At 38.3% G+C, this 144,179-nt stretch overlaps 1 protein-coding gene and 1 long non-coding RNA gene across 3 annotated transcripts; both read left to right on the forward strand.

Moving 5' to 3' along the window:
* The first annotated feature begins 5,217 nt into the window (after nt 1–5,217).
* On the forward strand, nt 5,218–113,550 carry LOC105475946 (eukaryotic translation initiation factor 3 subunit H). 2 transcript variants are annotated; one of them, XM_011731469.2, is made up of 8 exons: nt 5,218–5,378; nt 36,034–36,190; nt 99,604–99,771; nt 101,265–101,364; nt 102,572–102,721; nt 109,521–109,641; nt 111,817–111,949; nt 113,279–113,550. In XM_011731469.2, the coding sequence occupies exons 1-8, from the start codon at nt 5,247–5,249 to the stop codon at nt 113,374–113,376; spliced, it is 1,059 nt and encodes a 352-aa protein (XP_011729771.1). In that variant the 5' UTR covers nt 5,218–5,246; the 3' UTR covers nt 113,377–113,550. The 2 variants fall into 2 exon arrangements, with proteins under 2 accessions (XP_011729771.1, XP_011729772.1); XM_011731470.3 differs by having other exon boundaries at nt 5,224–5,319.
* Nucleotides 36,197–97,997, forward strand: LOC139355769 (uncharacterized). Its single transcript, XR_011606809.1, has 2 exons — nt 36,197–63,725; nt 65,001–97,997. It is a non-coding gene; the product is annotated as an uncharacterized lncRNA (long non-coding RNA).
* Nucleotides 113,551–144,179: the final 30,629 nt, after the last annotated feature.

Below are 144,179 nucleotides of genomic sequence, written 5' to 3' on the forward strand. Positions count from 1 at the left end.
CAACATGGCAAAAGACTGTCTCTACTAAAAATACAAAAATTAGCTGGGTGGGGTGGTAGGTGCCTGAAATCCCAGCTACTCGAGAGGCTGAGGCAAGAGAATCGCTTGAACCCAGGAGGTGGAGGTTGCAGCGAGCCAAGATCACGCCATTGCACTCCAAGCCTGGGTGACAGAGGGAGACTCTGTCCCCCACCAAAAAAGAAAAAAAATTAACATAACTATTAATAGATTTGGGCTTAAGATTGCCATTTAAGTTTTTTTTATTCATTCTCTCTGTTTTCATTTCTCTCTTTTCTTTTTCTTCATTCTTCTGGGTTATTTGAACATTTTAAATCATATATTGATTTATTTATGTTATTTTGAGTGTATCTCTTTGTAAAGCTTTTTAGTGGTTTCTCTAGAGTTTACATTATATTTAAATAATTTATCACGGTTCAGCACTTTGTCATTTTACCAGTATGAGTGACATGTAGAAACTTTACCTCTTAGCCAAGTGAGGGAAAGCAGCTGAATTTCAATGCAGACATGTAGAAGAAACTAAGAAACTTACTTTAAGGGCCACATAGGCCCTTAAACATGTCCATTTAGATGTAATTGTCTTAACTATTTCTTCCACAGACATTTAGAACCATGCTGGACAATCTCATGATTTTTGCTTTAACCATAAAAAATAATTTAGAAAACTCAAGAGGAGAAGGAAAGGCTACTATAATTATCTGTATTTTAATATACTGTGTTCTTTCTTCTTTAAGAATAGTTCAATGTTTGGTTTGTTTTTTGTTCTTGTCCTTTCCTTTCTTTATAACTTCTTTTAGCTGTTCTTCCAGGGTAGGTATGCTAGTGACAAATCCTCTCAATGTTTTTTCATCTGAGAATGTCTTGATTTCCCTTTTATTCTTAAAGGATATTTTTTGCTGAATATTTGCTTCTCGATTGACATTTTTTTCTTCCAGCAGTTGAAAAATGTGTAACTTCCTTCTGACTTCTGTGGTTTCTAATGAGAAACTCACTTTAATTCTAATTGTTTTTCCTGTATAAGTAAGGTGTTATTTCTTTCTTCTGCTATCAAGATTTTTTCTTTGTTTCCAGAAGTTTGACTTTGATATGTGTTGGTGTAAATTTCTTTAGGGGGTGTCCCTTTTGGAGTTTGCTAAGCTTCTTGAATTTGTAGGTTATGACTTTTGCCCTATTTGGAATGCTTTCAGTCATTATTTGTTCAAATACTTTTTTATCCCTGTTCTTTTTTTCTTCTCCTTTTGAGGTTTGTATGATAGGATTGTTCGATTTTTTTTCATTTTTTTTTTCTTTTTTTAAGTTAGGGTCTCACTTTGTCACCCAGGCTGGAGTACAGTGGCATGATCTTGCCTCACTGCAACCTCTGCCTCCGAGGCTCAAGTGATCCTCCTGCCTCAGCCTCCCTAGTAGCTGGAACCATAGGCACACGCCACCACCACCCAGCTAATTTTTTGTATTTTTGGTAGGAATGTTTTTCCACATGTTGCCCAGGCTGGTCTCAAACTCCTGAGTTCAAGCAATCCACCTGCCTCAGCGTCCCAAAGTGCTGAGATTATAGGTGTGAGCCACTGCACCTGGCCTGATTTTTTTTCTTACAGTTCCACAGTTTCCCAAGGCTCTGTTCATTTTTTGTACCAGCCTATTTTTTTTATTATGGTAAGATACATGTAACATTTAATCTGTCATGAAACTAGAGTAAAATTTAGAAAAATCAAAAAAAGTATATGTAGCATAAATGTTAACATTTAAACCCCTGAGTGTATGATTCAGTGCCATTAAGTACATTTACATTGTTGTTCAACATTATCACTATCCATCTCCAGAACTTTTCCATCATCCCAAACTGAAACTTGGTACCCATTAAATAATAACTCCTAGTTCTCCCTCATCCCAGGTGCTGGTAGACACTATTCTACTTTCTTGATGAATTTGACTATTATGGAAATCTCATAAGTGGAATAATACAGCATTTGTTCTATTGTGCCCAACTTATTTCAATTAGCATAATGTATTCAAGGTTCATCTATGTTGTAGCATGCATTAGAATTTAATTCCTTTTAAGGCTGTATGATATTCCATTGTACGTTGTATTAGTCTGTTCTCAGGCTGCTGTAAAGAACTGCCTGAGACTGGGTAATTTATAAAGGAAAGAAGTTCGACATGACTGGGGAGGCCTCAGGAAACTTACAATCACAGTGGAAGGGGAAGCAAACACATGATGGCAGGAGAGAGAAGTGGTGAGCAAAAGGGGAAAGCCTCTTATAAAACTGTCAGTTCTCATGAGAACTCACTCACTATCATGAGAACAGCATGGGGTAACTGCCCCCATGATTCAATTACATCCCACTGGGTCCCTCCCATGACACATGGGGATTATGGGAACTACAATTCAGGATGAGATTTGGGTGGGGACACAGCCAAACCATATCATATGTATATACCAAATTTTGTTTATCCATTCATCAGCAGATGAACATGTGAATTGTTTCCATTTTTTGGCTATTGTGAATAATGATGTTATAAACATTGATGTACAAATATGTTTTAATTTCTGCTTTCAGTTCTTTTGGATGTATACCTGAAAGGGAAATGCTGGATCATTTGGTAATGCTATGCTTAATTTTTGAGGAACTGCCATATTGTTTTCCACAATGGTGCATCATTTTACATTCTGTTAAGCTGCTGTACAGACTAGGTCATTTCTATCATTCTATCTCTATTTTACTGACCTTTTTCTTTTTTCCTTTTGATTCTGCTGTTACGCCCATTCATTTAGCTTTTGGTTTCGGTTATTGTACTTTTTAGGTTCTAAATTTCCATTGGCATTTGGTTCTTTTTTTTTTTTCCTTTCCTTTCCAACTTTTATTTTAGGTTTAAGGGTTACATGCACAGGTTTGTTACATGGGAAAATAGCGTGTTGTGGAGGTTTGGTGTACAGATAATTTTGTCATCCAGGTAATCTGTATAATACCTGATAGGTAGTTTTTCAATCTTCGTTCTCCTCCCATCCTCCACCCTCAAATAGGCCCCAGTTATTGTTCCTTTCTTTGTCATGTGTACGCAATGTTTAGCTCCCACTTATAAATGAGAACATGTGGTATTTGGTTTTCTGTTTCTATGTTAATTTACTTAGGAAATATCCTCCAGCTCCATCCATGTTGCTGTAAGGTCATGATCTCATTTCTTGTATAGCTGCACAGTATTGCATGCTATATATGTGCCACATTTCTTTATCCAATCCACCACTGATGGGCATCCAGGTTGATTCCAAGTCTTTGCTATTGTGAATAATGCTGTGATGAACAGATATGTGCATGTGTCTTTATGGAGAATGATTTATATTCCTTTGACCATATATACGTAATAAGATTGCTGGGTCAAATGATAGTTCTATTGTAAGTTCTTTCAGAAATCTCCAGACTGCTTTCCGTAGTGGCTAAACTAATTTACCTTCCTACCAGCAGTGTACAAGTGTTCTCATTTCTCTGAAACCTCACCAACATGTTATTTTTTGACTTTTTAATTATAGTCGTCCTGACCAGTGTGAGATGGTATTTCATTGTGGTTTTGATTTGCATTTCCCTAATGATTAGTGATATTGAGCATTTTTTCATATGCTTGTTGGCCACGTGTGTGTCTTCTTTTGTGAAGTGTCTATTTATGTCCTTTGCTGGTCCTTATTTACATCTTGTGTATCTTAGATAAGCTGAATTTGTTTGTTGAGACTTTATTTGTTTCAAGCATGTTCGTAATTGTTTATTGAAACATTTTATGAGGGCTGCTTTAAAATCTTTGTCAGCTAATTCTAACTTCTCTGTCATTTCAGCAGCATCTCTTGATTGTCTTGTTTCATCTAGTTTGAAATCTTCTAGTGCATGTATATCCTGGTTCTTGAGGAGATGAAAGATTTTTAATTGAAACTTGGACATTTGGGTATTTTTTTTTTTTTAATGAACTCTGGATCCTATGTTGTAGGATAAAGCAATAAATAAATGTGTTATTGTTCATAAGTAGCCTAGCTGTTTTCTAATGCTCATCATTCCAGCTACCTAGTGGTAGGCAAAAACCTCCAGTCTGTTCTTCCATGAGAGATTTTCTTTCTTCTTTTTTTTCTTTTTGTTAATGTTCTATTACCAAATTCTAGTGTAGTTCTACGTGGATCAACCTTTAGCACCTCTAAATTTGTGGACTTTCTCTGTGACCTAGGATGTAGTCTATTTTGATAAATATTTCATATACACTCGAAATGAGTGGATATTAACTTTTCATTTTGTAGTGTTAAGAATTTGTAACATGTAATTATTTCTTCTCCCAGATTGAAATATAACACCAGATCCCAATGATAAAACAACAAAAAACTTCAGGGCAGGATATGCCGTTTACTGATTTAACTATTTCATCAGTTCTGTATATATACTGATTGAATGAATAAACATTTCAAAAATAAGGGATAGGAAAAAAGTCATCTGGAAGTAGAAAAGAATGTTTTAAATTACTTATCTAAAATGGCTTCTTATAGTTGTCACATATTCTTTTAAGGACTTGAGATGTGTATTTCAGAGTAATGTGTCATAAATCAGCATGATTTTTAGAAAATATGTTCTGTATCATCCTTCAACAATACCTTAAATAACTTCTTTGGTACTTTACTCATGTAAATCTCTACATGAAACTAATAGCAGAAGGCTACTATTTCTGGTAATTCTGATAAAAGTTTCCATGTCTTAATTTCTGTATAATCTAAGTGGTTACAAGTAGCTATCTAAAATTACATAAAACAAGTTGACCAATACTGGCTCACCGCTAATTAACAGAATAATGTCGGACAAAACACTCCTCAGTTTTCTAATATGCATAATGCGAGTTAGTACAGCCCTTCATTGCGAGATCAGAAATGAAAGCATTTTTACATAAGAGCCACTACAGAAATAATGTGAACTGTAATGCTATTATGACCGTTTGCCTAATGGTGAATGATTAAACATTTAAAAAGTTTATTTTCATCTTAGATCATTCCATTGGAAAGAGGTCGAAAATGTACAGTAGGCATGCACAAAGGATAACGCCTGGAAATAAGGTAAAACTAGAGAAGAGGAGGGAGGCGGGGCCCAATTTTGGCTTCTCCTTCCATCTCCGCCCCTCGAACGCCGGCCTGCGAGTGACGTCACGCGAGACTTGTACTTCCGCTTCCGGTAACTCACGTTTCTCTTTCTTCCTGTCAGCCTGGAAAGATGGCGTCCCGCAAGGAAGGCACCGGCTCTACTGCCACCTCTTCCAGCTCCACCACCGGCGGAGCAGGGAAAGGTAAAGGCAAAGGCGGCTCCGGAGATTCAGCCGTGAAGCAAGTGCAGATAGATGGCCTCGTGAGTGCTGTTCCGTTTCCTCTGGCCCACGTGGGGAGCGCAGTTCCCAACCCCGTCCCACCAGCCGTACTTTTCAGCATTCTCTCCCCCGGGCTTGGTGTGGCTGGGCCAAAGTTTTTCCCTAGTACTTTTCTCTTTCATCTTCACTTTTTGTTCAGGAGAGGCGAGAACCTTCTTTTGTCTTCTAACGGGGCAGTTGGGGCTTCAGGAAGGGGACTGAGAATAGGGGTGTGAGTGACAGGTTCCTGGGGTCTTGTTTCGAGATGCCCGGTGGGGGGATTTGGAGAAAGACTCCTGGAGACAAGCAGCTAACAAAGGTGTCGAGTAGGATTTAGGGACCTAGTAGGGCTCTGGGAAGGAGAGAGTAAGGAAACTCCACTGCTTTCCTGCTGGGATCTGACATCTATAACTTCCCAAGTGGAGGTGTACCTTGTAGCCCCTCTTTTGAGCCTGTACTTCGGCGCTTTATCTGAAACCGCATAATTTAAAATAGACTCTTTTGTAGTGTTCATTCTGAAAAACAAAAGAATATCAAAGAGAAGGGCCTTAGATGTGTTTAGTAGTTAAGGTTCGTGAACTAGGACATCCAAGGAAATTCTGGATAAGGAAATGGACTTAGCTGGCAAAAGGAAAATCTAGAATGAGAAATTTTATTTCTGTTGTTTCGAAGCAAAATGCATTTGTACGACGTTCTAGTTTTAAAAGCATCCTTCCTGCCTCTCTTTTTAAAAAGCATCCTCTCTTCTTTTGATTGTTTTTTTAAAGGTTATTTCCTATTAATGCAGATCTTAGATATTTGTAATAAGGAAGTACTTTTAAATTCATGTGAAAATTGTAATTGCAAGGGGGTATTTTTAAGTGGAAACTATTGATAATTTAAACCCAGCATATAACTGAATCAGTTGAACTGACTTAGTTAAACTGGATACCAAAGTGTAGCCTGGTGATTAAGAGCTCATTCAGTCTTCTAGGCTCTTCCACTTTAACCAGCTCTGTGACTTTAGGCAAGTTAGCCTTTCCAAGCTTTGCTTTCCTCATCTGTCAAGTGGGAATGATAAGTATCTATATCATAGAGTTGTTTGGATTAAATGAAAAAAATTATGTGGTGACCTGTAGTACAATGTAATCATTTAATGTTAGTTATGGTTACTATTATGAGTTTAATGTCTGTGGTTAGCAGAGTTTGAAAGATGCAGGCAAGAGATTAACTTTGGAATGTTTTGTTCTAAATGCCACTTGTGTAATACTTTGAAAATGCAGACCGGGCGCGGTGGCTCAGGGCTGTAATCCCAGCACTTTGGGAGGCTGAGGCGGGTGGATCACGAGGTCAGGAGTTCGAGACCAGCCTGACCAACATGGTGAAACCCCGTCTCTACTAAAAATACAAAAATTAGCCGGGCATGCTGGCGAGCGCCTGTTATCCCAGCTACTCAGGAGGCTGAGGCAAGAGAATCACTTGAACCTGGGAGGCGGAGGTTGCAGTGAGCCGAGATCGTGCCACTGCACTCCAGCCAGGGCAATAGAGCGAGACTGCGTCTCAAAAAACAAAAACAAAAACAAAAAACAGAAAAGAAAATGGCGTACTGTTTGGTCTGTGTACTGGCACTCTGGCTTTCCCTGGCTCATGGGAGGCAGATGTGTGTTCAGGAATAAATGACGTGTCTTTAGAGACTGCAAATCTCTAAAGTTAGTGGGTGAACTTAGATTACACTTGTTAAAATAAGTGCCACTTGGCCGGGTGCGGTGGCTCACGCCTGTAATCCCAGCACTTTGGGAAGCCAAGGCGGGTGGATTGCGAGGTCAGGCGATGGAAACTATCCTGGCTAACACGGTGAAATCCCTTCTCTACTAAAAGTACAAAAAATTAGCCGGGCGTGGTGGCGGGCGCCCGTAGTCCCAGCTACTTGGGAGGCTGAGGCAGGATAATGGCGTGAACCCGGGAGGCGGAGCTTGTAGTGAGCCGAGATCGCGCCACTGCACTCCAGCCTGGGTGACAGAGTGAGACTCCGTCTCAAAAACCAAAAAAATAAAAAAATAAAAAGAATAAAATAAATACCACTTATACACTTGGGAAATGTTTATTTCTTAGAAACATATTTCTTATTAAATTTGCTATGTCACAACAGTACTCTTTGAATCACTTAGTTTCCAGAGTTGAAAAAGGCAACAGGTCGGTGGCATAAATCTATTTGGAGGTCATTTATTCAGCAAATATTTTAGGACATTCTTTTAAGTGCCAAATACTGTCTAACATAGGGCAGTGATAAAAGCACTTCCATAACAATGTCCTGGCAGCTTTAAGAGGGATTGTTGAATTAAAAAGAGACCTCTGCAGGTGGAGATGGACTGGATCACTTCAAGTTTCACAAATAGGCAGTGGGCTTAGGAAGGTTAAGAAACTGGTTCTCAATTTTGTGGTTTCACGTATTGCTTTTTTTTTTTTTTATCAGCTCTCTCAGAATTGATTAATGCTAAGGAACCGATTAATCCTTCTCACAGGAGATTGGTTTATATACATGTAAATGTTGATTTACTCATTTACTGTGGAAGACATACCTTTTCAGTGGTGAAAATGCTCATATCTACCACCAAAAAGACCCTTTTTGATTACCAAAGCACCTTGGAAATCGGATAAAAAATCAGAAGCTTACTAGTGACTCCAAAATCAATCATAATAAGAGCAGCTAAAGGATTATTTTACTTGAGGGTTATTTATATCCAGATTCTTGATGAACTTAGTGAATTATCTCTCATTCACAGTAGTGGGTACCTCTCTGCTTTTTTCTCCACCGGTTGGGTAGATATTAACAAAATAAATTCCTAACAACTTTCCCTATCTTTGGACATCTGCTTTTCTGTCGTTTATATAATTTTAGGCAGCTAGATTATAATGCAGTTGCAAGGTTCTTTTATCTTGGTTGCTCATATTTTAATTGTGAATGTTTTCCAGTTACCATAAATCATGTAGGGAACATTGAAATGGTATGTTCTTTATGCCTTATACATTATTAGATACAAGGAGTACTGGTTACTCTAAATTTTATTAATGGATGATTGTACATGGAGTGACCAAGAATCATCCATCTTTAATACTGTCTCCACATGGATATCTTATAAGTATACCTACCTTTGCCCAGATACAATTTAAAAAAACTCTTACACCCTCCCCTGCCCTCCCCTCCCCTCTCTCCCTCACTCCTCCCTCTCTCTCTCTTTCTCTCTTTCTCTCTCTTTCTTTCTTTCATCTTGATTAACAGTGTTACTCTTAGGAAAGCGGTATTATATATTAGCCAAGAGAATCCTGAAGACAGTCTTGGATTCAGATCTTTATTCCAGCAGTAAGCATGACCTTGGGGAAGTTATTAATTTTTCTAGGCCTCAGGCTTATCCTTTATAAAATGGGGATGATGATAACGTAGTAACTCATAGGCTTGTGAGAATGAAATTCTGAGGTATTTAAAGTGTTTAGTACCTGTATCGTCGTAAACAGTCAGATTACTGTCAGTGTCTTTGCCACTCTCATCCTTATTAATGTTCCTCAAATCATTCCGAAAGCTAACTTTGCTAACGTAGATTAGAATTGTAGAAAGAGCACTGAACTGGTAATCAGGAGACATGCGTTCCAGTCTGCAACCACCAGTAACTAACAACACTTCTATGATTGTTTTACTCCAAAGGTACATTTTCTCATCCACAAAATGATTGCCACTATCAATTTTAATAGTTTATGATTTCTTTCTTTTGCTTTCATACCTAAATCCTGAGGGTTCTTACTGGTGTATGACCCCAGTCAATCACTATCCTTCCTTTTAGGCCACTTACTCCTCACCTTTTATGTTTCTTCCCTATCTGTGCATGTTGGAATGCCTCATGGTTTAGGTTTTGGCTTTTCTTTTAGTCTCTGCTTGACATAGGTAGTGTAATGAAGTTAATACAAGTACATGCTCTGGAGCCAGACTGCTTGGGTTTGATTCCCAGCTCTGAAATTCGCTGAATGACATTGGGCAAGTGTTTGTGCCTCATTTTCCTCATCTGAATTGTTTTGAGACTTTAAATGGACTGAATATATGTCAATAAGTAGAACAATGTCTGGGACAGAATAAGTCACCAGGTGTAGCTGCTGCTTTATTTGCAGTAATTATAGTAGTATTTTTTAAGATATTCTTATCTGTGCTCATGGCTTTAAATATTATTTATGTGCTGGTAAGTCCCAGATTTATATTTCTGCCAGTAATGGCTCTTGAATGCTTCTCTTGATTACCCATTGCCTGTTTGATGTCACTATTTGGATATCTCATAGGCATCTCATGTTTAACATGTCCAAAATAGAATTATAGACTTGTTCTTCTCCTTACTTTTCCATCACAGCACCCTGTATTTCTGTCTAGGATTTTCCGCAGCCTGTAACTATCTTGTTTGTTTTCTTCTTTGTTTTCTCCATCAGAATATATGCTACTGAGGGCAGGGACTATGCTTTTTCACCTGTTTTATCTCCAATGCTGAACCTGTTAATTGACAGAGTAGGGTAAATGAATGAGTATGTATTCCATTTTATTATTTATACTACTCCTAGTTTATGTTCTAGTATCTTATATAGCTTATTTTAATATTGTTTTCCCCTGCCCTCTTCAGTCTCTACCATTCATACTTTTATTAAAACGTTCATTTAATGTGAACATTCAGATTTCAACTTCTTTCCTTAGATGTTTGCAGTGACTTTCCATTGAATTTAAAGCCCACCAAAATGTTGTTCTTGTTTCTTGCATTTATGATCAGGTTTATTTCCTTTCTTTCCAAGCTTTGTAGGAACTGTAAATTCCAGCCACTCAGACTACTTGTTGTTTTCTTTAATAAGTCATGCTAAAGGCCGGGCATGGTGGCTCACGCCTGTAATCCCAGCACTTTGGGAGGCTGAAGCAGGTGTATCACGAGGTCAGGAGATCAAGACCATCCTGGTTAACATGGTGAAACCCCGTCTCTATTAAAAATACAAAAAATTAGCCGGGTGTGGTGGGCGCCTGTAGTCCCAGCTACTCGGGAGGCTGAGGCAGGAGGAGGGCATGAACCTGGGAGGCGGAGCTTGCAGTGAGCCGAGATCGCCCCGCTGCACTCCAGCCTGGGCGACAGAGCGAGACTCCATCTCAAAATAAATAAATAAATAAATAAATAAATAAATAAATAAAGTCATGCTAAAGACAGACCTAGATTCACATCCTTATTCAAGCAGTAAGCATGACCTTGCTTTTGGTTCATGAAGTTCTTTCTCTTTGAAATTCCTCTCTTTCATCATCACATATTGAATAAAAAATGTTGACTTAATCGACTTACTGTTTTTTAAAAAATCCTCCATATAGTTTTTTTTTTTTGTTTGTTTGTTTTTTTTTTTGAGACGGAGTCTCGCTCTGCCACCCAGGCTGGAGTGCAGTGGCCAGATCTCAGCTCACTGCAAGCTCCGCCTCCCGGGTTCACGCCATTCTCCTGCCTCAGCCTCCCGAGTAGCTGGGACTACAGGCGCCTGCCACCTCGCCCGGCTAGTTTTTTGTAGTTTTTTTTTTTAGTAGAGACGGGGTTTCACAGTGTCAGCCAGGATGGTCTCGATCTCCTGACCTCGTGATCCGCCCGTCTCGGCCTCCCAAAGTGCTGGGATTACAGGCTTGAGCCACCGCGCCTGGCCCATATAGTTTAACTTGAATCTGTAGATGTATTCTGTTCTTCATTCATGTAACAAATATTTATTGATTGCCGACCATATGCCATCTCTGCTACATGCTGGGATGTATTACAATAACCTATATGAGATATTATATAGGTGAGCAAGGTAGAGCACAGTCCCGACTCTCATGACCATTCTCAGCCATATGTAGATGTAGATGAACCCAGAGATTAGTCTCATCCTGTGTTTAGCCTGATGTTTTAACACATTTCTTTCTTCCTGGCACATTGATAGTGGCCAAGACCAATTTTTCTTATATTCTTGAACCCTTCCTTTCCTATCTTAGACCTATTTCATCAATTCCTCTGTCTCTGTAATATAGCAGTCTCTCAGTATCCACAGGGAAACCAGGACCCCTGTGTATACAAAATCTGTACATACTGAAGTCTTACAGTTGGCCATGTGGATCCCTGTGGAACTCACATATAGGAAAAGTTGGCCTTTCCTATATGCAAAGTTCACTCCCTGAACCTGTGCAGTTCAAGTCCATATTGTTTAAGGTCAACTGTATGTTCCCTTAGCACATAAACATCATCAGGACTTTTCCATATTAAAATTTTCAGCATTGTCTCTTTTAGCTCCCTGTGTTCCATTTTTTTTTTGCCCTGACTTTTTTTCCTCTTTTTTTTTTTTTTTTTTGAGACGGAGTCTCGCTGTGTCTCCCAGGCTGGAGTGCAGTGGCGCGATCTCGGCTCACTGCAAGCTCCGCCCCCTGGGTTCACGCCATTCTCCCGACTCAGCCTCCCAAGTAGCTGGGACTACAGGCGCCCGCTACCACGCCCGGCTAATTTTTTTGTATTTTTAGTAGAGACGGGGTTTCACCGTGTTAGCCAGGATAGTCTCGATCTCCTGACCTCGTGATCCACCTGCCTCGGCCTCCCAAAGTGCTGGGATTACAGGCTTGAGCCACCGCGCCCGGCCTTTTTTTCCTCTTTAAGTTAATAGTTAAAGGACTATTTTATATTTGTAGTCTTTCATACTTTCTGAACCTCTATTGCTGTTAGAATCTGCCACCACAGACTCCCCAAATTATTATTACTTTTTAAAGATTATTGATAACATCAGCAAAGAACTGTAAAATACATCAAAATGTTATACATGGATAGTGTCTAAACATCCAGTTACCCACTGTTCAACTTGAGAAATAGAACATAAGAAGTATCTTTGAAACCCCTTCCTCTTTTTCATCCCTTCCTCCAATCCCTTCTCCCCCTATATGAATCACTATTGGTGAGCTTTGTTTTAATGATTCTTTTGTGGCTTTACCACATGGAGTATTAAACAGTTTGATTGTTTTCACCTGTCTATATGAATAAATATGAATTAAATCATAGTTTATATTCTCCTGTGTTTTGAGTCTTGATATGTCTGTCTCACACCATGATTGGTAGGACTTAGGGATGCTCCTCGACAGTTATACTAAGTACCATAATGTCAAATTATTTTCCTAAGTATTTGTACCATTTCACATTTGTCCTAGCACTTTATGAGGAATCCCATTGCTTCACATCTCTTTTATCTTTAGTATGGATAGATACCCATTTTTGTCAGTCCACTAAGTTGAAATGTTCTCTCTCAATAATCTTTTAATTGTCCATTCCAATAGACTTGTCAATGTGTCTCTTACTGTGTACCTTGCAAGAGTCAGTGCTTGGGTACTTCCTTGTGAAATGGGAGAATGGTTTAAACTGAAGGAACTTGATGGAAGGAACTCTCCAGAGGGCTTGTTTTCCAAATAAAAGTATCATTTGGAGGAGCAAAGTTATAAGCCTACCTAAGCATATCATAAAGCTGTTCAAAAGTAACTCAGAGCTAGTCTTGTGGATGGAAATGTAGTGCCTGAGTCACATTCTGCTTAAAGTTGTAGCAAATACAGATGAGTTAAAAGAAAAAACCAAAAAAAAAAAAAAAACAAAAAAAACCAAAGATAAAGAAATGAAAGAATGGGTCTTCATTCTGTCAGGTGGTCTCATTGTTCCTAGACAAGATCAAGCTAATTCTTTCCATTAAACTTTTCATGTGGAACCCACTTTGTTCCCTAGAACATTTGAATTTTACCTTTCTTATGTTCATGAGATTCTTGCTATTCAAAGTATGATCCATGATCAGTAAGATGAGCAATGCTAGCTACACTTGAGTTTGTTAGAAATGCAGACATACAGTATCACAGAGTCTCAGGCCCCTCTCCTGACCTACACAGTCAGGTGATTTATAGCATATTAATGTTTGAGAAGAAACATTGCTGTCTTTCTTTCTCTGAACTTTTTGATGACAGCTCCTATCATTCACCTTAGTATGTGATCCATACTGTTAGTATATTTTCCCCTTCTCATTGAGATAATAACCCTTTCGAAGGCTAAAATATAAAACATTTGTCTCCTCCACAAGTCAGTGCTTGAAACTCATTGCTATTGAAATTTCTTACCTTTTAAATTTTGTTTTCCCCTTTATGTAAGTTATCTTATTAGATGCCTTGTTCCCCTGGTTTTGTAAGTAAGGTAGAGTATGTTATTAATAAATGGAAAAGTGTGAGTTACATATACAGTCAACTCTCCATATCTGTGGGTTCTGAATCCAGCAATCTCACATCCATGGATTCAACCAACCATGAATTGAAAATACTAGGAAAAAACAATTAAAAATACAAATAACCAATACAGTATAATTATTTACATAACATTTATATTGTATTAAATGTTATACACAGTCTAGGGATGATATATAGGAAGATATGCCTAGGTTACATGCAATTACTAATACCATACCATTTTATATAAAGGACTTGAGCATCTGCAAATTGTGGTATCCAGTTTCGTCCTTGTTTCTGTCTAAAACTCTTTTTACTTGTTGTTTATTTCTTCACTAGAATGTCAGCTTCCTGAGAGTGGCACCCACGTCAGATTTGTTCGCTGCAGTATTTCCAAGTATCTAGAATAGTACGTTGTGTATAGAAGGCACTCAGATGTTGTGAATGAATGAATATACTGCTGTTGTGTGGAAATTTTCTTGAAAATCAAAAGAAACTGGATTAGTAAATGCTTTGTAGAAATTAATAGAGTGTTGGCAAGAAAAGAGCACACAGTTGAGGATAAACTAGTTAGCTTTCTGGGCTTGTTCGTATGTCTCCATCTTTTTGTTGATTTCTTATCTGTTTGAAAAATCACTAACATTAATTGAGCACCTATTATAAGACCCTGTACAGGGATGTTTGGTTAAACTTTGTGTTGTTTGGTTAAATTTTGTGTTAAATTTTAGATGTTGTGATCCTCACAACAACTTTGGGGATAAATGTTATTGCTACCTTACCTACCTGATGGTTATTCAAATCTAATGGAAAAATTTTGGTAGAAGTACTTTGTTGTTTTTTTTTTTTTTTTTTTTTTTTTGAGACAGAGTTTTGCTCTTGTTGCCCAGGCTGGAGTGCAATGGTGCGATCTTGGGGACTGCAACCTCTGCCTCCCAGGTTCAAGCGATTCTCGTGCCTCAGCCTCCCAAGTAGCTGGGATTACAGGCACGCGCCACCACGCCTGGCTAACTTTTTGTATTTGTAGTAGAGACGGGATTTCGCCATGTTGGTCTGGCTGGTCTCGAACTCCTGGCCTCAGGTGACCCACCTACCTTGGCCTCCCAAAATGTTGGGATTACAGTCGTGAGCCACTGCAGTGGGCTGGTGGGAGTGCTTTGTGACCTGAATCCAGTAATGTGGATTTGTAATGCCAGGCTATCACATGTGTCACTGTAGATTTTTTGTGATACTCTTAGGAAGTTAAAGAGACTAGACAACAGCTTGTTAAATTCCATTGAAATGGAAGCTTTTGTCTGAGATCCTGTTCTGAAGTAAAATATAGTTTGGCCTTTTAATGTTTTAACAGCAAAACAATTATATGACTCTTGGCCTCTTCTTTCAGTTTTCTGACTTGAGTGGTACATACGTAAGTTGTTTCACATGTGAGATAATTTTTTCAGTCAGATAATTTTTTCAGTCAGATAATTTGAAATCCTTTCAAGCACTAAAACTTGCATATTTTAGCTATTTTAATTATATGTCTTTCTGAATTGTAATACATAATTTTCTGCTGCTTTAGTCAGAGAATATTGAACACAACCTAACCACGTTTTGATTGCATAGTATTATCATTAAGAACATGTTATTGGGCTGGGCTCCTGCCTGTAATCCCAGCACTTTGGGAGGCTGAGGTGGGCGGATCACCTGAGGTCAGGAGTTTGAGACCAACCTGGCCAACATGGTGAAACCCTGTCTCTACTAAAAATACAAAACAAATTAGCCGGGTGTGATGGCGGATGCCTGTAATCCCAGCTACTCAGGAGGCTGAGGTAGGAGAATTGCTTGAACCCGGGAGGCAGAGGTTGCAGTAAGCCAAGACCACTGCACTCCAGCCTGGACGACAGATGGAGACTGTCTCAAAAAAAAAAAAAAAAAAAAAAAAAAAAAAAGAACATGTTATTGAACCAGACGAGACAGTAGATCTGTCAAGAAATCCCTTCAGGTAGCCTGTTACATCTATAATAAATGTCCCCTGTCATTTAATTTTAGGTGCCTTGAGTAGTTTATATTTCTAGTTGGTGGCTTTTTTTGGTTGTTAAGTTTATCTGTTTCTTATCCCTTGCTTTTCAGGTTTTTATTTGCTGTGAGTGAAAAACCAGTTATGCAGGATTATCTCTAACCTGAGTATTTGTGAGTGAGGATTAAATTCATTATGCAGTCTGACATTTTGATCGCTTAGTTATGTTTTTTGCTTAGGCAAGTAAGATATTATTGCTTACAAATAGTGACTTTTTATAATAGAAAAATCATTTAGCATACATTGTTATATCTTGGTAGCTCCAGGAACTGGGCAGACTAGTATTATCTGGATTATACATGTGATTCTCCCACTCCAGGAAGCTGAATGGCTTTTCAAAGACATAGAGTGAATATATCCTAGAACTTGAATTCAGATCACATCCAGCCATCCTTGACTCATTTTCTTTTACATTTTATAGCAGCTTCATACACTTTAAGATCCCAGTAGTTGTTACGTGTTATGTGACAGGTACTGTTTTAAGTATTGTGTATTTATTAGGGCATTGAAGCAATACAACAACTCATTGATACATCCCTATTTTATCAATGAGGAGACGTCGGTACAAATAGTTTATGTGATTTCATTAATATCTAATTGGAGGAAATAGAAGTTAAGGTGTGTATAGAATAGTTAATCTAGTGCTTCTTGTTTGAGTATTGGGAAATACATTTTTCAAAACTCAGGTGTCTTACAGACTTCTAACTTTAAAATGCATGAGAAAACAGATATTAGAATGTTTATGTTTAATAGTCAGTCATATTGTAAAAGATTTGTAGCTTTAAGAAGTCAATTTAGTAAATATTCTCAAGTTTGGAAAAATGCAACCTTAAACTGCTGAGTTCATATATTAAGATACTGGGGATCAATAGTAAAGAAAATCAGTATATTAAGGAGCATTGGGAAGAGTACTGGTAGGTGTTCCTAAGTAAGGTAATTTACCTACATTAGGTAGGTGGTAATTCTTAGTCCATCTGACTTTTCCTTTTTTTTCCTTTGAGACAGAGTCTCGCTCTGTCGACCGGGCTGGAGTGCAGTGGCCCGATCTTGGCTCACTGCAATTTCCACCTCCCAGGTTCAAGTGATTCTCATGCTTCAGCCTCCCAAGTAGCTATGTGCCACCACACCCAGCTAATTTTTGTGTTTTTAGTAGAGATGGCGTGTTGCCATGTTGGCCAGACTGGTCTAGAACTTCTGGCCTCAAGCGATCCACCCACCCCGGCCTCTGAAAGTACTGAGATTATAGGGATGAGCCACCACACTGGGCCAGACTTTTCCATTTTTATGTTCCTCCCAAGATTTGGATAAACCTGCAAACATCCTGGGCCATTGGTCCTTTCCCTTAGGGTCAGACACTTTATTGAAATTCATTGCAGTTTGCTTTTTGACAGTGCTTACTTTGTTTGTGACATATATGCTAGTGATGACAATCTGTCATTTGTTTCTTGTAGCTGTCTTCTTGGGTATAATTTAAGGCAGCATACACAGTACTTCTCATGGGGGAGATAACTTAAATCAGTTATGATCTCTAGGTTTGATATGAAACCTAGATAGGTTTGATATGAAGATAGTGAATGACCTTTCTACTGTAATAAACAGAACCTGAATGGGTAATTTCTTACATTGTTGATATGATTTTTAGTAGTAGATATTGATTTTAATAGTTGGTAATAGTTACTGTTGAATTCCAAACTGGATGGTTTCCTAAGTAAATGGAATATGATTAAAAAATTTTAACTTTAGTTGTTACAGCAAATCTGGCCTGGATTTATATGGTTAACACCCCAAATATCTATTTAACATTAAAAGTTGTGGGTGTACTATAAGCATTTTTTATCTTTTGCCTTCTTGTCACTTTTTGCTTCACCTGGTTTCTGTATATGATAAATTCGGATCTTTTGTTCAATATCTCAGACTTCATTGGTTTGGCTGAGCAACTCCAGGTATTTTAAGTCTTGGCAGCAATGCTCTGGACTTGCAGCTCAGTCCTAACCCACACCTTGGAGAAAAAAGCCTCTACAAAGCATGAAGCTTTGAAAAGAATCTTTGCAAGTTCTTATTTTTGTGTAAAGATTTTCTTATTTTTACTTCAAGTCTACCATAGGTTATTTCTTAGATAAAAGCTCCTAATTTTAGCACTTACAGAAAACTTGGTTGCATTTGCTTTCTTTTCAAAATTAGTTTATAATTTTTTTGGTAAAATATTTAATTTATGGTACTTGGATGTTATTTTATTTGGCAGGGTTTTAGATAATATCTTAAAGAGAATATAACTTCCTTTTTTGTAAACTACTACTGGTAGGTAGATCATTCTTTAAAATGGTTATATCCAGTAAAGATTAGGTTTAATAGCAAAGTGTAGTGTAATTTACTTGGCTGTTTGATGACAAACTGTACTTGTTTCTTCAAAACTGAAAGGGCTGAAGTGGATACTTAAATTTGCTGGACTAGTATGCCATATTCTTGATAATGTTGGTACCATGCTAAGGCATAGAAGAAAAAAATTTGGATTTGGGAAAAGTAGTGATAACTCAGTATTAACTTAGTCAAAAAATATGTATTTTTAATCCTTTGAGTCTTTGACCCTTTAAACATCAGCTGCATTTTGGCATAAAATTTTAAGATTTTCTTAATAGTACCTAAACTAGCACTTAAGTGCCACAGATGTTTGTTGTATCTTGAGGCTTACTATGAATCTTTTAAAAAATACTTTTTATATTTCCACCTCTCCCCGTCACCATCTAATTTTATTTCCTGTCCATTAGTGATACCACTGTCTACCCAAGTCATGCAGGCTTCTGGTATCGTCTTTGACTGTTTCTTGAGGTTTTCCTAAGATCACTTACTTAGTTCTTTGAGTTTATAACTACATTGTCTGTACTGTTCAGTTCTTGCTGTCTTTCTCAACTATCACCAAAGCCTGTATAACTGGTCTTAACAGCTTTTATTTTGTACTTGTACAGTGCTGCTAAGTTATCTTCTCAATGGACAGCTGTAGTCCTAAAACTCAACCCTTTGGAAAATCACTATTACACACAAAATAAAATCAAACTTTAATTCCCAACTTATTATTTATATATGTGTGTATGTGTGTATGTGCGTGTGTGTGTGCGTGTGTGTGTGTGTATATATATATATATATGTATGTATGTATTTTTGAGATGGTATTGCTCTGTCGCCCAGGCTGGAGTGCAGTGGTGTGATCTCGGCTCACTGCAGCCTCTACCTCCTGGACTCAAGCAATCCTCCCACCTCAGCCTCCTTAGTAGCTGGGACCATAGGTGCATGTTACCACACCTAGCTAATTTTTGTTTTTGTTTTCTATTTTTAGTAGAGGTAGGATTTCGCCATGTTGGCCAGGCTAGTCTTGAACTCCTGGCCTCGAATGATTCTCCTGCCTCAGCCTCCCAAAGTGCTGAGATTATAGGCATGAGCCACTGTGCCTGGCCTATTATTGTTTTTTGAGGCAGGATCTCGCTGTGTTGCCCAGACTGGAGTGTAGTGGTGCGGTCGTGGCTCATAGCAGCTTTACACTCCTGGGCTTGAGTGATCCTCCTCCTCAGCCTTCTAGTAGCTGGGACTACAGGTGTGGGCAACTTGCCTGGCTAGTTTTTTTTATTATTCTTTTGTAGAGATGGGGCATCTCTATATTGATCAGGCTGGTTTTGAACTCCTGGCCTTAAGGTGATCCTCCTGCCTTGGCCTCCCAAAGCGCTAGTATTACAGGTGTGAGCCACCACCACCTGGCCTTGCCTGCCACCTTTTGTTTTCATCCTCCAAACGAGGGCTTGTAGATAGTGTTTTCAAGTGTGGTTTACTGGTAGCCTTTAAAACAAAATAGAAGTATTTTCCTTTTGGAGAGAAGAAAACTCCCATTTTACATTTTACACAGAAATGCATCAGCTTCGTTTTCATTCTGAAGGCCCTCTTGACCAGAAAGAAGATGAATAACCACCTTGTGGACTTACTGTGGTGCGCTTTTTATACAGGAAAATGGAAACCCTTTTAATTTATTAAGCCTGTTTAAACACAACCATTAAACTGGTAATACGTGCCTATGGCACACAAATCAAAGACAAAGTAAAAGTATATAGTGAAAAGAAACTCTCACTGTCATCCCTGTCTTCCAACCACCCTCTTCCCAGAGGCAATCATAGTTATTTTTCACGTGTTTCCTTCTGCATCAGGAGGCAGGAACAAATTATAATGAGAGTGCCCCCAAATCACCTAAAGTCCTGCCTTCTATTTAAGCAGTGGCCAGTGCTCCTGAATGTAATAAACTTGATTGTAACAAACTTAGAATGTGTTAGAAGGTAGATAGTTCATAACAATTCTGAACAGTTTTTTTGTTTTATGAGAAAGGAAATGAATTTTGTTTCAGCTAAGCTTTTTAATCACTCATTTTATTTTAGAAAAATTACCAACCAGGTACATGTGGGAAAATTTGCAGGTTGGTTATATATATTGAATTGGTAAAGCAGAAACTTATAAATTAAACATCTTATCAGTTAATTCTTAATTATGATTGTATATTTGTACATTTGATTGCATCATTATACTTATGTGTGACTAATTTTTATAAGATTATTACCATTCTTTTGAATTTCTTGAGGCTAAATTCTCTGCCTTCTCTTTTTCCCAACAATTATTAGTTGATTTAACTTTAAAAATGTGGACCGTCAGTGAGCATTAGATCCAAGAGAATAATAATGAATTATGCCCTTTCAAACTGAAATATTATAGAGGTTGATATTGATTAAGTGTATTGGAGCATTGTAACTAATCCCATATGTGTCAGAAGCAAAAAATCTTTTTTTCCCCCTATTGAAGTAACTTAAATTTCTTTCACATCAAAACTTAACAGCAGTGATTTAAATCCCATTTATTGTTTGACTCAGCCAGTTATGAAATGGAACCCTATCCCACTTGAGCCATAAAATGTGTTAAATTTAAGACTAATGCAGCTTTCTGCTTTTTGAATTTACATTTTGGCAATAACTACCATCTTTGTTCAGTGTTAGAAAAAATGATCTAGGCTTAACCAAATAAGAAAACTGCCAAGTTCACGATCAGTCAGTGAAAGAAGCCAGAATTAAATGAAAGTCTAGATACTGACTTTGCAGAATATGCTAAAGGGAGATTTTACAGCATTACAGTTTCTTTGAGAATAAAAATCTTCTACAGCAATAGCTGTTCTTTGACTGTGATTGATGTGAGAAATTCAGGCTGTGGGACTTACCTCCCAGAAGCTACAAAACTGTAATAAAGCCAAGTAGGAATTGTGCATCCTGCCTGACCTCTTCTTCAACTAGGCAGTGACTGGTACAGTTTGAGCTTTGTCTTTTTTATTTCAGACTTTTAAGAAACTTATGGACTGTACTTTGTCTTTAATGATGTTTTAAGGGAAAATTACATACAGATAAACACACGTATACAGAATATTTTGAGTAAATTTAATTGAACTCTTGACTTTTTAATGCAGATTTAAAGCATCTTGTTGTAAAACTTTGTGGTATGGGTTGTTATAAGGATAGCATGTCCAGGTGATTGATGCGTCTTAAAAAAAATGGAAGTTTGGCATCAGTTGGGTTAATAAGTTATAATTCACCTCTTATTAGGCTGAAAAAAACCTCTCTGCGGAATGAACTGTAAACATTCTGGGGAGAGAAGTGTCTGTACCATAAGGGTAACTAGGCATATTTTAGTCACTGAATATTCCTTGGATGGACAGATGGATAGATGAATGAATGAGAGTAGGTGAAATATGACAATTCTAAAAAAAAGATAGAAAAAAATTAAAGAAATCAGACTTGATGATTCTAAAAAATAAAAAGGGAGAAAAAAGAGAAGAGGTGAAATGTTTGTTTTAATAGTTGTTATAATAGTAGCTAACATTTACTGAAGACTTACTAGTAATTGTGTGCTGGGTAGTTTGAGTGTATTATTTTTTAATTTTTGCAACAGTGCTTGAGATTGGTACTGTCTTTATCTCTGTAGGAGGAAGGTGTGGCTAGGGTAGATAGGTAACTTACCTAAGGCCGCAGAGCTGGCACTCAAACTGTATTTTGGATTCTGGTTCCCAGCCCCTCAACTACTATGCTATAGGATTTTTGTGTTTGTGTAGACTACAGGGTTGGGGAGTCAGTCACACTGGTGTATACATTCATAAGAATTCATGTTTAAGCTTTTACTAAAGTTTTTTTTCTTTTACTCAAACATTACATTTTTACAAAGAAATAAAGATTTCTAGAATTACTGTGTACTAGACAACAAATGGAAGACAACAGTGAGAGGTTTGAATGTTGGGGTTTCAGCTGGGCTTACTCAATAAATAAATCACTGTCTTATAGAAGTTGTGATTCAAAGTGGGCCCTGCTGCTGAAACAAGTTTTTTTTTTTTTTTTTTTACCATTCTTAAAAATACAATGTTCAGAATAGAATTGGAGCTAAGGGAGTTGTGATTTGACCTCAGTGGAGGAGTATGCCTGTCATCTCCTGTAGAAGCAGCAAGGAGTGGCAGAGAAAACTATTTCTTACTGTCTTCTCAACTGTTGCCACAGTCTTATGCTACTGGGCTTACAGTTCCATAAGTGCTTGATATTACACAGTTTGGAGCTCACGTCTATTGTGTTCATGTATTTGAGAGACTTCGTGACATAAATGTGTTTGATTCTGTAGTCTAAATGCTCAATTTTGGGAGTTGGGAAAGAACTGTTTACCTGCTTAATGTTACGGATTCTGTAAACCAGTGCTGTTCAAAGTACGAGGAATGGTTTGGGAACACTGGCCTGCACAGAATAAACACAGGGTTAAGACTGAGTGTTTAGAAACTTTTATTATAGTAGTTTGACACTGCTGTGATATCCAAGTGATATCCCTGGACTTCTGTGTGTGTGTGTGTGTGTGTTTTAAATTTTCATCTTTCTAGTAAGTAATTTTTATTGTAATTTACTAAAGTATTGGTCTGTGATAGACTGGGGGAAAATGGGTTCTTCACCACTGATAACTTGAGAAGCATTGTTGTAAACTATTTTCGTGTCTGTTTTGGCTAATAGCATCTTTCTGTAACCAGAGTTGCTGAGACCAGCTCTGTCAGGGAGACCCTAACCCAGTGGTGCTAGAGGAATTAGACACACATGCAGAAACATGGAGTGTGGAGTGGGAAATCAGGGGTCTCACAGCCTTCAGAGCTGAGAACCCAGAACAGAGATTTACCCACATGTTTATTGACAGCAAGCCAGTGATAAACATTGTTTCTATAGGTTATAGATTAACTAAAAGTGTTCCTTAAGGGAAATAAAGGGATGGGCGGAAATAAAGGGATGGGTCTGGCTAGTTATCTGCAGCAGGAGCATGTCCTTAAGGCACAGATCGCTCATGCTGTTGTTTGTGGTCTAAGCATGCCTTAAGGGGTTAATGCCTTAAGGGGTTTTCCGCCCTGGGTGGTCCAGGTATTCTTTGCTGTCATTCCAGTAAAATGACTACCTTCCAGTGTGGCATCAAGGCCATCAGAAGCGTGTCACAGTGCTGCAGAAGTTTTGTTTATGGCCAGTTTTGGGGCCAGTTTATGGCCAGATTTTGGGACCTATTCCCAGCAAGAGTAGTAATTTAAGAATTTAATTGAACTGTATTTAAAATAGTATTGTGACCACTGAATACCATTAGATTTACTTAATTTTTAAATTAGTTTTAGTGGTAAAACATTTTAATAATTCAGTGTTTTTGAATACTGTGAACTGTTTAAAAAGATCAACCGGTTGTAACCTCAGCATTCCGTAGCTCAGCTTTATAAAGCAGGCTTAAAAATGATAGGTGGTATGGTTCTAACAGTTTAAAGTTACTTCTGTCCCTAATTATTTTAGTAGGGCTTTTCAGCAGATCCTTATCGTGTCTGTTACAAAGATGATGGGAAGCCTGCTTTTCCTGGTGAAGGTTTATTGTAATAAATTTGGACAAATTGTTCAATTGTTGAAGCATAGGTTAGGCTTCTCTTGAACAGGCCTCTGCTTGTTGAAAACCAGGCCAGATGTTAGTTACCTCTTTAAGTTGATGGTGTGTGTATGTGTGCATATTTTCTGGCAATTTGTATATGTGTGTGCAGTGATATTCACAGAGTTGAAGAGGAGTCAGGTTAACAAGAGATGAGAATTTAAAATCAGCAGGTGCTTTGGCTTGTAGTGTGTGGGCTTCTTTTTCTTATCCTTTCAAGTCTTAACTGCTTCATTCAGCTCATATTTTACAGATGTAAAGGGACCTGCTAAAATCAAGATATATTATGTCTCCATCATTGTCAACCTCAGTAGCACTGTCAGAAAAAAATGAAACATTAGTTTGTTCTATTTTGTGAAACTCCACATAGCAAATCACAGTTATTGCTGTATTTTAAAAATCTTTTTCCTTAGTTTTTTTATTTGAAGCTTTTTGAATTAAAAACAAACACATGCTCAATTCTATTATAACTAAAATACAGATATATAAAGGAACAAGTATGTCCATCCATACCCATTCTTTTTTTTTTTTTTGAGATGGAGCCTCACTCTGGAGTCGCCCAGGCTGGAGTGTAATGGTGTGATCTCGGCTCACTGCAACCTCCGCTTCCTGGGTTCAAGCGATTATCCTGCCTCAGCCTACAGAGTAGCTGGTGCACACCACCAGGCCTGGCTAATTTTGTGTGTGTTAGTAGAGATGGGGTTTTACCATGTTGCCCAGGCTGGTCTTGAATTTCTGAGCTCAGGCAGTCTGCCCAATTGGACCTTCCAAAGTGCTAGGATTACAGGCATGAGCCACCCACATCCGGCATCATTCTTCTTCATTCAAACACGTAACTACATGTAGGTAATAAGTTTTTATTACCGTTAATTTTTTTTTTTTTTTGGTTGAGACAGAGTCTTGCTCTGTTGCCCAGGCTAGAGTACAGCGGCGGGATCTCGGCTCTCTGCAGCCTCCGCCTCCCAGGTTCAAGTGGTTCTCCTGCATTCAGCTTCCTGCGTAGCTGGGGTTACAGGTGCCAGCCATCATGCCCGGCCAGTATTTTGTATTTTTAGTAGAGATGGGTTTTACCATGTTGGTCAGACTGGTCTGGAACTCCTGACCTCAGGTAATCGGCCCCCCTCAGCCTCCCAGAGTGCTGGGATTACAGACACCAGCCACTGCACTCGGCCCTATTAATTTTTAAAACTTTCTTTTTGGGTTATGGGCTTTTTTGGGAATTTGAAGAATGACAAAGTCTTTTTTTTTTTCCCCCCCAGGGAAATGCCTTCAAGTACATATATAGAAAATATTGCTGATGATTTTAAGAGGTTCATAGATCTTTTCAAGCACATATCTGCCCTTCAGGTTTGAATGTTTGCTTTTAGGGCTTGCATACTTTGAGAAGTATGCTTTTTGATATAGAATATTGGGTAGTGTGAATTTAAAAAAAATCATGTCTTTTTGGGCAGGGGGATGGTAAGTATTTTAACGTTTTCCAGTTTCTCTGAATTTGTTTTACATAAGCAGGCTTTTCTAGGAACAAATTATCTATTGTCTAAATAATCTCATTAAATTCCGAAATACTGTAAACAGGAAAATTCTAAGTAGCATACTTTGTCTTCTACAATAATACAATTTATTTTTGGTGACCTAGGTTTATTAAAAACATGAGTCAATAGATATTTATTTTATATTATACATAATAGGTGGGGTTGTAGTTGTGGTTTTTAGCTTAGCTCTTTGGGTATTATAGCATCTCAGGGGATCTTTGAATTCTGAAATCGAGAGTAAAATTGGGAGTCAGCGCATGTATGAATTGTTTCTTCATCAGACTTTTAAAGTGTGTATGATTTTGCTCAGTTACGGTATTATTTATACACAACAAATTCCACTTTTTTTTTTTTTTTTGGTGAGACGGAGTCTCGCTCTGTCGCCCAGGCTGGAGTGCAAAGGTGCAACCTCCACCTCCCTGGTTCAAGCGATTCATCTGCCTCAGCCTCCCAAGTAGCTGAAACTATAGGCACGTGCCACCACGCACAGATAATTTTTTTGTATTTTTTGTAGAGATGGGGTTTCACTGTGTTAGTCAGGATGGTCTCAATCTCCTGTCCCTGTGATCCTCTGGCCTCAGCCTCCCGAAGTGCTGGGATTACAGGCATGAGCCCCTGCGCCTGGCAATTCCACTCATTTTAAATGCACAGTTGGATGAACTTTAGTAATTGTAAACAATTGCTTAACTGCTACCACAATCAAGATGTATTAATAGAATAGTTTCCCACTTGGAGAGTTTCCTGGTATCCTTCTGCAGTCGGTATTTGCCTTCTCACCTTGGCCCTAGGCAACCACTTATCTATCAGCTTCCTGTTACTATTGTTTTGCCTTTTCTAGAATTTCATAGAAATGAAATTATATGCGTAGTACATAACATTTTGTTTAACTTCTTTCACTTGGTATGTTTTTGAGATTCCTCCCTGTTTTGTCTATTGATATTTTATTCCTTTTTATTGTTGAGTGTAATTCCATAGAATAGATATACAGGTTGAACATCCCTAATTGGAAAATCCAGAGTTTGAAAAGTTCCAAAATGTGAGACTTTTTCAGCGCTGACATGATGCCACATTGGAAAATTCTATACATCACTTCATGTGATGGGTCGTTGTCAAAACACAGGTGCACACCACACAGTTTATTCGGGGTCTCCAAGGGGAAAGAGACGCTCCCAGTCTCCTTCAGCTATGTTACGAAGTTTTTTTTTCCTGTATGCCCAAATTGCCCCCTGCAAGCATACCTGCAGAGCATGATAAAGTGGGGGCTTGATACATCAACAGCAGATTCCCCATAATAATCCACATGGGGCCAAGATGACCTGTCTGCATTACTCACTGTGTGGTGGTGGTGGTGGTGTTTTTGCTTGTTCTCTGCCCTGTGGTGTAAAGATAGGATTGAAAATGCAAATATTCCAAAATCTGGAACACGTGTGGTCCCAAGCATTTTGGGTGAGGGATATTCAACCTGTGCTGCAGTTTATTTATTCATCTGCATTTGGTGGTTTGGGTTGCTTCCAGTTTTTAGCTCTTATGAATGTCTACCATGAACATTTGTATGTTTTTATGTCTTTGGATGTTTTTATTTCTCTTGGGTAGATTCCTGGGACTAGGTATAGTCATTTGGTGCGTTTATGTTTAGCTAATAAGATATTGTAGTTACTGTTTTCTGCTTCCACACTAGCAATTTTCATAGAGTTGAAGCTTTTTAGAAAGGTCTCAGTTTCTACTTTCGTGGCTCAGACAAGTTCAAAACTCCATATCCTGGCCCAAGAACAGAGATTGGATTATTACTCGGCTCCTGGATTTTGCTGATTGTATCTAGTCTGATGTATTTTGGGGTGTGACAGCATCAACTTGCAGGTCCTGAAAGTCCCATATGTTTCTTAAATCGTTTTCTTTTTACCTCTGAACTTTATTGGAGTTGCAGCCTTTATTAGAGGAATTCTGGTGTTAGCTTCATAGACATGCCTACTAGGTAAAGATTGACCCTGACCCTGGCATCAGGAATACGCATATTGCTAATTGAAAGCTATAGTAACTTTTCCTGAAAGGGTTTTACTAGTATATTGTATTTTATAATTCATTAACAAAACATAAATGAAATCGGTAGTTTTGAATTACTTAATGTTATTTTAAGATATAACTATTCCTGCTTGGCATGGTGGCTCACGCCTGTAATCCCAGCATTTTTGGAGGCCCCGGGCGGGTAGATCACTTGAGGCCAGGAGTATGAGACCAGCCTGGCCAATATGGTGAAACCCCGTCTCCCCTAAAAATATGAAGCAAACTTAGCTGGGTGTGGTGGCAGGCACCTGTAATTCCAGCTACTAGGGAGGCTGAGGCAGGAGAATCGCTTGAACCTGGGAGGCAGAAGTTGCAGTGAGTCGGAATTGTGCCACTGCCCTCCAGCCTGGGTGACAGAGCGAGATCCTGTCTCGAAAACACACAACTTTATGCAAGTAAGTGGGGCTATTATTTATCTAACAGTTCCTTTAGTAAAAATGTGAATGTGTATCACTCCCACGCTAGTGCTTATCCGTCTAGAGACCTTTTTCTTCCCTTAAAATACAACTTGTGTGCTTTATGAAATGTAAATATTAGCATTTTTATTTAAAAGATTAAAAATCCATAGTCATCAAGTATTCTCTTCTCCCAAGTTTTCCTAGGGCTGATGGCTTGTTCTTCAGTTCTCTGGTCAGGTATCCTCTCAGAAGCCCTTCCTGGATTCCCCTCAGTTAAGGCTGCCTCCCTGCCCCTCCTCATTACATTTCTCCTTTTCTTCTTAGCAATTTCCACAATCTGTAGTCACATTAATTTTCCTAATTGTCATTCTAGAATAGTGGTTCCTAAAGTGTGAGGATCTTGGACACCCTTTTAGAGAGTCTCCAAGGTCAAAACTTATTTTCATAATAACACATAATTTGTCATTTTTACTCTCATTCTTTCATGACTGTTTGATGGAGGTTTCCAGATGCTACATGATGTGTGTGATATCATAAAGGATTGACTACAAGAACAGATATGATTATCCATCTGTTTTCTATTAAAACAGATATTAAAAAGATTTACAAAAATGTAAAACTACGTCTCTCCTCTCCTGGATTAAATTTTTTTTTGAAAATGGAAATTTTTTACAAAAATGTGAAACGTTGTTGTTCTTATATCCTGATAAAATTACCTTGTTTTAGAAAATATTTTTTCATTAAAACATAGTTTATATTAGCATGTAATGCATTTATTTTTATTTTTTTCAAAACTTCCAATAGAAGTTATTTTTAAGAGAAATAAATATTTCAGATATTTCTTGGTCTGAATTTCTGATATGCAGATATCAATGTATAAGATTTTTGAGGGGTCCATGAAAATTTTAGGGATTTTTAAAATGTTTTAAGAGTTTTTTTTTTTTTTTTTTTAATTTTAAAGGGCCTTGAAATAACATGAAATATCTTTAGTCTTTGTTCTTGTTCCTGTCACACTGTTCCCCAAACCTTTAGGATTTCCTGAGTGATAGGACTGTCTTTTATTCATAATGCTTCCCCTTTGGTCACACCTGAGTTAATGCTGATGAGGGGGTCAAGCCCCTCAGGATGGGGCTAGTCACCCAAAAGAGCAAGTGATTAGCGGGTTGGAACCTTCAGCCCCACTGACCTCTGGAAAGGAGGGTAGCTGGGCTGGAGATTAAGCTCCATCCATTAAGCTCTGTAAAAACTCTTGTACAAGATTTAATGAGCTTTTGGGTTTCCAAACACTTGGAGGAGCTGGGAGGATGGAGGCCCAGAGAAGCTCTGCCCCCTAACCTCAAATACTTTGTCCTGTGCATCTCTTCATCTGGCTTTTCATTTGTATCCTTTGTCGTGTCCTTTATAATAAACTGATAAATGCAAGTAAAGTGTTTCTCTGAATTCTGTGAGTCATTCTAGCAAATTATTGAATCTGAGGAGGGTTTTGTGGTAACTCCCGATTTATCGCTGGTTGGTCAGACGTACTGGAGGCCTGGATTTGGAATTGGCATCTGAAGTGAGGGCAGTCTTGTAGGACTGTGCCCTTAACTTTTGGAATCTGACACTAACTTCAGGAAGATAGTGTCAAAAATTGAATTAAATTGTAAGATACCCAGCTGGTGTTTGGCGAATTGAAGAATTACATGGTATAGAAAGAACCCACACATCTGGTGTCAGCAGTTGTGTGAGAGTAAAGAGAAACAGTGTGTTTGAGACTTGCTGTTCTAAAAAATATGAGCCCCATGAAAGTAAGACCTATGTGTTTGATTTAGTTTCGTATTTCCAGGGCCTGGCAGAGGTGACTGATATGAAAAGTTACTCAGTAAATATCTAAGTGAATGAATGAATGAATGGATGAAGGAATGAAAGAAGTCAAAGTAACAGAAGCCTAGTGATTCTATGCAGAAAGATTTCAAATCTTTCTGTAGTTACTGGTCTATGCAGATGTTATGTTTGATGGGAAATTACTCTAGTTCATCAAAAAACTATAATATTTATTTTGGTCAAATTTGAACTGTTCCCTGCCGTGGAACTGAGTCTTTGATATGATTTTGATAGGGAGGTCTTAGAGATTCTGTTAAATCTTTTCCTTTAGGAAGGATGGAAGATTTTACCTGCCATTCTTAACTCTTCTAAATTTTAGATTTATTGAATTAATAGTGTTATTTATTTGGCTATTTTAGATTGGCATTTATATTTTATCCTATAATACAGAGAATACTTGTCAGAGAAGTTAAATCCTTTCTTGCTTTTAGATTTTCAGGCAAAAATCTAAAAATCTAATCTAATAGGTTTAGATTTTTAGATTTAAAAATCTAAAATCTAATAGGTTTTCTTTTCTTTTTCTTTTTTTTTTTTTTTAAAGCCAGACACTTTAAAAAATAGCTTTGTGTTCATTAGAGATTGCGTAATAGTCTGCTTTGCTTTTTCAAATAGTTTCACTGAATAATGAACAATAGTAGAAAACTGTTCCCTTCAGGGTAATTTCAGCAGACAGGACATCTGTTTACTGTCTTGCAGGTTGGGATTCCTTGAAGATCTGCCCAACTTGAGACTGTGTAAACTTCAGAAATCTGGGAAACGGTTTGAGAGGCAACTGACCTAATCAAAGAACAATACTTACTGTTTAGGGCGCATAGAGTACGTTAAGCATTTAGACCCAGAACGTGACAAAGTTTCAGAAGGTGTAGAAGAATTTGATGAGTTAGGTTTCTACTGGCAAGTTTGCTTCTGTCCCTTGAGGCATAATTCATAGTAGAATCCTCATTTACCCACTAATTTATAGGATAAACAAATCTAGTCAGCAACGGTTCATAACAGTCTTAGATATGGGGTCAGATCCTAAGGTGTCTTACTGTGCTGCAGAAAACATGAATATTTCAAGATGGGTTGCTGGTATTACCTTCCCTCTTGTTTATATGTTGTAGAGATTCTTCCAAGTATGGCTTGAATTCCTCTTATTAGGGTAATATTTATGCTTATTTATAAACAACATATTCACTTTTGGGTCTGTATTTCTCAGTGCCTTCACTTTTCAGCACCCCACAAAGTCTTAAAACAGAGGAAAGGAAATTGGGGTTTGACCAGCAGTGTATTGTAGTCACCTGAGGAGTTACAACAAAATAAAAACAAAGGAAAGCTAGGCCGTACAACTTCATTAAAAGTTAGAATTAAATAGGATGTTAGAGTAAGTTGGAGAAACTGAAAACAGACACTGCCCACCAAACCCAGTATAGGAACCCACCCCATATCAGTTAGCTGAATTTCAGGAGTGTGCTCAGGCATTAGTATATGTTAAAGCTCCCCAGATGGCTCTAATGTGTATCCAGAATGAGGACCCCTCTTCATTTATCTAAAAAAAGCTCTTTAGGTGATTTTGCTTAGCTGAGAATGAGTAAATAGGGCTCGTGAGTGTATATGTATCACAAATGCGGGGTCATTTGTGATACATGTAAACAAAATATAACAGGAGAGTGTTTTTGTTTTGAAGAATGGTTAAGCTTTCCATGTGTCTTTTTCAGCCTTTGCTGTTATCACCATGTTTGGTGCGCTCAGCTTGGTGTCACTCATTTATTGTGAAGTAATTAGAAGTGCTTTGGACTCAGAAGTCAGATCTCACTTCCCTGGCTGGATTCACTGTCAGCTTATCTCTGTTTCCTTATGTAAAATGGGAAAATAATATAACTGACTTCATAGGGTGGTTGTAAGGATTCAGTGAGTCATTGCGTGTAAGACACTTAGTGGTCTTAACTTGACGTATCATAAGTGATTGATAAGTGTTTGCCGTTCATTCCTTCAGCAAAATATGTTTTGAGTATCTTTTATGTGCCAGTATCTGTGTTAGGTGTTGAAGACGTGGTGAGTAAATCATCCTTTCATTTTTATGGGAACCTTTACAAGGGGAGACAATGAGCACATTGATTCTGTCTCTTATTAAAGATACTTCAAATCTATGAAACTTTGAAATACATATACATGGGAAATTCTTGGTTATCTATGTAGAGTAGCAGAAGTATGTATGTCATTTAGTTCTATTGAATCAGGAATTTCCTTTCCTTTTAACATCTAAATCAATGTCCACAACCTTTCTGGCACCAGGGACTAGTTTCGTGAAAGACAATTTTTCCACGCAGGGATAGTTGTGGGGAGATGAGAGGATGGTTTCTGGACGACACTGTTCCACCTCAGATCATCAGGCATTAGATTCTCCAAAGGAGCGTGCAACCTAGATCCCTCGCATGTGCAGTTCACAATAAAGGTTTGTGCTTCTATGAGAATCAGTGCCACTGGTCACCTGACAGGAGACGAGCTTAGGCAGTTTACCTCCCGCTGTGCAGCCAGGTTGCTATCAGGACACGGAGCAGTACCCGAGCAGTACCCGTCTGTGGCCTGGGGGTTGGGAACCCCTGCTCCAAATGAATCCTCCTCTAAGGCATCTCCACGACATTACTTCTTGAACTAAAGAATTGAGGTTTTAGTGTGTATGTAGGAAGTAGGACGATCATAAAATGTCACAATGAAGAATGAGCTAGCTTAGTTTTGATAATAATGGTTTTTTTTCCTGAGTTCTTTATCGGATTATATTAAAATGACAAGATCATAAATATTAAAGTTGGAAATTATTTTAGTGATCGAGTCTTTCCTGAATGCTTTCTTTTTTGGACAGCCTTAGAGTTGAAATCTTCTTTCCAGAAACTATCACCTGTGGTCCTTAGGTTTTACCTTCAAAGTAAGACTAATCCTCTAGCAACCAAAGAGCTCTTCAGTGTTTGGAAAGTGCTTTTTTTGAGTGTCCCTTGCGTAGAGAGAGATTTGCATTAATTTTACTGGTTCTCATCATAGGATTTTAAGCTTTCTCTCTTGTAATTACCCTTTTCTGTGGATTCTTACTCATACTGATTGTTTTTTGTGTTTTTCTCATTTCTTAGTTGGGTACTGTTACTGGTAAATTTTCTCTTGGGTCATTGTGAAGAACTGAGGATAACAGTTCAGTGATGTTGAAAGAGTGAGATAATTATTTCTTTTACTTGGAGCACTGTATTCTATTGATAATACATAAAATTGCATTGGCTCTTTGGCAAGCATGTCAAGCCTGGTGTGCTGTTTGGTTACGTTATCCTTACTGATCCCTTTAGAATTCACTTTTGTTAGAGTTAAGACAGTTTTCAATATAGTTTGAACTGTAAAAACTTGTTTTAAAATATATTAATTTTTTTGTTGCTATTTTCTTCGTTACTGGAAATGAGGTTATTTTCACCTGGCTTCTTTATGAAACAGTGCTGGTACTAGTCACCAGTATTCTCTTTTGCATATGTAGGAATCAGCTGTTTAGGAATCACTTCTAGAATTTGTCTGAAGAACTGTGTTAAGCTCATATATATCTTCTAGTATCTCTTGTTTACTTTGATTTCAGTAGTGGTTCAGCAATCTCATTAGTAGGGGTTAGTATAAAGGAATCTAGGTAACCTAGATGAATTGGTAGATGTGTTTGTAATAACTATCAGTTTAGTTTATCCCTTCTTAATCATCTGGGTTTGTTCTGTTTTTTAAGTGTAAAAATGATTTTTCTTGGCAGAGAGGTATGTTGAATAAGCATTAGTTATTGACAAAAATCAACAATATTGGTCATTTATTGAGCACTTAGTAAGTATGTGGCAGACTCTGCAAAGAACTCTATACTGTGTCATTTTTAGTAGTGTCGGTAATGATATGAATAGTGCTATTTTGCAAATTAGAATCTAAGGCTTGAGAAGATTAAATAGCTTTCTCAAGGTCACAGCTAGTAAATGCTGGAGCTGGAACTCATACCCATACTTGTATGACTCATCAAGTCCATTTTTGTGCCTTTCAAGAAGTGGAGAGGTCTTTCATACAGGAATGTGTAGGTTGTGTACTTCTTTCATTTCATAGTATTGAAGGTCTGCCAGTCTTATTAGTTGGTGTTAATCCATTTTGAGCTCTTTTCTCTGCTGACTGCTTGCTCTCCTTTGGAGTTCCGTATCTTACTGGTGTAGTCTTTTTGGATCTATTCATAACACAGTTTTTACTGCATGTCTGTTGTCTATTACTAACCGGTTATTTTAATTATCAATTTAGTAATATGAAAATCATCTCCTTGTTATTAAAGTATACGCACAAGCTTTGAACTTCAACTAGGTTTAAATCTTGGCTCCACTACTTCCTAGATGTGTGACCGTTAGCCGTTTACTTAATTTCTCTCTGCCTCAGTTTTCTTATCTATAAAATGAGTATAACTGTACCTTTCCCCTAAGGTTGTTGTGAAAATTACATGATAGGGTAATACATGCAAAATAATTAGGTGATTGCCTATTATATAATGTTTAGTAAATGTAATGTGCTGTTATTAACTGGTCATTAATTAGTTTCTTTTTTTCTTTCATAATTGGTTTATTGGTTGTGTTGAGGATCAGTACACAGACATTTCAATTTGTTTGCAATTCTTAACATATATACTGAAAATCTAAAAAGCCATGTTATAATTTTTAAAGTTATTTCAGTAACTTTCCAGCTTAAAATTGGGAAGCAAATTTTCCATAAGAGGCTATCAAGTGCCAGTATCTTCACATGTTAGTAAGCTGTTACATAGATCTCACCAATTCACAATATAATAATATGGACTACATCCTCAAATTTTCCGTCTTCCACAGCACATTAACAAAGTTAATTAGAAAAGCAGGACTCCTACTACCAAAGATGTTACAGTGCATACAATTATGACAGGGAGAGTCATGATCAAAGAGTGTGTTTCTTTAGGAAATAGTTCTACTAAAAATAATGTGGGAGTGAAAGTAATTTAAACTGTTCAGGACATTAAATGCAGGACCGTAACTCCATATTGCCATTTAATATGCTTTGTATTACGGGATATAAAAACTAACCCCCAACTATGGAATGTTAAGCTGACAAGACAGTCAAACTCTCCCATAATTCAATATCTCACACAAACTTGTGTTTACAAAATAGTTGATAACAGTATTCCTCTGGGTTGTACAAGAAGGGAAATAGGGACTACTGATAAGATGCAATGTATTATGATATTAGTTAAACTTGGCTTCTTTATCTCTGGTGTCATCAGAGGCTGGACTTTTCTCAGTTTTGGTTTCTTCGTTTTGTGCAGGTAAATTTCTTTAGTTTCCTGGTTGGCCACTTTGGCCTGTTTTCCCTTTGCTCCCCTTTTCCCTTTGCACTTTTTTGTCTGAAGATTTATCCTTTCCTGCTGCCTTTTTTAGCTTTGTTTCCACTTTTGCGGGAGCAAGTTTAGCTGACAACCTCATTGATTCCCTCTTAGGCTGTTTCTTCACCACCCCTGTGGCTGAGCTGACCTGTGGACTCAGGCTGCGCACAGAAGTAGCTGCCCGCCCTGTGTGTGCCTGGCCCACCCATTACTTAATTTCTAACAGTAATACATTTGTTTTAATGGAGCACTAATAACGTACAAATAAATTGTCATTTTCTTGTTAGACTTCTTTTCCCTCTGAGAACTTTACATTACAATTTTGAATGTGTTGCCTTTTGGGTCTTCAGGCCATGGGCTTATATGAAATATTAATGTTATTATTATTAATATGTGTCAGGCACTATAAAAAGCACTTTACATATATTAACCCCATGTTGTAGGAATTATTAGTATTATTATTATTGCAGACTTTAATTGCTTGTCCGCCTATGCACGGTGTTACCTCTTTTATCTTTATGGGAATATTAAAGGAGAGAGTAGTATAAGATCCGGTTATTCCATGAGAGGTTGTTTAGTGAATCCTTCTGGTTGAGGAAAACTAGATCATGCTGGAGACTGTACCAACCAGATTCCCGTTGTTGCATCCTCTGACTGTGGAGATGATCTGTTGAGAAAGACAAAATGAGAATTTATCAGAAGGCTCTGCTTTCAGGTGTCCCAATAATTGAGACCTTTATCTCTGTATCTTATTGATTTTTGTCATTTACGTGTCTATTAACATGATCACTTTCTCAATAATAGCCGCAGGTTGAGGGGAGTATTTATTGTTTGATTTGGCTGAAGGAACTCCTAGATGCCAGACCATGGGGGAGCTTTGATTTAAGAGCACAAATGCTGTACATGGATGTTTTTGACATGTAGTCCAATTCCTGGAGTTTCAGATCTACATTTAGATTATGTGAGCTTTATTATTTATGTAAGGGTAAAGGAAAGGATTTGTAAGACATTTATTTACTCCTCTTATTTAATTTTGTGGTTTTGCAAACCTAGTGCAGTTTATTTTGTTTTTTTTCCTTAGAAATAAAGGAAATAATAAACTAGGATGGTTGTTAAGCTCCTTTCTGTGTGTGTGTGTGTTTTAGGTGGTATTAAAGATAATCAAACATTATCAAGAAGAAGGACAAGGAACTGAAGTTGTTCAAGGAGTGCTTTTGGGCCTCGTTGTAGAAGATCGGCTTGAAATTACCAACTGCTTTCCTTTCCCTCAGCACACAGAGGATGATGCTGACTTTGATGAAGGTAAGGGTGTTCATCACAAGTGTGTCTTTGCAGTGCATACAAATGGATATTAACACAGGTCTCACCATAACTTTTGATAAAGTTATGTGAGCTGGGAGTCTGTCAGGCCAGCCTACTTCACTTGATATCTGATACTTTGGGAAAATTATATAAATTCTGGGAAATGAGGGTTTATACCATAGACATCATTAGTTTGGCCTTTACTTATTTGGAATTTGTGATTCCGATTTGTAATAGATTGGATAGGAACTCTGCTGGTGTTGACTTTGTCAACCTGAAATCAGCTTACTAAATAAAGATTTGAGGGACAAAGATCATCCTTATGTGTCTGGTATCCATTCCCTTCTATCTTCTTTTGATTAAGTCAGTGTTTAGAAAGAGATGGAGTCATTTTCTGCTTCAGAAAGAAGATACTCCTCAAGCATTTCAGAAATATTCTGTTTTTGTACTATGGGTGTAATTGTTTCATTAGCAAAGGCTGAGAGTAGTTAAAAGCTCACATCAAAGGCTAAAGTCAGCATCTAAAAGATTTTTTAAAAAATCACGTTGAAAATAACTTCTCACTTATTTGAACTCTCAGGTTTCATTTTCTGTGTAACTTTTTATTGTGGTAAAAAGCACATAAAAATTTTAAGTATACGTTACAGTAGTGTTAAGTATATGCATATTGTGCAGTAGGTTTCTAGAACTATTTCATCTTGCAAAACTCAAACTGTGTATCCATTGAACAATCCTTTTTCCACCTCTTTCATCCCTTCATCCCCTATTCTACTTTGTGTTTCCAAGAGTCTGACTATAGGTACTTCATGTTAGTGGAATCATGTGGCATTTATTGTTTTGTGAGTGGCTTATTTAGCATAATGTCCTAAAAGTTCATGCATGTTGTAGCAATGACAGGATTTTCTTCTTTTTACTTAACGCTGAATAATAATTCATCATCTGTATATACCACTTTTCCTTATCCAGCCATCTGTCGATGGAAGTTTAGGTTACTCCCACCTATTGGCTATTGTGAATAATGCTGCAGTGAACATGGTTGTGCAAATATCTCTTCAAGATCCTGTTCCCATTTTCTTTTGGATACGTAACCAGAAGTGGTATTACATAGTAATTCTATTTTTAATTTTTTGAGGAACTTCTGTATGTTTTTTAGTAGCAGCTGCACCATTTTACATTTCCAACCTTGCACAAGGGTTCCAATTTCTTAATATCCTTGTCAACACTTGTTGTTTTCTGTGTGTTTGATAATGGCCATTTTAACAGATATGAGGTGATCATCTCATTGTGGTTTTGATTTGCACTTATGATGATTACTGATGTTGAGGATCTTTTCATATGCTTGTTGGTGATTTGTATATCTTTGAAGAAATGTCTATTCAAGTCCTTTGCTTATTTTAAAATTGGAGGCTTTTTTTTTTTCCTGTTGAGTTGAAGAAGTTCTTTATATTCTGGATATTAACCTCTTATCAGATATGTGGTTTGCAATATGTATTTTCTCCCGTTTTGTAGGTTACCTTTTTACTATATTGATTGTTTGCTGGGCAGGAGTTTTTACATTTGATGTACTCAATTTATTTGCATCATCTTTCAACAGCGTTTTGTAGGTAACCAAAGCGTTTTACCTCTTGGGTTAAGTTTATTCCTAAGTATTTTATTCTTCATGATGCTATTGTAAATTGGATTTTTCTTAATTTCCTTTTTGTCATTTTCGATATGACTTTTAACTGATCACTTTAACTTTGATAGAATGTTACTTACTTCATTTGACTTCATACCTTCATAATACCTTGAGCATATGATAGACACAAAGTATATGCTTGCTAAAGTGAAATACCTTGCAATGTGTCTGCAAAACAGTTTTTCATTAAAGAATTCCTCTGGAAACTAACCAGGGCTACTTTTGTTCTAGGCACCTGAATACTAGCATACTTGGATTTTTTAAACCTTTATGCAGTGTGCATCTTTTTTTTCTTTTTTCTTTAAAAAAAACTGGCTATGCTCTCCCTATTTCATCTGAATTACCTCCCACAGAATTAAGGTTGAGATTTCTCTGCAGTTCATTCTGGCAGTATTAGAATATCTCTTTCTCTATACATGTACATATCTGGGGGTACTTAATTATATTTAAATAATCACTAGGGCTGGAAAAGAAGAGATTGTTAATACAGTTTCTTTGGTTTACAAGTGAGGAGTTTGAGAGGTTTAAGTGTTTTGTTTGGTTATTGGGTTGGTGGCACAGTTGAGAATAGAATCTATTCCAGAACAGTTAACACTGTCACACAGTTTTTTCAGGTAATTAATTTTTTAAATAATATTCTTGGTTTAGAATATGAAGAAATAATATTCATTGCAATTATGGTAGGTGAATGAAACAAAATATATTACTAATTCTAGATCACTGGAAACCAACTTTTATGAGCCTGAAATACTTGAATTGACCCAGTATGTTATTTCACGAACATGCACTTGATTTTTAAAATTTCTATAAGCTCTTTATTTTCAAAGTCTTAAAAAAATGTTTATTTCAAAAGTTTCACATGGAGTAAGAAGCACAGATTATTATCCTAATTTTACAAATTGGAAAACTGAGAACAGAAGAATAACTGTGTGGATTTACGTAGGTAGACTTTGTGAGAATAGATTTTTTAAAAAAAATGATCATTTAGGGCCTTTTAACTGATAAGAAAAACAAAACCTCAATTCTTTGGTTTTCCTGCCAGTTTTCTCTGCTTCTTCACTTGGGTTAGAGAAAAAGCAAGTTCCAGAATATATACTACATGCTGCTATTTGTGTGAAATTTTAAAAAATATAATACTACATACTGATAAAAGATACACATGTAGTAAGAGTATAAACATGCATGAGAAAAATAAACACCAAACTCAGGATAATAGTTACCTCTGGAAGGGGAGGTATAGAGGGGACACAGAGGACTTCAGCTTTATTGGTAAAATTACTTAAGTTGGGTAGCAAGGACACAAGTGTATGTTATTTGTGTTAGTCCATTTTCATGCTGCTGATAAAGACATACCCCACACTGGGTAAGTTACAAAGAAAAAGAGGTTTAATGGACTCACAGTTCCACATGGCTGGGAGGGCCTCACAATCACGATGGAACGTGAAAGGCACGTCTTACATGGCAGCAGGCAAGAAATAAAATGAGAACCAAGCGAAGAGGGTTTCCCCTTATGAAATCATCAGATTTTGCAAGACTTACTCATTACCATGAGAACAGTATGGGGGCAACCGCCCCTATGATTCAGTTATCTCCCACTACGCCCCCTCCCACAACATGTGGGAATTATGGGAGCCACAATTCAAGATGAGATTTGGGTGGCGACACAGCCAAACCGTATCATGCCACCCCTGCTCTTCCCAAATCTCATGTCCCCACATTTCAAAACCAATCATGCCTTCCCAACTGTCCCCCAGAGTCTTAAGTCAGTTCAGCATTAACTCAAAAGTCCACAGTCCAAAGTCTCATCTGAAACAAGGCAAGTTCCTTCTACCCATGATCCTGTAAAATCAAAAGCAAGTTAGTTCTTCCTAGATATGACGGGGGTACAGGCATTGGATAAATACACCCATTTCAAATGGGAGAAATGAGCCAAAATGAAAGGGCAGAAGGCCCCAGGCAAATCTTGAAATCCAGTGGGGCAGTCAAATCTTAAAGCTCCAGAAGTGATCTCCTTTGACTCCATGTCTCACATTTAGGTCAAGCTAATGCGAGAAGTGGGCAGCTCTGCCCCTGTGTCTTTGCAGGGTACAGCCTTCCTCCCGGCTGCTTTCATGGGCTGGCGTTGAGTGTCTGCGGCTTTTCCAGGTGCATGGTGCAAGCTGTTGGTGGATCTACCATTCTGGGGTCTGGAGGACAGTGGCCTTCTTCTCACAGCTCCACTAGGCAGTACCCCAGTGGGGACTCTGTGTGGGGGCTTCAACCCCACATTTCCCTTTTGCGCTGCCCTAGCAGAGGTTCTACATGAGAGCCCTGCACCTGCAGCAAACTTCTGCCTGGACATCCAGGCATTTCCATACATCCTCTGAAATTTAGGCAGAGGTTCCCAAACCTCAATTCTTGACTTCTGGGCACCTGCAGGCTCAACACCACATGGAAGCTGCCAAGACTTGGGGCTTGCACCCTCTGAAGCCACAGCACGAGCTGTATCTCGGCTCCTTTTAGCCATGGCTAGAGTGGCTAGGATGCAGGCCACCACATCCCTAGGCTACACACAGCAGGAGGGCCCACAAAACCTTTTTTTCCTTCTAGGCCTCTAGGCCTGTTATGGGAGCTGCAGCTGTGAAGGTCTCCGACATGCCCTGGAGACATTTTCCCCACTGTCTTGGAGATTCGCATTTGGCTTCTCATTACGCAAATTTCTGCTTGAATTTCTCCTCGGAAAGTGGGCTTTTCTTTTCTATCGCATTGTTAGGCTGCAAATTTTCTAAACTTTATTCTGTGTTTCCCTTTTAAAACTGAATGATTTTAACAGCACCCAAGTCACCTCTTCAATGCTGTGCTGCTTAGAAATTTTTTCCACCAGTTACCCTAAATCATCTCTCTCAAGTTCAGAGTTCCACAAATCATTTAGCAGTCTCTTTGCTAAAACATAGCGAGAATCATTTTTATTGCAGTTCCCAGCAAGTTCCTCATCTCCATCTGAGATCACCTCAGCTTAGATTTCGTTATCCATGTCATTATTAGCATTTTGGTCAAAACCATTCAACAAGTCTCTGGGAAGTTCCAAACTTTCCTACAGTTTTTCTGTCTTCTGAGCCCTTTCAACTGTTTCAGCCTTTGCCTACTATCTGGTTCCAAAGTTGCTTCCACATTTTTGGATATTTACAGTGGCACCCAACTCTTGGTACCAATTTACTGTGTTAGTCTGTTTTCATGCCACTGATAAAGACATACCCGAGACCTGGCAATTTATAAAGAAAAAGAGATTTAATGGACTCACAGTTCTACGTGGATGGGGAGGCCTCACAATCATGGCAGAAGGCAAAAGGCATGTCTTAGATGGTGGCAGGCAAGAGAGAAAATGAGCATGAACATGTACATTAAACATTTAAATGAAAACATTTAATATTTGTCAGTGTAAAAATTTAAATTTAAAAACACTACAACAATTCAAGTTTTTAAAATTTCAATTAAAATATATTTTAAATTTAAATCAAACAGTTGTAAATGTAGAAAAATATTTTAGCCCTGGGATAGAGACTTACGTTTATCATTAAATAATAATAAATAGGCATTGTATTCTGTGTACTGTATATAAATTGCCTATGATTAGTTGTTAATCTGCACAGTTGAAGGTCTTTTCAGTCCCATTTTCTGAAATTAGGATACTGATGTTTAGTGACATAAATAACTTATCAGAAATCTTAACTAGGAATTGGTAATATAGGGATTATAACCAGTAGCTGGCTGAGTTCCAAATACCATGGTTTTTCTACTATAATATGTTGCTCTTAGACTCTTAGTGAAGTGTATGCCAGAAGTTAAAGGGTGTTGAGTGTAGGTCATTATTCCGTATGTGAAATCCACTTTTTGTGGAGAACAAGTAAGTAAGTTTTTCTTGGTCTACCTTTGGAAATTAATGGGAATTGTCATTTTTCTTATACATGTGAAAAATCTAAGATAATAGTATTCTTTAGTTTTTCATAACCTCATGTGATAGATTTAAATTTTAGGTTCTTTCACCTAACCCATATATTCTTTTTGAAAAAATACTTGCATTGATCTCTCCATTTTATTTTTCATGAGAATTTAAAAAATATTCATAAATTTTTCTGACAACTATTTACTCCTCAACCCTTTAGAATGACTGTGTACTTGGTGATGGTAACATTCCCTCCTTTTTATTTGTGTGCTGTCCTCTGGCCTTTTTCCTGGGTGACTGTGCTTTCCATTCAAACATTTTGAGGGTGGACTTTCCCATATTACATTCTCTCCATTTAAGTTTCCCTACTTCTATCCTTTCCTCTTTTTCTTTTTCATCTTAGATTATTCATTCCCTATAAAAATTTAGTTTTTCTGTCTTCCAGAGCCTTGCCATAGTTTCTCTAAGAAGTTGGTGAGATGACAGGCTTGATGGTGATAGCCACAGTTTCCATTCTAACTATAATTCTGAAAAAATGCAAAGTTAGGAACTCTTTTATTCAGAATTAAAAGGCCCATAATTATGCAGTTGATATTTCACCCAACTCTGAGTTGAGAGATTACAAACTTGCCAAGTGCTGTTTCTCAATCCATTGTCCTCACAAAAACAATGAATTCTGATATGATCCAATGGTCAGTTATTAAACTAAGGCTCATTTCCTCCTGGCCTTGAATGTACTGTTCACGTATTTCTAGATATACAGATATTGGACATAATTATTTCTGTCTTCATTTTCTTTCCCACCATAGTAATTTTTATTCTTTTGTGTTTTTATTACAATTAGCATTTTCAATACAATGTAACTCCTAACATTTTTTTTTCTTTTTTGGGGGAAGCAGGTTTTATTACTAATTTTAATATATGTATTTTTATTTCAGTAGGTTTTTGGGGAATGGGTGGTGTTTGGTTACATGAATAAGTTCTTTTTCTGAGATTTTGGTGCACCCATCACCTGAGCAATGTACACTGTATGCAGTGTGCAGTCTTTCAACCCTTACCACCCCCCAACCCTTTCCCCCAATTCCTCAAAGCCTGTTGTATCCTTCTTATGCCTTTGCATCCTCATAGCTTCACTCCAACTTATGAATGAGAACATAGGATACTCGGTTTTCCATTCCCGAGTTACTTCACTTAGAATAATCGTTTCTAATTCCATCAAGGTTGCTGCAAATGCCATTATTTTGTTACTTTTTATGCCTGAATAGCATTCCATAATATATGTATGCATCACATTTTCTTTATTCACTGATTGATTGATGAGCATTTGTGCTGGTTCCATATTTTTGCAATTGCAAATTGTGCTGCTATAAACATACGTGTACAACTTATCTTTTTCGCATAATGACTTCTTTTCTTCTTGGTAGATACCCAGGAGTGGAATTGCTAGATCAGATGGTAGATCTACTTTTAGTTCTTTAAGGAATTGCCACACACTGTTTTCCATAGTGGTTGTACTAGTTTACATTCCCACCAAAAGTGTTTTCTTTTCACCCCATCCACACCAACATCTATAATTTTGTTTTTTTGTTTTTTGTTTTTTTTTGATTGTGGACATTCTAGCTAGGAGTAAGGTGGCATTGCACTGTGGTTTTGATTTGCATTTCCCTGATCATTAGTGATGTTGAGCATTTTTTCGTATGTTTGTTGACCATTTGTGTATCTTCTTTCATGTCCTTAGCTCACTTTTTGATGCAGTTGTTTTTTTCTTGCTGACTTGTTTGAGTTCGTTGTAGATTCTGGATATTAGTCCTTTGTCGTTTATATAGATTGTGAAGATTTTTCCTACTCTGTGGGTTGTCTGTTTACTCTGCTGATTATTTCTTTTGCTGTGCAGAAGCTTTTTAGTTTAATTAAGTCCCATCTATTTATCTTTGTTTTGTTGCGTTTACTTTTGGGTTCTTGGTTATGAAGTCTGCCTAAGCCAGTGTACTGAAGGGGTTCTCCAATGTTAGCTTCTAGAATTTTTATGGTTTCAGGTTTTAGATTTAAGTCTTTGATCCATCTTGAGTTGATTTTTGTATAAGGTGAGAGATGAGGATCCAGTTTCATTCTTCTACATGTGGATTGCCCATTATCTCAGCACCATTTGTTGAATTGGGTGTCATTTCCCCACTTTATGTTTTTGTTTGCTTTGTCAAAGTCAGTTAACTGTAAGTATTTGGCATTATTTCTGGGTTCTCTATTCTGTTCCATTGGACTATATACATGTTTTTATACCAGTACCGTACTGTTTGGTGACTATGGCCTTACAGTAGTTTAAAGTTGGGTAATGTAATTCCTCCAGATTTGTTTTTTTGCTTAGTCTTCTTTTGGCTATGCAGGCTCTTTTTTGGTTCCATATGAATTTTAGGATTGTTTTTTCTAGTTCTGTGAAGAATGAGGTGGTATTTTGAGAGGGGACTGCATTGAATTTGTAGATTGCTTTTGGCAGTATGGTCATTTTCACAACATTGATTCTACCCATCCATGAGCATGGATGTGTTTCCATTTGTTTGTGTCATGTATGATTTCTTTGAGCAGTGTTTTGTAGTTTTCCTGGTAGAGGTTTTTCACTTCCGTGCTAACTCATATACTCATTAATATAAATGGGCATTAAAATGTAGTCACCAGTAGATTTTTGTTAAACTTAGATAAAAACTATAATTTTCTGTTATATGGAATAGTCCTGTATGTTGATTTTTTAAAATCATGGTAAAGACCCATTGCATTTCTTACTACTTTTCTATTGTTTTGTGCTCTCTAAAACTAGCATTTATTCAGAGAAAGGTCTTTTTTTGTGCCATCTGCCTCAGGGAGGTAATATACCAAATATTTCAAAATTTTAATGAGTATATATTTCAGGTGTTTTGTTTGTTTGTTTTGGTGTCTCATGTAAAGAGGATATTTTTAATCTGTTGTCCAAAAGTGAAATATTAATAAATGGTTTAAGTCAGAGATTGACAAACAATGATCTGATTTGTAAATAAAGTTTTGTAGGGACACTGTGATGCCCATTCACATATTTTTTTGTGGCTTCGTTCCCGATACAGTGGCACAGTTGAGTAGTTGTGACTGAGACCATATGGGTCCTAAGCCTGACATATTTACTGTCTGATCCTTAAAGAAATTTTGACCACCTGTGATTTATATAATTTCATGTCTCATTATTCTCCCTCTCCTGTAAAGTTAAAGAATAAGGCAATAAATCCTGTCTTTCATCATAAATTGATAATTTTTTGTGCGATATTTGTTCTTGATGTTACTTTTAATCTTGGCTGAGCTCAGAATGTATTTTGAGCACTGAAACGAACATACTGATACTATAGGATGTTTGTTTCACTGGCACACCTAGAAAGTATCAGAATAGGTAGTTTTTGCTTTAGTTTTAGTGCCTTTTTCATGAAAAAGAAAACACATATGAAGTTGTAATTCGTGGTTGCTGACCTGTGACTAGGCATTGTGGGAAGATAATGGTATGAGGCCAGAAAACCTGGGTGGAAATCTTAGCTTTATACTTTGGAGCTGTGCAACATAGAATAACTTCTGAACCAATTTTTTCTGACTCTGGTATCTTTTATTTAGCACGTATTAATTGCTCACTTGAGTCCTAGAAACAATGAGAATGATAATTTCCTTATGAGAGTAATGTTTTGTATTGTGCTGTGTTAGATTATGTTACTGGATGATTCAAAACCTAGAAAACTTTTGTTATAAGTTTTCTATTTGTTTCTCTTAATTCACAATTTGTTTTTTTGTACATGTGGTAACTCCTTTGAGTGGATTCAGTCTTCATAAACTTTTGTATTACAGAATTTACCTTCTAGTTGAAAGTGAGATAATTTGATCATATTAGAGAATATATGCTTTTTCAAAACAAAACAAAAAAAAAGTAGAAAAACTCGTACTAAAATTCCCATTAGGGGGCACTATTATCAAGCTTAGCAGAACTGAAGACTAATTTGTTTTCTCAAACATGCAACCCAAGGCTTGCTAAAAGGGAAAAATATTTTCATCTGATAAGATTCAGATACTGTTTTATACAACTGAATTCCTTAAATATGTTATAAAGTGCACTGAATTAAACACAGATTCAATAACTCACTGCCTTGCTTTTCAGCAGACTAAATTGATTTAATATTTCAGGTGCTGTAAGAAGCTTACTTTATTTTGCATCAGAGCCAAATCCATAATTTTCATATTTGGAGTGGCCAATTTTGCTTATTACACACAAAGGATGATCCTTAGCCTTCAAAATAGGTTGATTTCAAAACGAAGCACGAAGAGTGCATTGTATTCCTAAAATTCAGTTAGGGGAATAAAATAATGTCTTTTTACTCAGACACTATTCATGTGTGCACCATGTATAATTATTAAAGTGATAATACGCATTGCAGTGATAAATACAACACATAGCTTTTATCTGTTTTTGTTCATTTTCAGTAGGAGAAAATTGTTACTTGAAAATTATTTGCTCTTGTATTAATCAAGTTTGGTGTTGCAGTAAGAAATACTGGCGTCAACTGTTTACATATTTTGTTTATGTTTTCACAAGAAAAGCAGAGTTGTAGAATCAGTCCTTTCAGAGGCTAAAATATGAATTGACAAAAATGTAATTAAAATATTGATGTATTTAGAGTAATTTTTCCCAGCATAGGGTTATTTTTGTGTGACTGAGTTTGGAGAGAATAAATTTGTATGGTGATGTTATTTGCAGTGCTCTCTGTGCGAGTTAGTCATATTTTACATTGGAGAAAATCTCTGCTTAGTTACTTGCTTCCTCAAATTTCACCTTCCTTCTCTTCTTAGTTTTCCTGCAGCCCACACCCAGGGTAAAACTGCTGGAAACCTAGTCTGTAGTTACTACTTCGCCTTTGTATTGCTTTTAAGCTCAGGGAAGAATTGAATTTGGACAGAGAAAGCATTTGATATTTTTTAGACAGATGGGGACATTTTGTGAATAGACATGTGTTTACTTATTATTTTGTCTTACCCCCATCTGTATGAATAGTCAGTGATCATTGTGGTCTGTTTGACACATTCCTTTTTTGAAAACTTCTGTTTCTTTTGTTACATTTTTTTTTAAATGATATATTTTTGGTAGAAATGTTAGAAACGATATGTAGACAATTTCGGGGTATGTTTTGAAATTTACTGGAGAAATAGCATGTTTACCTAGTGACCTCATATCATTGTGGTCAGGTGTGGAGGTATGATAAAATGTTTCAAATATCCAGAAAAAAAATTAGTCCACCCTAATTCACTTCAGCATTTAGCCAGCAAATTACTTGAGTGGGAAGTAAAAAAGATACAAAGACACCAAATCTGGTTACTGCCTCAAAAGATTTTAAGTGGGAGAGACAAGTGCGTACATAAAAAAATTGTAAAACAGAATTGATGTAAGTCTAGACTACAAGAGGAAAACATGATGGGAACACCCAGCTATCAGCCACTAATTCCTTTTGGGGGATGACTTCACAGGAGAGGTGAAGTTTGATTCTATAGATAGATGTCAGTTGCAATTTTAAGTAACTGTTAAACAAGAAAGTTGTGTCCTTTGAATGTGTTCTGATTATTTGTTTATCTGGGTCCTCATAAGTGGCACACACACCTCTAGAAATCAAGAACAAACTGATATGTATATATTTTTAATTTGACATCTTTATTGTTCAGATTCCTTGAAAATAGTTTTCAGATATTGCTGTTGCTTTAGTATTCAGTTAGAGAAGTTGTTTTTGACGTTTGTTTTTATACATGAAAGTTCTCCTAATAGTGATGTTAGTGTCATGTTTATAGAACCTTGGGGCCCATATTGCAGTTCTATTTAAAATATTTAGTAAAATACTTAATAGATACTTGATTTTAGAAGCATTATGTAAGCAGGTAACTAGAGAGAATCTGTACACTGAATTATATAATTCCTCTTGGTACTCATCTTTTTGTTGCTCACATAGTATTTTGAAAATGTTAAACTGTTCACATTTAGTGATTTACTGCTAAATAATCAGGGCAATGAACTTTAGATTTCTGCTCACTTACATTTATTTGAATCACTCAGAAAAGCCTGATTTGTGAGGTGAAACTTTAACGTAAAAACCTAAATTTACTTTATGTGTTTGGCTTTTGGTTTATTAAGGTGATTAGAATATACGAGAAGCAAAATCCGAATCGGAAGCATCAGTTCCCGTATTTTCATGGCTTTTTGGTTCTTTCAGTTTGAGTGTCTCAAGATTTTAAATACAATAGTAGGAACAAAGTCTAGCTTCATTTTGAAAGCTTGAAAAATATTTTTGCATTTACTTCGTGTTTTACAATTTAGTTCTTTTTCTTTTCTTTTTTAAAAATAAGTTGAGAAACTCTTGTGCGTGGAAGGATAAACTTTTGAAAATGTAGTCAAGGTAAAAGATTTTTCTGCTTAAAGAAATTAAAGCGCTTTACACTCTATTCTCCCTTAGTCCCCAAAGCGTAAGTGCTATGGTTTGGAAAGAAGCCAAGTAAAACCTGTTCAAATTTTGTGCAGACTTAAAGTAATACTGTAAGATTTGAAAATTACAGGTGGATACAGTACTTAAATAGTATTTAAAATTCCTAAGTTTCCCAAGTCTAAAAATGTAATCCTTAAATTATTGTTCCCAGTGGTTTAAATTTTAATTAAATAAAAACTGTCTTACTTTTGACCCACAACAACTTTAGGTAAAGATATTTGAATTTATTACTAAACTTTAAGGTAATAACCATTAAAATGAACTGCTTTAGTACTAATTAAAATGTCAAAAAGTCACAATTACAGTATGTAACCAAAGATCCTTGCTATTTCTGTTTTTTTCAAGTTCAGAGTTGCTTCCTATCTTGCCCAGGAGAAATGGTACTCAGTTTCATTCCCCCAATTAAATATATTATCTAATGTATGTTTTACAAGTCAATAATTAATTATAATTACATTTGATGTTTTGGTGCTAATACTGAGTTTTCCAAATTGCCCTTTATCCTAATAGAGTGCTATCTTAGTTATGCCAGTAAAGTGTTCTGTTTGCTTTATATTCATCTCTCTCCAGGTGAAATTTTCAGTTTGTGGAGCTTTTATCTGTTTTGAGATTGTTCTTTTATCTGTTTGAGATTATTCTTCATGGCTTACCTATTAGCAGTTTCAGAATTGTGTTTTCATACCATTAACGCTTCTCCACCATGAGTATTATTTAATGCTTTTTTCTACCAGTAATTTTTACTCAGTACGTTTTAGATGCTTTCTGATGTAGTTGAAAACAAAGGCAGTATTTATTTTGACTTTAAGTAATAATGTTATGATATAGGTTTATAATGAAACCCGACATCTCCCTCTTTCCTTACCCCATATACGTATTTACCGTTTTTTTTTTTTTTTGCCCTCTAACATCTAACCTACAGACATCATCGTTTGATATACAAACAGCCCTTCTTTCCTATGTGACGGATGACAGGGCCATACGGTTCTTCCAGTGGTCTTTGCAGAAATGTATTCATCTTTTTTCTGGTTTATAGAATTGAATGGGCTTGTGGAGACATACTTTGGCGGTAGGCTACTAACCTCACAAACCAGCAACTGTGGTAGAAGGAGTTTGGCAGCAGAGCCCTTGATGGGGCTCCCTAGACTTGTGGCATGCTGTTATCCTCAGCAGACAGCAGTGACAGCAGCAGCAGCAGCGGCGGCAGCAGCAGCAGCAACAGCAACAGTCCTACGAATTCCAGTTGCTCTCAAGTCACTGTAGATTCCAGGCTCATCTGCTCTCACTTCAGTGTCTCCTTTTTGCTTTTCTTTGTTTCTTCTTTTGTTGTTTATTCATCACACCAATATTTGAGTGGAAACTGTGTGCTGGGCACTTTGGCCTTTGCTAACTTACATTTCTGCTACAGATATATTTTGAAATGTTTGTTATTTATAGAACTTAGCGATTTTAAGCAGTGTATTTGACTTGAACATGAGAAGCATGAGGAGACTTGTTTTAGTGCATTATGTTAGTGAATCAGATTATTGAAAGGTGAATATTATGTTAATATGCAGGTGAACATGTCTGGAACATATTTTTGTTTAGCTGGAGGATGTCTTGGGGTTATAAACACGTATTTACAAAACTATGAGTCTCCAAGTTTGTAATTCAAAGTGATTCTGAATGTATGTGTTTCATACGATACTTTTGTTCTTGAAAATTTATAAGTTGATCATTATTTCTTTGTCATATTAGAAGTATTTTATTTTCATTTTTGATTCATTGTCATTTGGTAGCAACTCCCAATACTTTAAATGTACTCAGTTTTTTAAAAAGTATTACCAGGATTGTTGGTAATGTGGATTGTTTCTTCTTAATATTTTAATTTCTCTTCTTCCTCCAACTACCAGCCTCACCAACCCCATGAAAAAAGATAAAACATTAAAAAGATTCAGTACTAGAAGAGGATGAGGGGTTGTATAAAGGATAATAAAATACCTTGATGGGTATGAGCTATTTTCTCTGTTGATAAAATGGAAAATGGGGTGGTATAGACGTTATATGCAGTGTTAAGCTGTGTATGGTTTGCCTCCCTGCCCCTTTCGGAGATATTTGATGTGACCAACAGTGAGACTCTGATGTTTTTTTCATAATCCAGATTTACATTTCTGTCTTAAATTGTCTCCTCATCTTCTGGGCAACCTGAAAAGATGCTAGTATCCAATTATGGAAGCAATGTGTATACACGTATACCGTTACAGTTCTTAGTTGAGAAAATTTCTAAAATAGAATATATTTCTAAAATGTATATATAGCAAATATTATATATTTCTTATATATGGGAAGCTTTCAGATAGGCATAACAGGAAATCTAGACTGACTTCTGGCTACTGACAAAGTTCTGGCTTTACTGCTAATTGGAATCTTGAGTCTCTACAGCTTTACTTTTCATATTTACAAAGAGAATCACAGGAGGAACTTTTGCAATTATTTTAGCAGATGGGAAACTGAGTCCCAGAGATGCCCAAGTTTAAAATTAATGGCAAATGCAGAACCAGAAACCCCAGTATGCCCATCTAATATATAATCCATCACAATTTAGGGAGGTAGCAGTAATTCCAGTATGTTTTCAGAAGCACAGCGAGTGATGCAGTTGCCTGCAGTTGTGACTTGTAGACATATTGTATTTACTTAAAAGGCTGCTGCTTGACATTATCATTTATTATCAACACAAATGAAATCAAACGAGTATTAAATTTAACGCCAGATTTTTAGAAAGTTAAGTTTGTGGGCGTACACTGGGTATTATATTAAGTAAAAATGAAGGTCAACAGAAGATTAGTGGTGGTTGAATATATACAGACACTAAACCCATTTCACTACTGAAAGTCAGCACAGCCTCTACTATTTTGCTACATGGAATAGAGAAACTAACTGAAAGTACAGACCAAGCTGGGTGGGGTAGGGGAAGAAAAATATGTTCTTATTAAATATCACTGAATACAATTACAAATAATAGTTTGAATAGATTGTTTAATTTGACTTAGGAAATCAGTGCCTGACTGATGACACAGGAAGACCTTCTAGAATACATTGCTTTGCAGATGACTTAAACAGACAATACTGATAAAACCTGTCATGTGAATTTCCTTCTTTACTGAGTACACAGTATGGTTAAGTAGTATGTTGTGCAATGCTTCCAATCTGCTGTGGCTGCCATCTGGGCAAGCAGAATGAAAGAGAAGAGAGCATGGAAAGGAAATGGATCAGTTAGCTGTAAGGAATCTGTGTGAACGCTGGGTGCCACTCATGAAACACTGAGCAGTTAGTGACTCCTTTGTAACCAGTCCAACTAGCTCTTTGTAAAAAATGGAGGTGTGCACCGTGAACAACTCTCACAATTCATCTTTTCAATGTCCTGGTACCTGTGGCTGAGACAGACCAGTAAATCCAGTGACAGTAATCATGATCACACTGCCCTTTTCTTATGTATCTCTTTGTATTTTTTGATTTAGTTTTTTGCTGCTTCAGTGTTTGGTACAAGTGTTGAGGTAGATTTAATAATCCTAGCATTTTTACTTTGCCTAAATGGAGTCTTTTTGGAAACAAATTATGTGTAAAAACAAGTTCCTAAGAAACATTTAATTACTTAAAGGCAGTAAGATCTATAGCTTCAAAATCTTACAAGTTGTAACCAACAAGGATCTACATGAGTGATGGAGAAGTTTTGTATGGATAAGAGGACGGGCTAGCAGAATCTAACCTGTATACCTTTGTCAGTGGCTACATCTCTTACTTGAATTTTAACAATTTGTAGAATAGTTCTTTTTGCATACGTGCATATGGTTACCTTTTTGATAAAACATGTGATCCCTTACAAAATTGTGTTAACCATGAGTCATCTATTACCTCCATAGAAATCGACATACCCTTATGTAGACGGCTAATAATACAAAGCCACCGTGGTTTCTGTGGTTTTACTAACCGGGGTTCCATTTCTAAAACATTTAAAGTAAGACCTGCTCCTTTTTAAAAAATTTTTTGGACAGAGAGTTGTCTTATCAGAAAGTGCAATAATTTAAGCAGATCCATAACTGGGAGGAATTAATAACAAAGTTTTTGTTGACACCAGGAAGTAGATTAAATAGTGAAATTGTGGTAATGAGTACCATATATGATAAGCCTGAGCCAGCTGGGTTATATTAGGCTGCTTGATACTTTGATCACAGTATTATTTCAAGGCTTGTCTATTTAAATTGCTAAGGTTTCTTGTCATCTTTGCGGTTTAGACCATAATTTCTTTTATTGCAAATTTTTTTTTTTTTTTTTTTTTTTAAAGAAAGCCTCTGGCTTAACCAAAATTCTAAGGAGGTACAAGTTCAACATCTAGGCAAACCTTAGAACTAGAAAACCTGTTCAACATAAAAAAATGGAAAGCTTGAAAGTACAGCAGTTGAATATTAAGTTCATCCGACCTTGCTTTTCTTTAGTTTTTTGCTTGGATCATGATTATCATATGGTAGTGAGTACCATAAGGATGTTTGGTATAATTCAATTAGTTACCGTTTGATATAAATATGTGCATTTAAAATGTATATTTCATGTTTTAAGAATAAAGTACTGCTCTCGGTTTCCCTTCAACTGGTATTAAGTGGTTTTGATGAACATCTTTGAGAATTAGGAAAGATTTTTAACTACTTTACCCATAGTGAATGAATTATACTAATCACAGAATTTAATTTGCTTGGTAAATTATCTCACTTGGACTTTAAACTTGAAATCTTTACATTTTAATTAGCCTAATATAATTGAATGAAATTTATAGTCATCAATATCAACACTTTTACTAATTTTCTTTACTATAGAAATAGTCTTTTACAGGTATTTATTGGTATCTTTGTGATGTATTTAAGTGACTGTTTTGTCTTGGAAAAATAGTCATTTTGACTAGTAAATGGAAGACTATGAACGTTTATAATTTTAAGATACTGTTGTCCTTAGCATAATAATAATAATAATGAGGTGACATCTTGAAAATTTACAAATAAGTTGCTTTGTACTTTTATTCATGTGCCCATTATTTTTTGCTGTTTTGATTTTTGAGTACTCTGTTATACTGTTGTGATTTGGCTTGAAGTTTCCAAATTCCAGTGTAACTTAAAGACACCTAAGAATGTAGTAGTCTTTTTGGAAGTGAGCATCAACAGCCTTTTTGCTTCTCCTGATAAAACAAAGGAGAAGAGTATTTTAAAAAGGAAAAGATTTGAATAATGCAAATACTGCTTACCAAGAGTTTGTAATATTATTTTTTTGAGAGTAGGACTGTACTCAAAGTTTTAGAAATTCGTGACTGATTGAATCAGGAAACATGAACTTATATGAGACAAAGGTATGGAATTAGAAACAAGCATGTATTATAAGCATAGAAAAATGAGATTAGTTAGATCAGAGACTTAGTTTGGGAAATGGTCTGAAGTAATAGGATCAGATTATGGAAAACTTTGAACTCTTGAAAATGAAGCTTAGATTTGAAGTAGTTGTGAATCATCTGGGTTTTCTGGCAGAGGTGTGTTGATATAAAACCAATATTTTGTGACTGAAGGTGGGAAAAACATAATGAGGGCTTTACTGAAATATGAACAGTAGCAATGAGAATGAAAGGATGAACACTAGAGAGAGGTGGAAGAAATGACAAAAGATTGAGTAGACGAGTACACTCATGTTTTGGGGGCTTGACTGAATAATATTATTAAATAACTTTAATATCTCACATAAGAGATATTTGACTGAATATTATCAAATAACTTTAATACTTCACACATAGAGAATTAAATTCCTGTTTACCTTCCCTTCCATCTTGAATACTTTGTGAAAAGCACCTGTTCTGTGATGATAGTATGTATTACAGAGCAGATGAATTTAGTAAATGTAAGCTGCTGATAACCAGCAGGGGAATTCCTGTACTTGTAACAATATCAGCTTCACTAAAATATGAAATATTTAAGGTTTTTCAATTCAGAAATTATTGATATCTTTTTGGATCATTTAAAAAGTACATTCATTATGTGGAGTAGTGAGTCAGTGTAATACGTATGCGGACTGATATTTTTTAGGCCTGTTTTCTGGAGAGAGGATTAATTTTTACTATCAAGCTCCAAAAGACAGAACTAAGATTACTAAAAGAGAAATAAGATACTTTTTCAACAAAATATTCCCTTTATAGGATGGGATTCCATGGATAATTCTGCCTTGTCTCCGGAATAACATGATGAAAACGTAGAGGAGAGAGACATTAGTTAACCCAATAATATACAGGTGCTCCTCAACTTATGATGGGGTCACATCCTGATAAACCCAGCATTTATTACACCTAACCTACCAAACGTCGTAGCTTAGCCTATCCCACTTTAAGTGTATTCAGAACACTTACATTAGCCTACAGTTGTGCAAAATCATCTGACACAGAACTTGTTTTATAATAAAGTATTGGCTGGGTGTGGTGGCTCTTGCCTGTATTCCCAGCATTTTGGGAGCCTGAGGCGGGCAGATAACATGAGGCCAGGAATTCAAGACTAGTCTGACCAACATGACAAAATCCCTGGTGAAACTCCGTCTCTTTTTTTTTTTTTTTTTTTTTTTTTGAGACGGAGTCTTGCTCTGTCACCCAGGCTGGAGTGCAGTGGCCGGATCTCAGCTCACTGCAAGCTCCGCCTCCCGGGTTTAGGCCATTCTCCTGCCTCAGCCTCCCGAGTAGCTGGGACTACAGGCGCCCGCCACCGCGCCCGGCTAGTTTTTTGTATTTTTAGTAGAGACAGGGTTTCACCGTGTTAGCCAGGATGGTCTCGATCTCCTGACCTCGTGATCCGCCCGCCTCGGCCTCCCAAAGTGCTGGGATTACAGGCTTGAGCCACCGCGCCCGGCCGAAACTCCGTCTCTTAAAAATACAAAAATTAGCCAGATGTGGTGGCATTCACCTGTAGTCTCAGCTACTCGTGAGGCTGAGACACAAGAATCGCTTGAAACCGGAAAGTGGAGGTTGCAGCGAGCCGAGATCGTGCCTCTGCACTCCAGCCTGGGTGACAGAGTGAGACCCAGTCTCTAAATAAATTAATTAATAAGTAGTTAAATATGTCATGTAATTTATTGAAACATGAAAAACAGAGTGGTTATATGGAGTGTTTAGGGAGTCCCTGGAATGGGGATATGCTCAACTGAAAGATAAGAAGAAACTGGCTGTGTGAAGAGACAGATGAGGAAAACCAAGTGCTAAAGGCCCTGAGGTGGGAATGAGCTTGACATTGTTCAGGAACTTTCAGAAGGTTAATCTGTCTGAGTAAATCCTGCTGAATGAAAACCAAGTGGCTGTGTTCTTCAGAGCTTATAGGAGTTTAGGTTTTATTCTGTAAACTGTAAGAGACTACTAAAAGCTTTAAGCTATCTATAGTAATCTAGTTGAATTGATGACTGTCATCAACTGTCATCAGTGTCTTCATAATTCTGTGACTTAATCTAGGACTTTTCACTTGACATTTGAAATATTTATGGGAACTCAGCTTGGTGATTGGATTTATTGGTGGTAGTGTTTACTCCAAGAAAGTTTATCCATGGCTACTAGATAACCTTTGTAAACAAGTGTGTCTGGAGTCTTTTTTTTTTTTTTTTAAATAAACTTTGTTTTGGAATAATTTTAGATTTTACTGAAACGTTGCAAAGATAGTACAGAGAGTTCCCCTATATCATTCAACCAGTTTTCCCTTAGTATTCCCATCTTATATTACTGAGATACATTAGTTTAAGAAACGAACATTGACATCTTACTGCTAACTTTATCTGGATTTCACCAGTTTTTCCAGTAATGTCCTTTTCTTTTCCAGGATCCAGTCTAGAATACCACATTGTGCTGGTTGTCATGTCTCCTTAGGCCCCTCTGGTCTGTGACTGTCTCAGTCTTTTCTTGTTTCCCACGATTTAGGCAGTTTTAAAGAGTGCTGGTGAAGTATTTTGTAAAATGTTCCTCAGTTTGGATATGCTGGATGTGTTTTCATGATTAAACTGAAGTTGCAGATTTTTGAGGAGGACTCTCAGTGTTGAAGTGCCCCTTTCATTGCATTCTTGCCGGGTGGAGGGGGGGGGTGGTGTAACATGATACCCACATGACATCACTGGTGATGCTAACCTTGGTCACTTGGTGAAGGTAGTGTCTAATGTCTTTCTGAGTTACCTTACTATCTTGTGGATCTTTATAACCTAAGGAAGCATTAGGACATGAATCTTTTGGTTAAGAAATTAGAAATTCGGCCAGGCGCGGTGGCTCAAGCCTGTAATCCCAGCACTTTGGGAGGCCGAGACAGGCGGATCACGAGGTCAGGAGATTGAGACCATCCTGGCTAACCCGGTGAAACCCCGTCTCTACTAAAAAATACAAAAAACTAGCCGGGTGAGGTGGCGGGCGCCTGTAGTCCCAGCTACTTGGGAGGCTGAGGCAGGAGAATGGCGTAAACCCGGGAGGTGGAGCTTGCAGTGAGCCGAGATCCAGCCACTGCACTCCAGCCTGGGCGACAGAGCAAGACTCTGTCTCAAAAAAAAAAAAAAAAAATTAGCAATTCATCTCTCTTGGATAAAACAGCTTGAACAACTTTTCTCCTTATACTGATTCTTGCTATAAATATATTCTGTGTCTTAATCTATAACTTTTCACAAATATCATATGAAAATATGTGTATAGGTAGTATCTTGGTCATACTGTTGATTATCTAAATTCATATGGGTGGATTAGGATCCATCTCTTACCAAGTGTGAATTAGATGTTGAAGAACATTCTTTGTAGATAATAAGCACTTCAGCATCAGGAATGTTGGATACAGCAGTTAGTGTTTCCTGTGGGCAGTGCTACAAAGTGTTATTGGCATAGTTGGTTTCTACTGCAAAGTACCTTTTGTACAGAGGAACTCTCTAGACTTTTACATTTGGTATAATGTACCTTTGGCCACCATCATAGAGTACGTTATCAACGTGAGAGCTACACATTGCATACAATCTACGAAATTATTTAAATAGTTGAAGAAAAAAAATGGTTGAAATAAGTTGCTTTAAAATAGCCATAAGTAGTTTGTGTTTTAGGTATTTGACATGTATTAGCTTGACCTCTTTTAAACTGTTGAAGTTAAAAATGTTAGTAGGAAAGGAAACAGTAAAATTTTAGGGCTGTTCCTTTGTTTTCCCTTTTATGCAGTTGTTCTTCAACGTTTATTTGATTATTGACACCAAGGATATCTTCCTGTTTGTCGATTAACCTTACTCTTCTGTATGTGGAATAAAACACCAACTGTACATGAAGATTTTACTTATAGTAAAATAGATATTTTTACTAGCTTTTAGGAAGAACACAGCAACAAGGAATTTTTCCCCTCTATCTTTTAAACTAGAGAAGGTGATTAAAAAGTAAAAGACTTAGAAGTGAGCAATGGCAAGGCAGTACTCTTGAATGGTATCATCGTCCTCACCATTATTATAGTGGTGATGATAACATTACAGTCACAGTTGTAATTGCTAACATTCGTTGAGCACTTGTCATGTGTCAAACATTGATTGTGTTGAAGACTTGCATGCATTGAATCCAATGGTTCTTTTAAGAGTTGAGTACTGTTACTGTTCCCATTTTACTGAAGGCTAGAGAAGCTAAGTACTTTGTCCAAGAACCTTTGCTATAGTGTATGGAATCAGGATTCAAAGCCTGGGTTCTTAACCACTTTATAGGACACCTTTTTGTTGATTGTTAATTGTCAGGAGGTAGAATGGAGCAGAGTATCAGAATGATAGGCAGAAATGATGTTATGTGGAACAGTTTTTATCTTCTTAGTCCTTAAGTCCTGTAAGGCAGGAGTCCCCAATGCCCAGGCCATGGACCAGTGCTGGTCTGTTAGGAACCAGGAATGCTGCCTCCTGTCAGAAAAGCTGTTGGATTAGATTCTCATAGGAGCACTAATTAGGGTCCAGCCCTCCTGGGCCTGTGGATTTTTCTCTTCGTGTGCGGAGACGAGAGATTGTAGAAATAAAGGCACAAGACAGAGAGATAGAAGGAAAGACAGCTGGGCCTGGGGGGACCACTACCACCTAAATGTGGAGAAGTGGTAGTGGCCCCGAATGCCTGGCTGCGCTGTTATTTATTGTGTACAAGACAAGGGGGCAGGGTAAGGAGTGTAAGCCATCTCCAATGATAGGTAAGGTCACGCGAGCCACATGTCCGCTGGACAGGGGTCCCTTCCCTGTTTGGTAGCCGAGGTGGAGAGAGAGAGAGAGAGAGGACAGCTTACGTCATTATTTCTTCTATGTATTTCAAAGACTTTAGTATTTTCACTAATTCTGCTACTGCTATCTAGAACTAGGCCTCGGAGCCCAGGTGTACAGGGTGGAACATGAACGTGGACCAGGAGCGTGACCGCTGAAGTACAGCATCAAAGGGAGATGTCAGGCCTCTGGTGGGCGGGCCCGACTGATGTTAGGCCTTCCACAAGAGGTGGTGGAGCAGAATCTTTTCTGACTCCCCCGGGGAAAGGGAGACTCCCTTTTCCGGTCTGCTAAGTAATGGGTGCTTCCCAGGCCCTGGTGCTACCGCTAGACCAAGGTCTGCTAAGTAAGGGGCGCGTTCCCAGGCACTGGTGTTACTGCTAGACCAGGGAGCCCTCTAGTGGCCCTGTCTGAGCATGACATGGCTCACGCTTTTGTCTTCTGGTAACTTCTCACCATGTCCCTTCAGCTCCTATCTCTGCATGCCCTGGTTTTTCTTAGATTATAATTGTAGAACAGAGATTATTATAATACTGGAATAAAGAGTAATACTATAAACTAATGATTAGTAATATTTATATATAATCATATCTCTATGTCTAATATAACTATTCTGATTTTAAGTGTTTTCTTTATTATACTCAAACAGCCTGTGCCGTCAGTCTCTTGCCTTGGCACCTGGATGGCTTGCTGGCCACACGCTAACCTTGTTGTGAGTTGCGCATGTGAGTGATCTAGGTTGCACCTTCCTTATGAGAATCTAATGCCTGATGATCTGAGGTGGAACAGTTTCATTCCAAAATCACTGCCGCTGCCGTCACCCCCCCAACCCCCCCACCTTCCATGGAAACATCGTCCTCCAGGAAACTGATCACTGGTGCCATAAAGATTGGGGACCACTGCCCTAAAATGATTTCTAAGGTTTTTAGTACGTTGTCCTTTGTTATTCGTACTCGATTTTGGAAATATCTGTACCGTTGTTCCCTGTGCACCCTCCCCCTCCCCAGTGAATCAGCTTATGATGATTAAAATCAGCTTCTCATTGATACCATATTCTTCAGATTAATTCTCATGACCAGTTTATATTATATATTGCTCATCCATTGAGTCCCTACTATGCTAGTCAGTGTCTAAGGCATGATATAAGGTAGAAACCAGTAAAGTGAATTTCAGGGGGTGTGTGAAGCTTGGTTCCTACTCTCTCACTCTGTGGAGTAAGATTTAAATTGGGAAAATTAAAATAATAGGACAAACTTAACACAAGGCGATACCTGGTTATGGCCAAATGACTGGTATAGAAAATGATGTCAGGAGAGGAAGTCACTTCAGCACTAGATTGATATGATATATGTGGGATTTGAGGCTGGATCTTGAAGACAGGTAATTCCGGCTTTTCTCTCTGACCTTATTTCTTGATGCTACTTCTCCCATTCTCGATTTCTTCTCCCATTTTGCCAGCCATACTGAATCATTTGTTAATTACACAAACCAAAAACCGCCTTGTTCCTGGATAGTGGATTATTCTGTTTTTTTCTACCCCCTTCCTCATTCCAGCTGATCAACTCCTTCCCATATTTCAAGAGTAAGTTGAGACATTATTCTCAGATTTCACACACATAACCCTTGATGCTGACCCTGGCTGCATGTCTCGTAGATCATATGCTTATCTCATGATGATTCTTATCAGACTGTATATATTTAAATCTTTTATTTAAGAAAATTTTTAGATTTACAGAACTTGGAAAGACCACTAACATGTAACCATGGTGTATTTGTCAAAAGTAAGAAATTAGAATTGGTACAGTACCATTAACTAAAATGCAGAATTTATTCACATTTCTCCAGTTTTTACTCATGTTCTTTTTCTGTTGATACAGGATGTAGTCCAGGATGCCACGTTCAATTTCATGTATCTCTTTAGTCTGTTCCAGTCTGTTTCTTTTTCTAGTTTTTCCTGGCCATGACACTTTTGAAGAGTGCTTGTCAGCTGTTTATACATTATCTGTCAATTTGGGTTTGTCTGATGTTTTCTCATGATTATGTGGAAGAATAATCACCATGATTTGGGAAAGTATACAAGTGAACTGGCCCTTTCATTGCATCATCTCAACATGTCTTAATGATGATGATGTTAACCTTGGTTACTTGGTTTAGGTGGTGACTGCCAGGTTTCTTCACTGAAAAGTTACTTTTTATTCCTTCCCCTACTCTTTTCCTTAGAATTGAGTCACTAAGTCCATCCCATAAGGGGAGTTAAATTCTGTTGCTTGGTGGGAGGAACAACAAAGAATTTCTGGAGATATATGAAAAGCACCCTAGCAATTAATATTATGGGGACTATCACACTATATCATCAATTATTATTCACTTCTGCTAGACTGGATGCTCACTGAGCTCAGGGACTGAGATTTATCCCCAATATTTATTGTTAGAATAGTGGAATATAATACATGCCCAATAAAATATTTGTTGAATGGATTAAATGGAGATTGTGAATTGCATACAAAGCTAAAGTAGCTACATTTAATCCTGTAGGTATAGAACAATATTAACTGAATGATATGACCCCCCCAACCCCCCAAAAAATTACTGTGTCAAATTTGTTTGAAATTAAGGAATATATTATTTCCTAAATTTAGCACACTATTTAGAAAGTAATTTTTCTATCTGGCTTTGGAGAACTGATTAGAATAAAGTAATTTAACAATGTAAATTTAGACCCAGAAGTCTTACTTTATGATTAAAGATAGCTAGTTCAATGCTTTGAGTATACCCTGTATTTAGAAGGGTGGACTGACTTGGGAAAGCATATAATTTGTAAGTAAATTAGCAGTGATAGAAAAATTCTTTCCCATTTCTCAAAAAAGGTGTTTAAAAGTATCAATTTATTATGTTTACCCTAACTTTTGCATTACAAATGGACTCCGTGAACCCCAACCATGCTAAATTTAACTTTCATAGTAGTTGCCAGTTTTCAAACTGATAATCTTTTTCTTTTCTCTATGTTGCTTGACTTACTAGAAACAGGAACAGTAAGCCGTACTTGCATTTGATCTTTGCCTTTTTTTGCTAAGTAGTAGGTAAAAAGTAGAGAGGATTTTCCCTTAATAACTTGAAGACTTCAGGACAGAGACGTCCAATCTTTTGGCTTCCCTGGGCCACACTGGAAGAAGAAGAATCGTCTTGGGACACACATAAAATACACTAACACTGGTGATAGCTGATGAGCTAAAAAAAAAAAAATGGAAAAAAAAATCTTATAATGTTTTAAGAAAGTTTACAAATTTGTGTTCGACTGCATTCAAAGCTGTCCTGGGCTGCAGGTTGTACACACTTGCTTTAGGAGGCGGATTTTAATATTTTGTTTCAGCTGCTGTTGCCACCATCCCAAGAAGATTGAGTTTTCTCTACCTCCATTTTTCCCTAGACAATTAATTTAAGGAGCTCTTGCTCCAGTGCCAGACTTCTGAGTGGCCACTTGGCACTGTTAAAAATACTGTCTTCTATTTTATTGTTTCCATTAAAAATAAAAATAAAAAACCTGTGGCCGGGCGCGGTGACTCACGCCTGTAATCCCAACACTTTGGGAGGCCGAGGCAGGCGGATCACCTGAGGTCAGGAGTTTGAGACCAGCCTGACCAACATGGAGAAACCGTGTCTCTACTAAAAAATGCAAAATTAGCCAGGTGTAGTGGTGCATGCCTGTAATCCCAGCTCTCAGAAGACTGAGGCAGGGGAGTCGCTTGAACTCAGGAGGCAGAGGTCGCAGTGAGCTGAGATCGCACTGTCGCACTCCAGCCTGGGCAACAAGAGCGAAACTCTGTCTTAAACAAACAGACAAAACAAAGAAAAAAAAAACCGGCTTGTCATTTGACATTAAGACCCTCTCTCTTAGAAGAGAATAATTAGAGCACCCATGCATTCATTTATATGTATATTTATGTTTATAATTTCACCTTCTAGATTCACAGGGTAAATGTCCAGATTTGCCACATGAGTATGTTGCATGATGCTGAGGTTTGGGATATGGATGATCCTGTTACCCATGTAGCCGTTATAGTACCCAACGGTTTCTCAATACTTGTCACCCTCCCTCCCTACCCCCTCTAGTAGTTCCTAGTGTCTTCTGTTCTCATCTTCATGTCCATAAGTACCCAATTTTTAGCTCCCACTTACAAGTGAGAACATGGAGTATTTGGTTTTCTGTCCCTACATTAATTTGCTTAGGATAATGGCATGCAGCAGTGTTCATGTAGATTACCTATTTTAGCAAGATTTAAATAAAAAGTTTGTTGAATTGAGTCAAATGTCTAAAATTCGTCTGACAAAAATTGTTGAGAAATTGAACTCTGAAATGGGTGAAGATTGAAATGTATGTCATGATATCAGTAATTTTTTGTAATTCATATGATACAGTTGGGTAGCTTAAGAATGGTGGACCTATATATAACTCAGTGGGTTTAGGCATGTACACCCAAGTAAATATGTGGATATATGTGTATTCAATTTTTTTTTTTGACACAGGTTCCAGCTCTGTTGCCGCGGCATGATCTCAGCATGCTGCAACCTCCGCCTCCCGGGCTCAAACTATTCTCCCACGTCAGCCTTCAGAGTAACTGGGAATACAGGCACATGCCACTATGCCCAGCTAATTTTTGTATTTTTTTTTGTAGAGATGGGGTTTTGCCATGTTGCCCAAGCTGGTCTCAAACTCCTAAGCTCAAAGATCTGCCCGTCTTGGCCTCCCAAAGTGCTGGGGTGACAGATGTCAGCCACTGCAGTCTGCCTATATATACTACATTTTTAACAGCGCCACCTCTATTTCTTGCTCTAATGAGCCACTGGTATTAACAGTGATTTATGTCTCAATAGAAGAAAAAACATCTTAAACAATGAAAGTTGGTAGTTGGCAGCATTAAGTTGGAGAAAGAGATTGGTAGTGGCAAGAGGTTTTGAAATAGAGGCTATGGCATGGGCAAAGATGCTGAGAGATGCAGGGTATATTAAAATTTATTCTTTCAGCTTCAGTTTCCTTATCTGTAAAACAGAGACAATTGATATCTACAGCATAACCTGTATTAGTTGTGATCATTTTGGTCAGGAGTTTGGCTTTTATATATTGACAGTGGGCAACCATGAAGACTTTTTGTAAGTATCATGACAATATTCAGATCTGTTTTAAGAAAAAAATAATAGTTGAATGCAAGAAGACAAGTTAGTGGTGGAGGGAATGAAGATGTGGTAGATATGAGAAATGTAGTGTCTACTGAGGAGACGGGTAATTTTCATTCATGAGTGACATCTAACTTGTCACTCATGACTTGCAGGCTAGGCTCATAAGTATCTGGAAAGTTGTACCTTATGCCCCTTTTGAATGAAATGTGTATGGTTTACTTCTTTGAGTAATCCGTCTTGTGAAATTTATTTTACATCATATTGATCAGCCTGTTAAAGTCATGGTTAAAAAAAAAAAAACTGCTCTTACAATTACTTTCTTGTGAAATTGTAGCTACCTAGTAGCCATGATAACGGCCCTCTGATATAATGATCAAGACATAGTCTCTGGAGTTAAACAGACTTGGTGCATTTGAATCCAGTCTGATCCTGAGCATGATAATTCTGCCTACCCTTTAGAGTTGTTCTGAAGATTAAGAAAGAATGCATCTAATGCATTAAGGCAATGCCTGCCTTTTAGTAAGCACTTAATGTGTAGTAGATATTGTCATTGTTTTTCACAGAAGTCTTGGTACAGTTATTAGTTCATTGTGTGCCTGGAGGTATTTGAAGTATATAGGGTATGCCCCCCACTAAAGCATAATTTAACTTAATCAGTTGAGATGCTCATCAGATTTCAAAACCAATCTTTATTCAATAGACTAATTTGCATTGCATAATTCAAGGTAATCAGGGCAAGTTGAAATTTAGAAGCTTTTAAAACAGAATAATATTTAATAGGAACAAATAAAAGTTTAGGCCCTGAGGGAAGAAACATAAACCATTACTCAGTGTGAAGAGGACAGGCTCAGCTAGAGGTTTCTGGTAAGGGGGGTAAACATAAATTTGTAACATAATACAGTGGGAATCTCACCTCTTTATAGTGGCTTTAAGGAATATAGGGATAGCGGCTTGAGTACAGAGTAGGTTGTGGTCATCCCTACAATTTCAATTTAATTCAAAAGCTGACTGGTGAAAGGACTCGACTTCCCCTTTGTTCCCAGTCAATAAGAAGATGCAGGTAGTAAAACAGAGGAGGAAAGCAAGCAAGTTTGTCAGCACTGACACCAGCAATTGGGTTGGTGAAAGCAGCAATAGTTCTTCAGTATCCCATATGTTTGCAAGCAGGCATGCAATTTTTTTCTTTTTACACTTTTAAAAAAAACCCTAAAAATCTATTCTTTTTTTGTTTCTTCTGATTTCATCTAGGCCCAGTATTTCCTTTGGGGTGGTCTGCCAACCCCTTGGAAGAAAGGGACAAGCACACACAGGAGAGGAGGCACAAGTTTGGGAGGGAAGGGAAGCAGAATTCGGTTGGACACTGAGAGAGTGAAATTCACCAGGGACAGCAGGGTGGTGATGGAGACCTCTCAGGAGAGAGATCCCAGCTGGAGAGGTGAGCCAGGGCTGTCCACAGTGAGACTACTATTACCTCTGTGCCCTAATTGTATTAACATGTAATGTGGAGAGGGTTGGTGTCCTAGCTTTTTTTGTTTGCCTACATGTTCTGCCTTAACTGTTGGTTTTGTGTTGTTTTCTTTTACAAAAGTTTTGTCACCCGTGCTTTTGACTTTTTTGTGCATACAGGGCTGTTCTACCTCGTATGTTTTGTAGTCAAACTTGTACTTTATTATTTTGCCCTTACAAATTATTTAGATTTTATTCCTCGAGAAGACTAAGCATGGTACAGGGATTAAATAAATGAGTATACAGTAGAGATTCAATATCACGCTAACAACAACAACAACAACAAAAAACCCCTGCTATTTTGTAAGTATTCTGAAGCCTTAGTCATTGAACTCTGTATTTTAGGCAGGAATAAATTATTTCATAAACAATATATTTAATGCATTGGAATCTGATCCTTGATGCAGTCATGAAGTATGCTTATCTTCTTTCAAACCTCAATCATTATTCCTAATTATTAGTTGTGTTATAGAGCTAGTAAACTTTAAGTAGTCTCAGGAGAGAACCATTCCCAAGTATTTTGTAGGGGAACTATAAATGTTCTATATCTGCATATACTTACGGTTTCCTGTTTTATTCAGTGGGCTATTACAAGTTACTGTCATTATTTAGTGTTCAGTTTATCCCCAGTTTGATCAGTGGAATCCCATTCAAGGTAGCTTGTGCCCTTTTGCAATGTTTCCATCAATTACTTGAACATTCCTCCCTCTTTGGCATAATGTAATGTTCCAAGCTCATTTTGTACCTTCCCTGTCCCATTTCTGGATTCAGTCATTTCTCAAAGGAGCCCTAGATCCTCCAAGAGAAGAATGGTATTTAGATGCCAAGAACACCCTGAGTGTGCTCATTGCTCTTGGGATATTACTACTTGAAGGCCTTTTGAGCTGACTGAGCATGTATTTGAATATACAAATCACACACAGATAAACACATTTACATCTGTATTTCTGTATTTATTTATATTGAAAACCATGAGTTTACACTGATAACTCCAACTCCAGGTCATTACAACAGAGTTTATTCTACTTTTCTCCCTTTTCATATTTGTAATTCCCTTCTCCGATAGTGAAAACACATGTTCATATTATTCTTAATACATTTACTTATTTAGTTAATTTCTTTTTCATGTAACTAATTTATTTCTGCTCCCAAGCTTTTTCCTGTTCAGATGCCCTCCTCACCTTGCTCAGTCTCTGATTCCACATACCATCCCACTTGGGCTCTGAAGTCCTGTGCCCGGGCACCCATGCATGGGTTGCCCTGCCTTCCTTATCCTGCTCAGATGCTGACTCCTTGTGCTATTCCTCTTCCTACCCACAATACCTTCCTCACTTTACTGAATCTCTGAATTCCCATGACAACCACCATCTTGTGGGGATTCCTTTCTTGCGTGGTCTGGTCTCTGACACTCTAAAATGGACAGGCCTCCTACTCTGATACCCTGCTTACCTAGTTGGGCTGCAACACTGCTCTGAGCCATTGTATTTTCCTCTCCCCTCAAGCTATAGACCTTTTCTTCAGAAAAAAATGTACCTGTGTTCCAAGTTATGCATAGGAATTCAGGAGTAGCGGGCATGGTGGCTGTGCAGTCCCAGCACTTTGGGAGGCCAAAGTGGGCGGATCCTTTGAGACCAGGAGTTCCAGGAGTTCAAGACTAGCCTGGTCAACATGGTGAAACCCCATCTCTACTAAGAAATACAAAAATTAGCCGGGCGTGGTGGTACATGCCTGTAAGCCCAGCTACTTGGGTGGCTGAGGCATGAGAATTGCTTGAACATGGTGGTGGAGATTGCAGTGAGCCTAGATTGCTCCACCACACTCCAGCCTGGGCAACAGAGTGAGACGGTCTCAAAAAAAAAAAAAGTCAGAAAGTTTACCTTAGGTTTTTTTGCACTACATCATTTTGTTGCTGCTGCTTTGTTTTGCTTTATTTTTAAAGACAGTGGGCAGGACCATGGGATAAACAGAGGAAGTATGGAGATACATTTTTATTTTCTTATTCTCTGTTGCTATGTTGGAATACAGCTATACAAGTCAGTTCTGGCTCATTCTTCCTTCTTCAAGGGATTACACTATCTGCCTTGCTAGTATATATCTCCATCTCCTGTAGTATGTATCTCCATCTCTCCTGAACATAATTTAGTTTTAAGAAAACTTCTTTTGGTAAAAGTTATAAATCTTTTCAAAAATAATTTACATGTAGGTCAAACATTTCAACATATGAAACAAAAAAATCGTGAAACAGTTAAAGGAAAACATGAATGAATGATTTCACTGTAGTGTGAGACTAGATACGACCTTTCTGTGTATGACACAGAACCCAGAAGGCACCAAATAAATGGTCTATACCTAAAACAAATAAAAATAAAAACAAATGGCAAAGTGAAAGAGAATATTAGCAATTCAGCACTGACAAAAGGCTGAATTTTTAATATATAAATGATTTTTTTAACTAATCAAATCGAGAAGGAAAACAGACAGACATACCAGTGGCCACAACAGGCCAAAGATGGTTTAGACAGTTCACAAGAAAAGATAGAAATGGCACTTACATATGCAAAATGATGCCCAACCTTATTCATAATGAAAGAAACACAGTTTCAAATTATAACAAAATATGACATTTCACACTTTAGATTTGCAAAGATTAAAAGTTTTATAGCATGATGAATTTGACAGACACTGGAGGGAAACGGGCACACTCATGTACTGCTGATTGCTGATAGGAGTGTCAATTGGTACAAACTGTGTGAAGAGAAGTTTGGCAATGTAAAAAAAAAGTTTGCTCATAATTCTTGACCTTGCAGTTTCTCTGAAAGGAATTTAACTTACTCATATTCATATAAATATGTGAAGTGATATACATACAAGAGTATTATAGGAATGTTTAATATCAAAAGAATGATTGAAATATGATACATCTGGCCAGGCGTGGCAGCTCATGCCTGTCATCCTAGCACTTTGGGGGAGACCAAGGCAGAAGGATCCCTTGAGGCCAGAAGCTCAAGGCTGGCCTGGGTAACACAGGGTGACCCTGACTCTACACAAAATAAATTAGCCACGTTGTGGTGCACTCCTGTAGTCCCAGCTCTTTGGGAGGCCGAGGCGGGAGGATCCCTTAAGGAATTCAGAGCTGCAGTGAGCTATGACCATGTCACTGTACTCTAGCCTGGGAGACAGAGCAAGACACTGTCTCTTTAAAAAAAAAAAAGAAAAAAGAAAAAAAAAAGAAATATACATAAACTGGAAACCGTGGTTACCTCTGTATGAGAGAGATACCAGCGGGAGGGAGACCGAGTTTTCAGTCTGTACTGAATTTTGAAACAGGTTTCCATTTAAAGTGCCACAGTGGACTGTTGACATTAATGGATTTATCATTCTTACTTCCAGCATGGTGTCAGAATGTATAACCATTTGGTGAAATTAGCTTAGCATGCCTTCCAGTTCAACATTCAACATCCACTTATCAATGCAGCAGTGTGTTTCTCTATTTGTTACCATGTAGGTGGTGCCATTTTCAAAGTGATTAAAACTTTATTTCCGGAAAAAAAAAGTCCCTGAAGAGTAGCACTCCTCACTCTTAGGGAGCTCTGTCTGTTGAGCTAACAAGCCGTTGCTAAAATTTTCTGATTTCAAATGATACTAACTTAGTTATAAAATTAAGAATGTAGTTTCCTAAAAATTGAACGTTCTTTATATTTCAGTTATACTTTAGGTCTATTTGATTATTTAATATAACCAAATTTAGTAATTTGACTTCCAGATATATTCCTGCTTTATTGTCACTGAAGGTGAAAAACTTACTTAGGGTTCAGGAAGGATAACATTTTTATTTAATTACTTGCTTTTCAGAATATGAACTTTGCATATTTAAAGATTTGAGTTATAAGAAATCTTCTCTACAAAGTAAGTTACTCTGGTATATATAAACGAATTCCATTTTATTCCCAAGTAGAGAGAGCAGGAAGTATGATATTGATACAAGATAAAATTAATTTATATTGATACAAAGATAAAATTAACTTAAGCTTTGTGCCAGTTAGAAGAACTTGGGGCTTATTAAGAAAATAGCTTCTCAACAGATTGTGAAAACCAGCCGAAGGCTTGTTTTCTTAGTGTCTCAAATTTGATATTAAACTCCTATTTTAATATTTTAGTTTGGAGAATAAACTCGTTGAACATTACGAATGTCTTTTAAAGTCTTTTAAAATAAATGTCTGAGTGCCACAGTATAAGGTGAAAATATAATGTGAGTGGAAGGAAAGGGGTTTGCTTTCTGTAGGACAGACTGTACTTTTCCTGAGTGCTCTTTAATTGTGCTGTGAGATCCTGTCTTAATTAAGTAAGTCTCAGTCATTTATCATATGAAAGCATTCTCTATATGTTTTGCCCAAGTTCCAGTTAGGTTAGATTTTAAAACAGTATTTACCTTTATTCAAAGTTAATAAGCCAGGTGGTCTTCTCTCTAAATTAGAAGATTTAATTGGTCTTTATCATATTGATGCTTTTTTTTGTATAATCAAGGTCCTAGAAAAATATGCAGCTTGTATTTTTGTAAATGTATAATCTTTTAAATGTGCTGAGAATTTGCTCTTGAGAGGAATCTTGAGAAGGTCTTTATAAAGTGAATAGTAATGGTTCTTTTCTTCCAGTTTCTTCTGGGTTATTTCATATTATTGAAATTGTGGAATTATTGGACTTAGGGAGCCTTTCAGAGTGCCTGCAGAGTTGCATGTGTATCTGTCTATGCTTACCCCTGTAGTCTGTTAGATTTAGTTCAGTCCAATAAGTAAAAGAAGGTAGTGCCAGAGTGGGATCCTGGGAAGGATTTCTTGGGAGATTGGTAATCTAGAAAGCCGTACTTAAACTGACAACAATGTGAAACAGTGAGCATTTGGGAAGATGGAAGTTTATATTAGTGTTTGGACAAGCTGTCAGAAAACCTCTTTTCCAGGAGGAATAACATAAAAGGTAATTGTGTCTATAGAAACTTTAAATGTTGTACCTCCCCTTTTTTTTTTTTCTTTGAGACAGTCCTTCTCTGTCCCCTAGGCTGGAGTGCAGTGGCGTGATCTCTGCTTGCTGCATCCTCCGCCTCCCGGGTTCAAGCGATTCTCCTGTTTCAGCCTCCCAAGTAGCTGGCATTACAAGCGTGCACAACTAAACCTAGCTAATTTTTGTGTTTTTAGTAGGGATGGGCTTTCACCATGTTGGCCAGGCTGGTCTCGAACTCCTGGCCTCATGTGATCCTCCTGCCTCGTCCTCCTAAAGTGCTGGGATTACAGGTGTGAACCATTGTGCCCGGCCTAAAAGGGCGTTTCTTTTATAGGCCTCCCCTACCCCCAACTAAAATAGAGCTTTCTGTTGGTGGTATTTTGAGGCAAAATTTAGATGACTGAAGAACATGGTATGTCCAACAGAAAATGCATGGAGATTATGTAGTACATGTTAACTGACCAAAGGAAATAACACTTGAGAGTCCATATATTTGGGATGTCTTGGGGCTTTTTAGACAGAATCATACCCAGCACCTCCCCGCACTCCTCTTCCTCCAGGTTTGTAGGAGCTTGGGGAGTGAGTCAAAACCAAAAGGTGGCATTTGGTCTTGAACTGCAGTCAGCTGTTAGTACTGCTGGCAACATTTCTTTCAAAGTGTGGTATATGTGTGTTTCTCATGGATGCCGTCTACAAATGGATTGTTATTTATGAATGGTAAATTCAAGTTGTTTTTACATTTCCTAACTAAGTAGTTTAACCAATGTTTGCTCTCATTGGGAGTTGCCATCAAACTTAGTAACGCAGTAAAATGTGTTTGAGCTAGGTCTATAAAATGTGTTTGAGCTTAGGTCTTTGATCTAAGAATACCGAGGAGCAACAGAGTTGACTGAACAGTAAGCATTAGGGTTGAATGTATTCCCAGAGACACAGCAGCAGTATCACTGATTTTGGTGAAAATTAGTACAGACTTAGCCATGATAACATGTTCATTTTGCTTATCAGAGCCTTTAATATGTTGAGAATAATGAGTTTCTGATACATTTGCTTGATTTAACAGAGGAAAAGTATTTTCTGCCTGTTTTTACTTTTTATTTAAATTGAGTGCAGAGAGCAGAGATAATCTTTGAATATTTGCTGTGTCTCATTATAGTAAGCATGTTTTCTTCTGCATTCTGAGAATTATAAGAAAAATACTTTATAATTAGATCCTAATGTAAATCACACCTGGAAATGGCAGTTAGGATCGAAGTAATGTTATAGCAGTCTACAAGGATTAATACATTCTATGCCCCTTTTCCTAGGCTTAAATGTCTGCTATTACAGCCTTTTCAGTAAGTGCCTTAGCTCAGTTAGAACTTCTTTTCAAATTGTTTTGTTTTGTTTATTTAGAGATGAGGTCTCACCATGTTGCCGTGGCTGGTCATGATCTCCTGGGCTCAAGCAGTCCTCACTCCTTGGCCTCCCAAAGTGCTGGAATTACAAGTGTGAGCCTCTCTGTCCAGCCCATTCTTTTCAAACTTTATGGCTTTTTTTTTTTTTTTCTAGTTTATTTCCAATAACCATTATTACTGGTGGGGTTGAGGGATAAAGGAAGAGAGGAGCTGTTTTTCTTTTGAATTATATTAGCCTTTCAATCTGATAGTTTTATATTGCTGTATTTTCAGTAATAGAGCACGTGACTCTAGTAGTTTCTGTTGTGTGGTCCATCAGAGGTTTGTCATCTCTAAGATCTACCAGCTCTTTGCTTTCACTTAACACAAAAGAGTATAATAGTAGGAAACAGAAAAGAATAAACGGAGAGCCAGTATGGAGAAGGACCTGAAGCTTGGTATCCTCTGAAAAGACAGATGTGACTGACTTTTAGAAATAATTCTAAATGTAGAAATTATTTTAAGCAGATATTAAACTGATAGGGATTGTTATAGATATGAATATGTTATTATATATGGGAGGGGTAGATATGGCATTATCAGGCCACCAGCTGTCAAACCCCTTGCATCTTTTGGCTTGTGTTCATATTATATATACTTTTCCTATTGTGCCAATCATTTTACTTATATTAGTTAACTAAAATCAAGGAAATCTGACCTTTCAATGGATAGAGCCTCTGACTACATTGGGGTTTTTAATAAATATAAACATGATTTCCAGAGTTCTTGATGATTTTGTAATAGCAATGCATTGGTTTTAGTACTTTCATTAATGAACTTACATACAACCCGTATTACTGAGCTCTTTTGTATTACACTTATTTTCTTTGGCTTTAGTTTTTCTTGGTTCTTAAAAATAGTCAATTGTAATTAATTGTTAGATGAAAAGAATGAAACCTGTTTCTGCATTCAGCTCATGGATGCTTTTTATATAGTTAATTCAGGAATCTGTAGTTATTAAAATATATAATTTGAATTGCTCTATCTGCATTATTATTTCTAAACAGATGGGGCTAAAACTTTACCCTCACTTCTATTGAAATATTTTACACATTAGTTTTTGATAATTTTATTGAGGTGTAATTCTTATACTCTATAGTTCACCCATTTAAAGCTTACAATTCTGTAGCTTTTAGTGTATTCACAGATAGTGCATCCATCACTAGGGTCAATTCTAGAGTATTTTCAGCACCTTAAAAAGAAACCCTGTCATCCTTCCTTCCCAGTCTCTGGTATCCTCAAATCATCATTTTTTTTTTTTTTTTTGAGTTTGCTCTTTCTAGATAACTCATGTAAGTGGAATCATTACAATATTTGTCCTTTTGTCTCTGACTTTTTTCACTAAAATAATATTTTCAAGGTTCATTCATAGTGCAGCATACATCAGAACTTCATTACTTGTTATCGCTGAGTACTATTCCATTAAATGTATGTAAGTAATACATTTTTGTTATTCATCTGAACATTTGCCTATTATGAATAATGCTGCTATAAATCTATGTGTACAAAATTGTGTAGACCTTGCTTTCATTTCTCTTGGGTATATTCCTAGGAGGGAATTGCTGGGTCATATGATAACTCTCCATGCAATCCCTTGAGGAACTGCGAAGCTGTTTTCCAAAGCAGTTGCACCATTTACACGTTTTTATTATTTTTTAAATCAAGATACTACCCATTAGTTTTTATTACTTCCCGTATTTAAAAACTTTTTGTTACAAAAGATATTTGCAAGAGAAGTACATCAAACAGATGCACAACTTAATAATTATGAAGCAAATATCTATCTATGTAACCATTACTTTGGTCAAGAAATGGAACATAGGTAGCACCATGGATTCTCCCTGAGTGTTCGTGTGATACCCCTTATTTTCAGGTAGCCAGTATATTGACTTTTATGAAACTCAAGTTTTTCGTAGTTCTTGCAGCAGCATTTACATGCCTTATGAATTTAATTTTGTGGGTATTTAAACTTTATAAATGTAATGACAGTGTGTCTTTTATGTCTTGCTTCTTTTACTCAGCATTGTTTGTGGGTTCATTTTCTCTAGTTCATTTTTCATTGCTATATCCTTTGGTATGGATATATCACATTTTATTTTTTCATTCTACTGTCAATAGGGATTTTAGCTGTTCCCACTTTTTATGTGAAATTTCTAGATTATTTTAAAGCCCTGTATATGTCAGAACATTTGTATGCTGAAATTGTCCTGTAAAGCTAGTCATTTTACAGCCCTTATCTAAGGTCTGAATACCAGTGAGATAAGACATCATTCTATGTTTCAAGCATATTGTATATTCGGTAGAAGGTATTTCACTACTGTCTAGCTTGTGGTAAGTTTGTCAGTAGTGGCGTGTAGCAAAATTTTTGAAATGTTTCCCTTAGAATTCAGGTATGTTTCTTCAGTTTTCCCCAATAATGTATCTTATATAAGTGAAGGAAATTATGAGTTAAATTGGACTGTTCAATATGATATTTATCTTCAGATTGTTTCTTTGCATTGGTAGTAACACTTTATTTTGAACTTAAGCTGTGGTCAATATTTAGAAGGCCTGGACCTTCTAAAGTACTTTATTTTTTACAAATATTCTTAGCGTGTATCATTAAATATATGCTGACAGTAGTCAGAACTGATTCATTCTAGATGGGCATCTTGGACATTTCAGGTTCCTTATTTAAATGAGTGATTGCTTTCATGATACTGTTTCTAAGTATCTTTAAAAGGAATCGTGGAGTACACAAATAACTTAGCAACCCTCATTGTTAGAGGGGTTTTTTTTTTCTTTAAATTTAGATGGTTTACCATAGATTTGAAAATTATTTCAGAAATGAAAGCAGCATTGGAAATGATGCAGTTTTAAAATCCTATAAAAATGCCCCAAATTAAACAAATGTTTCCTGACCCTTCATAAAGTACGGACAAATAGACAAATCAATTTTTTGTGAATTCCTAGTTTTGTCGTTATGTGATACAGTAATGAAACTCTGTAATTATACATTGTAGCAATTATTTAAAAATTTGGAGATTACACTGTTGATTTGTGAATTTAGTGCTATCAGTTTGTGATTTGCTTTTCTTTTGCTGGAGCTCCAAAAGTTTCAGCAAATAAGATGGAGATTTTTAGTCATTTTTGTGAATGTGTAAACTTTGTTGATGCTTACTAATTGAATTTGTTTTGGAATATTCCTTTAGTACTGTTATCTGGCCTAAAATTCTTTCTGGAATTTTGATGTTTTCTTGTTGAAGCACTTTTCCGTGAGCACCTTTTAAAGGTAACACATACAGTTCTTGCTTATGTTCCAGTTTTATTGCTGACTCTGTATTCACATTTCCTAACTCCAGGCTTTCATTGTCATCTTGTGCATGAATTACTGCCGTAGCCTCTTAATAGGTTTCCTTATCCAAGTCTTTTCCTTTTTAGTCCATCCTCTCCTCCTAGGTAATGTCTTACAGCAGAAGTTTGAGTGTCACTCTCCAACTAAACCCTTCGCTGACACCTCCTTGCTAGTTCAGTAAAGTCTAAGTTTCCCTGGCCTGTGGCCCTTTGAGATATGGCTCAGGCCTGCCTTCCCAGCTTTATTTTTTATTCTTTCTCCTGTATATAGTATAAGATTGTTTGAAGATTACCCTAAAAATTTATTTACATTTTTATGCCTTTGCACAGTGGTTTCCTCTGGCTGAAATACTGCTTTCCCTTTTTTTTTGGCCTGGCAAACTCTTGCCCATCCTGCAAAACCTACCAGAGGTATCATTTCCTCTGCAAAGCCTTTCCTAATTCCCCTGTCCCCATAGTCATCCCCTTTGCATTAATTCTGTACCCTACAACCTGTTGATCACCTAGTATTGTTTATGTGACTTTTTTTTTTTTTTTAAACATACTCTGAACTGCTGGGAGGCAAGGAATATGCCTTAATTTAGCTGGCTGTGTCAGCTTTTACCATAGATCCTAGAAACAGAGCTAAGCGCTCAGGAAATACTGGCAGAAATCAAGAACTGGAGTTAGGGACTGACTCTGTAATGACTGATGAATATCTTTCCACAACCTTTTTATTTTTATTGTAATATGGATAACTCGAGCACATTTAGTCTCCAGGGTATGTAGATTGTATTATTCTTTCTGATAAGTAGGTAGTCAAGATAGCCACAGACAGACAAAATTCATTCCATGGGGCTTATCATTGACTTGGAACTTGATGTAAAATCAACTCCTGATGAGATGCTTTTATATTTTAAGTAATAATGCTTTGATTCAGAATATGGAGCCCAAAATAAGCTTCATGAGTAACATTTGTAAACTGTTCTGTAAGGCTTTTGTGGTTAGTATAGTCCAGTAGGGAAGAGGTAGAAGTATTCTTTCTCTTCATTGATTACTTCCTATGTTTAATAACAGGATTAGTTTGTAATTGTATTTTCTCTTCTACTGTCAGTAAAGTTTATTGTATTAAAATGCTGGGTAAAATCCTGTGTCTTTTTCATGGGTACTAATGGAAGTAGCTGATAGTGTGAGGTGATGGAAACATTTTATTTCCAAACACTTTTCAGTTTGGGGTTGATTTCTATTACTGTAGGAGACTGATCCTTCACAGCTGTCAGAAAATCCAAGTAGGTTCTTCTCCTGCTGTGCAGATCTTTCCTTGTTTGGGAGCCTTTCATGATGCAGTAGGGGCTTTTAAAAATGTCACAGAAGTAAGGCAGTTTATACTGAAGTAAGTGTAGAATTTGGTTGTTGCTGTTTATGGTAGAAAATTGAAAGTTAAAAACAAATGGAGGAGCAAGGCTGCTGAGCATTATGTGCCTTTTTGAGTTAATAATGCCATCTCTCCTGGTCCCCTGGACTTGCTCAGCTTTTCATTCCTATTTCTTCTGCTCCAAATTCTTTTATTTGTGGGTTGAAAAATAAAAGCAGAATACATTGATGAATCACAGACAAGCAACAGCATACATCCTGTCTTGATGAATGCCTAGGTTAATATATTTGGGGAAAGGGATGTAATCAGCAGTCATATGAGAGAAGCAGTCTATTGAACAGCTACGTGTTCTGAACCAAAGTGTATACTTATTACGGATCTATTTCTCCAAATACTGTGTGAGGCTCAGTGTTAACACATTGCTGAGAAAAAGGAAGTATTCTGTGGCTGAAGAACAGGCTTCTTACTGCCTGGTTCTTTGTTATGCTTTTACTGTTTAACACGGAGACTGCAGCTCTCACATTGGACACTAACCTTAGTAGCAGACATAATCCTGAGGCATGTTACACATTTCACCAGATGTTCTGTTTCTCTGTAGGGTATCCTCCTGGTTAGTTTCTTACATCAGACATCATAAGAAATCAGAATTTGAAGTTTATCTTAAACAGATAGGAGAGCGAAAACACACAGTCTTTTATAACCTAAAGACTGAGTGATTTTCATAATATCAAATAAGTTGTGCTACAGCTACATTTTATAAATGTTTTTCTGGTTCATATTGCATCTATACTCTGTATGAAAACGTTGGGGAAAAAATACCTTTTAAGAAGTACCCCTTACGAATAAATAGTAAATTAGTATTCTTTCTTGACTGTACAGCAAATATTTATGATTTACATACGCCTTCCAAAAAAGCATTTGAAGCAGATATGAGTTTCTTGTTAATATGACAATTTAAAACATTTTATAATTGAACAAATTGTGGATATTCCTAATGATAACATCTGCAGGATGTTGATTTATAAACACTGTAAAATACTGTGTTGTTTTGATGCTATGCATATTTCCTGTAGTGTATGTGTACAGTTCAAAAGAATTATTTTCTTATCTATTTCCTTCAATCTTTGAATTTTAGCACTGGTCATAATTCTGAGTCTGGAAAAGATTTCATGATATTCCAGATTTCTGTGTTTTTCCTTCCCATCAATAATTGTCTAGCGGTTTTATGTAACATTAAGGACTGTTGCTTTAAAAAAATAGCAGTAGTAGTTAAGGAGAAATGCATCATCTTGTTTCTTTGGAATAATAGGAATAGAATAGCTGCAAGGTGGTGATTTTAAAGTTTATATTAATTGAAGAAAGGGAAGAATCACGTGTCTTTTGGAAACTGCTTTAAAACTGTTCATTCTAGATCTTCACTTTAGGGGGGATCCAAAAAGAACAGTTTTACAGTGGATATATTTTAGAAGATTCACTCTCTGTTTTTTCTACTTTCAATCAAATACTTTGGAAAAAGCCCTCACGTCTGCAGGACTTCCATCTGGGGAGAACTTGATCCTTTCTGCCCAGTTTCATCTTGGCCCTCTCCAGTGGTTGTATAAGAGCATCTCTTTGAGATTAAAACATAGAACAAAGACAGGCTCCTTTTATTAATAGTCAAATGAAAAGCTACAGATTTTTGACTAGTTCTTTTTGCAGAAATGGAATTATTAGTGACATGGCTTATTTTTCTCTTTTCTAAACTCTGTATTTTAAAGTTGTACTACCGTAGGAGACAATGCTTAGACTTCCTCATCTGTAAAATGGGGTCAGAAACAGTAGCCTTATTTTTGAACTATTGGGAAGATTAACATAAATACATGCTAAGTGGCTACTGTGTAGTGAACTATGAATAAATATGGGCTACTGTTAATCATGCCTGTGGCTTCAGAAAAAATTGATAGCTAGAATTAGAAAGAATTGAACGTATATAACTTGCCTGGATTATATGAATCAGCAAGTACTAATGTGACCTTTAGCATTTATAAAATAGCATCTTCATAACCAGAGATTGTTTTTTGCTTTACCCAGCTTTGGTATTATTTTCTTATATAGTCTTTTTTTGTGAATATTGATATCAACCATTTCTTATTCCAAAATTTATGGTTTAAATAAAAAATTTTAATTTATGTCATCCACACAAGAGAGCGTGACTCTTCCTTTTGCCACCTGAGGACACAGTGAGAAAATGGCCGGCCATCTGCAAGCCAGGAAGGGTCTCTCAAAAGGAGTATAATTGGTTGGGAGCTTTGATCTTAGACTTCTCAGCCTCTAGAAATTGTAAGAAAATACAATCCTGCTATTTAAGCCACCTAGCCTATGGTGTTTTGTAATGGCAGCCAGAGCAGAGCAATACCCAAGTGAAATTGAAAATTGGAGCAAATATGTATGAAGCAGGCTGATCTCTCTCTATACGAAGGAGATAAATTCATTATATAGAACATGAAACAATGAAAGGCATTCTGCTTAATGTGTGGGGTATAGCTTTATCTGCCTTTATTCCTGATAGAAGAGCAGATGTCTATTGAAATTTTTGTTTTATGACACCATCTGTAAAATGTTATTGTTTAGTAGGTGGTAGGTAGCCTGAGATGTTTTGACCTTTAACATTCATGGAAATTTAATTGATCTTCTCTGGACAGGCACTTAATGTACTAGTCATAATTCAGTGTCAGATGATTATCATCTAAGCATACTTCTCTATGAAAAAGTTCATGGGTCACAACCATAGCAAACCACATATTACAACATTTCATTTTATATGTTCTCTTGATTAGGTTGTTGAAGTAACAGGCAATTGGAAAGTAAGACTTTTACCCCTCAAAAAACCAAACATTCCCAGCTTAAGTAGCTACATACTACTATGTATAACCTTAATTCCATTTTAATTTTGGAAGCAAGATAAATTTAATAGGTACAGACCACTTGGAATAATTTTTACTTTTTACCTATTGTGAGTAATTTAACCAGAGTATGCATCTTTTATCCTCTTGAAAGGTGATACAGACCTAGGAAGTGTTTTGTGAGGGCATTTGAACTGTACTGCCTCTGGAGACAGGAATATCTTTAGGAGTTTTTCATCTGGTTTTGAGAGGTTTTTGGAGGGAGCGTCTACAACATTATCTACAGCATTGCCTTTGTAAAAGTAAAGCAGGAGAGAGATGCTTGGAAAGGAAGGCATGATGATGGCAGCAAAAGCAAGTAAAATGGATCTATACGAATCACTGTTAGTAACTTTTTAAAGCTTCAAATGAGACATTATTGACTTAAATTATGCTTTTGACCTCTATGTATTGACCCGATTGCCAAGCTTCCGTTTACCAGTGAAATGTTTGAGGAAGCAATCTTCTCATCTTTCCAGTACTTTCTTAATCAACAGCCTTCAGTTGATTTTAATTTTGGGTTTTGCTGAGAGCATAGAGTGGCCTGATCCTTTGAGTATAATGGACATTTCTGTAGTGGATGGACACTACTTTTATGCTCTTTGATCTGAGTACAGCTATTGACATTATGATTTTCTGTCTGCTGGATTCTATGCTGCAATTCCATAGGAACATCTGGTTTACCTCTTGAAATGCTTCCGTTACTGAACTCCTTAAATTCTTGCATCTCTCATTTGCTTTTTCTCTCCCTATCTTATCTGTATCTTTAAACTTAACTATCACTTTTGTGAGCATGTGAATTTTGTTATGAATTAGAGAACAGAATGTACTCTCTCTGAACTTTCAGCCCTTGGTAAGTTTTTCTATTTTAAATGTTTTTTGAAAAATAAAATTATCAGAACAGTATTTTACAGAATTTAGAAAAGAATTGTTTATCTTGCGTCATCTTTAACTCAGTAGTTATTAGGTTGGTATAATTCTTTCTAAATGTTTAAAATATGCTTTAAAATTTTAGAGTGGTTTTTTTGTGTGTTTTTTGTTTTGTTTTGTTTTTGTTTTTTGTTTCTGTTTTTTGAGACGGAGTTTCGCTCTTGTTGCCCAGGCTGGAGTGCAGTGGCACGATCTTGGCTCACTACAACCTCTACCTCCTGGGTTCAAGCGATTCTCCTGCCTTAGCCTCCCTAGTAGCTGGGATTACAGGCATGTGCCACCACGCCCGGCTAATTTTGTGGTTTTAGTAGAGACGGAGTTTCTCCGTGTTGGTCAGACTGGTCTTGAACTCCCTACCTCAGGTGAGCCACCGCGCCCGGTCGTAGTGTTTGTACCTTTTCTTTTAGATAGAGTCTTGCTGTATTGCCCAGGCTGGAGTATAGTGGCCCAATCTCGGCTCACTTACAACCTCTGCCTCCCAGTTCAAGCAATTCTTGTGCCTCAGCCTTCTGAGTAGCTAGGACTACAGGCATGTTCCACCACACCTGGCTAATTTTTGTATTTTTAGTAGAGACAGGGTTTCACCATGTTGTCCAGGCTGGTCTCGAACTCCTGACCTCAGGTGATCTGCCCACCTCGGCCTCCCAAAGTGCTGGGATTACAGGTGTGAGCCACTGCACCTGGCCAGTTTTTTTTACCTTATGTATGTATTTCAGATTAAGTACATTTTTGTATTATTGAATGATCTCATCACCATCATTATTTAAGCTGTACTGTAAACTCTTGAAGGTGTGAATATATTACATTTTACTTAGCATTTCCTGTCATAAGACCTGTTAGGTAATTTCTAATATTTTTATTAGTATACATAGTTTTTGGTAACCGTTTAAAAACAAATATTTTTTCTTTCAAATAGAATTGTAACCTTATTCTAGATTTCTATCAACAGAATCAAAGAATCACAGGACATAAACATTTTATGGTATATTGAAAGGAACATGAGCTTGGTGACTGAGAAAGTCTAGCCTTGAGCTGTAGTTGTCACTATTATATGGGCAAGTTACACATATGATGATTGGAAAAACCTACCTACCTTACATACAATATGGAAACTATCAGATTTATTGATTGAAGTGTAATAAGTGCTCAGTAAATGGAAGCTATTATTGTTGGTGCCAGCATTTTTTCTTCAATGTTGTTGCTCTCAGTATATGAGAATGGCATTTAACTGTGACCATATAATTTACCACACAAACTGGAATGCCTTACTCCCAAGTAAATGCTAAATCATGTGGGACATCAGGACAAGTAAAAATGGGGATCCAGCCACATTAGAACATATGTCCCTCTATGGTTAAAACACATCTTAACCGTCATTGAACATTTTTTTTTCAGTTGCACATTTTTCAGGTGAAAATTACATGTTTTAGTTGAAAATGTATTTGATTGCAAAATACGTTGATTTGTAAGCTGCTTATTTGGATAAGCCCAATGGAGTAAGATTCTGAATTTAAACATCATCTAAAATATTATCTTTATTTTTGCACAGTGTATTTTTCTGCAAAAGACATAAGTAAAATTAGCTATATAATTTCAGTTCACCCCTTCTTAAATATAACAACCGTTATACACAGAGCTCATTGAGATTTGTAAAAATTTGGAGTCTTTGCAATGTTTTAGATTGCTATCAGGAATTTCCCCCCTTGATATTCTTAATTATGCTGGATAAATTTGTATATGTTATTTCTTTTACATTACGTAAGGAGAGCTATCACAGTATTCATATGAATCTTTTTTTTTTTTTTTTTTAAAGCAAGGACTTAGTAAAGCACCCACTGGTGCCAATCGCCTGCATGGTGCTGGGTTCACAATGGCTTATTTGGGAAAATGTAGACAAAACAAGACAATTATAGCATAAGGGGCTAAACTTATGAAAGCAGAAATACAGTGCACCAAGTGAAGGAACTGAACCTGAATTTTGGGGAACTAAGTACGTTTCTAGAAAGAAGAGACTTCTAAGCCAAGACCTGAAGGATGAGCATCCTATGTTTAACCTTTCTCTTCCTTGCCGTTTATATTAGTAGTACTGTCATACTAATTCAGGCTTGTGGTCTGATATGGTTAGGCTTTGTGACCCCATCCAGATCTCATCTTGAATTGTAATCTTCATAATCCCCACTTGTCAAGGGAGAGACCAGGTGGAGGTAATTGAATCATGGGGGACAGTTTTTCCCCATGCTGTTCTCATGATAGTGAGTGAGTTCTCACGAGATCTGATGGTTTTATAAGAAGTTCTTCCCCCTTGCTCGGCACTTCATCCTGCCACCTTGTGAAGAAGGTGCCTTGCTTCTCCTTCACCTTCCTCCATGATTGTAAGTTTCCTCAGGGCTCCCCAGCCATGCTGAACTGTGAGTCAATTAAAAGTCCTTTCTAGATTACACAGTCTAGTCTCAGGCAGTTCTTTATAGCAGCATAAAAACAGACTAATACATGTTCTTCTCCAGCCTGTATTCTTTCTCTCATTAGTATTAGTAAATAGTATTATAACAAGAGACAAGTTTTATGAGAAGTCCTAATTGCTGCAGTTGACAACCAGCTTCAAGATCTTAACTGCGTATATGTAACTTGTTAGTTTATCTAACCTTTTAAAGGTTCCTGCATGTTCCTGGGCCTATATCACATTTTGATGGTAGTGAATTAGGTTAAATACTTATTATTTAAAATAGCAGTTAATTTTTTTTAACTTGGCCTTTACTTTCTAAAAGATCCTCATATTTTGATGTTTTCAGAGGATAAGACATTGAAACAATCTTATTCATACACATTTTACACACTGAAATATAAGATTGGTTATGCATTTTCTAGAATGCTTTTTTATGTTCTTAGTAATTATTAACTTTTTAAAGGTTGTATGTGTACCATAAAGGATAGTAAGTTGGTTGCTATGTGTCAGATAATATTCAATTAATAGGGTAGTTTGTTTTGGTTAACATTTTTACATCAATTACATATTTTGTTGCATTCAGATGCTTCATTCTCTTTGTGTTGTAATCCCCTTTCAAAAGTGGATCAGCAGTAGATTATCCAATCATAAAAATAGTAACATAGCACTGTTTTATTTGACTGAAATACATTTGACATTTAAACAGAATTCCAGTGCTTAAGTCAGTGTTCAGGGCGGGAGCGGTATTGGGATTACTCCCCAGAGGACATCAGGAGGTGTTTGGAGACACTTTTGGTTGTCACAACTTGGGAAGAGGTGTGTGTGTGCTCATTACTGGCATACAGAGGATAGAGGCTGGGGCACTGTGAATGAAACATCTTACAATGCACAGGATAGCCCTCCACAACAAAAAATTAGCCTACCCGAAATATCATCATCAGTGGCCAGGATGGGAAAGTCTGGTCAAAATGGAATGTAGATCTGTATATACTGGGAATAAGAATCTAGGAGTTTGATGATTTACGCAGGCAGTTGAAAAAGAAGTGTGTAAATAGGAATTACAATGACCCATATCTGAAATAGGTTTTATTGGTTTCTTGAGTCATTTGATCCTAGTTCCAAGAATCTTTGTGTATTTATGACTTTATCAAGTGGTAGCACAATGCCATCAGAACATACGTGATTTAAAAATAAGTTACAAAGACATTTTTTGTAAGTCAATAAAGTTTTTGAGGACAGATGTGAAACGAGATATTTTATATTTTCTAAAGGATTATTTCCAAAAAGAATGAGTCTTGTCTTTAAAGATGGACAGGAGTCCCAACTACAGGAGCATTGTTCAAAGTAGCACTTTGTTTAACACAAAAAAGCAGAAGTCTCACTATGATAGCAGAGAACCTTGTAGAAACATCTCCAAAGTTACTGACCAATATTATTTGGAGAGAAAGTAGAGTAATTATATTTCCTTTACAAAATGACTGTCGGATAATACTGGTTAATATCAGTCACATACAATACGCAAAAGCACTTATTTTAATTGTGCACGTTACTAGATATTCAGGCTCATAGTTGATCTGCACAGGAGCGTTCATTCTGAGCATGTGTGTTCTTGTATGGAGAGGTACTAGGTGTTTTCTTTTTTCATTCATAATGGAAAATACCTGATTCAAGGGAAGAGACTTTGTATTTAACGGTTGTGTTGAGTTATGACATAGACTGGAAAAAGTGGGATGGGTAGAATGCATATGATAGAATGCAGCTGTGCTTCAAGAAAAGGCTATTGCTACCACAGTGCCTACCCATCCACTACTTCATTTGCTGGGAACAGCTTTATCTGTTTTAGAATCCCTTCCCCACCCCCACCTCCACCCCCAGGCCTCTTTTTTGCACCTGAACTCTATGAAATTGGGATGCATCTGTTAATCTGTGATGTCTTAGAATTAAAATTACCAGCTCTCTTTCCTTCTTCTACTCAGTAGAGTCTTGGGCTTTATGAAATAATGTATTATACTTTCTAATCTTAATTCATTGTGGAAGGAAGTAGTCAAAATAATAAATTTTAAATTTCCACCTTTAAGTATTCATCTTTATAGCGTGCTGAATGAAAAACATGTGTCATGAGCTTAAGTCTGACCCTGCTTTTCCATACTGCCTGTGAGGAGAGAGACTTGCATGAATCTTTGACGTTAGAGAAGAGATTACATTTTTACCCCTTCTTTATGACACAGTTAATGCCAATAAAGCTATTTCTATTTTTGTAAATAATTTGCCAAAGTGACATTCTTAGCTAAACATACAGTTTTCTGGGTAGCTTGACAGCATTATTTCTGAGCAAAAATATCACAGTTTTTAACATTGAGGTTATCATATTGGAGTTAGTAAGACGTTCTTACTTTACCAAGCTTTGATAATTTTATTAGAGGAAGAAATTGATGAGATTGCTGGGCATATTTTTGAAAACCACATCTAAATACCACAGTATGATATGAACAGCTTCCAGAGCTTTAAAGGATCAGAATCAAATCCCCATGATTGAAATATTAATTTTTAGATATAGCGTGTTTCTTAGACATTTAGGGTGAAATCTTAATTTTGGAGTCTCTATTTTGTTTATATATCTGGGATCCTCCAGCAGTGACCAAATGCTTGCTGCTTTTGCTGATGTTTTAAAAGTCTGAGTAAAGAGCTTCTAATAGAGTAGAAATCGAGAAAATAAGCTTCCTAGACATGGAGGCTATAGTGCAAGCCATTGCCTCCTGGCTGTGTATTGAAACCCGGGGGAGAGGTACACATCATCTTTGTCCCTGTCATTGGCACACAGCAGTTTTTCGTGTTTCTTTTTTTTTTTGTAATTTTATTAAAACTTTCAGTTATATAATTAAGACTGGGATAACTTAACTTTTTAAAACTTGAACTCAGTGGATTTCATGAATGCCATATGTCTGTTAAAGGGTCTGCAAATGATAAACGTTTGAGAGAGACATTCTTGTTTGTTTGAAATAAAAATGAAAGTGTCAGGAGGAAAATCTGATGACACCTTTTGAGCCTTCTCCTTTTCAGATTAGCTTGAGGCCAGTTTTCTGTCAGGGAACCCACATAAGCTTTTTGGTGTCATCTTTAGACTAGAACTCTTGGCATTTCTTAAATTGTGATTCTTGTTGCTATTCCCCCTCTCCTGACCACTGACCACTGTTTCAGGTTTTTTTGTTCTTTCTTTCTTTTTTAAGAGACAGGGTTTCACTCTGTGGCCTAGGCTAGAGTGCAGTGGCATGATCATAGCTCACTGCAGCCTCGAACTCCTGGGCCCAAGTGATCCTCCCACCTGAATAGCTAGGACTACAGGCATGTGCCTGAATAGCTAGGACTACAGGCATGTGCCACCATGCCTGGCTAATTTAAAAAATTTTTTTTCTAAAGATGCTATGTCATCTGCACTGGTCTCGAACTCATAGCTTCAAGCTGTCCTCCCACCTTAGCCTTCCAAAGTGTTGGGGTTACAGGCATGAGCCTCTGTACCTGGCCTGTTTTGAGTCTTATTTTCTGTTCATTTCAGGTTATTAGGATTTCTAAACCATATTTTTAGTAAAGCTACCTTTTTCCACTTATCTCTATGGAATATAAGTTTTTGAACATACAGTAGAGATAATTGATTCTAATACCAAAACTTAGCAAAGACATACATGGAATTCTATTCATGGCAGATTTTTATCTGGTCTCTGCTTTAACTCTTTTGAAATGTCAGCTTTCTCTACCTAACAAGGATACTCGTTGCTGTTTTACTATTTTGTCTCCATACAATTGTAATAAACATTAAACCAGACAATTTTTTCATTTGGAATAAATTAAAAATTAGTTTATTTTTAAAGTGTTTTAAAGGGCATTTAGGTTTTGGGGAGGTTTTTCTCTGCTTTGGTTTATTACATGTAATGGCAGAGCCAAAATTACAATTCAGATCTTCTGTTTTCTCAGCCTGCAACTATTCTTTTACACTGTATTATTTTACAAGGTTTGAAGCCAGGCCTTTGACTTCCAAGCTTGATTTTTTGGTGGTTCTTGACAGAGATAGTTTGTTTAATTTAAAGGTGTGGAGAACTCTGTGGGATTACCCAAGTATTTTCTTTAGGGAACAAACATTAAGCATTTGCGTAGACCCTAGAATGCTGTCAGCCTGTGTGCCCTGTCTGCTGCTCTACACTGCTGTGTCAGCTGCAGGAGCTTTCTCTGTCTTTACTGACCTATGCTGGACAGCACCTGGAAGGTCTGGCACAATTAGAACACAGAATAAATAATTCTCATGGGAATGAATGCATGAATTCATTCTTTCAGATTTTTCTCTCCCAAAATATAAGGAGAAAGCATGTAAGCCATTTAACACATTGGTCTAACTGAGCCTCATAATCTTTTCTGCAAGGAAAAGATATATGTTCTTCAGGGGAAAAGGAAGATTTTGTTGTTGTTAAGATGATATTATTACCTGCTTTGAAATGCTTTGAAACATTGCAAATACTCTGATTAAACTTAGCTCCCTATGCAGATATTGTTTGGTCTGCCTTTGACACATTCTCAAAAGCCTTGGGATACACTGCTGGCTTAGTATCAGTGGATGCTACATTGAAGGACAGTTTTTGTGCCGGGTTAGGGGATGACAAACAATCTGAAATAAGTTTAGGGAAAGTAAAACAAAGATAGTCCTTCCTAGGCAGTTATTTATGCTTTCCTAGATGTTTATTTATTTATAGTTGTACAGTTTGTTTCTATCAGTATAGCCCATAGAAGTTAATTCCATGTTAAACATCTGACAGGAGCCTGTTTGCCAATTGCAGAAGATAATTATTTGGCCTGTTTTGTAGCCTTCGGACATCTTTCTGTAGTAATGTTTTTGCCGTCCAATATTCTTTAATTCCCCTATATATACTGTGTTTTACCTTCCTCTAATCCTAGTGGCTCTCCATAGGAAAGTATCTTCATGAGCTTCAGATTACCTAATGACAGCTGGTAAGGCTGATCTCAGTAATGACTTCAAGAGATCTGTGTGTAAAAACTCCAAAAATTTTGTTTGTTTGATGGTTGCTTGAAGTTAGTATTTAGTATGTGACTGTAGAGCTCTTTATATCTAAGGTACATTTCTTAACATAGAATAAAATTTGTCCTGAGAGTATTTCAATAATGTGATAATGTGATATTTTTGCTAGAGACTAACTTCCCCCCAAATTATAAACATATATTCTTCTCAAATGTAGAAGTCTCTGGTCATATCACCTGGTGGGTAAGGGCGTGCACAGCTTTGTCTCTTTCTCCACCTTGGAAAGTAATAGTCTGGATCACAGAGTAGTTAGGTGAAACCTCCATCCAGCTTCCCTCATCACGCACTTTGTGTTTTTGGTAGGACGAGAGCAAGGGTAACAGTCACATTCTATTGACTCTCCTGCTGAAAGCTGGGGTTTTCTCTGAACCCTTGGTCTGTCATTTGTACTCATCCTGATAGTGTATCTTTGGTGATCTCAGTACTGATCCGTGCTACTTTGTAGCTGCCCCGGAACCGGATTAATAACTGCCTCACACCTAGCCTCACCTCAGCATTCTCCCCACATACTTGTGGGGCATTGGGAGTTCCAGGAGCACATTTGGTTTGTTCTCCATTGCATCTCAGTACTTGTTACCCTTTTAGATCTTGAGCCCCTTTTAGAATTTGGTGAAAGCTTTGGACTGTCTCCACAGTAGTGCATATGCATTTGATTATAGGAAATTCACAGATTCCTTGAAATCCCAGGATAAGGATTCCTGGGTTAGATATTGTCATAACAGGAAACGTAACGTGGCCCCATTTAAAAATACACCATAGGTTCCTAACCTCAGATTTGTCGTTTATCATGGGCTGCAATGAAGGTTTCTGCTTGGTCATTTTTCTTAGCTTGGAATGCTGTATTTCCTGTCCTACGAAAAGTGTTTGGAAGAAGCAAAGTGTGTAGGGAAAGAAGTGAGGAAGTGAGGGAGGACAAGAAAGGATGGATGGAGTGTGTGGTTATAAAAACTTCTATTTTTCTGGTTTAACTAAACCATAGGAAATTATTTGCTCTTCCTAACCTTGTCTATAACTCCTGTCACTTTCCATTCTTGGCAGCTTCCACTTTAGGTTGCAGTTAATGATAGTCTTCAAAAATTATATTCCTCAGGCTTTTATAATGTCTTTAATACTATTTTTTAAAATCCAAATCATCCTGATGTTTGAAGGTAAAGGAGCTTATCTTTGGGCAGTTGAGGTTGCTAGAGTGGACCCTTCTCCTAAGCAATACATGGTGTATCATAAAGCTGTTTGCTGTATTTAACTGACTTTAGCTATTCACTTGGGTGGGCAGTTTTTCCAGATAGCCTCGACCCAGTCCCCTGAGTAAGCTGGCATTACTGCTCACTCCTCCTTCCCATCCCCACCCCTGTTCTCAATGTTTTTCTTTTTTTAAACGTCACCTGTTGGGGATAGGGGCAGGAAGCTTATTTCCTCTCTTTGGAAGAGTTATTAATGGAATCAGGAGATAGAAACTTATATGGCACAATGCAATTATATTGTTATATGCACAGTAATAATAGAACACCCAAGATTACCTTTTCTTGAAATCTAATTTCTGTAGCTTGTCTGTTTCTTTATTGAATCTGTTCTTTATTGTACTGAATATAATTAGCTTAGTGTTTTTAGTATCTTAGAAGTATTTTTTTCTCATGGTAGATTGTTTTTTGATCATATTCCTATTTGTACATATGAATTCTGTTTCATGACATGAATGTTAGAAATGCATAGACTTTGATTTTTGTAGTGACACATAAAGTCTCCAGTCCCCCTCCCCATTTTCCTGATTTCCCCCATCGCCAATATGGAGATGAGAAAAGGGGAGCTTGCGTAACACTCCGTGGAGACCAAGTTAATCCAGTCCAATTCTACACATATATTTCCTTCTGACCCAGGTGAGTATCATAGTACCTGGGTTCTAAGTAACATTTCTGAATAATAGGTGATGGTGGTGTTTGAGCTCTTCCTGAGGTTTCCAGTGCACCAAGCTTTTGATGTAAATGATTTCATTTAATCTTAACTGCCTTATGAAGTAGATAGTATCGTGCCCACCCCCTCAGCCCCCACATCCCCCACATTCCCCACATTTTCTCTTTTGGCAACAGAGGAGGCCAGTGTATTTAATTTGTCGCCGGTCACACAATTAATGTGTGGTAAAGATGTTATTCAGACCAGGTTAGGTGCTTCAGATTCAGAGTAGTCTGGTACCCTATCCTGTTCCTTGCTCCCACAGTTTAGGAGCACTGGTAACCAGGCTGTAGGTGACCATGGGAAAATCAGCAAGTTGGCAAGCAATAGAAAACTTTTGTCACTATGTATGTATGTATGGAAGTATGTATGTACTTCTTTTAACATCGTATACATTGAATAATGCTTTTGCCAAGGAAACATGGGAAAATGATAAGAGTAAATGAGAAAGCAAAAACCTTGTATGATCTCACTTTTTGGAGAACAATTCCGTTACCATTTTAGTATATTTCTTTCCAGTCTTTCTCCTTAGGAGGAGACTGCAGTCCACATTGCTTACGTATTGGCATTTATAGATGGTTTACAGTTTTATATTCTGCTTTTTTTCTCTTAGCACCTCACGAGCATTTTATGTGCCATTTAAAATTTTTAGAAATATTCTAAATGATTTTGCCTTGAGGAAAACGAATTCTACTCAGAAGGTAGTTGACTGTTATAAGCCGGGTGGTGGAGAAATAGTCACAACTGATGGCACAAATCTCCTACCTGAGGGAGAAAATATAGAAGTAGTAGAGTTTGAGGGTGGGGTTAATAAACTCAGTCTATACCTTTATGGTGTGTGGTACCTATGGGACTTTTGAAAATGCTCATTAAGCAAAGAGCCCCTGGGCTTGTAGGAAAGTTTTTTAAATTGCCATCATCATGTGTTTGGAAGTTGAAACGATTATTTTCTAGGTGAGGAAATGAAGGCCTAGAGAGACAAATGTGTTAACTACCACCAGTTCATTGGACAACCATATTGAAGAGGGTATCTTTTAGAAGATGAGGCCACTATAGCGTTATCAGGCTCCTAGTGCAAGCAGTGCCCAGTAAATGATTTCAGAACAAATAAAGTGAAGTGATTTTGTGAGTCATTTATTATCACCACACTTTAGTGTGTACACTACAAACTGTACCTCCAAAAAGTGATTCATTTGTTCTCTTGAATGTTTAGTGCTCATTTCTTATACATCTTATTCTATTTTGTAAACACGTGGAGTTTGAAATTTACAGATTGTTTCTATAAATTTGATTACAGATTGTTTCTGTAGATAGAAAGAACCTGTTAATTCATTTTGTTAGCCCCTTAATCTTTTTTTTTTTTTTTTTTGTAAAATTGTGCAGTTTTCTGTGTTTACAAAAGTACTCAGGTCGTTCTCTCCTTGATTTACATTAGAAACTGAGATTTATAGGAAAGGCAAATCAAGCATGATTTTTCTATAACAGAAATGTCTTAAAATAGTTTTCATTGAAGCCCCACGTGAAAATTTCATTTTAGGGTTAAACTAATTTCATTTAGGGTTAAGTACTAGGAAATGTTTCACCTGCTTTAAGATCTGATATTTGTCTCCCTTTGGATATGAATGACCATGTTTTCCTTTTTGCTTTGATTTGGCTTGGAGCCCAATTGTATGTTTTAATCAGAATATCCATGGCCTGATTCACTTTGTTCAGGTCTCTCTCTGCCTCTCCTTCAGTTTCTACTTTCTATATTCTAATTTAGATGTTTTGTGGTTCTGGTACTACTTACCACTTGTATCGTTTAATGCAAGCTACCTCAGGTCCTTTGTGGATGGGGCAGAGTGTGCACACATGCACACAGGTGCATGCACACACACGTATACTTTCCCAATAGTTGTGACTTTTTTCAAGTACATTAACAGCAATCACGTTTTTGAAATATTCCATTCTTTGGGAATATTTTCAGCACCTCTGTCCTAACATTAATCTAGTACCTGGGAAATATGACAGGAGGTGTTACTTGTCCTCGTGAAAGAGCCTATTACATAGTGTAATATTTTTTTTTTTTTTTGTCTAACACTAAAGATTCTCATTTTGTCTTCTAACATACCATGCTCTTAATTGTAGCAAGAGGTAGCACTGGTCAGTAAGCTGTTCTTTATGTGAGAGTTCTTCATGGTGAGCCCTTCCAGGTAAATTCAGTTTGTTTGTATAAACACATCTCAAATGACACACAATTAACTTCCTGATGGCTCTCTATCTTCCACTGTGTATATGTGTTTTCATGACCAAGGCCATAAATATATTTATGTATTTCAGATTCATATAACCTCAAAGAAATAAGATCTCGTGGTTTTATTTCATGATTTGGTTAAGAAGATAATATAAATTTGTTACAGGATGTAAGTGTTATTTTGTGTGAAGAATCCAATTTGTTTCATAGAAGACTTCTTGAGACACAGGAAAACCTCAAAATACCTGATTTCTAATAATTGTCAAAGTTATTGCTAGTTTTAAAGATAAAATAGGGCAACAGTGCCTGCCCCCACCCAATTCCCATTCCATTATCCCCCAGCTTGGCATTAAAAAAAATTTTTTTTCAGAATTCATAAACACTTCAAAGAAGACATTAAACCACCCACGATTTTAAAAAATATTTCTGTAAGATTATTAAGAAAGGCAGTATTTTTGTTACTTCTTTTACAATACAACAGATTAGTATCTAGGTAGAATAGAACTTACATTGGACACTTCATTGTGAAAAATTGAACTGTTACTAAAATTTTTAAGCAGTCACAGGTTGGTATTAATAACATGTATTAATTGAAACGAGATGAATACGTGGTACAGACTGGATGCAGAGAATATGGACGTTTTAAGAAATTTGTGTACTCCATAATTCTTTCCACCCAAAGTAGACTCTTATTTAATTCTTTTTTCAAATGCACATTCTGTTTGCCTAAGTCTACATCTGCTAGTAGCTTTGAATATTGCCTGAAACGTATGTGCAGCTTGGCAAAAAGTCTGATATGAAGAGGAAAGCACAGAATAAAGTTTGTCTTGTTAAATAATGGCACAGAGCCTTCACTGTTCACAGCCTAGTGCTCACTCGTGTCCCATGTTGCAGCTGGGAAGGAGGCCTCTAATTATATTCTTAAAAGTCCTACTTTGGTTAGCTCTCATGCCAGAACAGATAGGAGATTTTTATGCATTCCACCTCCCTGTCGTATTTGTTGAGATCATTGGTTTGTTTCTGGGACATTGTGGGGTTTTGTTTGTTTGCTTGCTTTTTAAGCTATTTGCATCTCCTGATTGAGCTTTGTTTTTTTGCTGCAAAAAAAAAAAAAAAAAAAAACTAGATCTGGTCTCTGTTCAGTCTATATACCTGTACAGGTCATCTTTGATCTAAGCCAGTATTTAGTTACAAAGTAGTCATGGCAAAAGCCTCAAATAGTAACATAGAATGCAGCGTTTTAGGAGTTTGATTATGTATTTGTGATAATTATCAACTGTAGTATTTAACAATCTTTGGTGGTGGTTTTATCACTTAAAATTTTACTGGTACTGCTAAATTATTGATTAATTTAATGTCAAATATACACAAGATGTGATTTCTGAAAACCTAGAAATTTGTGTATTTCTCTTGTATTTGTGCTGTGCTTCAATGATTCAGAAATAATTTACTGTATACTTCACCAATAGGAAGTAATGAGGCTCTCAAAATGGGTGGCTGGCTAGCCTTTGGAGTCAGAGTCTGAAGTCATAGCTATGGTAAACAGCTTTTCTAAAAGGATTTCAATAATCATGATTAGCTCATTAGAGTTATTGTGAGAAATATAAAGTTAGATAACATGTGGAACAGTTAGCAGGAAGTCTGACATAAGAAGTGTTTACTAAGTGGTAGTTTATTTCTCTGTGCCTAGCTCTACTCTTTCCCTGCAGGCTCTGTTTATTTTAGAAATAATTTTATTGTATTTTTAAATAATTTGGATTTATTTGGTAAAATATTAAGTCATTAGATGGTAGATTCTTAAATTGTTTTTAATTTTTAGAAGTTAAATGACTTTGTTCATTAAGAGTTCCCTAATAACATATCTGCAAAACACTTCTTTTTTCTTGATCTACTGGACATATCTTGAGTTTTTGAGTTTGAATAAGCTCCATTTTTAGTTTTCTACTTAATCCTCATCCCAGCCTATCCATCGGTGGCAATTCTTTGTTCCTGTTTTTCAGTGGGAAATTGTATTTCACGAGGGCTTACTTAATACAATAAAAAAGATGATTTTTTAAAAATGAGGATGAAGAATTGAAGGTGAGAAGAATGCTGGTTAGTTTTTCTGCTGAACTGAAAAGCGTCTACTCTGTTGTCCTTTCCAGTGATCTTCAGGAGCACTTGGATCTCATACTCTTGCTTGGTTGGTTGCCATTGCAACTCCAGATATATATAACATTTAAATGTAAGACAGCATATTATTTTCAGTGTTTTCATATGTGATGGTCAAACAAGAGAAATCCCAACAAATGTGGTTGATATTTGAAAGGGATAGTTATTGGACAGTTCACCTCAGTTAAGACAGATTAGCTCTAGGCACTTTAAAATGGACTGTTTTGCAAAGAGGTTATCTGGAAAAACTGAATATGAATATACTGGTGCTGAACTTCAAGCAGTTATTCAGTGTTGTAAAGCAGTCTTTCCTTTGCTTGGGACATGCGTACCAATTAAAACAATTGCAGAAGTTGAAGAGATTTATAAAACTTCTCATTTTTATAATCCTTCCAAATTTTATAGCACCAGCTCAACTGCATCCAAGTGTGACTTTTTGTATTGGTAGTTTCAGTTGGCTTAATAGTAAAGACCAGTTTGTCTTGTTTGTTTGTTTGTTTGTTTTTTGAGACCGAATCTCGCGCTATCGCTCAGTGCACTGGTCATGATCTCGGCTTACTGCCAAGTATCGTGCAGTGGCATGATCTTGGCTCACTGCAACGTCTGCCTTCTGGGCTCAAACAATTCTCCCACTTCAGCCTCTCAAGTAGCTGGAATTAACAAGCGCCTGCCACCATGCCCAGCTAATTTTTGTATTTTTAGTAGAGATGGGTTTTCACCATGTTGGCCAGGCTGGTCTCAAACTCCTGACCTCGAGTAATCCACCTGCCTCGGCCTCCCAAAGTGCTGGGATTACAGGCATGAGCCACGGCCCAGCCGACCAGTTTGTCTTTGAAATTTATGTGTTGCATACTACTTTTCCTCAGTGGGGATGTTTGCTTTTTTGTACTAAGAATGCCTAAAAGGTTATTTTCTACTAAGTCCTTCTCTTAAACATTATGAATTTTAAAATAGTTCTCCCTCCCTAAAGGATTATCCTCTTGCCATTCATCTTTGGAAAATTTCTCCAGGAATATTTAGACATTAACTCAGAAGAGAATGTCATTGGTTGAAATTGCTCTTTTGACTTCCATTAAATATGAGAACTTTAGAACAAAAATTGAAGCTTGTCTAACCCTGGACCAACTCTGCAAATTTGCCAATCAGTGCCTGTTTCTTCATTGGTCTGCATTAACACAGCAGTAGGCAACTGGCACTTCGAGTCAAGGAGCCTTTTTTTCTTTTCCTCCTCCTTTTTCCTTTTGTTTCTTTGGACATGATTCTCTTCCTTCTGAGGTGTGAGCCACTCCTGAGCCTTATTTCTCAGGAGTGAAATACCCTCCTTTTAAAATCAGCCAGAAATGTGAGGACTGCCTGCATATGAAGAGGCAAAGAGCATTACCTCACAGTCACCAGTGCCTGTGGGCTGTGACATGGCATCATCATCACAAGACAATTCCAGGTAGGCAGAGGCTTCTCCCCTCCCTTGTTTTATCTGTTTTGTAGCCAAACTGGGTCTCTTGTGCTCACCTTACATACCCACCCAGTGTAACTCCTGAGAGAAACTAGCATAGCCGCAAAAGCAAGGGTGTTCATCCAGGAGATTGGAATCTGGAACGACCATTTCTTACTTCCTGTGTAAAACTTAACCGGCATGTCATCATTTCACGATTGTTCCCTTGTCCCTACCATAGTCCAGAGGGGTAAATACATGTCAGCTGGTGTGGCAGCTTAGCTCCATTGATGGTGCCTGCCAGGAGCATGGTTTTGACACAGGTCACTGGGACAGTTGCTGTTCATTTAGTATCCCTACTTAGGTTTACCAGGAAGCTTTTGCAGGAGTTGGCTTTCTACTTTTTGAAAATTTGAATGGGAAGAGGAGGAGAAACTGGGGGTGAAGGGAGATGGGATTCAAAGAATGGGGACACAGACCTGAAAGTCTACAGAGATAACGCAGTTCACATGGCTGTTTGTGAGTTGTGTCTCTTGTTCCTTGACTTATAATAAACAGAAACAGTATTATAATTTTTTTTTACCTTATTAAATCAAAGTGAGCTCTTTTCTTCAAACATTGCATTTTTTGGCGCTTCATGTGAGCAGTCATGGTGAGAACTGGGCCTGTGTGCACTGTGGTTCATTTCGGAGCTCTAGCATCCTCAGCCCCACCTTTTTAAGACTCACTTGCGGACTGTTTAGGTCCTTTCTTTATATAATGCCTCTGAGAGGGCACTTAAAAAAAAAGTTTTGTTTTAATTTTAAAACTGGAGTGGTAAGTCCAAACCAAGATAAAGAATCTCCTGGCACTTTACGTAGATTAGGCCAACACATACGTTGTTTATTAGTGAAATTCTAGTACATTGTACATTTTTGAAGTGATTTTCTTAATTGACCAATCGTTGCTCTTAGCCCCTTTATTCTGATATTTAGGTGATATGAAAAACTCTTAACGACTTATAAATGTGTCCAAAATCTTGCAAAATGTTTTGTCATATTCTAAACCATGGAAGAGGAAATGGAAATGCTCACCTCATTCCTCCTAATAAAGAAGCTGATCTCTCTTTACTCCTCAGTCCCCAGAAATATGTTGGAGCAGTGGTATCTCCACATGGCTATAGGTTTTCTTGACTTTCTTCCCTAGTTTAGGGGAACACTTCATTTTCATTCTTATCCTTATCAGAGGTGCTGCAGAATAGGTAAGACTGTGGATAAAGAAGAAATTTGGAAGTTTGCTACTAATCTTGGAGATTTTACCTCATGTATCCTGAAATGCCGTTAGAGAATTTCTTGTATTCAAGCTGTTTGAGGAGAGACTTAGCAAGATTATAGAATATTTTTCAGAGGAATGTATTTTTATTTTAAATCATAATACATGCTGGAAGCCCCTCTAGCTAATATAAAATTCTTTATTTATAATTAGTATATCCAATGAACAATGTGGAATAATAGCGTTTTGACTGGGATTGGGTTCTCAGATCTCTTTGGAGATGGGAAAATTAAATATCAGAGAAGAATTGTTAACTGTACAGCAAGATCCTCACAGGGGAAATCTCAGAGCTGGCATGAGAACCTCAACCTCTATATTCCAAGTCTTTCTTTTCTGCTATTACACTTTGGCAGACTCTAACCTCTGCTTATGTTGTAGCTAAATTGAATACTAATATGTTTCGTAAGTATTGATTTAAAAAAAAGATTTTTTAAAATCTTACTTGTTCTGTCAGTTGCTTAATAATCTCTCCTCTTCCCTTTCCCTTTAAAATAAATAGCAAATTTAGTTTCAGCTCCCATTTTACTTATAATAAACTGGGACTTTTCACTCGTAAATTAAATTTAATTAAAATTTATTAGCCAAATCAGTGATTTTACTCTGATTTAAAAGAATTATGGAATTTCAAAACAGAAGGAGATCATAGCAATGATTCTGTCCCACTTGCCAAATTTATGTGGTTGATGTGAATCTGTTAAACTAGCTGGGGGGGCGGGGTGAGGTTCCTCTCACATGCTAGAGAAATAAAATATGAAGATAAAAAATAATTGGTGTAAGATTATCATATTTCATAGTGCTTTTTCAAGCTATCATATTATGTATAAAATAGATTTCTAAGGTAGAAATGGTGGTTTAGAGTATAGCATAGATTATATGACTTTGTTTTTGTATTTTATTCATAAATATACAGAAACACTGGCTTAGTATATAAAGTGTCTGGTGTATTAGTATCACCTTCTCCCCCATACTCTTGGTAGCCTAACTTCCTCTATATTAACACTGGTTTTTCTTTTTATGAATGAATGAGCCCACTTTCAAAACAGGCACTTAAACTGTGTGCATCTTGACAATAGTGCAGCTTCCAGCTCTGTTGCAACATTGCCATAGGCTTAAGAAAGTCTCTTCAGATAGTGGCAAAATAACTTTTTTTTTTTTTTTTTTTTTTTAGCTTTTCTACATAGCAAAAAAAAAAAAACCACCTCAAAAAACACACAATTCTTGAGCAGTTGATGAGTTGACTGCCATCTTTTAGCAGGAGAACTGTAACCTTCCTTGGGATAAGCAGATTTATAACTTCTTCCCCTACAAGTAATGAAAAATCAGACTGTGTCGATCTGAGGAACACTCTTTTATACTTTATGATCCTGAGTCTTGTTGGCTTTGTAAAACTATAGTGCTCTAACCAAAAGAATGACAGATGTATAACTTTACTTTTGCTAAAACTTGAGTAAGAATTTTGAAAATGAAACAGGTTTCAAGTTAAGCAAATACATTTACTCAGCATGGTCATGTGTTCATTATAATAGAAAGAGTTTGAGGCCGAATCCAGTGGCTCATGCCTATAATCCCAACACTTTGGGAGGCGGAGGTGGGTGGATCCTTTGATCCCAGGAGTTTGAGACCAGGCTGGGCAACGTGGTGAAACCCCATCTCTACAAAAATACAATACAAAAATTAGCTGGGTGTGGTGGTACCCACCTGTAGTTCCAGCTACTTGGGAGGCTAAGTCAAAAGAATCACTTGAGTCCGGGAGGCGGAGGTAGCAGTAAGCCAAGATCATGCCATTGTACTCCAGCCTGGGCAATGGGAGTGAAACCCTGTCTCATTAATAATAATAATTAGAAACATATAATAAATAATAATAATAATATTAATAATAATAATTATAGAAGTAGCATGGCTATTATGTTGACTATAAAGCTTTCTCCTGTATTATATATTTGTTGTGCATTATTGTGCTATATTGCTTTTTAAAATGTCATTTATTATATTGTTTTAATCTGTTTTTCTGGTAATGCTGCTTTAATATAGTATACATTATAGTCATTATACATTGTAGTCATTAATTTGACAAAAAGTAAAAGTCACTAAAGCTTTTCATTCTATACATGGTCATTAAAATATAACTTTATTCTAAGGAAAAAATAGTGTCTGTTACTTAACAAAGGAACACACAAACAAGAAAAAATAATTCTTTAAAAAATTTAGCATATGCAGCAGGGGGCACCAGATGAAGGCAAAAATGTATTCTTGTATTTTGAATCAGCTGCAGCCTGTATCCTCTTCATATATAAGCAGTGTGGTTGGTAGTTAATTGTTTCCCCTTAGTTTTCCTAATGGTTTTAGTTTTTCAGCTCTAAAAGCTGTGTTGAACAAGAGATTAATAACTCTTCCTCTTTTATTCAAATGAAACTTCTTACAACCAACCAATTTAGTAATTATACAAATTTTTCTTAAACATTTACTATTTTGAGAGTTTCAAAAAGGGGAGTAGAAGCCACATTTAATAATTCTTTTGTTACAACAAGGCATTAATATTGTGTGTTATACATTTTCTGCAAAATATTTTTTCGTTAAAGAATAAAAGGAAACCCGATTATTTAAAAGCCTAATTTTGTTTTGCTTTATATATGAATTGAATGAATTTTAAATCTGGACTCCTGTTCCCTAATGCTAATAAATTGTTATGTAGACATTTGTTTCCAAAAAGGCTTGTTTTTAATGTTAGTAACATCATTAAAAAGTTTTTTCTTTTAATTTCCTCTTCCCCATCATCCAGTCCAATATCAGATGGAAATGATGCGGAGCCTTCGCCATGTAAACATTGATCATCTTCATGTGGGCTGGTACCAGTCCACATACTATGGCTCATTCGTTACCCGGGCGCTCCTGGACTCTCAGTTCAGTTACCAGCATGCCATTGAAGAATCTGTCGTTCTCATTTATGGTTAGTAGGAGGTTTATTATTCTTTTTTTCCCTTAATATTATTACTACTATTTTTGCTTTCTGTCTTTTTTGCCTCTAAGAGCAGTCTGGCAGGCCTTCTCAAGTAAATACCAACCCTGTTTCTGCAGCAGCCTCAGCAGCAGCTCAGTCTAGACAGGGTTTCCTTCTTTCTGTTTATTTTTCTTGCTATCAGAGCCCTGATGTGTACATTTTGGAATGCTGGAGTAGCTGCTTCATTTTTATTCCTCCATCTCCCCTCCCTCATTGAAGGGGCTGGTGGAACTAGACCAGATGTCTTAACAAACCCCGATTGCTAGAGTGTCTGGCTCTGTACGTGACTGACCAATCATAATACAGTGTGCCAAGTTTTTTTTATACCTCTGACAACAGTGTACAAAACCTGGACTGTTTCTTAGCACAAAGATTTTTTTCTTTTCGGCCTATTTAATGGTGTTTCCTCAAGCTCTCCAGACCAGATGTTCTGTGCTGTATCAGAACTGTAGGCAATTTAACAGCTTTATAGCCTTCCCCCTCCCCAAACACTCACAGTTTGCCATATCTGGCAGACTTGCATATAGTTTCCAGCTGAGAAGTAAATGTAACGTCCTGAGTATCTGTCAGAAAAAATACTAATGAATACGATCAATCTTATGAGCTGCCCCAAAATTGTTTCAGTATGTTAACAATTGGATTACAGTAAAGAACAAGTTGTTAAAGTGTACTTATATTGGCTGGAAACATTGCATCATCAGACCTTGATGAATTTTCCACTTGTTTCAATCTATTTTGGTTTTCATTTTATCACCTATTGCAAAAAGTTTCACTGTGTTAAGTTTCAGACAACATGAATGTTAACACAGGTTTTAGGCGAATATTGGCATGCCAGAGCTGTTATCATGCAGCAAGTGCTAAGCTCCCTTACGCATGGAGTGTTTCAGCGGTTAGTTTTGACAAAATTAGTTTCTCCAAAAAGACACTTCTGTGATAGCAGTTTGACTTGAATGGTTTTTACAATCTGTTTTAACGAAGAAATGTGAACAGTGATTATTAGGATGGATACATTTTGTGTGCAGGGCTATTCATTTTAAGTTGAATGAAGAGCTACCCAAGTATATGCAGTGGATTTTCATGTTTAATATTTATCAGTGATTTCCTAATTATACAAGATGTCTAGAACATATGATACATTTAATTTTCGGCAAGATTACTGATTCTTGCTGAGGAATGAATTTGAAAATAACTCTTGTATGTTTAGTTTTTGACAGAGGAAATTACTCTATCATAAGTAGCATAGATAGAGGTATTCCTGCATTTTCGAGTGCTACTTGCTATATAGTGGTTTGAGTCCGCTTCAAATTGTGTTCTGGTTGTTTATTTTGATCTTTATTTTGCAAAGATTGTGTGATATGCAACAGAATGTGCCTAGAACCAATGCTCTTCAAGCATGGTAGTGACAAAATTCTTAGTAATTTGTTTCTCTTTCCTTGTTTGAGATCCCATAAAAACTGCCCAAGGGTCTCTCTCACTAAAGGCTTACAGACTGACTCCTAAACTGATGGAAGTTTGTAAAGAAAAGGATTTTTCCCCTGAAGCGTAAGTGTTTGGGGGCATCTGGTAAAGGGTTGGGTATTTTTCTGTTAAGATTTTTCTTTGCCACGTCTCTTGCATCCTCGGTTGTGGTGCAGTAATGCTTTTGCCATGTGGACTGTAGAAGTTTTCTGCATGCCAAGTGCTGCTTGCTCTATCCCTTTCCGTGTTTAAATTATTCTTTAGAGAATGTCTCATCTGTTGTTCTCAGCAAGGGTGAATTCAGTTAGAATGGGAATTAATTAGCTACTGGATTCGAAGAAATAAATGATTGAATAAAGGGAGGTGGAAAGAGTGATCAGTGACTGTCCGATTGTAAGCTCTGTGTCAGACTGGTTGTGAGCTGTGTGTCTTATTTTCCGAACCCTTGTTTAATGAGGGGATGGGAAAGATATAAATATTTTAAGAATTTGTTAAAGAATGTGGCTTATTGGCAATTTTATGGGTGACAGGTATGCAGAGAATTAATGGATGGAGCTGTTTTGGGATCCTATTTAATGGCATTGTAATATTTACTTTAAATCAATTAAATACTTAGAATTCTTCCATTTTCTGTTAATTATAGAAATTTTTAGTTCCTGTTGAATCAAAATTAATGGCTTTGACTTCATGCAGGACAGTTCATCTCTAGTTTCCCATTTGGCTCCTAAAAAGTTAAGGTACAGAGAATTTTAAAAGAAAAATCCTCATGGACAATTCCTGGATGTGGTAGCTGTAACTAAACTATGAGAAACTGTGTTCTTGGCGTGTTCTAACTATTGTATCTGGAGTCTCCTTGAGTGTTCTGCTACTTGTTAAACTCTTAATTGAAGAGGCTTTTAAAATGAACTTTTCAAGAAATAGAGTATTTCTCATTTCTAGCTATTTTAAATTAAGTTGTAGATGTAGGTTGTGTAGCAGAACTTACTGTGACATTTACATTTTAGTATCAGTGAAATTTTAAAGATACCTGATTACAAAGAATGAGTAGTTTCTTCTGCCAAGAATCTTATTTTCTGGGCTTTAGCTCAAATTCAGATCATTTTCAAAGTTACTCAAATGACCTAACTTATGCTTGACTCTGTAAAACTCTAGTTTCTCTACTTTTTTTTTTAAGAGTGTTAATGAAACAAAGATCTTGGATAGGGCCTATAATTAGGTAAATTTTATGAAATAGTCAATTTAGCACCTACTTTTGACCATCAGACTAAAGTATTTTTAACATGCTTCACAGTTTGAAAAAAGCAAATATCACCTTTGAGTACATGTTTGAAGAAGTGCCGATTGTAATTAAAAATTCACATCTGATCAATGTCCTAATGTGGGAACTTGAAAAGAAGTCAGCTGTTGCAGATAAACATGAGTTGCTCAGCCTTGCCAGCAGGTAAGTGGCCCTGCCTAATCAAAAGTCCCATTTTTTAGAACTTTCTGCAAAAGATTCTTTCACATAAACTTTACCTGTGAAACAAGAAAACAATTACTTAAGAACATTTATAGGTTCTTAAAACCTGTATAACATGGAGTAATAGTCTGGCCTTGTTAGGATCTCAGGGAAAAACGCCAAACTGATCATATGAAACGACACATTGTTTGAATACTAATTGCTCATATTAGAAGAACCCTCTGCTGCCTTCTTTGCTGTATCATTTGTGCTTTGATAAGGTCAGTGCCCATGAGGGAGGGCTTTTTTATATGGCTCAGCTTTATTTCTTGTACACGATCCTAAGAGGCTTAGGGTATTATGTCTGGGTGTTTAATAATGCTCAGGAAAAGAACAGAAATGCGTTTTTCTTTTACTGGCTGTACTTGCCCTTGTTCAGATGCAGACTCTTGCAGTTGTAAAGTTCCAGTTGTTTGAGTTTTCAACTAAAATTTGAATTTTCTGAACCTTATACTGGCTTCAGCTATTTTAGTTGGTGATACGATTTCCTCCAGCATAACTGCCTTAGCTATCTAGTTGCTGAGATAATGTTTATTGTATTTGTAAAATGCAGACTGAGGTTTCCAAAAGGAAGTATTGTTCCCTTTGTGAAATTAATGTTTATTTCCCCCTTCATCTATTACTCTTAACAGAAATGTGAATAGAGCCACATGTATAGCTCCTCTTAAATGCCCTTTGAGCGTTATGTTAGTGATTATTTTGTCTGTGGTGGAAGGAGGCTAGCAGCAGACCTGTGGAATGAAATTAAATGGTCAGAGTAGGTAACGAATCAATATATGCTTGTTGGCTGAAAGAAACAAGGTGTGTTTTCTTAAGCAACCAGTTTGGAGCAGACTAAATTATTTATCAGATTTCTAGTTATCTTAGAGACTTGTTAAAAAAAAAAAAAGTGTACAGACGTTGTACTTCCTCGAGATAAGGCAAGTGGGATGAACCCAGAAGGGCCAGAGACATCAGTGTTCTTCTTCATGCTCTGGCATGGGTAGGACTGTGGGTGAAGCGCCACCTTCCATTGCATTAATTGATCAAAAGGCCACAAGGAAGTCTTAACAGGGCAGGGAGATGGACGATGAATGTAAATGGAGTGCTGAGTAACACAGCCAGGTTGCAAGGCTAATTTGGCACCGAAGAGTATACTGTTTGACTGCAAACATATATTCATAATAGTCCTTTAATTTGTCTATTTTAGAAGGTCATATTTTTCTTTATTGTTTTTACAAACACACTCGGCACACCTGTATTTAAAGCGTTTAGCTAAGAACCTTTTTCAGCATACAAGGTTACAATTTGATGTATTAAGTATATAGTTATATAATAATTTTAAATTTACTGCATGAAAGCTTTTGCTTACATAATTCATGTCTTCACCTTTTCCCAGGCTTCCTTTATTGAGCATACAAAAGAAATACATCCCTGATGGTGCTTTAACTTTACCAATGAGCTGGTCTGTAATGTCCGTTTGTCCAAAGCAGCATTTATAATAACCAAGAAAATGTTCTGAGTTTGCCCTAGCAACTGAGACCTAGACAAATATTTTATTATAGTTTTTGTCTTCTGTATTTTTATGTAAACGAGGAAAAGAGGCCCCATTTCTTTGCTTTCCATATGAAATTATTGAAAGTGTAAATTCGTGTTCTGTTAGGAGGAAGAAGAATGAAGCAACCTTGAAGCAGTGCGTTTTTGCTACTAGACTCTTACATTGAACCAAATCGATTATAGTATTTTAGAAGACAGAAAGATATGTTTTGTACATCTTAGTTTTTAATTTCTAACAGTAGTTGTGTGATGATGGCTCAGGCCAGTTGCCATTAAAGTTTTTATAAGAAACCTCATCAGAAATCTTTCTTATGCAGGTGCTTAAACTTGGTCTTTCCTTTCAGAGCCTATACATGGGCACTGGTTTCTTTGATGTGACTGATAAATTTGTTCTATGTGACAACTAAAACATACTGCATTTGCTTTTGTTGAAAAATTCTAATTTTTGATTTTCATTTTATTAGGTGGAAGTTCTAACAATAGTTATTCCATGACAGCCTTTATTAGTTTTTAAAAATGTGTAACACAGGCGTTCAGCTTTTCACACATATAAAACAATTCTGTTTTTATTTCCTCTTTTAAAAAAAGTAAACTAAGGGTGGGCATCGTACATTAAGGATTATAAGCATAAATTGATACTGTAGCCAGAGCAGACTTAACACTTCATGTGCTGGTTCACATCTGTTTAAGTTATCTGTTTTCAGTTCTTTATTTGCTTGGCAATAAAAGAAAAGGCAATGTTACTGAAACTCCTAACAGTAAGTCCCTGTTTCAGCATCCTAGTTAAACTGGTACTGAAAAGATTCTCACAAAGTTGGTCTTGGTAGTGGTCTGATTTTCTGTCAGTGTTAATTTCTGATGCCACTTTAAGGCCTGTAGTACACAGATTTGTGTGTGTGTGTGTGTGTGTGTGTGTGTGTTTCTGATTTGTTTTTTCCGAAGAGCATTATCATAATATAAAAGTTATGAAATACATAAAGTCCACATATTTGTGCTTGTGGCAGTGTTCTTTCACAATAACTTCATATACTTGCAGCAGATAGTATTAGTACTTTATATTAAAGACTTTTCTGGTAGAAACAGTGGGTCTGTTTTAGTAGTGCCTTTCTCATTACTGTAAACAACCTCCAAGAGTTAAGGTCTGGGTATAAATAATAGATTTTTCTCTGCATATGACAGTACCTCTCCTGGGCTGTTGTTTTTTCCCTACTGTCACTGTTTTCCCCTTAACCTCCCAGCCACAGCATTGGTGACGATCTTTTCTTTCTTTGATTTCCTTTTGCAATTAATGACATAAATGACTTAACAACTAATCACGTAGCTAATGACATTTCTTATACTTAACATAGCCCTTTGGGCTTCACGTTCCTCATTGGTAAAAATGAAAGGATCAGAAATCTGAAGCCGGTGCCCCCCGTCTTCTTGCGTTCTCAGGACCTCATTAGATTGATGTACTCCTTCCTTCTTCATAGATTTTCAGTTTCTTTCTATACTAGTTTTTTTTTTTTTTTTTTTTTTAAATCTTTATAGGCTTGTTTTTCCAATTAAAAATTTATTTTTAAATTTTCAACTCTTTAGACAATTTGAAAGAAAAACACTGTGAACATCCATCCATAAACCTTTCATTTAGATTCACCAATTGTATATGATGCCACATTTGCACTCTATCTACATACATAAACACCACTTTTTCTTTCTGAACCATCTGAAAGTAAATTGTAGACATGACTTTTAACCCCTAAATACTTCAGCATGCATCTCCTAAAAACAAAGACATTTAAACTTATGTCCCCCATCTCAAAAGAAAACTTATGAAAAGAATACTTTTTGATCTCATGCCATTAGTGTCCATCTCCTTTTGTCTTCTGCTGAATTTTTCTATTTGTTTCATAATCAAACTTCTCGATAGAATTTTGATGTCACTGTTTCCTCATTTCCCACTGATTTCCCAGTGATTGACAACAGTTTGTAGTGTTCCACCCATTGTATGTAGTAAGACCTCCCTCCAAAGTCACAAAAGACTTTGATGTCACTACATCACTGAGTAGTTTAGACTCTTCAGCACGTAATATGTTGATAAGGCCTTCTTCCTGAGATCCTTTCCTAGGAGCCTGTGAAACTATAGCTCTTCTGGGTTTCCCCTCATTTTCCACAGTGAACCCTCCGCTCATCTCTGTCTGTGTCCCTCAGGGTCTGTCTTCTCACACATGTACTCATGGGACGATTTTGTCTTACTCCTGTGACTTTTAATGCCTTAGTCTAGGACCTTATTTCTCTTCCTCATTACTTTCACAGTTTCCTGACTTCATGTTCTTGACCTTTTCCTCTTTCAAAATTGTAATGATCTTGCTAAATGCAAATTAGATGCTCATGTTACTCCTTTGCTTAAAATCTTTAGCTGGTTTCCCACTGTCCTGAAGATAGATTCCAGACTTGTAGTATGTTTTTAAGTCATTGCACTTTGACCGCTGTCTGCCTCTCTTTTCCCCAGCCTTGCCCAATTCAAATACTGAAGTCTGAGTGAATTTAAATCAACTATTTAGAAATTAGGGTAAAACAGAAGCAAATACACTGTATCCAGAGAAGAATTGTTTTGAAGTTAAAAGTGATTTTAAAAATTACAACACAATAAAATAAATAAGAAAGAAGCACTTGATTCCTCAACAGGTGAAGTCATCAGACCATTTACTGGACGAAAGTTATCTAGGTAGTGCCAGGCTGGGATTAAAAGGTAAATTTACGGCCGGGCGCGGTGGCTCACGCTTGTAATCCCAGCCAGCCCTTTATCCTTCTCGGTAAATGTAATAACCAGCTGCCAGAAGACTGGGAGTCACCCTCCATTCCTCTCTTGTGCCCCCTAGCGAATAAAGATTGCCTGCTCTGCCTCCAGAATCTCTCTCAGTTCTGCTCACTTTTCTCTATGCTCACTGCCACCATCCTAGTTCAAGTCACCACAATTTCTCTCTGTAATATCACGATAGATTGTTTGCCAGAGGTGCAGTTTTTAAAATAGAGAAAAAATTGACCATTTAAACCCTTTTCAAATGTACACTTTAGTCGTTTTTAGTATATTCACAATGTTGTTCAACCATTACTAGCTCTAGAACATTCTCATCACCCTGAACAGGAACCCAAACCCATTAAGCTGTCATTCCCATTCCCCTAAGTCCTGGCAGCCTCTAGTCACTTTCTATCTCTACAGATTTGCCAATTCTGTATATTTTACAAAACAGAGTCCTGGCCAGGAGCAGTGGCTCATGTCTGTAATCCCAGCACTTCGGGAAGCTGAGGTGGGAGGATCTCTTGAGGTCAGGAGTTCCTGGCGAAACCCCATCTCTATTGAAGATAGAAAAAATCTAGCCAGGTGTGGTGGCACATACCTGTAGTCCCAGCTACTCGAGAGGCTGAGGCACAAGAATTGCTTGAGCCTGGGAGGTGAAGGTCGCCCCGCTGCACTCCAGCCTGGATGATGAGTGAAACTGTCTCCAAAAAAAAAAATTTTGTCTACCTTCTTTCCCATAGCAGATGTTTTCAAGGTTCATCCATATTGTGGGGTGTATCAGTACTTTATTCATTTTTAAGGCCAAATAACATTCTACTGTATGGATGTATAATATTCATCATTCGATGGAATTTTACATTGTTTCTAGTTTTGACTATTAAGAATAATGTAGCTATTAACATACATGTATAAGTTTTTGTGTGAGTATATATTTTTAATTCCCTAGGGTATATACATGTTCATAGGGTATATTCGTAAGAGTGGAATTGCTGGGTTATTTGGTAATTTGGTTTAGCTTTTTGAGGAACCACCGAACTGTTTTCCACAGCAGCTGTATCACTTTACCTTCCCACCCCAATGTATGAGTGTTTTCATTTTTCCACATCCTCGCCAACACCCTACAGTAGACTTTTAACTAACCTCCTGGTTTCTCCTCTCCAGTCTATTTGCATAGCAGCAAAATGATCATTTTAAAATTTAAGCAAAATGTGTCATAAACATGTGCAACTCCAGGGTATCATTAACATTGCAGTTGTGAGGTCTCATTCACAACAAACTACATTGCTGGGGAGCTGTATGGTGCTAATGAGCTTCCCACATGTGCTTGTCTGGTCTTCCTGACCCAATCACTGTGCTCTAGCCATGCCAGGCCTCTTCTTTTTATCAAATCTGCCTAATTCTTGCTCATCTCAGGCATTCAGGACTTGTACTTTCTTTTGCTTAGAATATTTTTGGCATAGCTGGCTCATCTTTCACTTTCAGTCTGTCATCTCCTCAAAGAGATATTCTGATTGTGCTATCTAAAGTAAGTGTCTCTTCACCTCCCCCTTCTCTTTCTCCTCCATCCCTAATCAGTTATAAGATCAATGAAGATACAGAACATGTAATGTATGTCTTATTCACTGTTGTCTCCCTGTTTTCTAGTACTAAGGCTGGCACATAATAGGAGTTTAGTAAATATCTCTTGGCAGTTAATGAATGGGCACTACTCTTTAGAAGCTCGCTATTTTAAAAATATAGTAGCTGTCCAGGCGTTACCATGGTAGGAGGTAAGTTGCAGGCAGAAATCAATGAATATGCTGGTCATTGTGTCAATCATTACATCACTTTATAAAGCGGTGTTGGTAACTGAGCTGCAATAGAAATTTCTGGAGAGAATAAGAAATATGAAAGACTGTACTACAGATTCTGGGAAAGGTAAGAGGAAAGGAGCCTGTTCATCAGGTTTTGTAGAATAAAGGTTGCCATTGCTCATTTAAAACCTTCTAGATAGAGAAATCATGTGCCAGATGTCATAATCTGTATGGTTCTTTCCTGTGACTACTGATTTAAATGTTATGGAATGCATTTGGGCAGGGGTAAGTTAATGAAAAGAGTTTGGGAATACTGAACTTGGTGTAAGAAATATGTATTATAGATGGCTCACTAAGTATGTTTCACAGTTCCTACCCTCACATACCTATGCTCTCTCAATAAGAAACTCAGCTATTTCAGGTATCCCTGAGATTATTGTTGGAAGTTCGGTATGGAAAGTTTAGTAACAAGTTGACTCAGATTTTTTCCTCTGCCCTTGCTCTTATGCATATGTGTGCTCTCATTCTTTTAGCAAAAGCCAGTTCAAGTTCATATCTTAAAACTGTTTAGAGCAGTAGCAAAGCTATAACTTAAAGTAAGACCTGTCAGTATGTTTACTTTACATTTCAGCAATCATTTGGGGAAGAATCTACAGTTGCTGATGGACAGAGTGGATGAAATGAGCCAAGATATAGTTAAATACAATACATACATGAGGAATACTAGTAAACAACAGCAGCAGAAACATCAGGTTGGTATTGTGGAAAAATTCAACAAACATATATTTCTAAGTTTCATGTATTTCAAGAGTCATGTTCAAAATGGCCTAAATTATCTTTGGTAAAGCACTGACTGTTAGCTAGTTACTCTATATTATATTTTTAAAAGATTATTATTTATATGGCATGTTCGTAACATGTTATTTACATGTTATACTTAAACATACCTGTGTTAAAAAGAGCTATTATATTAAACTCAGATTGTAATGCCAAGGTTGTGCAAATAAGAGGTACATTTATTGAGAAAATAGAAGCAAAGAGATTCCAGAATGTCACAGCACATTTCTTTACTAACTATAATTGGTGTGGCAGTGGCTCATTGCGGCATAGTTAGCAATCTTCAGTTCATTTAAAAAACTGAGCAATTGTGATTAAGAGCAAGCAATTTTGATAGGAAATAATAGACCAACTGCTGTGAAGTAGATAGTATAATACAGACAAAAACCCTGGAATTATCCGAATATTCTCATATGCACACATCTATGGCTGTGGCCATTTAACCTTTATTCATATTGCCTGCAGGCCACATGGTTTTCACAGTTCCTGGAATATTGTATTTGGACTATACTGCTCTAAAGTGTTCTTAGCATTTGATTCATAGATAAGTTGATTCCAGAATGTTTATCTGTGAAAGTAGTATTTATATATGACTACTCTGTTCATTACAATGTACTTTAAACAGAGCATTGTTAAATATAGAATTCTAAGCACAACTAAGTGATTCTGAGAATGTTGTATTTTAATTTTTTCTTAATATCAGAGTTCATATATAATATATAGTGAAATTTAAAGTACTTTGTTTCTGCCAGCTTAGAATTGAGAAAACATATGTAAATCAGTATATATATATATATATTTTTAACTGAAAAGATGGGAGTGGTTACAAATGTCTGATAAACTGAGAAGGAAAACAATCATCTCAGCTGGATTTCATTTTCCTGCTGGTTTTTCCTGTAGGTGAAGGACTCACCCAGGGTATCAAATTGAATATTTGTTTCCTATGAGTACCCCATAATGAATACAGGAATCTTCACAAAGCAAGTTACTTTCCTTCACTAGAAAGAATTGTTGTTTCCCTTGATTTTCTTAGGAATCCAAAGACTAAATTTTTCCTAGCCCACCTTGGTTTCTCATTACCTGACATTTTAAGGTTGTGTATGGGATATTATGTGCTTCACTGTTGCGAGCAGTCGTAGCTATTAGCTCTTATTGTAGTTGATCTATAAGTTTATAGTAAAAGTTTATATATATCCCTACTTTCTCTTCAGCGAATCATAGGAATCCAGAGTTTGAAAGTATTTGAAGCATTATCTGAGCTATTAATAGTATCCATCCTTAGCTATGGAGCTAAGGTACAGACGATTATCTGTTAAGAGTAGTAACGATAGGCCAGGAGTGGTGGCTCTTGCCTGTAATCCCAGCACTTTGGGAGGTTGAGGTGGGTGGATCATGAAGTCAGGAATTCAAGACCAGCCTAGCCAACATAGTGAAACCCCATCTCTACCAAAAATACAAAAATTAGCCGGGTGTGGTGGTGGGCACCTGTAAACCCAACTACTAGGGAGACTGAGGCAGGAAAATTGCTTGAACCTGGGAGGCGGAGGTTGCAGTGAGCCAAGATTGTGCCACTACCCTCCAGCCTGGGTGACAGAGTGAGACTCTGTCAAAAAGAAAAAAAAGTTGTAACAGCAGTGAACATAGCAGTCTGTATTGTTATTTTAGGTCAATAGGAGTAAAGGTGAAAGAATTTCCAGTGTGGTAGTTCATTACTTCGTCATTAAAATTAGGATGAATCATTTATTACCCCATTGTCATAAATGGTAAAGAAACTCCCTTTACCTTACTAATCATGAGCTTTCCCTTTAAGCCCCCTGTTACTTACATAACTAGTTTTGTTTTCTGAATCATTAGTTATAGACTCTGAGAGCTCAGAGTGAAAACTCTAGACACTCGAGTTTTCAGCAAAGGAATTTTCTTCTACTATTGGCGTATTTAACTTCTTACACGTAAGTTACCAAGTGTTGCCGCTGATAAAAACTGAGGTTGTAATTCAGAGCAGTAGGGTTCTGTTGGTTGTGTAGCGGAAGGACGTCTTTTTTTTTCTCCTCAGAGAAATATAACCAAATCCTTTTCCCTTTGAATTTCAGTATCAGCAGCGTCGCCAGCAGGAGAATATGCAGCGCCAGAGCCGAGGAGAACCCCCGCTCCCTGAGGAGGACCTGTCCAAACTCTTCAAACCGCCACAGCCCCCTGCCAGGATGGACTCGCTGCTCATTGCAGGTATTGTTGCCCCGTGCAAAACCTGGCTGGTTTTGTTCATTGCTCGGGAAGCAGAAGACAGTGAGAAATTTACAAACAGAAAAGCACGCCATAAAAGCTAGTATATTTGAAATAGTTGCAGGATGAATTTGAATCTAGCACCTGTAATATCTGAAATCTAAGAACTTCTAAGAGTTTGTTATTTTGTCCAGATCCTTTCAGTGCTTCACTCCATGTTTCTAAACATTTTTGAGATGGCATTGTAAACTTTGTAAAATGAGTCCTTTTTCAGGGAAAGCCAGAAAAATTGTTTACAGTCTTAATGCAGAAGATCACTTAGCTCAGGCCTCTTACTATTCCTCTTCCAGCCCTGCCCTGTACAGTTGGTACTTGACTTGAATTTAGGAAATTATTTCCCTTATTTGGACTTAAATTGTGGCAGCACGAATATATTTCTGGATGAACTTTTTCTGGTTATACTTAATGTTTAATAGCACCTTTAAGCAGTAGCGGTCCTGTGTCCTGTGCTAGGACTTGATTTTGAATGTATGGCATTCATGCCCTTATTTGGCTATAATCTTATAGAAATGCTAAATGCCATTTGATTCAATCAGACTTAACCTGTGAGAAGATTTTATCAAAGTGAAAATCCTACTCAAAAGCTCATTGGCAGTTTCTCAGTTCTACTAATACGTTTGTAATGTGGGAGGAAATTCCAAATTCCTTAACATTTTCTAGTGTACATACAAATTAAATTTGGAAATGAGACACAATTCCTTCCCAAAGGTCCAATTCAAACAGAATTGAAATCCTTATATTTTGAAGAAGCGTGTAACTGATGTAACTGTTGGATGGATTAGATCATTAAAGACATAAAAAGCAATGATGGAGCCCTTTCTTCAAGTGAACGCTCTACTCTTACTCTGTCTTGACTCATAGGAAAACTCCTTAACATACTCAAAGCACAAACTGAAAACCTAACCATACTTGTTCACATCTGGGTCCAGTGGGTCTGGCTGGTTTGCAGCTCTGTGATGTATTGTTAGTATCTCCTTTCTATCTGTGAAGGCTAGTCAATGCTGTTTTCTCTGTTTTCTCAGTTGTACAGCATTGGTTTGATCTACTTAGTCAGTCCTTTTGACTGACAGCTCTTATGTCCTTAGGGCTGATAAGCTTTTGAGGAGTAGTTTGAGAACTTGTATTTCTTATCCCTTATGGAAAAATAAACTCTGGATTCAAAACAATATACAGGTGATTCTGTTTTATGCTGATTTTTCTGTTTGACTAGCTTTCTGGATCATTTTACAATTTGTGGAACATTATGGCTCTATCTCTTTCTCAAATGCGCAGGCCAGATAAACACTTACTGCCAGAACATCAAGGAGTTCACTGCCCAAAACTTAGGCAAGCTCTTCATGGCCCAGGCTCTTCAAGAATACAACAACTAAGAAAAGGAAGTTTCCAGAAAAGAAGTTGACATGAACTCTTGAAATCACACCAGGGCAACTCTTGGAAGAAATATATTTGCATATTGAAAAGCACAGAGGATTTCTTTAGTGTCATTGCCGATTTTGGCTCTAACAGTGTCTTTCTAGCCATAATAAAATAAAACAAAATCTTGACTGCTTGCTCATTTGATTTTAGATGTATTTTCTCTTTTTCTCTAGCTTACTTTTGTTTGCTTATACTTAATTTCTGAAAGCTAAAACAAGCCTTGACCAGAAGTTTCACCACTTTTGCTGCCTCTCAGGTGCCACCTTTCAATCCACTTCTCCCAACTACTTATCCCAGCTCCTGACTCAGAGACCCTGGCACCTATTGTGAATTTTTTTTTTTTTTGAATTTTTATACTTCGCTGCTCCCAAATGAGCACCCCAAGAGATGTCCATGCTTCCTGTACTTGCCCAGGAATTCCTTGTCTCTGGACCTGGAATCACCTGGCGTAATTCCGGTCATTCTGCCTTTTCATTTCTGCAGGTGATGGTCAACCAGTCTCCATACTCACAGGCCATGGGACACAAGATATATTTTTTTTAAAGACAGAGTCTCACTTTGTCTCTTGGGCTGGAGTGTAGTGGCATGATCTCAGCTCGCTGCAACCTCCGACTTCCGAGTTCAAGCGATTCTCCCACTTCAGCCTCCAGAATAGCTGGGACTTCAGGCATGTGCCACCATGCCTGGCTAATTTTTGTATTTTTAGTAGAGATGGGATTTCACCATGTTGGCCAGGCTGGTCTGCATCTCCTGACCTCAAGTGATTCGCCTGCTTCTGTCTCCCAAAGTGCTGGGATTATAGGCATGAGCCACCACTCCCGGACAGGACACAGAAATTTTAATGAAAAGAATCATGTCACCGCAAGTAAACTTCATCTTGTTTATATTATTTAGGACTTCACATTTGTCTTCCCAAACCATGAAATATAATTCTGCTAACAGCAAGTGTTGTGAATGAGGAATGAGGAGAATAGGAGTACACTGGGAAAAATATATTTTAGTAATTTTTCTATTTTAAAGATTATCACAGATTTTGCTGTTTGTGCACCGCCAAATCAGTGAGACCTGCCAGCTGGTGGTGGTGTGCCTTTGAGAATTTTAGATGATGGTCCCCTAGGAGGGTTATCAAAAAAGGAGATGGGTGAAAGATCAGGAGAGTCGAGAAATCCATTTTTTGGACAACATTGTTTTGAAGGCACTACTGGGGCTCTAGGATCAGGCAGCCAGATTGAAACCTGGCTCCTCCTTTTCATGAGTTACTTAACCTCCCTGGCCCTCACTTTTTGTCAACCAGATGAGATGAGAAATGGGAGCAGGTCTCTTACCTCACAAGGTAGCTGCGAGTGTTGAAGACGTTTGTTGGGAGCTGGGGTGAAGCGTGCAGAACTCTGGTTGGTATGCGGCAGCCACTCAGCATGTATTCATGATGAGGGAGGCACTCCAGGCACCCTATCCAGGATATTGGGTTGTTAGCTGGGTTTTACTTTAAAAAGCTCAGGACCTAGAACATTCTAGAATCCGAGCACTTGCTCACATACATAATTATTTCTTTAGGATAATCTTTGATGTAGACTTGGAGCCAAAGGGTATGTAAAATGTCAGCCCTTTTACCTGTATTGCCAAATTGCCTTGAAGAGTTTCTGCTCTTTTGCCCTCCTACCCATGGTGATACCTTAAATTGGAGTCAACACAAATTTGAGGGTGACTATGTTAGATGGAAGGGATATATTAACAGGTAAAACTGACCATGGCCCCTGCCCTTGTGGAGTGTATGCTCTGTTGGTTCATTTCCTCTGCATTCTAATTTTCTAGACTTGGGATCTTACTGTGGAGTTACAGCATTCTTAAAGTAGCAAGCAAGCAAAATAAAAGCAAGGAAAATCAGTTTGAACATAACCTACGTATTTTTTAGGATGTAAGAGTAATTTAACTGAATCAATTCAACTATGTTGTTAGAGGTGTGATTTGTAAATTCTTTATGATGGTTTAGATTTCTATAACTTAGTAACGTGAATACACACTTAATGAAAGATTTCAGTAATTTTTGATTGGGGGATTAATCATAGTGGGAAAAACTGTTTAGGAAAACATGTCAGTGGAAATTAAATCGCCACAGTATGTAGTGTTAGGGAATAGCTTCTGTTCAGCATTTAATTTGAGTGCTGTATTCTGACATTTTTCAGGAACAAATACATGTGATTCATCTTCTATAAATATTTGCAGTTTCTTCAAGTTGAAATGAGAAAAGCCCGTAAATTGAGCACCAGGTCTAATAAATCATTCACTTACGCAAGAACGAAAAGACAGGAAAAGCTAGCATGTTAATCTAATGAATTGAATGTTAAAACACCAAGAAAATAGAAGATATTTGACATTAACTTTATAGTCATTGATGATAATCTAATAGTCATAACATTATTCTTAAAACCTGAAAGAATGGATTCCTGCTCCCAATGCATTATTCTTTTTAATATCAAACTAAAATAATTTTTTTACCTATTTTTGGAAGCTTGGAAATTGAGATGTGGTTATCTAATGTTAACCCAATTAAGAGAGCTTGGTGTGATTTCTCATATACAGCATCTAAATATTTAAGTTTTAGTGTCTTCTAAAACATTATTACATTCTTCATACTATAGTTTTTTAACATCCTTTACAAAACTTGTATCAGCTTCACTTTCAAACCATGCTGGCATCAAACTCAGGTGTAGTGGTATCAGAATATTACGAAATAATTTTTTATTTTCATTATAAACTCCATTTTTACAATAAACATTTCTCAACCAAATTAAGTATGTAATACACTGTTTGTCATTTTGAAAAAAAATTCTTACTGGGCATCTTTTTCTATGCTAGTTCTGTACTTTTTAAAATTCTCTCTCTTTTTTTTTTTAAATTTAACAAGTATTTATCAGATACCTACTATGTCAAGCACTCTTGATGTTCCAAAGCAGACAGGACACAGATTCTGCCTCTGAGCTTCTTAATCAGCATATGACCCAAGAGGGGAACATGAAGTCATACAAGCCGATAGAGTATGAAGTCATAAGTGCCTTGGAGAATGCTTTGGGCCATCTCAACAGAGGATCCTTCTGCAATTGGGGTGTACAGAAGGGGTGACAGTGGTTAGTAGTCATTGTGGTAAGAGGATAAAGATCTGAGTCTATTATTGAAAAGTGGTGATTCCCAAGTTGGAGTCAGAACCTCTTTGGATGGATTGGAAGAGGGGTTCATTTGACTCCAAATTACCTGAGACAGGGAGTGAGAAATGGGAAGCCAGAGCTATTGGGAAATTACAGTTTGCTGGAGCAAACTGCTGTGGCCTAGTACTTACTGCCTTTAGACTTCATTTTAGATAAATAGACACTTCCCTGTAATGCACTTTGAGCCTGCTTGGCTCCACGGCTCCTGGCAGAACCTGAACTGGCTTTGCGTAAGCCTCAATGGTGATTTTAGGGATATAGTCCAGGTATGCAAGGAATGCTTTCTAAAGTGCTATACCCCTGCTCCAATGTGGGGAGTTTGGGCCATTCGGTAGGAGTTTGGTGTTTCCCAGACATTGCTTTGTCTGAGTACCTGCATTCTTGTTCTTATCAGCTGTTAAGCCCTCATGTAGTTGCCATGTGATCAATTTATTAGACTCAAAATTTGATTTCTACACCATAGAATACCACTCTGCCGTAAAAAAGAATGAAATAATGACTTTTACAACAACTCGGATGGCTCTGGAGGCCATTATTCTAAGTGAACCTGTGGGCACACGAAGAGTATAATGAACTTTGGAGACTCAGAAGGGAAGAGAGTAGGGGGGCATGAGGGATAAAAACTGAATATTGGGTATAAAGTACACTACTCAAGTGAAGGGTGCACTAAAATGTCAGACTTCACTATACAGATTACCCATGTAACCAAAAACCCCTTATATTCCCAAAAGCTATTGACTTTTTTTTTTTTTTAAAGGCTAGCCTGGGTAGCATAGTAAAGACTGCATCTCTATACATTTTTCTTTTCTTTTTTCTTTTTGAGAATCTCACTCAGTCACCCAGGCTGGAGCGTAGTGGGCACAATCACCGCTCACTGCCGCCTCGATCTCCCAGGCTCAGCTGATCCATCTCTGCCTCCCGAATAGCTGGAACCCTAGGCACATATCTTCACACCTGGCTAATTTTTTTGTGTGTTTTGTAGAGACGGAGTTTCACCATGTTGCCCTGGCTGGTTTGGCTCCTGTCTTGGCTTCCTAAGGAGCTGGGATTACAGATGTGAGCCACTGCACCTATCCCTAAAAAATTTTTGATTCCATGAGATCAGATGTTGAGGCCAATTGCATTTTTGTATGAGTTAGGCAACCAATTTTCAATCTTTTCATTGAATCAATGGCAAGCAGTCTGCTACAGATTGAATACATCCTCAGAGTCTTACTAACTTGAGTATTCCCTGGAACCATCGTGAGTTGAGGGGATAGGAGATGGACTGCTGAATTCATGCTTATTCTAGGACTTGCTTGAAGTCATTTAAAATAGGATTCAGGTACATGTTTGCTTTCTTTTCCTAAGCATTCCCTACCCCCCCACCCCCCCATCCCCCAAAATAGGTCTCATTGTCTGATGTTGTCTGCAAAGAAAATATATGCTCCTTTAATCCACAGATTACTGTTTTTACATTCGAACGAAAGTGAAGGACTCTGCCACTTCTTCCTCAGACCCTTAACAATGCAGAATGGCCAGTTTCCAAGTGTCCTTGTTTAACGTTGATTGCAGTAGGAAAATACTGCTTCTGGCATTTGTGTCAACCTCAAGACAAACTCCGGTGTCACTTTTATTTCCCTCAGTAATATTTTATTTCATTGACCCTTCTTCAGGGCACAGCCATTTCTGGCATCTTCCATCTTCCTTTGTGGACATGGAAGCAAAGGATTTGTTTAACTTTCAGCAGTGTTTACTGCTTCTGACAGCAAATGGTCCTTGCCGTCTCTTCTTGGACTGTAGTCTCTCTTGCCGGTGTCTTACTTTGTGTGTACTGGAAACAGTTCTTATTTTGTCAAATCCCCTGGGTGATCTTTCTCTACCTTTGTTTATCTTGTCATTTGGCTTTCATTTACTTAACTCATTCCTAATTTCAATATGCCTGTGATTCTTTAGTGTTGATTCTTGACCTCCATTTTGAGGTTTTAAAATTGCATTTTTTAATTTAAACAGTTTAAACAAATTAAACAAAGATTTAACTTTTTCCATGATCTAATCATGCATCTCTGAATGTCATAATTCTCCAATCAGGCAAACAAGTGTCAACCTCATCTCCTAGATCACAATGGAGAAGGTCTATTTTTCCCTTTGATGCGTGCAGCTCCCATTATTGCTAATGAAAGGTCTTCATGTGCATTAAGGGGAAACTAGACCTCTAATGAGATACAGAGAGGAATTGCAGCTGATGACTTCTACTTCTAGCCCACTGTACTATAACAAATGCACACTCAGGAGGCAATGGGCCAAAGAAACCAAAATGCATGTGCTGCTTATATAAAATATCTCGCCTAGTCTTAATGTAGGTATTGTTTTGGCTTATAGTGTCTGATATTCCATACCTGCTGAAGGGGGCCCTCATTATGGTGGCAAGAGACCCAGGTACTTGGAGAAGAAAATGAGTAGACAAATTATATTTCAAGTAGCTTTTTAAGAGCAATCTCCAAATTAATATTTTACAGTTCACAAAGTACTTGCTCATGTATCTTCTCATTTGGAATTAGAGAAGAGTAAAATGCATTATGAAGCCAGTGCATTTGATACAGAAAATACTAAGGGTTTGACACAGTAACGGCCTAGGAATGATGAAACCAAACTTCAAAAAGGTTGTGATTGACTAAAGCTAACCCACCCCGAGGTGGCAGGACCGGGACTGGAGCTCAAGGCTTGGGTGTCAGTGCCATCGTACTCTTTCCAATATGTGGCACAACCTCCCTTCTCAACAGGACTGGAAAAATAGTTCTTGTTTCGAGATATCTTCCTATTTATGTGATATCATCTCTTCTGTGGTGAGTTACTCTCTCTCCTTCCCCACCAATTTCTGGGAACTGTTTCACCTCCTAATTCACCCTGATTCCAAGATTCACAGGATCCCAGTAGTGAGCTCCCAGTGTCTGTGTTTATAACTGGACCAAGGTGAACATCTTAGTCAGTTACCCTCTTCAGATAAACAACAATTAAGGGATGCTAGTGTCCATCCAGGCTCATTTCTTGAGTAGAGGTGGTCTAACCTCTTGACTACTTTGTAATTCAGGGCTGAGTAGCAGAGCACAGGGGAAGAATCAGCTGGAGCAAGAATAAAAGAATGTTGCCTGGGTTCCTAACACTGGCGTTTTCTGTTTCCAGTATCTTTCTGAGGCCTGTTTAGAATCTTGCCTTTGAACCTCATGAAAACATTTGAGTCTTCTTAATAACACTGCCTTTTTTTTTTCTTCAGCATGTAGGAATTGGTTTCTGTTGCTTTCAACCTAAAAAAAAAAGACAAAAAAAAAGAAAACCTAACCCAACTCATGTAAATGCCAAGGCTTATTTGCTATTAGGCCTCAAAAGATTTTAGAAGGTGCAGCCTTAAGTGGGAATTGGAGAATAAAAGCTATTGTATTTTGCAAATATTTTAACAGAACTTTAGAGCAAGAGAGGACCTAGCCCTATCTCTCTGTGACCACTAATGCCCCCATTCACAGATGTGGAAGGAGGTACCAAGAGCTTTAAGTATTGTTTCCAAAATAGCCTATTCACCATTCTTTTGTACTGTTCTGTGCCTCAACATTTCCTGCAGAATGTTGTCCCTTATATGACTGAGGGTTTCTGTTTGCAAAGATGATCCCTGATGTACTCTGGAGTTGAAGTGTGTAGCATTTGGAGCTCAAGGGTAGCACATTGTCTCAGAAATGAACAAGGAGTTGGAGGCTAATTTAAAACATCTCACAACTCCCATCACCTTGACTGTTCCAGCTGGGAAGTGAATCGAAGAGGTGAGCTTTTGCTGCTTTGCTGGAGATTGGTATAAACAGGTGGTGGGTATTCTAAATTTGGTCTGAGATGAAAACATTTCAAGCAAACAAAATTAAGCTAGATTCTTTTGACAGTGAAGTATTTCTTTAGAGATGCAGATGTCAGTTTATTAGAGTACAAATCAGCACTGGAAAAATAATATTTGAGGTTGTGTGTCTTTAAAAGCTATCCCTGACCAAAAAGAAAAAAAAAACTTTGGAAAACTATATCTTACCTTTGCCTCTGGCTTCTAAACGTATGGTGATTTTGCAATGGTAATGTGAAGTCCCTTCCCTCCCACTCCCAGACTTACGGAAGAAGGGAAAACTGGAGTAATTTGTTAGGAACAAAGACATTTGCATTTGTAATGTTCGTGTCATTCTGTTCATGCTTCTGTGAATTAACAAATGTACAGAAATTCAGAAATCATCTGGAGTAGGAGAGAGAGAAAGGGAAGGTGTTGATTTTGCATTTTGATGAATCCCTGATGTGGCAAATCTCAGATGACAATCTCCCACTTTGTATTGACGGACTGTAGCAATTTTGGGGTACTCTGCTGAGAAGTGATTAGAGGCTGGCAATGCAAAGCCTCTGTGAATTCCAAATATATTTGGTGTTAGCAGTAAATCATTGCTCCTGATTTAAAGCACACTTGGACAAAAAGATTATCTTCTGCTGATGCTCTTACGTACTGGATGCTTGCGTTTCATTGCCTCTAGGAAAAAAAGACTAGCCGGTCAACCAACAGAAGTGGCACTTTTCCATCTAAAGAAGTATGTGTTGCTTACTTTGGCAGTTCAGCCCTTCTGAATCTCTATCTCTGATTTGATGAGTGGGTTTTAGCTTTGCAAATGGAGCACACTGTAGGGGAAAGTAGAATTGCAAACTTACACTTTCAGAATGGTGATCGTGGTGGTGGTTCTTCTTCTGTAGTGTTAGAGCACCTTTTGGTGTTCATTCAACAAACAAATGTGCCAAACACTGCTCAACACAGGGTGAAAAGACAGTCAGTCCTGGCCCACATGGGACTTAACTAAGCGCAGTGGTTCCCAAAGTATAGTCCCTGGGTAAGCATCATCTGCAAACTTGTTAGAAATGCAAATTTTCAGGCCTCAACCCAGACTTAACTGAATCAAGAGCTTTGAGGATGAAGCTTAACCAAGCACCTGTCTTCACCAGCACCCCAGGTGAGTCTATTGCTTGGTGAAGTTTGCTCTAGTATAGATGCTCCTTGACTTGAGGTGCAGTTACATCCAGATAAATCCATTGTAAGTGGAAAATATTGTATGTTAAAAATGCGTTGAATACACCTAACCTACACCATAGCATAACCTAGCCTACCTTAAACATGCTCAGAACGCTTATATTATTAGCCTACAACTGGGCAAAATAACACAAAGCCTATTTTGTAATAAAGTGGTAAACATCTCATGTGATTTGTTGAATACAATACACTGTATCTGTTGTTCACCTTGTGACTGGGTGGCTGATTGGGAGCTGTAACTTGGCTGCTGCTGCCAGCATCATGAAAAAGTATTACACTGCCTATTACTAGCCAAGAAAAAGATCAAAATTGAAAATTCAGGCTGGGTGCAGTGGTTCATGCCTTTACTCCCAGCACGTTGGGAGGCCAAGGCGGGAGGATTGCTTGAGCCCAGGAGTTTGAGATCAACCTGGAAAACAGCGAGACCCTGCTTCTACCAAAAAAAAAAAAAAAAAAAAAAAAAAAAGAAAAGGCAACCATGAAACAAAATTCTACTGAATGTGCATTGCTTTTGTACCATCGTAAAGTTGAAAAATTCTAAGTTAAGCCATCCTAAGTCAGGAGTTATCCATACAGTGGTTCCTGAATCTGACTGTATTGCCAAGGGAGTTTTTTTTTTTTTGCTGTTTGTTTGTTTGTTTTTTGTTGTTGTTGTTTTGAGATGGAGTCTCTGTTGCCCAGGCTGGAGTGCAGTGGCATTATCTCAGCTCACTGCAACCTCCACCTCCTGGGTTCAAGCGATTCTCCTGCCTCAGCCTCCTGAGTAGCTGGGATTACAGGTGCATGCCACCACACCCAGCTAATTTTTTTATATTTAGTAGAGACTGGGTTTTACCATGTTGGCCAGGCTGGTCTCATATTCCTGACCTCAGGTGATCACCCACCTTAGCCTCCCAAAGTGCTAGGATTATAGGTGTGAGCCACCGCAACCAGCCGAGTTTTTTCTTTTAAACTAAATGTTGCAATAACGCCTGGACTTTTTTTTTAAGTTACCAGATGATATTGGGAAGACATAATTTAATAGCTCATTATAGAGTAGCCAGCTCTATGGAGAGGTTAAGAGTAATAGTTATGTCGGGCTGTGGAAGAATAGGACAAGGACAGGGAGGAGGAGTAACAGGGACACAGAAGGCTGGAAGGATCCAGGTCCAGAAAGCCTCATATGCCATAAGCCTGAGATAATAGTGGAGCGTTGTTTACCTGGCTGTGCTGATTGCAGCAGCCACCGTGCAGCAGTAGTGTAGGTACCGCATCCGAAAGGACAGCAAGTGTGTTCCACTTCAGAACCTTGCACTGAAAAAAGCCTCAGTGACGTAAGTTCTATTTTGAAATCTATGTTGGATCCTGGCAGTGGGAAGGAGAAATTGTGACAGTGGGCCTCCTACCCTCACCCTCAGCGCCCCCTAATTAGGATCAAGGAGTCAGATGAAAAATGAAAACAGAGATTAGAAAATGTGTTATTTTTCTAGCAAAAATATAATTTCTAAGCACCAGCCTCATAATTTAAGGTGAAAAGCATGTTGATGTTGGAAAAAAAAATAATTACACTGTTCTCCGCCTTGCTGTTCAATTGGAATCATGTGCAATTTTGTTTGAATTGGTATCTCCAAAATATGACCTATTAAGGCTTTTGAGAGATTTCTTGTGTATTTAAACACCATTGATAGAGTGGTACAGCAGAGAATATTTAACATTTGGTGAAGGAATTTCTTCTTGGGCATCTTTACAAAATTGCAGGGAAAAGTACATTTTTAGCAAACTGCGAAGTCTCAGCTCTAAGAGCCTATGTAGAATGGAGAAGATTTGGATCACTTAGGGGTCAGCATATCTGCATACCTTAAGGCAAATGAAATAAATCATTGGAGGCACTGAGAATAAAGTCCTCTGTCTTGCCGCCAATATTCCTTTTTTCCTCTCTATGACTTTTTTTTTTTTTGCAGTATTTTCTGAAGGTCTTTTATTTTTTAAAAGAGAATATAGAAATTTAGATTTAATTTGTTACAGCTTGCATTTAAGTCTCTGGAAAAATGAGAAGTAATTGGAAGATAACAGTAGCAGCTGCCTAACCAGTTGTTTCAAAATATGGCAGTAAAATATTAAATTCGAGACTTGCTATTTTTGTGCACAGATGTCTGTCATTGGTTGTGATAGATTTCCAACTTCCCTACCAAGTTAATACTTTAGGAGGGGGTAGGGAGGAGGATTATGACAAATTATGGACTTGTATTACTCCTAAGGAAAATAGGAATCAAGGGAACCTTGACGGTAAGCTTTATATATATAAGCAATTGTTCTCTCTTTTAAAAAAGAAGAAAAAGCACAGTTAAGCATGTATTATGTTGCTTAATAGACCTGGGCTAGAGGGCAGCCTCAGATTTTGGACACTACTACTGAGAAAAAGTCTACGACTGATTTGGCACATAAATCGTAAGAACCATGAGCTTAGAGGGAGAGCAAGCAGTCTTGATGGAACATGCAGTTTATTTGTATCACAAATGGGAGGTATGGGATGGGTCAAGTGTATGAAATTGACATCTGAGGCCACACAAGGATAGAGCTTCGTTATTCCTGTAAATGGAATTAGCCTGCAGCAGTAGCATGGACTATTCAGGTTATTTCAGTGAAAATGGAGTTTCACTTGCCAGTGGAGCAAGGTACAGTGTGTTTCAAATTGGGCATGTGTGGGTGTTCTGGGGAGGCAGGAGATGACTGCAGCCAGGGGGACAGAGGTGGCAGCACCTATGAAATGCTGCGGGCAATTCGAGGGGGATGAAGGAAGAGGAGGTATTTCCCAAAGTCTGTTGGTTTTTTTTTTTTTTTTTGAGACAGAGTTGGAGTCTCATTCTGTCGCCCAGGCTGGAAGGCAATGACACGTGATCTCAGCTCAATGCAACCTCCACCTCCTGGGTTCAAGCGATTCTCCTGCCTCAGCCTCCCAAGTAGCTGGGATTACAGGCACATGCCACTAGGCCTGGCTAATTTTTTGTATTTTTAGTAGAGACGAGGTTTCACTGTGTTAACCGAGAGCAGTGACTCACGCCTGTAATCCCAGCACTTTGGGAGGCCGAGGCGGGTGGATCATGAGGTCAGGAGATCGAGACCATCCTGGCTAACACGGTGAAACCCCAAAGTCTGTCCTAAGGAACTGTAGTTTTGTGGAATATTCATAGGTACTACTTGGCGATAAAAAGACAAACAGAAAACTTTTCTAAAATAAATTTTGGGAAAGGCTTGCTTAAGCATCATTGGACTGAGTTTTTTTACTTCAAAATTAGCAAAACTTTGAATAAATAAAGTGGAGTGTAAAGTTTTAAGAAGAAAAAACATTCTTTCATTTATTAACTGTGTGCTGATGCACCACTTTCTCGTGTTTTCTCAGCTCTAAAATGGAGATAATGGTATTCTCTTCATCTACATGAAATTGCCACTATTCAACTGACAAAAAAAAAAAAAAAAGGCAATTTCATACGGTTCAGGCCAATTCTAGTATCACATTATGTATGCATGTAATAATGCACATCTCATAGGGTTATTGGGAGAATTAAATAAGATGATGTGGTAAAGCTTTTTGATCTCACAATAGCAAGTACTCATTAGTGGTCACTGATTGTGGGGACTATGTGACCAAAACAATGTAACCATAGAGCCCTTGTTTTGTTTTTGTTTTTGTTTTTGTTTTTGAGATGTTTTGAGCCTCTGTCACCTAGGCTGGAGTGCAATGGCATGATCTCATCTCACTGCAACCTCTGCCTCCTGGGTTCAAGCGATTCTTCTGCCTCAGCCTCCCGAGTAGCTGGGATTACAGGAGTGTACCACCACACCCAACTAATTTTTGTATTTTTAGTAGAGATGGGGTTTCACCATGTTGGTCGGGATGGTCTTGAACTCCTGACCTCGTAATCCACTCGCCTCAGCCTCCCAAAGTGCTGGGATTACAGGTGTGAGCTGCCGCACCAGGCCCATAGAGCCCGTGTTTCTAAAGGTAGCTCCTGGGACTGATATGGGATTCTAGGGGAAGGGGAATATAGAGCAGGCATCAGCTAACTTTTTTTCTGTAAGGGGCCAGGTAGTAAATATTTTCAGTTTTGTGGGCCATGTGCTCTCTATGACAACTACTCAAGTCTACCACTGTAGTGGAAAGGTAGCCATAGACAGTCTCTGAGTGAATGGGTGTGGCTGTGTTCTGAAAACTTTATTAATCAGGTATTGGTCTGGATTTGGCTTTCAGGGCTGTAGTTTTCTGGCCCTAACTATAGATAAAGGGAAGCAGTGAGTTGTTAAGGCGAGAATACAGAATTGGGTGTTTGGAGACCTAGCTTTTGGTTCCACTTCTGCCACTGACTCAAGGCTCAATCTGAGGCTTTCACTGGTTTACCAAGTTGCTCAGTATTTTCTGCTCTAATAAACTCATATATTGAGGACAGCATGGAAGGAGCTGCTATAAAGCAACTATTCAAACATATAACATTTTTTCTAGAGCTATCATTTCTTTTATTCATTCATTCAATGAATTTATTTTTAGCATGAATCAGTGCTGTGCTGAGCTCTGAGGATATGGTGGTGAAGAAGACTGATATTGGCTTTGTCTGGATGAAGCATACATTCTCCTGGGGGTGTTTATTTTTGGAGTATTGTTATATGATTTAAATGAAAAGTGATGCTATAAGAACTATTGATTCCTTTACTTTTGACAGAAACCCCTTTGTCCTGAGTAGAACAGAGCAACGTAAAGGAGAAGGTGAGTTCTCCAAACAGAACCTAACTAGAGGAGAAGAGGTTGGCTTTTCCCCAGATACCCACTGCACAGGACTTAGGATGAAGTCAGGCTTGGTTAGTATTTGAGCTTTAGCTACAGTTGTGTGTATAAGAATACCATATTCTGTTTATACAGTAGATTTGCCTCCAGCCACAGATGTTTCCGGCACCTGGTTAATTTATTCAGGAAAGGCCAATGCTCATTAAGACTCCCAAGTCCCAGAGCTAAGTTTTATGGGTGGGGAAACGGAGGTACTGAAACGGTTATGGAATTGACTCGGATCACAGCTTGCTGGATGTAGGACTCAGGCCAATGCGACAAGCCCTAGGATTGGGCTGAAGGCCTCTCTCCCTGGGACTGCCTTACTCTCCGGGGCAGTTGAGACTTCTCTGACCCACTACTCCAATTAAACCTAAGAAGCATTAGAAAGACTCGAGGTCCTGCCGGGAGGGAACCCGTTTTGACAAAGGAGAGGCTCTAATCAGGAAACCAGATGCTGCTTCAGGGCGAAAGAACTTTGGCAGCCTTGGGCTGTGAGTCGGGAGGCTGCATCTGTCAGAGATGAGCGCACAGTGCGGAAGCAGCCTCTCTCTTTCCTTTGGTGGGCCGGTCACTTCTGTCCCATGTGTGGCCTGTAGTAAGACTGGGTCTCAGTGGAGAAGGGTCCCGGTACCAAAATGGATTCCTGCTGAGATGGTTGGGATCATCTGCCACTGTCAATTTTTCTGAGCCCATCCAGTGTTGGAGGAAAATGCCTTAGCCCTTCACCCCCATCCATGGCAGAGGTTACCAAGCAGGAGAGCATATCAGAATCTTCAAAAGTGGGGGCAAGGTTGTGGGATTGGGACTGTTAGGTACAGTTTGAATACCTTTATTTAATGCTATAGTTCAATTTTGTATTTTGGAAATGAGGGAGAGAGAGAGAAAAAAAAAGAACCTGTTGGTTTTGTAATTTGCCTACTTCGGCATCTGCCAAAAGTGAACTACCAACAGTGGAGCTCAGTCACATTTTCCTGGCCACTTGGGATAACCAGTGATTCTAAACATTGTCGGGAGGATGGAAGATTTTAATGTTTATGAAAAGGAAACATGGATTTAAAAACAAAAAAGAGGATGAATGAAATAAAACCAGACTCTTTTCTAGATGCCTGGCTGATACAGTAAGCCCAGAGCAAGGAATTCTGGATACTGTCATGGAGATAAGGTAAAGACTGAAAATAACAAGATGTCACGTCTGTAAAAGGGCTGAGTGCCAGCTCTCATCAGGGACAAGAGTGGGTCAGCAGTTGTGCTTTGCATGGTGCTAGGAAAGCCAACTGATTTGGATTTGCCAGAACTAGTGAGAGAAGGGAGTTTCAGCACAAGAACAAATCTATAGACATGACCTCAGGTCCCTGAATCTCAACTCCAGCAAATACGAAATATGTCATAGGTGTTCCTGAGTGGAGTGAGGCCTGAGCCAACCAGGGCCTCCCCTCCTCTGGATATGGGGATCCATCTTTATACCTTGTGTGTTCAGAAGCCTTAATAACGCTTCTGTCTTTGAAAAATGTGGAGGACAATACAGGCTGTCCGAAACAGATTTCAGATTTACAGATGAGCGTTTTAAGCCATAAAGATTTGTTGTTGTTGTTGTTGTTGTTTTTGTCAACACAGGAAAACTTAAACTATTCGAATCAGACAAATTAATGCCTGTAAATTGTATAGTTCAATGCCTAACACATACTAAGTGCTCAGTAAAAGATAGCTATGTTGGTGCTGATGTTAACAATGTTGAGAACAGCTGTTTTCTTTTTTCTTTCTTTTCTTTTCTTTTTTTTTTTTTGACAGAATCTGGCTTTGTCTCCCAGGCTGGAGTGCAGTGGTATGATCTTAACGCACCGCAACCTCTGCCTCCCGAGTTCAAGCGATTCTCATGCCTCATCCTCCCGAGTAGCTGGTATTACAGGCGCGCACCAGCACGTCCAGCTAATTTTCATAGTTTTATTAAAGACAAAGTTTCATCATTTTGGCCAGTCTGGTCTCGAACTCCTGGCCTCAAGTGGCCTGTCCACCTCGGCCTCATAAAGTGCTGGGATTACAGGCGTGAGCCACCGTGCCTGGCCTGCAGTTGTTTCCTTTAGGTGTGGTCATTCATATAACACAAATGCCCTGAGGATTGGGGCACTGTTATTGATTCTGTAGGGAATGCCATTGGAGGAGTTTCCCAGAGGCTGAGTCCTGTTTGCTCTGACTGGTCCATCCTCTCTCAACTGGTTTCCCCCATGTCTGCGAGCATTTATGCATTTTACACATCTTAATTGAGCACCTGTTTTGTGCCAGGCCCTGAGGAAACAGAGGGGAATAAGCAGAAACTGCTGCTTGCAACAGTGCAAATCCTAGATATAGATCCTCACGAAAGGGAGCCAGAGGAAGTGGCACAAGCCATTGAATGGCCTTGCAAGTCTGCCCCTGTGAAGGAGGCCGGGCAGGAAGGAGTGGTGGGGGGGAAGGGTCTCAGGCTGAAGCCCCATGCTGGCAAGGTTTTGGTTAGGTGACCACCGAGCCCTCTATGTAAGGCAGCTTGTCAGAGGAGTCCCAGAGGACAGAAGGGTCTGCATTCAGTTCTGGGCTCAGCCAGTGGCTGGGAGTAGCCCTTGGGAAGCGTGATGTGGGCACATTGCAGTGGTGGGTTCAGAGTAGAGCAGCTGGAGCCGTTTGTTCACTTATCTTCCCTATAGCAGGAGACCTGAGTGGCACATTTTTAGGGCTGTCATAGTGCCCATGGTTTTCACAGTCAGGGAGGGGAGACAGGCATTAAGCAAATAATGACATCAACCGTCAGTGATTTGCAATTGTGATTGGCACCACGGAGGAGTGCAGGAGGCCATGAGATAGTATCATAGAGGGTTGTATTAACAAAGGTAGGGACTTCCCTGAGGAAGGGACTCCTTAGGGATGAGGTTTGGAAGACGAGCAGGAGTTGGCCAGGTAAAGAGCGGAGGGAAGAATTAATCAGAGAGAGTGAGAGGCTGGAGCGGAGAGAGAGACAGAGGCAGACAGGGTGAGAGCATGCAGGCACAGTTGATGTCTGACAAATTGTCGTAAAGTTCTAGAGGCTTAAAGAAGGATCATTTTTGTTCTTAATGTTTTAATGTTCTTTTCCTTTGAATTCAATGGTTGTGTATTTTTTCAGAACAAAAGGCTTTCCACCCACCCCAAAGCATACACTCTAAGGAGATCCAACTGAAACCTTGCACATAAAATATCAAAGGAATCAGGATTTATCTGTTCCTTGGGGGACTTCGGGGCACGCTGGCCTTATGGATGAAGACTTTCTTCATCAAGTCATTAATTCCAAGGCCGTCTTAGAGTTGAAGTGAAGTCTCAGTCATCTCCACTGTATTAAAAAATGATGAAATGCTGAAACAGGTTATAAAACTAGTCCTGCAAGTGTATCTCAAGGACCACATATGTCACCTTAATGTTCCCAGATTAGCCACAAGAGCCTAAGTGGAAGGCTGATGGCGTCCTGTCCACCCCACCCCACACTGCTTCCCAGCCGTAGGCCCTGTGTAGTGGTTCTATGTAGGTGACTGTGAAGATGACGGAGGATCAATTGCATGCACCGATGAACAGAGGTGAATCTAGGCTGATGATGAGTGAGAGATGCCGGGAGAGAAATAGATCTGAATTTCCTTGTGAGCCTTTTCCTGAAATCCATGGCATTTCTCAAGCACTAGGAAATATTTGCTGTTTTGTAAAAGAAGCCAGTGTTCTTAAAACCTGTCTCCCCTCCCTTAACTGGCCCAGCCAGACCCTCTGACCTGGAGAATTAAGGATACCTGTCATAAGAGCATCTCTGATGATTCCTGGCCACTCGGGACAGGAGGCCTCACCTTGAGCTCTGACATTGTCTGTTTCCATTTAGTTTCTGCGCCGCCGTTTGGGGACTGCTGTCTTTTCTTCTTCAGCTTTAAATATATTAGCAATATGTATGAATCTCAGCGACCTTCTCTTGGAGAATTACATTTCTATTATTACTTAAAAGAAATCAGTTCTGCATGATGAAGTGTTTACTTCTGTTTTTCTGCCCGCCTATGCACCTGAAGAATGATTCTTATTAGATTAGAATTTGTCTAAGGCTGTATTTGCATTGAGTGTTTTCCCTGCTTTTTCTCATGAGAGGTATGCTCCCTCCCACGCACCCTCCACAGCTCATTTCCAAGTCTGCACATCTCATTGTGCATCTGCTGCTGCTCTGCTCAGGCCTGAGTAGCCGCTGACAGTGATTGGCAGAAAAGGGTTTCCAAGAATATTAAAAAAAAAAAAAGAAGAAGAAAAGGAAGGGGAAAAGGGAGAAAAGCAAACCAACTAAAAGACGGAGAGAGAGAGAAGTTTTGCTGAAGAATGACAAAGAACAATTAGGCTTCTGCTAGCTTCATGTGACTAATGGTACAGACCAAACTCCTGGCCCTTTGAATTACAGCTACCAGCTGGCATTCCCCATATGACACCCTTATTTGGAATTGATAAATCCTATATGCAAAGTGCTGCCTGGGGTGTTTCTCGTTTGCATTTTCTCAGCCCCCACTCTTCTTTGCTTTTATTTATTTATTTATTTATTTAGAGACGAAGTCTCACTGTCACCCAGGCCGGAGTGCAGTGGTGCTATCTCCATTCACTGCAACCTTCGCCTCCCCAGTACAAGTATTTCTACCACTTCAGCCTCCCAAGTAGTGGGGACTACAGGCGCACGCCACCATGCCTGGCTAAGTTTTGTATTTTTAGTAGAGATGGGTTTTCACCAGGTTGGCCAGGCTGGTCCTGAACTCCTGACCTCAAGTGATCTGCCCGTCTTGGCCTCCCAAAGTGCTGGAATTACAGGTGTGAGCCACCATGCCTGGCCCCTTCTTCCCTTTTAAATGCAAGAATCTGGGGTTTATAAAGGGAATGAGTGTGAGTGGGGACACTGTTGCTTCAGTAGTAGTCCCCCCAAATTGCGATTTGGACACAATTTAGGAGTTAGACATAATTTAGAAGCCAGAAGGCCTAGCTCTAGGGAAGGTGCAAGGCCAGCTCTCACCTTCTATTCTTTGTTGTTTCTCTGTTCTCTGTCCACTATCATTTCTTTTGGGAAAAAAGTCTTGGGCTGTGTTCATGCAGCATTAGAGAAACCACGTGGAAAATATAGGCTGCAAAGAATTATTCTCCAGGCGTTGCTAGTAGATGCTCATTGTGACTTGATCTTTCTAAAATGGAGTCCTAAAAATGTCCCTCCACCTGCTGAAAAGGCTGCAGGGATGGCTCCTCGTTGGTCTCTAGGTATGATTCCAACTCTGCAGTTAGATGGGCAAGGAGTCTGGTGAACTGGCCCCTGCATGCCCTTGAACCTGCTCTGGTGCTGCCTTCCCCTCAGGCACCTTATGCTCCATAGAAGGTGTCAGGCAGGGTGCAGCAAGGAACACAGGAATCAGTGTGAGTTCTTGATACAGAGGGGATTGAATGAAGGGAATTGGTCACATAGGTCACAAAGGGCTGAGAAGCCAGCAAGGGAAGTTGTGGCCACCCAGAGGTTAGCAGGCAGCAAGGCACAGCTGTCAGGACATAGGTGGAAGATTGAAGATTGGGCCTCAGTCACCTGGCAGGGACAGGAGTCATGTGGGCCTCTGAGGGGAGGGGGGAAAGGGCGGGGAGGAAAGCAGGATCCACCACCAGACAGAGCTGCTAGAGTCAAGGAAGAAGGGAGGGGGATATCCTGGCTCTTTCCTTCTCTTCCTGGATTTGTCAGCTTGTCCTGCCTTAACAGAATACCACACAGTGGCCAGCGTCAACAACAGACATTCATTTTCTCAGTTCTGGAGATGGGCCAAAGATCAGGGTGTCAGCAGGGTGGGTTCCCGATGAGGGCTCTCCTCCTGGCTTGTCGACGGCCACTTGCTCACTGTGTCCTCGTGGCTTTTCCTCTGTGTGTGTGCAGAGCGAGAGGACTCTGGGGTCTCTTTCTCTTCTTACAGGGACACCTGTCCTATCAGGTTAGGGACCCACCCTTACACCCTCACTGAACCTTAATTCATCCTTTAAGGTCCTGTCTCCAAATACATCACAGTGGGGGTAGGGGCTCAATGTGTGAATTTTGGGGGGACACAGTTCAGTCCATACCATCTCCTATCTCTTATCAGCGCCTCCCATGGGTCAAACCAGTGGCTGCCATGGGAACCTAGGAAATACATCCTATGGGACCAGCGTCTGTGTGATAACAACAACGCGTGGGGCAGACTCTGCTGGGTGACGTGGGATGTGAGTGTATGGGGGTGGTGGGCATATGCTCAAAATTGGGGTTCTATTAGAAGAGGAGTAGGTGGATGGATTCTGGCCAGGCAACCAACAGTGAGCACCGCCGACTGATACCAAATGTCTCTCTGTTTCTGGAACTTACCGCACCTTCTTGTTTTGTTCATATTTTCTCTTTACCTGGGGCCCTCTTCACCCCTTTTTCTCTACTACTCCTTTGCCTGGCTGAGTTTTCATCTTCAATGCCATCTCACCTATGGGCTGAATTTTTTCATTTATTTAACAGATATGATTGAGCACTTAAGTGCCAGGCACTGTTCTGGGCTCTGGTGCTGTAAGAGTGGACAAAGGACATTCTTTGCCTTCCTGGAGCTTACGTTCCAGTGAAGTCGAGGGAGGAAAGAAATAATAAATGAGCAGATGCATGGTGTTTCTGACGGGAATCAATACAATGGAGAAAACTTGAGCAGGGTAAGGAAGACGGAGTGCCAGGTATGGCTGGTGTATCTCTTTTATGCTAGATTGACTGAGAATGCCTTACAGATGAAGAGTGGCTGGGCACAGTGGCTCACACCTGTAATCCTAGCACTTTGGGAGGCCAAGGGGGGTGGACCATTTGAGGTCAGGAGTTCAAAACCAGCCTGGCCATTATGGTGAAACCCCATCTCTACTAAAAATACAAAGAAGTTAGCCAGGCATGATGGCAGGCACCTGTAATCCCAGCTACTTGGGAGGCTGAGGCAGGAGAATTACTTGAACCCAGGAGGCGGAGGTTGCAGTGAGCCAAGATTGCACCACTTCACTCCAGCCTGGGCAACAGAGCGAGACTCTGTCTCAAAAGAAAAAAAGAAAGAATTTAAGGACAGGCATCCTGAGGGTTGTGGCAAGCTGAATAGTGACCCACCCCCTCTGCAAATATATCCACATCCCAATGCCCAGACCTGTGAATATGTTACTTTACCTGGTAAAAGAGACTTTGGAGATGTGATGAAGGATTTGAGATGGGGAGATTATTCTGGATTTTCTTGGTGGTGGACCCGATGTCTTCCCTTGTAAGAGGGAGGCAAGAAGGTCAGAGTCAGTAGTAAGAGATGTGATGACCGAAGCAAGAGGTTGGAGTGAGGCAAGGAAGGGGCCAGGAACTAAGGAATGCAGGAGGACTCCAGGAACTAAGGAATGCAGGAGGACTCCAGGAACTAAGGAATGCAGGAGGACTCTAGGAGCTGGAAAAGTTGAGGAAGCAGATGCTCCCCTGCAACTTCCAGAAGGAATGCAGGCCTGCTGATGTCTTGATCTTAGATTTCAGACTCCAGAACTGCAGGAGAATAGATTTGTGTTGTTTGAAGCCTCTAAGTCTGTGGTAATTTATTACAGCAGTAGCACGAAATTCATACAAGGGTATTTGTGGGAAAAATGTTCCAGACAGTGCTGGTGAATTCAGGTGGGCTAAAAAAAAATAATTAAAAATTAATTTTTTAAAAAAAAGAATAGTAAGTACAAGAATAGTAAGCACAAATATTCTGGGATAGGAAGGTGCCTGGTGTGTTGTTGATTCAATTTATTGATCATTTTTATAATAAACAAATTCATTTAAGTATTGATTGTGCACCTATCGTGTGATATGCATTTTTCATCACTCCCCAACTCCCAGAACCCTAAGCTTTTCTCACTGTTAGAACAGCTAGTTTATTTGTATTTCAGTCACTTTGACTATAAACTCCTTGAGTGTAGGTGCTTAGATTTTTTTCACTGCTTAGTCCCCAATGCCTGCATAGAGTAAGCACTTAAAATGCTACACTTTCAAAATTGAAGACTTTTCAAGAAACTTCCCTCAGTGCAGATAAACCCATGGGACCACAGAGTGGCCTGCAGAGTGGCCTCCTGGAGTATTTTTCTGCCCATCCCTTGTCTGGATTTGTGGATAGGCAAAGAACGAGACGGTAGGGGGCACAGATGGACTGTTCTCATGGTTTTCACAGCCCTGAGCTGAGGTCATGACATATGTGTTTGGGTGTCCCCTTCATCTTCGGGGCGGTACAGACTGTCCTCTGTGTGAGGGGTGTTAGTGAGTCCCTCATTAGCAGAGATGAGGATCGAGGGGCCACTGTTGCTGCTGAGGGGAGACCTAGGCTCTTGAGGTCACTACTTCATTAAAGATTTTGCTGCTTAGTTCCTGTGTAATCCTTTGTGAGCCCAGCTGCCATGGTAACTGGAGAAGTTATCAAAATCCTTCTGCAGGTCTGAGGACACAGTCTTCCCAGTGTACATCTCCCTGGGGTGGTCTCTGACTCTTGTCTGCTTCCGGCTCAAGCACAAGCCTCGCCAGCTGGGGAAAGACAGCCACTTTCATCAGAACCCTTGGAAGCTGTTCAGGGGGCCTGTTTGCTGATTTTCAGCTGGTCTGCTCACCAGCGTCTTCATTATTTCACACTCCAAATACTTGAAACTGCTATTGGGTCACCCTCAGCTCCCTGCAATTAACCATTGGCTTAGAAAATCCAGCTGTGCTCAACATTTCACTGATGATTACAGATGCAGGGAAGGAGATCGAGGCTCTCAAGTGAGGCAGTTGTAGTTGCTGGAGGCAGGAGGAGGTGAAAGCATCAGAAGGAAGATGAAGATCTGAGTGTGCATGCAGGGGGACAGCCGGGTGCTGGGAAGACAGAAGGGCAACAGAAGAGAAAGTGCAGAAGTGTGGAGACAGGCAGGAAGTGGCCTGAACACACATCTTTACGGATGGGACAGGGCTCACAGGGAATGGAGAAAGGAGGTGAGAACTGGGAGAAGATAGAGAAAGGTTGAGGTGTGCTTATGGAGTACCAGAAACAGAGTGAGGGCCTCGGCATCTCATTTCTCTTCCACCTCAAGTATGTCTGTTCTCACGCTGCTAATAAAGACATACCCAGGACTGACTAATTTATAAAGAAAAAAAAGGCTTAACGGACTCACAGTTCTGTATGGCTGGGGAGGCCTCACAATCATGATAGAAGATATAGGAAGAACAAAGGGACTTCTTACATGGCGGAGGGCAAGAGAGAACTTGTGCAGGGGAACTTCTCTTTTCAAATCCATCAGGTCTCATGTGACTTATTCACTATCATGAGAACAGCACAGGAAAGACCTGCCCCCATGATCCAATTACGTCTCATTGGGTTCCTCCCATGACACATGGGAATCGTGGGAGCTGCAATTCAAGATGAGATTTGGGTGGGGACACAGCCAAACCATATCAGAGTGGTAGGCATTATGATTTTTATTTTTACTCATGGGGAAATGAAGGTGCAGAAAGATGACACAAGATTGCTCATTTTCAGGTTCTAAAGGGCAAGGTCAGGATTCAAACCCAACTTGTTCTTTCCCCTCTCTGGTATTTGTCATAAATTTAAAAAGATACAAACAATGGGCAGTGGATGTGCCCCTTGGGGCTTCAGAACCCTGAACCCCAGCTAGGTCACACTGCAGTGATGAAGGACCCCATCTCAGTGACCTACCAGTCTAAGGGTTTATCTTGCACTCACGATTCATATCCATGGTGGGGGTTTCACTCCATGACCCAGGCTGGTGGAACAGCCTCTACCTTGAATGACACGTTACTTGTAGCGAAAGGAAAAGAGAACATGAAGAGCTCTGAGCTGGCTTTTAAAGGCTTTACTTGGAAATAGCCCACGTGTTTCTGTTCATGTTTCTCTGGCAAAATCAAGTTGTCCAACCAAGGTTGCTGCCAATACGGAGATAAACAAATCTTTCCCTAAGAAGGGCTTTGCATGCTTTTGAATATCAACATGGTTGACCACAGACAGCTAGTACATATTCTCAGGGCTTCATCATTCCCTGAGACGATTTTGGCCTTGGGCGTGGCTGGCACATGATGGGCCCATGCCAGGTCTGTGCTGGAACAGGAGCACACAGTAGGAAGACAGCCTGCAAGAGTCTGTTAGGACCTGGCTTCTGCCATGAAGCAGCTATGTTACCCTGGGCTTACTCAGTGTATTAGTCAGGGTTCTCTAGAGGGACAGAACTAATAGGATAGATGTATATGTGAAGGGAAATGTATTAGGAGAATTGACTCACACGATCACAAGGTGAAGTCCCACAATAGGCCGTCTGCAAGCTGAGGAGCTGGGAAGCCAAAACCTGGTTTTGTGTCCCCAAAACCTCAAAAGTAGGGAAGCTGACAGTGCAGCCTTCACTCTGTGGCCGAAGGCTTAAGAGTCCCTGACAAATCGCTGATGTAAGTCCAAGAATCCAAAAGCTGAAGAACTTGGTGTCTGATGTTCAAGGGCAGGAAGCATCCCGCACGGGAGAGAGATGGAGGCCAGAAGACTTAACCAGTCTAGGCTTTCCACGTTCTGCTGCTCTGGTTGTGCTGGCAGCTGATTAGATTGTGACAACCCAGATTTAGGGTGGGTCTTTCCCAGTTCACTGACTCAAATGTTAATCTCCTTTGGCAACTCCTTCACAGACACACCCAGGAACAATACTTTGCATCCTTCAATCAAATTGATACTCAATACTCAACATTAAGCATTACATTCAGCCTCTGAGATCTTGTTTATTCATTGATAAAATGAGAGTAATGATATCTTCCTCTCAAAGGAGATTGTAGATAGAGAGCTGAACCTATTAATCAGTCAATAAACTTTACTTTGCTTCCCCTCTTTCCGAATTTGAGTTATATTTTTCTTACTTTTCAGCATATGTATTAAGTTTGCATAAAACAATTAAGAGAAATGATGTGTGTTGATCATTTTGGTAAGTGGTAAAAGTGGAGTTGTGTGTGGCTTCCTCTGAAAGGCTCATTAGAATTGAATCATAGCACATCTGCATGCATTTGTAGAGATCGACCTCCATGCAAGACCTGTGAATGAACAACAGGTGACTGGTGTGAAAAATCAGTGCAAGATAGAGTCGTCTTTGTAATGATCACTTTTGCTTGACAATCTTGAAACAGAAATGAAGCCCAAGAGAAAATGGGAACTTGCGTGTTAGTTCCTCACTCATAGGAGAGCCTCATAATTGATTTTATTTTGCACTACAGTGCATAATCCCAGCATCAGGGAAGCTCATCGTGGCCATTTAATGGAGCTTCTTTTTAAAAAACCACAGAATCCAAATGAACTCTGGAGCTACTTAGAGCCTGTTGGTGTTTTGCAAGCTGTAGTTGTTGATGTATTTCCATTGGCCAGCAAGATTTCCTGGCATATGTTGTCCAAGAGTTTTGAATAACTAGCATCACTCTGTCACCCCTCATGGCCCTCGAAGATGTTATCACCACGAGGCCTTCCTACCACCCACTTTGTGTTCTCTCTTTCTTGAGGCTGTAAAGCAGTTTTTCTGGACATTTCTGAGGGTGACCTTGAGGAAACACCCCACCTTCTTTTTATCTTATTTCTTCATTTACAAAATGCACATAATTGATAGTACCTAGGGTTGTTGTAAGGATAGAATGAGATCACCTTTTATTTAATTTTTAATTTTTGTGGGTACATAGTAGGTGCATATATTTATGGGTTCCAAGAGATATTTTGATACAGACATGCAATGCATAATAATCACATCAGGGTAAATGGGGTATCTATCCCCTCAAGCATTGATCTTTTGTGTTTTCAACAACCCAGTTAGACTTTTTAATCATTTAAAAATGAACAATTCAATTATTTTTTACTATTGTCAAGATGATCTTTAAGTTCTTTTCACAAGGTCTGCACATAGTAAGCCCTCAATAACTACTTTCTTCTCTCCCACTCCATACTTCCACGTCTTCCTTTTTCTCTTCCTCCTCCTCTTTTTCTTCCTTTCCTCTCCTTATCTTTCTCTTTCCTCTCCTTTTGTTTGTCTCCCTCTGCTTCCTCCCTCTCCCCCTTCCTTTTCCTCCTAGTTATTGTTTGCTATTAAAGAGAGTTCAGTCAATATCACGCTATATTAAACCTCTTTGTGGTTCGTTCTAATATTCGCTGTTCTAAATATGACATGTTTCAGTCACAGTCTCAACGAGAAGCAGGTGACATAGTTGAATTGGATATACTGAAGAGTCTTTAATAAAGGAACCATTCATAAAGGTTTGGGAAGGGAGTAGGGAACTCACAAGGCATATAGTGAAACTCTGTGCCTAGTAGCAGTAGATGTCAGTGGTATCCCCTAGGTCTTGAAGAGGCACTGGGAGTGCATCTGTTTAGTTTTTTTGTTTGTTTGTTTTTTGTTTTTTGTTTTTTTTTTGAGATGGAGTCTCGCTCTGTCGCCCAGGCTGGAGTGCGGTGGCGCGATCTCAGCTCACTGCAAGCTCCGCCTCCCGGGTTCAAGCCATTCTCCTGCCTTAGCTTCCAGAGTAGCTGGGACTACAGGTGCCCGCCATGACACCCGGCTAAGTTTTTGTATTTTTAGTAGAGACAGGGTTTCACCGTGTTAGCCAGGATGCTGTCAATCTCCTGACCTCATGATCTCCCCGCCTTGGCCTCCCAAAGTGCTGGGATTACAGGCCTGAGCCACCACGCCTGGCTGCATCTGTTGACTTTTGCAGTCATAACCAACAACCTCGATATTTCAGTGGCTTATGATAACAAACATCATTTCTCATGCATGTTGCATGAGGGCTGTAGTTTGGCTGTGGTTCTGCTGGACTCTGCTGGGCTTGGCTGGGTCCGACATGCCTTCTCATTTGAGAGCGCAGGCTCACAGTGGTCTCACGTTGGGACATGCTCTTCTCATGATAGAGGTCAGAAGCACCAGGGGCAGAGCCACACCATGCAAGAGCACATTGAAGCTTCTTGCTCCCGTGAGATAGATGTCACGCCCGCTAACATTCCATGGACTAACGCAAATCAAATGGCCAAGCCACAATAAGTGGGGTGGGCCCTGAGAGAAAGAATCAGTATTGTGAGCAAATGTACACTCTATCACTGGGACAGAGTGGTTACTGGAACTTGGAGGCAGAGAGCATTGTGAGAAGGCGGCCTGACAGAAGCTGAGACCTTGCCAAGGCTGCAGCCAACCGTGGAGCATGCAGAAAGGATCTGGGGGAACGAACAGCTCAAGCCCATCTCTTCCCTTTTGCCAGTCTCTGGTCATTCCCCGTTGTGGCTGTACCCATCTGAAAGCCAAAGGCAAGAGACTTTGTTCTGTGGCTCTTAAAGGCCAGCTTCCTGGGACAGAGAACAGGGTGGGTGGCAAAGGGCAGAGGGTGAATCTGGAGAGGCACATGAGATGATTTGATCATAATCGAATTCATAAGAAAGACATTAAAGTTGCAGAAAATGTGGCACAAAACATTTCTTAAAAACCAGCAGCTCCTCATTTCTAAATGACTTAGGAGGAATTCCAGGCTGACTGTTCGTAAAGTGAAAATGGGGGAAAAATTAAGATGGCAATAAATCTTCCCTGAGTTTGTGCTATAAATCTAGGGGAAAACCCTTTTGGGTGACATAAGGCATAACCTTTAACAGCTAATAGTCTTGAAACTGTTTGCATCTGACCGTTCTGAGTCCCTAAGTGGTTTCCATTCCAACATTGTCATTTATCTTGTGATATTTACTTTATTGTGGTAAGTCGCAATGTTTTTTTTTTTTCTTCTCAGAGAGTCTGTGATAAAATAAACTCACCAGAGTAAGATGAATGCCAACTTATTAAAAAGCCTCTCTTAGAAGGGAATGGAGCTATGCTGGCCCGGTAAGAGGTGAGAGACTTTTGCCTCCTTCAGCCTCAATCTACAGGAGACGGTCACCTATGCATTTATGGGCAATTACAGCAAAGTTCATATAAGATCTCTAAATTTTGGGCTGGGCGCAGTGGCTTACATCTGTAATCCAGCACTTTGGGAGGCCAAGGTGGGTGGATCACCTGAGGTCAGGAGTTCAAGGCCAGCCTTGCCAAGATGGTGAAACCTCATCTCTACTAAAAATACAAAAAAAAAATTAGCTGGATGTGGTGGTGCACACTTGTATTCCCAATACTGGGGAGGCTGAGGCAAGAGAATCGCTTGAACCTGGGAGACAGTGGATGCAGTGAGTGGAGATCGTGCCACTGTACTCCAGCCTGGGTGACAGAGTAAGACTCCATCTCAAAAAAAAAAAAAAAAAAAAAAAAAAAAAAAAAAAACCCTCTAAATTCGGAAAGACTTTTGAGAAAAGAATGAAAGAGGGCATAAGATCTCTCTAATGTCTTGCATCTTCCTGTTGGCCTTTCTTTCCTCGAATTCTTTCCTAATTCTTCTAAAACATGGTCTCCTCATGTTTTCCTGATTGTCCAGACACCCTAGACTCTAGGACCCTCAATTCTGCCTCAGGTCAGCTTTCTGTAGCAGGAGGGGAATGTACAGGATCTTCTCTCTGTAGTCTCACCTCTGCCTAATGGAGTTGAATAATTTTCCATCCTTTCTGTTGATCTCGCCCTTCCCTCCCTCCCTCCCTCCCTCCCTCCCTCCCTCCCTCCCTCCCTCCCTCCCTTCCTTCCCCTCCCTCCCTCTCTCTTTCTCTCTCTCTCTTTCTTTCTTTCTCTCTCTCTCTCTTTGTTTCTTCAGAGTTTAACTTTTGTTGTCCAGACTGGAGTGCAATGGCGGGATCTTGGCTCAATGCAACCTCTGCCTCCTGGGTTCAAGCAATTCTCCTGCCTCGGCCTCCTGAGTAGCTGGGATTACAGGTGCCCACAATTAAGCCCGGCTAATTTTTTGTATTTTTCGTAGAGACAGGGTTTCACCATATTGGCCAGGCTGATCTAGAACTCCTGACCTCAGGTGATCCTCCTGCCTTGGCTTCCCAAAGTGCTGGAATTACAGGCATGGGCCACTGTGCTCAGCCTCTCACCCTCCATTTCTTAGCTTCATACCAATACAAAAGAAAGTGCCTCCAATCTGGGTAGACAGAGGCTGAAGCCTTGATGGAACCTATTCCCTGTCCTCTCTCTGCCTGCTTCCTAAGTCTCCTACTTCAAGTCTTTTGCCTACAGTGCAGTAACCATCCCTGACAGTCCCTATTACAGGTTGGTCAGCCTCATCTATTTGACTGCTTGCGTCAGAAGCCTGGGGTCTGCTGTTCAGATCTTACCATTTATGTTCGAGTGGGAGAAAGGCCAACTCCATGCACCTCTGCAGATCATGTAAGTCGTCTGCATCATGGGAGTGCCAGGGGCTTGTGCTGCTTGTCAAATGATAATGTTTTTCTTATTATTTGGTGTTTGTTCCTTCTGTGACTGCTTCCTTAGTAACTCTGGAGGAGAGGAGGACCTTGAGAGTGAGATTTGAGCACAAACTTCATCTGAAACCTAAGCCCCTTCCTTAGGTTTAATATCATCCTCTTTTTCCATTCCTGCACAACTGCAGCTGAGGGGACCCCAAACCTCACTCCTCACTGAGGACTCAGTGTTCGAAGAACAGGGTTTCAGTTCCAGCCTTGCCATTAATTCGACTCTAATTACAGAGGAGACTTGGGTGCATCATTTGATGACCCTCCATATCTGTTTTTCTATTACCCAACAGGGTTTAGTTGCAGCCAACAGAAACAACTCTAGCAATTTTTAATCAGGAGGAGAGTTAAGCACTCATAAAATCCTGGGAAGGCTGGAGGAGTGGGCTGGGTGTTCCAGAGTGACTTCCAGAACAGTGCCACAGCGTCAGCCCACTTGGGGAGCTGCTGCCACTGCCACAATCCTGAAGCGGGAAAATCAGGAAGCAGACATGGCAAATGGTACATCCAGGAATACAACGGCCCCGCTGTGATCCATGGCTGGGGAGAAGGCCATGGCAGCCATTGCCTCCAGAAGAGTGCTGCAGCTGCCAGGTCCACTTTCGCAGAACACAGACCTCCTACTCTACCATGAAATCAGCAACTGGACACTGGGACCTCTGCCACTGTTACTGCAGGAAAACCCAGGGCCCCTGTGAACCAGCCGGTCAACAGCAGCGTTGGACGGACCCAAGTAGAGACTTTTACCTTCATCACACTTTCTGAATCTCATGCAATTGTTTATGTTTGGCCAACCTAAATCCTATTTGAATTTTAACTGCAAGAGATGATGGGAAATACCACTTTAAGTTTCTCAGTCTTTCAGTTTGGGAAGGCGCACTAGGGTAATGGGCATGCTAGGATAGTGGGGTTTTGGCCTGCAACCAATAAACATACATTTAAATAAAAGCCAGATTGTCTGTGTGTGTGTATGTGTGTGTGTGCATGCACATGTATGCATGGTTTTACGATGTTTTACAAAACTATATTAACTCTACTAGTGTAATGCACTGTTCTGTTCCGTTCCATTCCATTCCATTCCATTCCATTCCATTCCATTCCATTCCATTCCATTCCATTCCATTCTATTCTATCCTTTCATCCATTCATTGGGTTCCATTCTGTCCCATTCCATTCTATTTCATGTTTTTAAAAAGCTAGTTGCGATAATAGACTTTTAAGATCTCCTAAGTGTTTGTAACTTCAAGTTTGACAAACCCTGTATTAGAAGAAGGGTGGTTTCTGGGCCCCAGTGCACCATATTCATTGTACATGGGCCGCCCTGGAAAGGTTTTCGTACACTGCAGAGGTTTAGCTCTGTAAGAAGGCACTGACCTGGATCTTATTTCCCAGAGAACCTCCCCGCTTCTCACAAATTGCTGTGATAATTTAATATGACAAATTACTGGATGAGTTAATTAGTTGGTCTGCCATTCTTCTCAAGCAGCATATAGGAGTTTTCACAGGTCTCCTCCCATTAATTCCTTACTCCAATTCAGTGTTCTTAACTGTGGGGCTTAATGGAAGTGGAAGGGCATTTCTGATCCTGTTGATCTCATTCTGGAAGAGTTCACCTATGATGTCTGTGTTGAGGACTCTTCTTCCTCGCCACCCGGTCGTTGCTGAAGCTGGGCTCCTATATGGATCTCTGATACCTGCAATTGGAAGAGGTTTTAGTTGTGAATCTTCTTATGACATGGGCCTTCTCACTCTACCAGCAAATGCTCAGGCCACACATGTAATAATCCAGCCCTCATGGTGTTTCCTAGTGAGGGGCAAACTGCCTTCAGCATCACTAACCTGGCTTTGGAGATATATGTATATATGTGTGTGTGTGTGTGCGTGTATGTGTATAAATATGTGTGAATATATGTATATATGTATGTGTATATATTTTATTTTTATATATATTAGATATATATTTTATATATATTATATACATATATATAGAGAGAGGTCATAATTCCCATATCTGTACTGTTCTAAATCGAAATATCTCTTTATTATAAGATTTATTTCTCTTCATCTGCTGATTCACACATTAAACAAACTTTCCCTCCTGCTTATTCATGATTTCTAGATATAATATTTAAAATTAGTAACTAATCTTTCCCTCCACCTAGTAAATTCCTATTCATCCCTCAAAACACCAATTCAAATTTCACGTCTTCTGTAAAGCTCTGATTCTCCTGGGCATAGCTGACCCCTCCTGCCGGCATCAGTAACTACGCATCTTCAC

Source organism: Macaca nemestrina, chromosome 8 (assembly GCF_043159975.1).
Source record: "Macaca nemestrina isolate mMacNem1 chromosome 8, mMacNem.hap1, whole genome shotgun sequence".
NCBI classification, from domain to species: domain Eukaryota; kingdom Metazoa; phylum Chordata; class Mammalia; order Primates; family Cercopithecidae; genus Macaca; species Macaca nemestrina.

Excerpts from the sequence above, each read along its gene's own strand:
- LOC105475946 (XM_011731469.2), top strand. The coding sequence starts at position 5,247 with ATGGCGTCCCGCAAGGAAGGCACCGGCTCTACTGCCACCTCTTCCAGC. Across the intron at positions 5,379-36,033 it reads AAGTGCAGATAGATGGCCTC|GTGGTATTAAAGATAATCAA; the intron begins GTGAGTGCTGTT and ends TGTGTGTTTTAG. Across the intron at positions 111,950-113,278 it reads GGACTCGCTGCTCATTGCAG|GCCAGATAAACACTTACTGC; the intron begins GTATTGTTGCCC and ends TCAAATGCGCAG.